Source organism: Rousettus aegyptiacus, unplaced genomic scaffold, assembly GCF_014176215.1.
Source record: "Rousettus aegyptiacus isolate mRouAeg1 unplaced genomic scaffold, mRouAeg1.p scaffold_m13_p_1, whole genome shotgun sequence".
Lineage (NCBI taxonomy): Eukaryota > Metazoa > Chordata > Mammalia > Chiroptera > Pteropodidae > Rousettus > Rousettus aegyptiacus.
In genome coordinates this window covers 137591163-137715015 of record NW_023416284.1, presented here as the reverse complement: position 1 = coordinate 137715015, position 123853 = coordinate 137591163, and the positions used below count along the sequence as shown (strand labels likewise).

The window sequence follows — 123853 nt, the reverse complement described above, 5'->3', positions numbered from 1 at the left end:
TAAAATTTTTATTCTTTATGGCTATGACTATTTCTAGATTAATATTAAATGAAATTTTTATTGACTGTAAGAGGTTTTTAAAAAGCACACTAAGAGATCACTTCTACTAATTGTTTTTATGCTCTTTAGCCATTGATATATTAAAAACCGTGGACTAGTATTATTGACTGAATGCCACTTTCCAAACAATTAACTTAAGATTTCACAGAGAGATAAGTTATTTTGACTGAGTTATGTGGGAAATCCATGGAGTTGCATTTTTTCTGAGAGGTCTTGACAGAAGACCTTACTTGGGAACCAAGGATAGAAAACCTAGGGGAGCTCGTTGTGAAGACATTTTTGGCTCTCTCTGCAGTGTGCTAAATGATATCTCTGCTTCTCTGATGTAGTATTTTATTGTCATGCATACTCCTCACCCTGTAAGTTTATAATTGGTAGATATTCTGTTTTAAAATAAAGAGAAATCACTTGAAAATAGCAGAGAGTATGATGGCGAGTGTTTCAAGAGTTATAGACAAAGAAGAGTTTTGAACCTGCTCTGTCTTTGCCCGCCTCCCTGTCTGAGTAGAACATTGTTACTTTTGAAGCTAACATAGAATGGATCATAACCAGCTTGCTGAGCTGGTTTCTTTATGCACAATTAAGCTTTGTTGGGACTTTCTTTATTTGTAATAGTGCTGTTATGGCGTGGGATGCTTTTCAACTTTAAACAACATTCCATTTAATACTAGGCATTAACTCACCCATTAAATCAGCACCATCACTAACTGATAAGTATCACCCTTTTCCTTGGCCTCATTTGGCTCTTCTGCCCAGTAAACAAAGCATGGCAATGGCATGGCCCTTGAGAGAAGATTGGAGGGAGGGTAGATTGAGCAATGATGACCTAGTCACAAAAATGGAGCTTTGCTCTAGTCTTTTACTTTCCTTAAATATAAACTTGCATACTTTCCAAGCAGCACTTAAGTGCCTTTAAAAACAGAACTAAACAAAAACACTAAATAAAATAATAGCATTAACTACTACATCTCTTAAACACCAAGGAGATGAAAATGTATGGAGGGCCATGCAAAAGACATACACAAAAGATATGCATAAGAATGTTTATAGAAGCACTATTTGTAATAATCAAAACTAAAAACAGCTCAATGTCCATCAGGAGTAGAATAGATAAATAAATTATGGTGTATTTATATAATAGAAACTCAAGAACCCGCCACTACATGCAACAATGTGAATAACACTCACAAACCTAATGTTGAGAAAAAGAAGCCAGACTCGAAATGAGTGTATAATGTATGAATCCAACTATATAAAGGCGAAAACTTAGCAAAATTAATCTCTGGTGTTAAAAGTCAGGACAATGGTGCCTTTGGGTATTAGCAAAGGGTAGCCACATAGGACAGCAGGTAGGGGGCTTCTGAGAACTGATAATCACCTATTTTTTATTCTGAGTAGTGAATACATGGGCATGTTCACTTTTCATCAAACTCTACACTCATGTTTGTATCTTTTTCTAAATATATTTTATACTTAAATGAAAATTTTATTTAGAAATTAGGAATGAGAAACTACCTTAATTAGACTGGGTCTGAATGCCCTGAAGGCATCAACTCAATTGTCTCACCTGCAACCATAAAAGGGTAAATTTTATTTACTTATTAATAAATAAATTATTATTTTTAATCCACTTTGGATTTTAGAATAGGTTGAGATTTACAGAAAAGTTGCAATGAGGATACAGAGGTTTCCCGTATACCACCCATCCATTTCCCCCTTACTGCTAACAACTTACATTACAGTAATGTATTTGTTACAGCTAAGACATCAACATTGGCACATCATTACTTTCAACTAAATCCCACTTTTTATTCCAATCTCATTAGTTTTCCTACTAATGTCCTTTTCATGTTACAGGATCCCATTCAAAACACCACATGACATTTACTGGTCCTGTCTTCTAAGTCCTCCCCTGGTTTGTGACAATTTCTCAGTTTTTCCCTCCATTAACTTGACAGTTTGTTCAGGTATTTTGTAAGATACCTTGAGTTTTCTGATATTGTCTCAAGGTGAGACTGGGGTTATGCATTTTGAGGAAGAGTATCACAGCAACGAAGTGCCCTTCTCATCACACCATATTGGGTGGACGCTATCAGCTTTGTTCAACTTTCATCTGGCCAAGGTAGTGTTTACTCATCAGGTTTCTCCACAATTAAGCTACTTTTCCCTCCTTTCTGTGTTCTTTGAAAGCAAGTCACTAAGTGCTGCCCACATTCAAGGGAGGTAGGGCATTAAGTTTCAGTCCCTTTTTAAAATTTCCCATTTTGTATACAATTTACACTGCACATCATACAACAGCTCAGTTCATATACATAATTAAATTCATATACATAAATACATATCCTATTATTTTGCCTCCTTAGGAGTAATCAGATAGGTAAAGTGTAGTTCAACATGCTTCATTATTAAACGTTTTTATATCTTAATGGAAACCTTGTAACAAGATGAATACAATGCAAACTAAAAGAAGGGTGATCTTCTATAAACTGAAAATAAAAAATGACTGAGTAAGAGAAACCGTGGGAGCGTCATCAGAGATAAGATCACAGGCTTCTGAATGTTGGGAGGGAAGTGAGCCTGCAGGAAGGGTTTTAATCTGGGGCAGAAAAGGTTTGCAAATTTGGTGAATAACTCCTTTAGAAAGTTTATAACTTTGGTCCACTTTTCGCCTGTGGAATTTACCGCCCGTAATCCCTAAGCATCACCTAGCAGGACTGAAGAAGCCCTAGCAGGACGACACTACAGTTGACAGGCTGGCGCAAAGTTGGAATCACTCCAGCTGCGGGTGATTCCAAGCACCCGGGCAGTAGCTCGGTGATTTATAGAGTCCGCGTGGGGCTGGCTTGTCAGTGGGAAGCTCCTCCCCTCGCCTTGGAGGGGGCCGTCTCGGCGCCGCCGAGGGCCTCCAGCGGGGACAGCGCTCGGCCTCGCACCTGGCCCCGCCTCCCGCCCCAGGCCCCGCCCCGCTCCGCCCCCAGTGCGGCCCCGGCCCTGCCCCTCCGCGGGCCTCCGCATCTTCCTTCCGGGTCGCGCTGGGCCGGCTTCGCCGCGGTCGCGCCGCAGCGCGGGAGTTTGGGTGCCGCCCCCGCGCCCTGGCCTCCTGGCACCGCCTGGTCGCTGGTGAAGCCAACGGCGCGCGCTCTCCCGGACCCTACAGGGTACGGCCCTCCTTTTCCTCTTCCCTCCTGCGGGTGTCCGTGTTCCTTCGGCGCTGGGGCTGGGCCGGGCCAGGGCGGCGCGCCGCGCTTTGGGCAGCCAGCGCGCGCGGCAGATGTCCCCGCGGGTCTCCCCTCCCCTGCCGCTCACGCCGCGCTTGCGGGGTTTGCTGGGGACTCAGAAAACAGCTTTTGTCCCTCGGCTGCTTCTCCGCACCAGTCTGTCCGCAGGGCGGGAGGCATCGCCTCTGCATGAGAACGGCTCAGGATTGTTTACACCGGTATCTGCGGGCCGTGGTGACCCTGAAGCCCCTCGGTGACCGTGCAGCCCCGTATTGGCCACCTGCCCTTCTGTGTACTTGTTGCTCCTGTGTGTGCTGCCTTGATTTCCCTCTGGCATCCGATGGGTTTTGCCTAAGGCCCATGTCTTTAATCAGGACTGCAACGAAATACTGGCAGCAGCCTCTTTTCTGTATTTAGGGGTGTTCTTAGAGTGTAATGTGGTCATGAACATCGTTTTGCATCCCTGTCAACATGTTAGCAAGGGGAGTGGGTTTGGGTTTCCTTGATGGTTTCTCAAGTGCTCATTGCCACAAAGTCTTGGGCTGCAGTCACTGATTGAAATATACAAATAATTAGAAAGTCAAAATGATATAAACCCGTGGTCAGGTACCTGCATTGGCAGGTTACCTTGTCTGACTTTATACTCTGGAGGGCTAACATCAGGTGCGAGATCTTGTTTGTTCTGGTCTGTGTGAAGACACAAGCTGCTTTTACTGTTTCCTCGCGTGCCCTCCTCGGTTTAAGTTCAGAATATAGGCACATTTTTTCCCCTAAAATCTCACTCCGTGTATCTGTTGTCTTATATTACATATTGTAGGAAGATTGAGTAGAGGGAGATTTTCCTTATCCGTCAGCGCTCCTGTAGTCCTTTATTTGGTGTTAAGTTCTTGGGGGTTGGGGCGGGTGAGGACAGTGTACTTACGGTGGCAATGTTCATCACCCTATAGTAGGCACTTTTTAATTCATTGAATTGTATTCTTTCCACACTTCTTTTCTGAGTACCACCTTTTTTTAAAAAAATTACTGCCTCAAATTTTGGCTTTTCTGAACCCTGTATTTTCACACTCTTCCCTTTTTTTACGACTTGAAAATTGGAGGGATCAGCTCAATATAAGAGGGTTAATTTCTTTTTATTAATACTATGATCAGTGATGCAATTATAGTCCTTTGTACAATGCTAACTGCTTATCTTTTACTTTGAAATAGAGTCAGTTAACAAAAACTGCCCCCTCTTTCTTTACTGTGTTAATCTCATTGCCTCATCATTTTCTTGTGACCAACATAATTCATTTTAACTTCATGGTTCTAACTCTGTTATTCTCTTAGAGCTTTTGCCACATGAATTATGTATAAATATCCATCTCTCTTTTTACGTCGTACTTTTTAATGGTCTTTTCTTAATATTTAAATCTTTAACCTACTTCAATTATATTTTAGTATAAGACAGGACATAAGGCTTTAACTCCCTTCCCCCTAAATTGTTAGCCAGTGACCCCATCATTTGTTGAATTCTGTTTTTCACTACTGGTAAATACTGTATTTAGCCTAGGCCCTAATTCTTATATATTCTTGGGACTTGTTCTGAACTGTTGTTCACTGATCTCTGGCTTGGTGATAACTATGCTGCTCTTATTACTCTAGGTTTATAATGTGTTTTAATGTCTAGGGATTCAAACAATGCCTGACATATTGTAGACATCACTAAATATTTTTGAAATGTACACATTTAGTGGGTAAGTTGAAGTTAAAGTTTCTTACCTATTCTTGAAGTTTTTAGCTTGCTCTTCTCATGGTCATTTCTGTCATTAACCATTATTAAATTCTTTCTCTTGCTAATTAAGAACCCTTCATGTAGAATTGCTCTTCAGAGTTGTATATGGAGAAGCTGCTCAGTTCCACATCTGCATGTCTTTTAATTTACATCGTGTATTGACAAGTGTAGCAGGTCTCTTGATAAGCTCAGACTCATGTACCTGGTTTCAGCAGCTCTAAAGGAGAGAGATGTGTAAAAGTGATCCCTTAGATAGCCTGGTGTCTGTAGTTTGTCATCCCAACTGGACATTTAAATATAATGAATTTTCAAGTGTTGCTATATAATAGATACTTAGAAACTTTAATAGATCTTAAAATAAATGTATACATTTGTTAAAAAAAAAAAAGTTAAAACATACAGAGTAGCCAAAGAAGGAGAAAGTACAAGTGTCGGGTGTCCACCTACCTAGTGATCCAATTCGCCAGAGATCATTAATTGTTTGTTTTCTCTCCTTCCAGATATTAAAAGTACATATGTATAAGTCTACATTTGTTTTATAAATTGCAGTTTACTGTATATATTTATCTAAAACTTCCAGTTAGTAATAATCGATGAAAATCATTCTATGTCAGTGTGTATAACATTATCTTTTTAAAGCCTTTTTGGTATTTCACTGTAGGAATAACCCCAGATTTTTAATATTTAACCAATCCCATGCTGATATTTAGCCAATATGGCAGGAATGAGTTTTGTATGTTTATATTTGTACATTCTTAGCATAAATGCTTAGATGTGGAATTGCTGGGTCAAAGGCCCTGTATGTTTTAAATTGTGATAGATCATTCCATATTGCTCTTCAAAAGGTGGTCATTAGAGTAAATTTGTACAATTTATAAGGATGCTCTTGCTGCCATATCATTGGCAGGAATTATCAAGACTGAGACTTTATCCTACTGACAAGGTAACAGTCTCATGCATGGATGCTGGCAGAAGACATGGATCAGAGACAAAGTACAGCAATAACAGTAGCCAGAGGATCATCATTTTCTTGTGTTGCTTCTTTGACCCATACTTTCCACAAGGTGATGTGATGAGGGCCAGATGATTCTAGCACACAGAGTAGATTGCATTCCAGGAGAGGAATCCTGAGCTTAGGGAACCAGAATCTTTCATAATAGGTTGCAAGTAAACCTTGCTGTAGAGAGAGACATTAACTTTATTATGCTGGATAGTAAACAAACCTGCCCCCTACTCCAGAGGGAGACCTCTTTTTATCTGCCAAGATAAACACCGTTGAAAAGATAGTCTGGAACAAAAGCTATCAATGCACCTGCTTATAAGACATGCAGAAATGTAAGAGACCTGTGAAAAATTGTCTCAAAACAATCACTGCTCAGATATAATCACTTTTTATATCTTAGTAATTTTATGAGTGAAAAATGCTATTTTATAACTGTTTTAATTTTGCATTTCTTTGCTTGTTAATGAAGTTACATATCTGTAAATGTTTGTTAGCCATTTGTATTCTTTTGTTACTTGTTTATATTCTTAGTTTTCTGTGTGTTCCTTTTTTTCTTATTGACCTGTAGTAGCTCTTTATATATAGTGGCTAGTAATGAGTTGGTACATCATTTGCTAGTATTTTTTCATAGTCTGTTCTTTTAATGCTGTTTCTGGAAGTTTTGCTCTATGAAAATCTTTAACATATATGTTGTTAGTTCTGCTATTCACTTCCTTTATGTCTTCTGAGTTCCTGCGCCAAGGTTATAAAATACTCTGTACATATTCTCTTATTGGACATTTGTATTACATATCTAGAGTTTTTAAAGTGGTTGCTATGATAATATTCTAAGTTTACTTTTCTAAATGTCTGGACATTTTTTCAAAACATTTTTGCTAAGCTGTCCTTTCCCTGTTTTGATTAGGCACATCTATTGTAACATACTATATCCTTACATATTATTTTCTCAAAACTGATAAGCAGGTAATTATGTTAGTGTCCTACTATGAGAATGAATTTTGTTGAATTCATCCTTATATATCAATATGTGTAGTTGTTTGTTCTTAGTGGATTTTAATCTTACAAAATATAAAATATCTTTTTTGCTTTGTTTAATGATTTTTGCTTGAGAGTCTACATCGTCTGATATTACTATTACCATCTCGATCAGTTTTGTATATACAGACAGATATTTATTGCCCATATGCTTATTTTCAGTCCTTTGACATCATTTTGCTTTATTTGCCTCTCATAAACATCAGCATACAGATGCACTTTTATTCTTCTTACAGTCTTCACTCCTTCCCATTTGTCTTTATTTATTTATGCATTGTTAATAAACTATTTTTTAAAGGGAATTATAGATTCAAATGCAGTTATAAGAAATATTACAGAGACTTCCTGTGTATACTTCATCCAGTTTCCTCCTATGGTAACATCTTGCATAACTGTAGCACTGTATTACACCCAGGAAATTGACATTGATACAATCTACAGACCATACTCAAATTTCATTTTTTACATGCACCTGCGTGTGTTAGTTCTCTGAAATTTTGTGACTACCACATAGCCAAAATATAGAACCGTTGTATCACTAGGATTCTGTGTGCAAAAAGATTTGTTTTTTAATAGGAAAATTTAACTCACTCATCTTTACTTTTTTTTCTCCCCTGCAAGTTTGGAAAGTCTAGAGCCATCTATAATTGACTTTCTGTTATTTTCTCACCTCCATTTAATAAGATGAGACCTTGACTCCTTGCCTTCCCCCTATTCTTGGTTCAGTTGACTTTATTTCCTTTTTACATGACTTATCTTCTGTTTATTTTGTCTCTAACTGTCCCTTTTAACTTTACCAGTACTGTATCTGTAATGATTTAAATTTAACTATAAGGTCACTAGTTACTTGAATATTATATCGGCCCCTTTTAAAAATTATTTATTTTAATTTGTTTTTTGATTGGAATACTTTCTTGAGTCACGTTTTTAGAAGAGTTTTGGGAAGTGTACATACATGTCCAGAAATATTTTCCATTTTTTTGTTTGTTTTCTATGTGAATAAGAGTTTGAGTCATTTTTTTTCCTTTAGAATTTCTAAAATATTATATGATCTAGCATTTCTTTGAATTTTTGTCAGCTTCAATCATTTCTTGTATTTATTTTATATAGATATTAGTTTTCTTGCTTCTGTGTTCTAGGTCACTTTTTTTTTCCATTTTAATTTTCAGTTTATTTCGGCCATCATATTTTTAATTTCTAAAAACTTTTAAAGTGTTTTTTTTTTTTAATTAGCTTGTTCTTATTTTATGGATCATATACCTTAAGAATTCACACTAAAGATAAATCTTATTATTTTAAAACTATTTTCTAATTTTTTTCATTAACTTTTATTGGAGACCATTTGCTCTAATTGTCCATCTTATTTCCCAGTCTCTAATATGGCTAATTCTATATCTATATCATCTATATCTATATCTATATCTAATCTAACTATCTATCTATATATTTTTTTTGACTGATATGTTTCTGGTTGGGAGTCATTCCACAGTCATGAAAGTCACTATTCTCTTTTTCTGACAGGTAGTACCCTGAGGCCAGGTGAGTGGTTGGGACTCTGGGATCAGGCTTTTGCCCTGGGCATAGTGAATAGTCAGGACATGGCAACTAGCAGATATGTTTCAGGGTGTGTTGGTCAAGAACAGACTAATAGGACACCCATAAATAAGTCAATATTGAAGTATCAGATCTTCAGTTTGCCTTGTTTTGGTCCAAAACAAACAGTGAAAACAAAAGCTTACAGGAACAGTTTTATCACCCTAAGAATTCCTTTATGTGGCTCTTTTATAGTTATTGTAGTAAACCCTGTCTTCTCCCCTAACTTCCTGGCAACCACTGATCTGTTTGACTTCCCTATAGCTTGGCTTTTTCCAGAGTATCATATAAATGCAATTAAACAGTATGTAGCCTTTGGGTGTTGCTTCTTTCGCTTACAGAGTACATTTTAAGATTCATCTATGCTATTGCCTGAATCAATGTTCATTTCTTATCATTACTGAATGGTAGTTCATTGTATGGACATACCACTGTTTATCCATTTCTTTGTTGAAGGGCATCTTGGCTGTTCCCAGATAGGAGTGATTATGAATAAATCTGCTTTTAACATTTGTGTTCAAGTTTTTGTTTGAATATATGTTTTCAGTACATTTGAGTAAATATCTAGGAGTAGGATTGCTGGATGGTTTGGTAAAGGTATGTTGAACATTATAAGAAAGTTTTCCAAAGTGGCTTTATCATTTTGCATTCCCACTGGAAGTGTTTGCAGCATCTAATTTGATATCATCTTAAAATTCGATTAATCTGCAATTGACTGTTCCCTGATGTAAGATATTAAATACTATCTGTCCCAATGTTTGCCCCTTTGAAACTATACTTGATACTACTCCTAAGTAGAATGTTTGTAGAACACAAAAATGTGCCATAAAAGAAAAAAATGATAAATTAAACAATAAAAATGAAAAACTTTTAAAAATATATTACCAAATGAAAAGGCAAACACAGACTGAGAGAAATATTTGCAAAATGTTTATCCGATAGAAATTATATTTAGAATGTTTAAAGAACTCTCTTACAAGTCAATAAGAAGAAAACAAAAAGAACCTGATTTTAAAAATCAGCAAATAGAAATTTCACTAAAGCATATACAAATGGTAAATAAGGACATGAAAAGATGTTCCACATCGTTACAAGTCAATTGAGAAGTGCAAATTAAAATCACAAAGTATCACCTACTCACTGGAATGGCTGAAGACTGACTGACAATATTAACTATTGGTGTCGATGTGGAACAACTAGAACTCTCATATATTTATATTGCTGTAGAAATGTGAAATGTTACAGCTATTTTGGAAACATTTTGGCACTGGAAACTACCAAAATGTCTATCAATGGGTGATTGGTATGTCCATATAATGATATGATTCAGCAATAAAAAGGGACAAATGACTGATACATATAACAGGGATAAATCTCAAAGATATGCTGAGCAAAATAAACTAGACACAAAAGAATACATATATATGTCATGAATATCTAACTTTAGAATACAGGACGGTCTGCTTTAAAATGACAGGAAGCAGACCAGTTTTTACTTGGCACAGAGAATAGATGAGTGATTAGGAGAGGACACCAGGGAACATTTTGGCCTGATGGAAATGTTCTATATCTTGGTTCTGGTGGTGGTTACATTGATATATGTCTTTGTCAAAAGTCATTGAACTGTACCCTTAAAATGGAGTATATTTTTTGGAATGTAAATTATATCCCAAAGTTAATTTAACAGTATTATACCATTTTAGTTAATTACTCTTTTAGTTTGATTGGCTAGCAGTGATATACCTGTGATACACCTGTACTTGGATTTTTTGAGGGCTAACTAAATTAAGTATATTTTTACTAGGTAAAATGCTGTTTAATGTACAAAAATGTATAGCTCGTATTTGGCTAAAGTAGTTTTAATAGCTAGAGAGAGAGAGATTTTTTAGTGAGTCCATTAAAATTATCCTCAATTAGGTAACCTTAATTTTTGATATTCAAGGTTTTAGTTAAATATACATTGTGTATCTGCAAAATATTCTAATTTTACAGTTATTTCCATTCAAATCGTTTATTCTTAGCCATCAATAAACTACAGAGAAAAAAAGGTAAAATATACATAATACAACATAATGACATTTGTATCTAAGGTATTTTGTATTATCATATCAACGTAATTAGAAACATGGCCTTCCTTGTTACTTGGTGACATAGTATCTTGGACAGAAAGAGAGTTTCTGCATCCATTGTATCAGAAAATCACAATTCACTTATGTAGCTTTGCTTTAAACAAACAAACCCAAAATTGACTTCTTAATTACTTTTTCTTGCTACTAAAGATTACTAACACCCCGGCCAGCTCTGAAAATTCCTGTGGAATATTTCATAAGTTTAGGTATGCTTGTTAAGTCTAGGAAAGAAAGAGAAGAGTGAGCTATTATAAAGTTCTGCAGAGCTAGTCATTATCAATTTCTAGTTTAAGCCTAAATCTTGTCCCTTGTTTTCTGACAAGCTCATTCCTAGTTTGACTTCTTACCACTTCTTGGTAAGTTCTTACCATTTGTTCATTAACTCAGCAGAAGTTTTGAAGAACCCACTGTGTCCTAGTACTTTTTGTGTTTTTGAGGCCTGGCTTGATTCCTGGAGAGAGAGAGGTATTGTTTGCTTCTTTGGCTTTCAAGATTTTTCCCTAGGCCTTTAACTTTTTCTTTCTTGTATGTGCCTCCGCCTTCTGGTTTGTTCCCATAGATTTCCAGGAAGCTTTGAAGCTGGATAGGAGGCCGTGTTCTCCCTCATTAAGAACTCTACATATTTATATTGGGGACTTGATTAAAAACTATAATCATAGTAAAAATGTTTTAACTGGAGGAGAATTTACTTAGAGGAAAAGAGAGGCACATGAAGTCCTATTATTCCATCCCAGAAGTCTCCTTACTTAGTTACATTTTTTTCAATGCAGTACATTAGAATGTAAATAATTATGATGAAGAAAAAGGATGCTTTTGCTAATACTTAACTTTTGCTCCTCCCCAGCATATCTAATACCAGAACAGTTGCTCTTATATTATTGCCTTTCTTGAACTGTCTATTCCCTCTTGCTCTTAGGTTATCACCTTTTTATTTTCCATCCATAGTTTTTCCAGTTACCCATAATCACTGTATAGTCTTAACACAGATTTGGAATGTTAACAAAAAAATCATTGTATTTGAGAAAATAGTTTTCTTTTACCTCTCAATTATTTCTTTCATTAATCTTTCTTTAATTTCAATCAGTTTCTTTGTGGCTAGGGTCAAGTCTTTAATGTATTCAGGAGCTGCTTTTGTACTAACAGAAGTTACTACTTTTTTACATTGTCTTTGAACAGTAAAATTTCAATGTGTATACTCTGCCTTATTGGATGGCTTCAAAGAAGATCATACATTTGATCCTTACCTATTGTGTTTCAGTTTTTATTATTCATTTTTCCTTCTTTTGCTTTGAGATGTGAACTTTTTTTGTTTCATTTTTTTGGTCTACATATGCCTTATCTTGAAGATTCACTGGTTTCCTCGCTGTGTTTATTTTAATTCTCTCCTGCCATCTACTCTGTCAAATGTTTATTGAGCATATATTGGCATGTGCTAGGCCCTATGGGTATAGTTATAATTAAGACACATTCTCTGAACTTGAAGAATTCATACGGTAGAAAATTAGCATATAGGAAAATGACACACAACGTGTAAGAGCAAAGAAAAAGGTGGTGAATAAGGGCTGAACCTGTCCTTAAAGGATGAATAAGAGGGTGCCAAGCAAAGGAGAAGCAAGGGCATTCCAGAGCAACTCGGCTGTGAGGGAAGACTTGAAAATACTTAGGTGTGAAAGCACAGGCACAGTTCTAGTAGGTGTATAGCACGTGTGGTGTGTATGTGGAAGTAGAAGAGAGAGGAAAGAGGCTGATGCCAAAGTAGGTGGAATGTTCTTGTGCATCATTTTATCAGAAAGACAGCCTTCCTTTAATGGTACCTCTATACATTTGAGAATGAGGAAGAAGACTACCCAAGGAGAAGACTGAGAAGCAGTTATCTGAGAGCAATAGAGATGTAAAAGCAGATGGTACCATAGAAACCTAGAAAGGGCTGTTTTGAGTGTTAGCTGTGCACAAAATTCAAATATAACTCCACTCTTATTGATTAATAATAATTTCTTCCATTCCTCTATATCTTGATTTCTAGACTCTAGCGGTAAAGTCCTTTCCTCAAGAATATTGTCTCTTGATCAGTTTAAGCAGGATACAGGAATAACATTTAAGGTTGGGTGTTTTTATCTTGATTTGTTACCATATGATACACTCTATTACATTTTGGTACTATGCTGCAGAGCTGCCTGAATGCTCTTTTTTTAATCTTAGTTCATTGACATGTCTTCATGGGATATTTTGCCAGAAAGTATTGTGTTATGACTTACCTTCAATATATGACTGTACCTTATTGCCTGTCCTTTTTATCTTTTTCTGTATCTTTTCACTTTAAGTTGAGAATCCTCTTTCGAGTTTTACACTTGTTTTCCAGGTTCTTTCTTCACGCTATGAACCTGGTCTTTGCGTGGCTCTGGCTCAAGTTCATTCTTTTTGTTTATTTCATGAGAAGTCCTTTTCCTTCCTTGCATTTTCTCTACTGAAGCACAGGCATCATCTCTGCAGTTCCTGCCATCCTGCTTCTCTCCGCCTCATCGACTCCCCATATCACTTCAAATCTCAGTAGTAAACATATGTTCTCCCTTGTCTATACCTCTTAATTTCTCTTTTCTACTATTATTGCTTTCTCTGTAATTATATTATTTAACTTTGTTAAACATTTTATAATATGAAAGGTAGTTGAAAATAAAGTTGTATTATAATAAAATCATGTCCTATAAAACAACTTTTTTCCTAAGGAATATGAAAGTCTCATGATATAAGTTTAAATGGCCATTGTTTTATATTCCTTGATTATGCTAGTATAAAAGTTCAGTGTGTTGGAGAGAATTTCTCACCTTGTAATCATTATTGATATGTGACTGAATTAACAACAAATAAAATGAAGATCACCCTATTTCTAATTCTGATTTTTTGTTAAGTGAAAAATAATATTTTTATACGTTGTAAGACTTTAAAAATTAATATACCATTTTAAATGAACTAGAAAAGAAAACGTCTCCCAAAAGGCATATTTTATTACCCTTTTGGACAGATTTAGTGTACCAGATTAGTATTTATTTATTTGCACGAAGTAGGCAAAATCATTTTGTTTTTGAATCCCATTCTCCTCACAAAATAGAGTTATTGTATTTTTTGCATGTGTTGTATTGACCATTGGAATATTCATTGGTTATCACAAATCACCTCCTTGCCTTGGCAAAAGTTCAGGTATACATGGATAGTTTGGACTTTGTATAGGTTGTTTCTGCCCACATGAGTCCTGAAACTATGGTCCTATTCACTTTTTCAGCTTCATTTCCCAGGGAAAAGTAGAGTTAGCAATTCTTTCTTTTCCGTATGTTCTTCCCCATCCCCAAAACACTTTTATGTGTCATCTTAGTTTATTGGAAAGGAGTTTAGAGTCAATGAAGGATGTTAACAATGGGTTTGCACATTTCTCTTTTTTATTTCTATGCCTTTTTTATTTTCAAAAACAGATTTTAACTTCATTCTGTTTTTCTGAATAGTATTGCTGCTAAAAGAATAAACATTTGCTTTTTCAGTGCACTATACACTGCTTTTTCTTTCAGAATTTTTTGTCATTTTTAGCTTTATCTCACAAAAAATTTAAAGATTATTATTTTTTATAATTGGAAAAATAAAGCATCCATTTATGTTTTTCTTATACACTGAAGAACTTTGAATATATGATATGTATGTGTTTACACTTTATAACTCTATATATGTTGCTTCAATGCAGAATTTTATTTAACATAGCCTAAAAATAATATTGCTCATATGACAATCTTGCTACTTTTGATATTATCCCATAATCTACAGTTGTAAAAGCTAGCTGGGAAACAGTCATAAAGTTTGTGGTTTGGTATGTCAAACTGAATTTGACTTTCACAATTTGTCTCAATCTTTTTGCCAAGAAGGATGGTTAACATTCACACGAATGATGATATCTTATTTTGGAGATGTTTCTTTGGTTTTATAAAACTTTTACTTTCTGATAAATGCAGTTTTATAAGGAAGTGACGGAAACTTAGCTGAAGCAATATATAGACTGTTGTGTGAGAAATGATGTCCAAAGATTATATAGTCAAATTCATCCATCCACCTTGGCAGATGGTATTCTGTCCTTCTCTTGAAGATTTCCAGGAATAAAACATCCACGGTCTTCCAAATTATCTGATCTGTCAGTTGAATTATATACTTGTCATTATTCTTTATTTCCTGAATCTCATTTTTATAGTTTAAATTTATTTTCATTCTTTTAAGAGAGCGACTAAGTAACTTCTTTGGAAAATTATCCCTTTTAATTTACCTGGGGGCCTATTTTGAAATAAAGTATATATGGTAAAAGAAAGAGCTATATCATTTCAAATTTTGGTGTTAAAGATTTGAGATGTATGCAGTTGTCAAAAAATTTTTTTAACCTGATAGATTTATACTTGTGGTAGGTGAAATGTTTGAATAAGCAAGTGATATACTAGATAATTACTTTTTCCCGCATTATGACATAACCTGTACTTCAGCCCTTGGTGTTAATGTTCTGAGATGAATTTGATTTGTTGATTCACGTTGCATCAGGACTAGGAACATGTGCTGCAGAAACACCTTATTTATTTTAATGCATGCTTTGTTATTCTTCTCTGGAAAAAGTGTTGTTCAGATTGTTCTATTATTTATTGTCCTTGGAATGCAAATTCTTCCATTTGGTGAGTCTCCCTGCTGACTGTCCCTCATCGTGGTTCATTTTCTCTTGCGGTCTGTGAATTTTTACTGTGATGCATCTTGAGAAAGGGTTTAATCTGTCCTGCGTTGTGGGAGCATACCTGCAAAGAGGTTTGCCATCTGCCCCTAACAGGTCCCAAAGTTTTGCCAGTGTAGGACTACTTTTTCTTTTTAAATTGTTTGGCTTGAGGTTGGAGTATGAATTCTAAACCATGAAGGTAGTGTGAATTCAGGCCCGCAGTCTGTGCATGGTACATGCCTAATAGGGTTCTGTTTTTACTCTGGTGACTTTCCCCCATTGCCTGAGTTGATGACATGTCCCTTTGGGTTTCCTGGCCAGTGGGCTAAGTTTTCATGTCCCTGGTTTCATGGATGGGGTTATCTTTCCTGAGCTTTAGCTTTAGAAGATACTTCCAGATGTGACCTGTGGTTTGAAATAACCTTTCTGCATGGGTGTTAGGAAGTCTCCTTAAAACCATTAAGGCCTATAAGTGGTTCCACGAGTTATAATAGCTTCAGCTCCTGCTCTCTCCTCTTTGATTTTCCTCTTTGTGTCTCACAACCATGGATTTCCCTCCGCTTGTTTCAAGCTCAGCCATTTATTTACTGTTTTACTTGTTTTGTTATGTCAGGCATTTCAGTGTATTTGGATCTGGCTGGGAGACAAAGGGATGCCGTGATGTAATTTTAAATTTTGGACTTTTATAATTTTTTTTTGTTTGCCCATCACCTTCTGTCAATATGTCAAACATTTTGTGCCTACTGTATGCCGAGTACTTTGAGAAGTGACGATCTTTGGCTAGATTCTTCCTCCAAGAAAATTAGTCTTAATGTATACCCTTGTAGAGCTAGAGTATATATCTGATAAAAAGGTGGTACTAGCTTGTACCAGAGGATAGGCCTTCTTATGTGTTTTATAAATAAATAGTTTTATAATCTTAGTGCTAAAGTTTTGAGAGGCTAGAACATTACTAAAGAAAAGTTGGTAAATTCCCCGGCTTAGGAGAAGTTAAACTCAAGTCTTTACAGGTATAAAAATAAGTATGTTTAATTTCTTTGTGTAGACAGTAAGTTACTACCTGATGTAGGCAGGGGTCAGGCCTGGGTTGTAAACTGATAGAACTTGCTGGAAACAACGTGAGCTACCAAGAGAGCTCAGGCCTCTTCTAACTGGGGTTCTCTTGATTGTTAAAAGTTGCAAACTAGTCCAAATTTTAAAAAAGATTATTTAGTTCTAGTAAAATATGTCTGCTGGCATATTTTGACTCATAAGCTATGCGTTTATCACCTCTATATAGAAAGGGTTATTATTATATTTTTAAACATTCTGTGATAAATTTAAAAAATTTATTAGTTATTCGTAATTGTCCGCAAATTCAGAAAAAATGTGGCCTGTCCAATTTGAGAGTTCTCTGTCTAATAAGTAGCTCTTTATCTATGATAAATCTTTTGGGGATATTTGACTTTCTAAATTGAAAATAAAAATATTTTCTAAAACTTTCGTCTTACAGGTAAAAGAATGTCACATTTCAAAATTTATAACTGAAATCAGCATGCAATTTTCAGGCCACGTGGATGAGTGCCAACTTTTGCATTTCCTATGTGTATCCCGTGACCATTCTGTCTGGGGTGAGTGATTTTTAAGAGTGGCTGGCAACAAACCAGATGCCAGGCAGCCGTGGATTGCCCTAACAAATAATGCTAAGAGTTATAAATTAAACACTGTCTGGTGATCTGTGATGTGTAAGGCAGTTAATTTAGTTGGTCTGGATTAACTGTCAGCTCCAGAAAACTATATTCCCATAATGTGAAATCTGTACTTAGCATGTTTGGACATGAGTAATAATTAACAATAGGGAATCATTTGTTAAAAAGTGAATTATAAAATACCTAAGATTCTTTTGAATTTATAGCAGTATTTTAGTGGTTCGCTACATATTTTAAATAATTTTTAATTTTGTAAGTTCAAGGACTTAGTATTTCTCGAAGGATAGTTATAATTTTGTATTAAATAGGGCTTTTGTGTCACATCTTCTGTGCTTTATAATATTAGTTTTGCTTTTCATATTGTATACATTTTTAATATTTAGAGTTCTTAAAAATGCATTAGATAGGTTATATCAGAGCTTCACATTTACAGAGAATTTTGTTTTTTCAGTTTCCTTCTGGGAAATGACATTGGATAAAAAGCATGTTTATTACCTTATTCATGCATTTTTTTTTCTGCTTATTTAAATTATTTTCTTTCACCAAGCCATTCATTTTTTAGAACATCCTTCAAAGAGTTCATGCGTCTTACTGAGGACATCTGACCTTTTGAAGCTTCATAATTCACATCTAGATGTCGCCAGTCTTCCCCATGTTAACAATTCTGACTATGTTTTATTATATATGCCTTCGGCGCCGAGCCAGGACAGCTGCAAGAGGAGAAATGATGAACAGCCATAGAACTGTAGAATCAAACAGCCAAACTTCCCATCTGAATGCAGAGGTGGTCCAGTATGCCAAAGAAGTAGTGGATTTCAGTTCCCATTATGGAAGTGAGAACAGTATGTCCTATACCATGTGGAATTTAACAGGTGTACCAAATGTATTCCCAAGTTCTGGTGACTTCACTCAGACAGCTGTGTTTCGAACTTATGGAACATGGTGGGATCAGTGTCCTAGTGCTTCTTTGCCATTCAAGAGAACACCACCTAATTTTCAGAGCCAAGACTATGTGGAACTTACTTTTGAACAACAGGTGTATCCTACAGCTGTTCATGTTTTGGAAACTTATCATCCTGGAGCGGTCATTAGAATTCTAGCTTGTTCTGCAAATCCCTATTCCCCAAGTCCACCAGCTGAAGTAAGGTAAGACCCATTTTTTAACGGTCAGGTTATACAGCTGCAAGGTCTGGTTGTTTTAATATAATATCAGAGGGCTTTTTTTTTTTTTTTTTTTTTTTTTTTTATTGGAAGCATTCTCTTAAGTAATTTAAACAAATTGATTTTTTAAAATTTTTTCTTAGTTTTCTGATAGGAAAAGAAAGATTATACATATGAAGATTTAATGCATTCTTCATACCTTAACACCTCACACCATAATATTTATAGACTGTGAAATTTGTCACAAATTTAGTATAAACAAAAAGCATCATTTGAACTAAGTGGGACTTGGGCCAATCTGAGAAGTTAGTAGGAAATATGACTTCTCATGTATTTTCAAACAGGCATCATGTTACTGCTTTTAAATACTTTGAGGCGGTCCTTAGGGGATTAGCTTTAATGATAGGTGAATGTTTTTATAACAAGCATATTTATTTAAAAATAAATGTCGCTTTAAGTAATTCATGTATTCTCTCTAAAAGCCTATTTATTTACATCATCAATTTGCATAGCAATGCCTCTCCTTTGCTTTTGTAGTGCATCCTCCTGATTTTTTAAAATATAATTATTTGACTAGTAGTATATTTACATGTTTCAATAATTTAAAAAGTACATAATGTATCCAGTCTTGCGGGTACCCTGTTCTCCCCATGCTTAGGACCCACCCGTCCCTCAAAGTAACCGTTTTATCCACTTTCTTTGTATTTTTCCAGTTTCTTTATGTAGAAATTAGCAAATACAAATATATTTTTATTCTCTTTCTACCCCCCAAATAAACACACTATTCTTATTGTTCTGTTATTTATTTCATTTAGTGGTGTATATTGGATATTTCTCATTCTTTTCTACACTTGCAAGTAATGCACAGTGTCTGCATACCCCAATTTATTAACCACTCCTCTATCAGTGGGTACTCAGTTGTTCCCATAGTTTTGCTATTGTAAACATTAGCAGTGAATAACCTTATCATGAGTCACTTCACATGTGTCCAGAAGAATTGCTGAGCCAAGAGTTTGTGCATTTGTAATTTTAACATATGGTGCCAAATTTCTTGTAAAAAGGCTCTCCTATTTATATTCCCACTAGCAATGTATGTGCATACCGCATACAGGTTTTGCCAAAGCCTCGCCTATAAAATGCGTTAATACATTTTAATATCATTGTCAATTTGGTAGGTAAAAAATGTAATTTTATTTTTAAGTTAAAATTATTTTATTATCTCTGAGGTTGAATATCTTTTCATGTTTAAGAGCCATTGATATTTGCTTCTCTTTGAGCATCTGGTCATATTATTTGCCCATTTTTCTATTTCTTGTTGCTACTGCCAGTTTTTAGATCTTCATATCTGTTCATTAATTCATTCATTAAATATTTGTGTGTCTACCATGTGCTAAGCATTGTTCTAGGTATTGAAGATGCATCAGTAAACAATGAACAGAATAGACAAAAATCCCTGCACTTATGAGCTTATTCTAGTCTCAGGGCAGTTTGTGGGCACCTGTTAAACTATAGGACTCCAGGTGCCAGTGGAGGAGGAGTGGGGGCAGGGATCAGCTGCCACCTGACACATTACTTCCTCCGAGTCCCTGTCCTCTCAACTGTAAGGGAACACCTTCTAGCATACTAGGAAATAAATACAGAGTACAACTTAACTCAAGCTGTAGATGGCTGTTATAATCTTTGTTTTGTTTTGGTTTGTTTTCAGAATTACCTTGATAATATATTGTGAACAGTATTATTAATGAATGGGGGAAGGGGACTTAGATGGGGTAAAAGGGGTCAAATATGTGGTGACATTAAAGAATTAAAAATTAATTAATTAGAAAAATTTTAAACACAGAAAACCAGGGTCTTTTAATATACAGTTTTGGTTTTTTTCCTGAGAGAGAAAAAAGTATTTTGGTCAGGATCCTTTCTTATGTGAGAATTGATTTATTGGACTCATTCATTCTTGCCTCTTACCTATATAAAGTTATCCACTTTTTTTCTTAAAAAGCTGAACAAATTTGGGGATGAAATCTATGAAACATGTAACATCTTTCCTCTAATCGAAAAATTAATGTCAACATAACTGGTTTTGAGGACAAGTTAGGCTCTTGTATTGTTAACTTTAAGAGCTAGCTGTAGTGTGTGATTATGATTAAAGTACGGACTTCATTTACAATATATCTCTAATGTGCTTAACTGATTTTCATAGAAAATACCATTTAGTTTTTTTCATGGGAAATACCATTAAATTTTAGGAGAGAAAGAATCTAACCAATATATATTATTACAGAATAAAAAAGGGCCTTTTAATTTTACTGATTATGAAATCAGTAGATGTTTCATTGTTAAAAACTTGTTAGAAAATATCAAAAGAGAAAGCATACAGGAAAAAAAAAAAAACCCCTACAATTCTTCTGTGCAGATTCAGTAACTGTCAACATTTTGGTAAATTTTTTTAGATAGTCAGAAAACATTAATTGAACACCATCTCTGCGTGTTCATGCTGGGAACAGAACAGATAGCCAAATGAACGTGGCTTGTGTTCTTTGAGTTTACAGGCTGGCCTAAAAGAGGACCATGAGATTGTAGGAACCTTGTGTTGGCAGAGGAAAAAAAAAATAATCTATGAGACTCAGAGAAGTCTCCTCCGAGGACTTGACTTTGAGACCTGAGGGTTGAGGGAGGCTTTAGTTTGGATAGGAAAGGTGGGGAGTGAACAGCACATGCAAAGGTGAAATCATGAGGAGAGATCTTGGTGTTCGAAACAGTGAAAGGCCAAGAATGTAGAAGATAACCCACAACCCCGGGAGTGTCATTCGTAAGATCTAGACTAGTGGTTTCCAGACTTTGGGATTTCCTAGAGCTCTTAGATCCAGTTTTCCAGACACAGACCTTGAGAGAGCTATTTCTGTCCAAACAATTGTGATAGAAGCGTTCCTGGAGAAACCAGTAAGGAAGTGGGGAAAGTGCCGTGGGGAAGGGAAGAAGTCAGGCAAGGATGTAGTTTCATGTGTGACGTCTCAGTCTTCCCGGAGGCCAAGTTCCTAGGGGGATGGGTTCTTACCTTCTGCATCCATTATCTTGGGCTATGGGCTGGGGGAATGGGCAAGGGAATGAAAATGGCAAATTGGAGGAGGAAGAAATGACAAATGAGGTCATATTAAAGAAGCTGATTAGATTAAAGGCACATGACATGCTCTAAATGAAGAGGCACCAGGAGCCCAGGTAGTTTTCTGAAGAAGGCTATAGGTGGAAGCCCTTAGTGAAGCAAGCTAAGTAGGCTGACCAGGAGAACTGACCAGGAAGTCTAAGTGGAACATAGGTAGGGAAGGTAGGCTACAGTAAACTGGTGAACATAATGATAATAAAAATGACAGAACTGATATAGGGTTGTCTGATTATTTACTTTGCTAAATAAGCATACACGAAAAAGACAAACAAATGAAATACCAACATCATTTATTACCATCATTTCATAAAAGCAGCCTCAGTTTATACTGGAAAAATTAGCCTGATAAGAGTCTCAAATCAAGAATTGTTGGTAAATTTACATGTATAAATGTGTGTATTTTTATATATACCAATATATTTCTTTTATAAAAAAAAATTTTGTCATAGCTCCATCACACACTGTTGTTTGAAAATCACTGGACTATACTGCCTTTTATCTTAACTGAGAGCACAGGTTTATGCCTACCTTAGGAATTAGTAAATAAGAGAGTATGTTGGAGTAGCTCAGCAATTTGTTTGCAGGAAATGGACTTGTAGTCTCAGAACATAGAGAATGTAAAAGCAATCTTTTCCATTTCATCCTGTTGTATTTCTTTCTTTTTTTAAAAAAAGAAAATTAATTATTTTATGGTGACATTGGTTAACGAAATCCAATACGTTTCAGCTGTACACTTTAACAGTAAGGCATATATATATTTACACTGTGTGTTCACCTCCCATAGTCAGATTTCTTTCTGCCACCACATGTTGCATTTTTTTGTTCAATGAAGTAAAGTAGAAAAGTTGCGGGTCGTTCTACAAGATCTCAGAGTCTTAAGACTTCTTGCTCAGTGCCCTATTAAGAGAAAAGAAAAATGGTAGTAACAGTGTCCTGGTCCTGAAGATAAGATCTTAATGGATGCTTGTGTAAGAGTTAGAAAATAGGCTAGTGCAGGGTTACACGCTGGAAAAGAGGCGGAAAAGAGGAGGAAGAAAATGACAAATTGAGATCATTAAAGAAACTGGCTAAAGTTATTTGGGGAATAAATTTAGTGGTTTGAATCTTTTCTGGGTTTAAATGTTAAAAGCATTTAAACTGTATAATATTGAAGTTAAGAAAGCAAGAGAACTTTCTTTATGCGTTTTCCCTCCAACATTGTTTTAAATGTTTAAAACTCCTGTTCCCCTCTGCCTATATGGCCAGCTCTATTTAACTGCATAGATTTCTGTTAGAGTGCTCCCTTCAATTCCATTGTTAAGCTCTCAGAGCACTTCTTAGGTCTAGGCTGGCATTCTAAGTTTGCTTTTCTGCATTGTCACAGGAAGCAGGTGCTCAGCCTGTGTTCCTTTCCTCTTATACCTGCCACAACCTGCTCTATTCCTTAGAATTCTTCCCCTGCCTCCCAAGATTGGTTATAGAGTAAGACCAATCTCTGTAGTCTTACTTTCATGTTGTCTCTCAATACAAATACTCACAGACTCTTTATGTTTGGTGGATTTTATTCCTAATTTTTGTGAGAGAATCAACTAAACAAGCAAATATAGGGTGATTATAAAGATTCTAGAAAATGCAAAAGTTCCTACTGTTATAATTAGTGATATGTTGGTTAGAATCCCCATTGAGCCCCTGCCTTATGCTTTTATTCCTGAAGGTTGAAATGACCATACTTCCCTTCTCCATTCTCCCAAGATTGGTGCTACCTGTTCTTCTTGCTCCCATCTTGGCCTAAAGACCATTAGGATACCTGTATGTTGACGACTTCTATAGTTTTGGTTTAGATTTCTCTCCAGAGTTTCACACTCTTTTATCTATTTCAATTTCCTAAACACCTGGCCATAATCAATTTTTACTTAGATCTCAATAGGTCTTTGGGCCAACGATATGAACTGACAATATTTCGCAGGGGGAAAACCTCACATGATTAGTAAGTGTATAAAACATTTTAAGTGTTATTAGTAATCAATAAATTATAAATTATGCTATACAGAGATATGGCTCACTATGAAATTAGAGATTATTTTTAAAAATAAGTAATGCTTCCAGTGGCCATTCTCATATACTATTGACATAAGCTTTGAAAGCAGTTTGTATATATTGAGAGTCTTAAAAATATTCTTAGTCTTCGACATAAAACCTTTATTAAAAAAGTTCTAGCAAAAGTAAATAATTAGGAATAGAGGAAAGATATTTATTGAAGTATTTTTGGTTTATGTTTCTAATTTCCTCTGATATTTTAGGGAACAATATTAGAGAAATGGTTACTTATGACATATATTTGAGAATGTTATGAAGGATGTTATGAAGGATGCTGTGTTATAAAGGATCTTTAAATAATTTTGGAAAATATTTTTATAAGAAGACATGTGAAGAGATGCAATATGAGTCGGACCTTGAAAAAAAGATAGGCAGATAGTTATAGGTTGGCTATTTCATTGGAGGGAGACAATATAAGCAAAGACAAAGGTGGAAATTAAGTTTATTATCTGAAAAGTGGTGATTAATTTGACTGGAAAGGAGGTGTTCATTTCGGAGGAACAGCAGAAACTGTAATTCACCTGTTACATGTTAGATACTTGCTCCAGGTCCTGAGGATACAAGGATGACTGAAAGATAACAACAATGAAAATTTAGAAGAGACAATTTCATGAAAATTTTAACAAAAGTTAATGACTAGTTAAAAGAATAGCAAAGGTAATGAAAGTTTTTATTTTTGTATGACATCAGTAACAAATGGAAAAGCTAGAAAAGAGACCCTTTGTGAGGCAGGATGATCAGTGTAGTTTCTACCTTGGTTTAGGACATGCCCAGGAGAGCTTTATCCTGTGTGCTTTATTCTTACTTTGGGTTTACTTTTTCTATGAAAGTGAATGTTGTTCTTCATGTACCTCTCACTACATATGCCAGTTTTTTGTGAAATCTGCCAAAAGGGACTTTCTAGGGAGTTGTAAAAATAATTTATGTAATAAAAATATTTTAAGAAATAAAGTCTATGGCATTTAGTTTTTTAATTTTTTTTTTGTCTTGGAAATAATATTGTGTTTGTTTCTGTTCACCTTATTTAATGCCTTTGCTTCACACTGTAATGTATTGAGCATGGGGCCATAACCTTAAGTTAACAGTAAATCTCATTCTAAACTGTATTATAGGGAAGTTTCTTTCTTTGGCAGATGGGAGATTCTGTGGTCAGAGAGGCCTACGAAGGTGAATGCTTCCCAGGCTCGCCAGTTTAAACCTTGTATTAAGCAGATAAATTTTCCCACAAATCTTATACGGCTGGAAGTAAATAGTTCTCTTCTGGATTATTACACTGAATTAGATGCAGTTGTATTATATGGTGTGAAGGACAAGCCAGTGCTTTCTCTCAAGACTTCACTTATTGACATGAATGATCTAGAAGAAGATGACTATGAAGAAAAGGATGGCTGTGGAATGGACAATCTTAACAAAAAGCTTAGCAGCACTGCCCTCAGGGAAGGGCCAAATAATGGATATTTTGATAAACTACCTTATGAGGTAAGCCAAAATTATTCAATAGCAATATTGGATATAACAGTATAATTTTTTAAAAGTTAAGTATTAATATTTGTTTTGCTAGATAATCAGAGAAGTAGAAGCATTGGTAAGGTGTAACTAATCCAATGTACTGTATATTTTGAATTTGGAAAAACTAGACAAAATTATGTTAATGAATTTCACCACTTTTATTTTGGATGACTAGTGATTTTTGATAAACTATTAAATATATGTTATCATATCACTGATTAACAATAACCAAAATACATAAACCAATAATAAATTATACTTCACTTTAAGTCATAATTATACAATGTAAATTTAGGCAATATGTGTTTAACTTTATTTATGTTAAGTTAAAGATGTTTTACTGTTAAAAATAAGATGATTAATAAGATTGTGAGAGGGATGCTTATTCTATTTATTAATCCACAGTTTCTTTAAGTGTCCTTTATTTTTTTATTCCAACTCTATTTTATATTCTAACTAGCTATAATTTTTAGTCTAAGCAAGTATATAGAGTGCCTTTACTTAAGGTCTTGTTTTCAGTGTGTCTCTATAGGGGTGTTTCTACAGTATGTTTAGCATCCCTGGCTCCTAGGCATCAAGTGCCAGGAGCACACCTACTGGGGGTGGGGGTGGGGCCAGGCATTTATATTTGTTGCTGAGAATATAATAAAAAAATTTTAAAGAAAATTTGATAACCTCAAATTTTAACCAATTCAGACTGTCCCTCTTCCAAATTGATGGGTCTTTCAGGTTTCATTATAATAACACAAGTAGTTTAATTTGTTTGGAACAATAAGATAGCCTCTTGCATGCCTATCAGTAACTATAATGCCTGCACAACATTTTGCAATTAAAATGCTATGTATGGTACACTCTGTGAAGTAGCTAAAGTTGCCATATAAAGATGAATTTAAGGATCCAAGGTGATTCAGTCAGTAAGCTCTGGGACCGTGATCCTACCCAGGCCTTCTAGGTCAAGACTTGTGTTATAGAATGGAGGCTTCACAGATTGGACAAGACCATCTGGCCCTTAGTGGAAGGAGGCAGGAAAGAAGGAGGAAGAGTTGAGTTGGGGAAAGAGAAGAACATATAATAGTGACAGTGTTGTTCCCCAGGGCTCCCAGGAGGATCTGTCTAGCAGCAGTGGGAGCAGTTCATCTGGAGGAAACTAAGTCACTTCTTAGAGTCTTACCTATTTCCTAAAACTACAAAATAGAAATTTAAATTCAGCAAATATATTTTAAACAGTTTTATTGATTTTATCCAGACCTGATAAAATCTTGACATGTAACATTCAAATAAATAACTGAGGGGAACTTCAGGCAGAGGGAAGAGAATGTACAAAAGTGAAAAGTGAAACTGTGTGGGAACTCCATCATTCAATATGGCTGGAACAGGATTTGATGGCAGAAGTTGCAAGAGATGAAATTAGATAGAGGCTTAGGGCTGCCTCAGTGCAGGACTCCACAGGATGCCATTTGCATGGATGCCATTGATTGGAACATCCCAGCATTGGCAGAGCATGGCCTCCTCAACTGCATCACAGGGGGCTCTGTGAGTTTTACTGAGACTTGCATTTTATTCCTTCATCCAGTGGCCCTGTGTTTCTCCAGTACACAGCAACATTAGTTGGGGGAGTCATATATACTTTATACTTTAAAGATCATTTACTTTTGGTAAAGAATTAGAGCAGATCTAAGCTTATACCTATAATAACTTCACATTCACTTTCTCGTGTTCTCTTGTATTCTTCATGTGCTTTTTTTTTTTTTTTAAGTGGGAGAGAAAGTGTGGCGTGATAGCTAACATTCAGGAATTATACATAACATGCAGGCATTTTTGCACATGCTTAGACCCACAATTAGAATAATTGCCCATGTGTTTAGCATCATGGAAACTTTGTCTTTCACATGTGTCATGGTTTAAAAAAGATTGTGAACCTTTTTTTATAGTCAGTAGGGAAACATTGAAGGTTTTATTTTATCTTTTAGAGGGGAGTGACAAAATTGAGATTTCTGTCTTAGATTACTGTGTTGGGAAATGAAGAACAGATCAAAAGGAGGTGAGGGTGGGAGGCAGAGACAATAGCTTCCTAACTGTAACTTGGGCAAGAAATGATGGTGTCCTGGATATTGGAAAGTTCGTAAAGGAGATGAGTGGGAGAAATATTTCAGAGATGCAGAAGGTAGAAATCAAAGGTAACTAGTGAATGTGGAGATGAAGCAGAACATCATAGAACTTTTAGGATTCTGGGTGAAATGACTCAGTGGATGGACATGCCATCAATCACAAAATAGTGAGTGAAGGTGGAAAGGGCCTATTGACTTTGAGGTGCCTGTGATTCATCAAAGCAGACTTGTTTGGTTAAGGACAATAGGCAGTCGCTATTTGAGTTTGAAACTCAGGAGAAAGGTCTGAGTTTACATTTGCATGAGGGGAGGGTACCTTGGTAGATGAAATTGACCAGAGAAACTCTGTGCAGTGTGAATAAAGCGCCAGGAATAGAATTCTGGGAATATGAATATCTAAGAATCACATAGAGGAAGACACATCAGAAAAGGCACTTGGGACAAAAATGAGATTGTCTTAAAAGCAAAGTGATAGGAAGCCAAAGTATAGAATATATAAAAAGAATGTATTCTGTGATACTGCTGCAGAGAGTAAGTTACAAGTGCTTACATGTTTTGGTCATTGAGAGGTCTTTGATAGTCCTTTATCATTACCAGTTCAGTGGAGGCGTAACCATAGGTTAAGAGATGAGAAAAACCTTACCTAGTATTTGGTTAAGGCATCAAGGAAGAGGGAAGAAGCAGAGACAAAAAATGTTTACTCTGAATATAAGTAGAATAATAGTTCTGTTGATATACCCTAGTTATAGGCTATAACATGGGTAAGACTGTCCACCAGTAGTGAATAATACTTGGCATCCTAACACGTCACCCCTTGTCATATATATCAAAATGAGGGAGTGTATGAAGTATCTCTGTATAGATATAGATATACAGAGTGTATAGGTATATCTGTTCTAACTTACCTTTTAAAGGTAATTTTTTAAAGGTAATCCAAATTATTTCAATGGGAAAAAAAACCACATTTAAATATATCAAGTGGTATAATGTTTTATAGCTGAATTATAAGTGGAGTGGCTTTGAGGGTGGATAAACTGTTTTGAGGGTCCTTCCTATCACATCACATCCTGTATTCACTGTGGTATCGAATAGTACTTTATGCTAGCATACCTGAATATAAAAGCACATTTTGACAGACATTAGGCACTAGCTGAGTAATGATTAATGAATGTTGTCTTGTAGGCCTGACACCTGTTATCTTTTATTTAGTCAAAATCCAAAGTATTTTTTCACATGTCAATGTCATGGTCTCAGTGACTTTTCATTATTCTTTTTCTTTTCTGATATTTGCTTAAAATGTAATATTAATTATCATAGAATGTTTTCACACAATGTACATCATTTAATATTTGTGACTTTTGTTTGGAATGATGCCAGAAATTTCTGGGAGTTATTTAAATTACAAATCATCTGGAAAAAGTAAATTATTTATCCTGTGATACAGAGATATATTTAACTTTTAATGCCTCTTCGTACTAACTGCTTAAAAATTCTACTGAAATAACTTTTAATATTGTAGTTAAAATGACAAATTTTTAATTCATTTTACAAATATTTAAGGTCCTACATTGCTGAGCCCAGATAGCTCATAGGTTCAAACATTTAAGGAACAGATAAATTCTATATTATTTCAGCTCTTTCATAGCGTAAAGAAAAAAGGAGGTTGTCAACTTTTTAATGAAGCTGATGTAACACTGTGGCACACACCCCTTAATGTTATTTTTGAAAGCCCAGTTCAAACATTAAAAGTAAATCGCAAAAACACCCCAAGCCTTACCATGCTCAGTAAATGTATTAGTCCTCAATGCTCATGCTTTATGTATACTCTTTAAACTTATTTTAAGTATCATGTTGTTGTCACTCTTTATTTTGTAATATTTTGGCCTAAAACAGTGAAATTCTGACCTGAAATTAATACTGGGCCCACATAGTCAAATAAATTGAAGAACATTTAAATTAAAGGGCATATTTGCAAAATGGAAAGTGTAGTAGCTAGATAAACACATTGCATAAAGTAAATTCAACCTCTCTCATCTAAAGATTTTTACCATTAAGCAAATATTTGATCTTTATTTCCTTTGTTTCTTGGTTCAGAATAGACTATTTAGCAGTTCTTTGAGCATTAGTTTAGAAGCCCCCAAATATTCACCATTAACAAAAAATAATAAATTTTGAACTAGTTCATGGACATTATTTTAATTAGAGATAAAAATCTTTTTGATTCTTCCTCTTGAATACTTCTTAGTATGTTTGCCACTCCATCATCACTTCCAACTGCCTGAAGCTGACCTCTGTTTTCTCTTTCCTGGAGTTCTGCAGTAACTCATTGGCTGCTTTCCCTCCCTGCCCAGTAGTACCCCCTGCAATAATCTTTCGAAAACACAAATCTGACCATGTCGCTCTGCAGCTTAAATGCCTTCAGGACTCCTCATTGCTTTTAAGAAAAATCCAAGCTCCTCTGTGAAGCTTTTTGTAATCCGGTCCTACCCTCTCTCTCTCTCGCCTTTCACCTGGCTTGCCTCTCACCCTTTAAAGTTGAGCCTTCCTGTTACAAGTTCACTTTCGTGTTGCAATTATGCCTATGTCTTGTGTTAGCCTGTAATAGCTAGCTAGCTTTCTGTGCTTTCTGTCAAAGCTACTAAAATCTGTTGTTCTTACACCAATTCCCACTGGACTCTGAAAACTGCAAGGGGGAACTCTTTTCTGTCACCGTTTAGTGTGTGGTAGATGTTTAGTAAATATTGGAGCTATGAAAAATTGTATTATTGAATAGATTACCAAAATATATCTTTGCACTATAAAAAAATATAAGTAGTCAATATGAACTGAGTACACTTAGAACAATTTTGAAATGTAATAGTCTTATGTATGTATTGTTTCTTCTGCTTTAAATAATTCAGTTGAATATTGATTTTTCTTAGTATATCAAAACTATTGTTATAAAATATATGATACTAATATTCTTTATTAGACCATATGTGCTTAACGAAGTGATACTTTTTTTTTATTCTTGATGATCTTGGTTTCTCTGTTTTGTATAGCTCATTCAACTGATTCTGAATCATCTTACACTACCAGACCTATGTAGATTAGCACAGACTTGCAAACTGCTGAACCAGCATTGCTGTGATCCTCTTCAGTACATTCACCTCAATCTGCAACCGTACTGGGCAAAACTAAACGACACGTCTTTGGAGTTTCTCCAGGCTCGCTGCACTCTCGTCCAGTGGCTTAATTTATCCTGGACTGGCAATAGGGGCTTCATCTCTGTTGCAGGATTTAGCAGGTTAGTGCCAAGCCTTGTTGAGTCTATTTCACCAGCAGGCTGTACTTACTATGTAGTAGTTTCCTTAATAAAGTTTGAAGTTATATACCATGTACTTTTCAGAAATAAAAAAGAAGTACATTTCGTGCATCATCATGTTCAGAATGCTTCTGCTTATAAAAGTAAATGAGTTTCACCATCCTCTTCAGCTTAACTTCATAATAATATTAAGGGAAGCTATGCTCCTTACCTCCTTTTTTTTAAATCTCAAGTAACTTTTAACAGAGCTTCTTTTTTTTTCTTTCTCTTATTTTCAGCACTGATGATTAACACATTTAAAAATCTATTTCCAAATCAAAATCTACCTCTCTAATGTGATTTGTCAGAAATGGAAAACAATTTATTATAGAACATTTTTAATTAAATCTTAATTACATGTGCAATACATCACCCAAATTTAGAAGCTCATTTAAACTAATTATGTTGAAAATGCAATTGCATGCTAAATAGGCGACCACACTTGCAGACCTGCCCAGGTGTTTCTGCTTCGTTCTATTTAAGCATTTAGTTTCCTTACTATTAAATGTCACCTGTTAAACATTTGAAAGCTTGCACAAGTGCATATTCATTTAGTAATGCCATAGTAATTTTTCTTATGATACAAACAGGTATTTTTCTTTTAACCTTGATGGTAGTTATTCTCATTGTATATTATAGTATAATACCATTATTTCATTAGGTTAAATAATGAAGGAGTAGAAACTTTGGGAGAAATTACGTATTATTTTTGATTAATTAATAATCTTCTAACCTGTTTTTAGACGTTAAAAATGAACTTTGAGCTCTCCCTCCATACGTCCCCAGTGCATATATTCTTAACAGTGGTTTATGAATTAGAAATTTGTATACTGAGCCTTGTTTCCCCTTGACTTACATTATAAAAATAAAAATGCAGTTCTAGAAAATAAATATTTGATACCATTAGATTCGGATGAAATAATGTTTGAAATAGTAAAAATGTTTTAAAATAACATTAATAGTTTATGCATCAAAGTAAAAATATCCACAAGCACATATGGCTTATGGCACATGTTGAAACCATGGATGCTCTGAGTGTCTTTCTGCTGGAACTAGAACCAGGAGAAGAAATTCTTGGATAAAACATCGTGGTGTTGTGGGTCAGAGAGTCTGAACATTTTATAACATGCTATGTATATAGCATTATTTTTCATTATGTAAACTTGCTTAAGAGGGGATATCTGTAGTAGAAAAAGAAGGCATTTCTTTTTAGCAGTGTGATTTCAGTGAATGTTCAGAGAATTTACATTTTAAAAATTGCTGGACATTTGACAGCTGTCTAGGTGGAACACTGTTCAGTTCTTCCTACTTCCTCTTGCCCAAACACACACACTTCATTAATAAATTTTTCTCTCTCCTAATAAGATCAAGAAGAACTAAAACTAATGATAACTGGGTATTTGGAGCATACACTGTAGAATATAAACTAAGACAAACTGAGAGCAGATAGAACAGTTACCGTCAGTAAGCATTATTTTACCTTATAAGGACTTTTCCTGTATTTTAAGTAGCCATCATAGCTCTTTCCTTAACATTTCCCACTATTAAAAATTTGTTTGTTTTCAGCCCTTTTTCTGAAAGGCATTATAGTTGTGTTGACCATGTAAAGAGATGGATAATACAGTCCTCGCCTTCAAGCTACAGTAAAATTATAAAGATAAACACATAAACATATCCTTTCAATATATTTAGAAGTAAAATAACAGAGTGGCAACTAACGAGTATAGACAATAAAGCAAACATTGGTAGTGAGTGACCAAAGTCCATCTTCTCTGGGAAATGTTGCCTATAAAAATGATGTAATGAGTAAAATGTGCAAGTAATAGTAAATCAAATTTTTTTAAAACTCACTTGGTGCATGAGCAGAAACATTAAGTTGTGAGAAGAAAACTTAGCAATACTATTTTTTAAATTTTAGACTTATAAAGAATAAAGATCTTTTTTTTGCAAGGTTAAAGCTCCACTCTACTTTCTCATCAGCAATTTCTCTTTTATTTTCAATTCAAACACATTAGTTGCTGTGGGGCCGTTTGAATAATCATAAAAGTTCATACATAAACTTAAGTTTCTCCTATTTGACTGTAGTTTTCAGCCAGTAAAACCATAAATCTTAATAGCATTCTATTAAGCATATCATTTTTTCCATTAAGAAAAAAAAATTAAATAACAGGGAGAGAATCTTTTTGGGGGTGGGAGACATTGGAATTTTGCCTTCTGATTGCTGTTGGCCCCCAATGACTTGACTGCTGAATTGATAGTCATTCTGGCTTGTAGGCAGCATTCCCAGAATAAACAATAAATATTCATGGTTTGATTATTAATGAATAATCTTTGAATAAGTATGGTCTATTTGTGCTCATTAATAAGTATGGTCTATTTGTGCTCATTAATGTGAAGACTTATTTATAATACTTTAAAGAAAAAAGTACAATTTTTAAACTAGAGACCAATGATAATGAGCTACTTTTCGAGCAAGTCTTTGGGAAGTTTGCCTAAAAAGCTTATCCTTACAAGTTGGAATTATTTAACTGGATTTTAAAGAACTTTTTAGGAATTTATATTATTCAAAATAGCAGGTAAATAGGTTAAATTGATATAACAAGAAGTTAAACTTTTAATCAGTTATTAATATACTATTCTATCTACAGATTTGTGATTTGCAATTTCAAGTACTGCTCATTAAAACCACATTATTGTAATTCTCTTTTTCTTTTATAATAGTTTCCTAAAGTTTCAGATATTCCTTTGCCTACCTGTGTGTCTGTACTTTGAGGCTTAATCATATCATTCCGATGTTCAAAAGCCCTTAGGTATATTTTTCCATTGCTATTTTTCTTCAGGTAGTTGCCCAAACTAATCACCTTGATCTTCACTTCAGTTATATAGATTTTACCCCTAAACCCTCTTACTTGTTCTCTTCAGAATACATTCTTGGATGCTTTCTAGATTCAAGAACTTTATAGGTGTTTTGACACAGAGCTACAGTTTTATGGGATAAAGAGCTTATTGTCTACTTATATGTTAGTCTATTCAGTTGCTTGCCTGTATTTTATACAATTGGTTCTTTTAGACTGTCAATTTTAAGACTTTCTCCTTCCTTCTACTATTGCTGGATAGTACCATACAGAATTAATCAGGAAGCTTTGTTTTTAGTGGCTTTATTTTGAATAAGATGTAATAAATAGTGTTCCAAGTTATTTTGGATTAAAAATTACCTTAAATATGTTATTTTATAAAACTCAGTGAGGGCCAGCTAAACATAAGATTAGGAATCAGAAGCAATAGATATTTCTATCTAATTCTCCACTTACCTTTATATATCAGATGGATTTTGAAGATTAGTCCCTTTTATTTTGTGATAAGTAAATTCAGATTAAATCATTCATTCATGTGATGTTAATTATTTTAGGGTGCAAGTTACCATTTTGTAAATTACTTCTTATGTGTTTACATTACTTTGGACGAATTAATTCACCTCATAAGGATAAGCAATTTATTCCTCTCTCCAGAGGCTCCTTTTCTCATAGCAGGAAACCTAGTTTGGGATTGTTTATCTGAACTTAGGTCTTCTCGTAATACCCTCAATATCAAAAAATATTTTATGAGAATTCATAACATGGAATGAATAGGCTGTAGGAAATAAAAAAGCTGTAGTTCTCCTTTCAGGTGACTGGTATCACAATTGAGATGAATAGATGATTAAGACAAAACCATATATGTAATTATTCATTAAAATAAAACTTACATGAGGAGCATTAATGAAAGAAACAAGAGTTGTGTTTAGCTAATTAATTGAGTTTATTGCTACTTTTGTTTTCTTGGAATGGAGATATTTTGAAAAATTAGGTAGTATAGAGCTTGTAAGTTTAAGAAGAGAGAATATGGGGATATTGAGCGAATAATCTGCTCATAGTAAAAATATACAGAAAGGTAGTATAGGTGTAATCATTATTTTTACTGTGCTTTCAAATTCTATCCATCTTTAAATCAGTTTGGGAAGTTTTCTAGTCTGTTAACAGTTAGTTTTCTGGTGGCTCGATATCACTCTATAAATGCTTTGAGGATGTAAGTTCAATAATGCTAGTGAGGAGAAACGGAATGTCAGAGTATCCCAAGCCCAATATGAAAAAGAATTGTAGAATAATGTGCTTTGCCAAATATTGACCTTCAAGAGATGAGATGCCTAAACATTTTAATTTTCAGAGTTAATATATTTATTTAAGTTCTGTGATCTGCAAATGGTTTTAGAAGTATCAGTCAAAAAAGGATATTCATTAGTTCTCAGAAACTTTATATCCACTTCTAGATTGCTAGCTTATAAATAATGAAAAATTACCCATAATCACCATGTATTCTCAAAGGTGAACATGTTGATTTTGTCATATTTCTTTGGAATAGTTTAACCCAATGAAGGGCAAATACCATGAGTCCATAGAACTTTGGTACAGAATAAAGGAAACAAATTCATCAAGTGAATTTTCATAATTGCAAGATTCATTCAACAAACTCTCATCAAATATTTTTTTACCTGCCTGACATTGTGCTAAGTACTGGTATACCAGGAATCTATTTCAATTGCCAAAGGATTTGAGGCAGCTTATAAAACTCAATATAAACAAATTAGTAAGGAAATTGTGATTAAGAGAAAAATAAATAGGGATTGAGAAATAGATGAGCTGTGAGTTCAATTCAATATATAGAAAGTATGTCCTAATTTAGTATACATTGCCTACCTTTGAGATTGATTTAGAATCTGAATACTGGGCACCATATTCAGTGCTACTACCTGGATCCATTGCACCATTCTCTCTTCTACGAATATTATAGCGGTGTCCTGATGGTCCCCCTGTTTTATCTCTCTTTCCTGCAGTCTTTTCTGCCCACAGAAACCAGAGTGATCATGTTAAAATGCAAGCAGACTGTGTCTCTCCTCTGCTCAAAACCCTCTGATGATTGAGAATCCCTTCTCTCTCAAAATAAAAGCCAGAGTCTTTATAGACCACACTATATGAATTGCCCCTTACCTGTCTGATCTGCTCCTCATCACCCTCTCACTTTGTGCCTCCTGCATTAGCCTCCTTATATTTCCTCATTCTAAGTATTATATTATCCCGTTCCTGAGCCTTTGTCCTTGCTTTTCCCTTTTGTCTGGCATGCTTTATCCAGATACCTGATTTACTCACTCTCTCCCTTCCTTTGGGTCTTGACTCACCTTCTCAATGAGGCTTCTCTGACCACCTTATCCTTCCTTGATATTGTCTGTTGTCCTTCCTTGCTTTTATTTTTCTCCTTGGCACTTTTTACTCTCTACTATACTATGTATTTTACTCATTTATTTGTTTATAGCCTACCTCTCTTAACCAAAATGTAAGTAAATTCCATGAGAGCAGAGACTGTTTTGTTCACTCCTAAGTCCCAAGTGCCTAGAGTAATGTCTGGGTCATAGTAGAAGCTCAATAAATATTTGTTGAATGAATGTGCTTGATGCAAACTGCAATTTAGTTAATACAACTAGCAAAGGTAACAGTAGTCAGAGGGAGTAGGAGGAAATCCAGGAAAGAGAGTAGCTTGAGGAGTGTCAGAATTTTAAGGAAGGGATGGGCAGTTGTATAAAATGCCACAATAAGTATTACAAGGACTGAAAAGAAAGGTCATCGAATTTGCCTTTTAAAAGAAAAGGGTGAATTTAGGGAAACCTATGTATTGCACTGGATTAAGACTAAATGGATATTCAGGTATAAATAAGATGTGTGGGCTACAGAGTTATTTGCAATATTTTAAATGTATAGCAACTGAATTTTTTTATTGTTTGAATGTGAGTTGGCCAGGATTGAACTTTTATTTTAATGTTTGTGAGGTGCTTTGACCTTTATAAACTGCTTTCACATATTGTTTGATGGTGAAAACCACTAGACAATGTGGTAAGTGTTTTTATATAATTCTAGTCTGCCTTTTACAGCCGAGTCTTGGGTAAATGGCTTTTCCAAGGTCGCATGCTAGGAAGTAGTGGAACATGGAAAAAAAGTCATCTTTTGACTTTGAAGTCCAGTGTTACTTCCTTTATTTACTTAAGTGATTGATTTTGTCAGTTTTATTTTGTGTGTATTTATAAGCTAATTAAATCATTTAGGAAAAGTATGTGGCATAAATAAACTAACAACAGTATATTACTGATATGAGACTGAGAAAGGAAAGAAGATGTCAAGAGACCCAGACAGGGATGATTGGTGTACTGTTTAAGGGTTTAGTTTGCTTAGGTGATCGTTTCATGGATTCAAATACTCCTAGACTCATATTTACTTTTAGATTATTTTCAGGTGATGATTATGGATAAGACAGTTTTTCCTTCATCTGTAACGTAATTAAAATAAATATTGCTATTCCTACTCTAATAAGGAATTTTATGTCCTTCACATTGAATTATTTCTTATGTAAAGCTGCAATTGAATATCTTGTTATAATTTCAGCATTAGTCTAACTGCTAAATATTAACAGTACAAGGAACATATCACAACAGTACGGTGAAACCAACCTAGAAATTTTCTGAGTTGAGCGGAGGCTAATCTGATTTCTTTTGAGGTCATTTAATAAAAGCTGTCACTTTGTGTGCCATATTTAAAATAAATTATATAGTATTGAATGGCTAGTGTTTAGAGGAAAATATCTTCCAAGAGTATAGAGTTTTGTTAAATTTTATTTTTTGGCTCTACTAACTTGGATGTGAATTACATGTACATAGGAGAAACATACCCTTTGCTTTTTAAATTTTCTACATAGCATTAGCTGACTTTTTACATTGAATCCATTTTATTTTCTCAGGTTGATTTATTTTAGCCTAACCATGCCTATTTCAGTATGTAATAAATGAGGATTTAAGTGAAACAGGTTTTACATTTTCCTTAATATAAATCCATTCTTCTGAAGGTGTTTGCTTAAAGTTAATATAATTCTAAAGTATTTGCAAAAATATCTCTTAGATTTATGAAATTGACAAGGAACTTTTATTTTTACAGGTTTCTGAAGGTTTGTGGATCTGAATTAGTGCGTCTTGAATTATCTTGCAGCCACTTCCTTAATGAAACTTGCTTGGAGATTATTTCTGAGCTGTGTCCAAATCTACAGGACTTAAATCTCTCTTCTTGTGATAAACTACCACCTCAAGCTTTCAACTACATTGCCAAATTATGTGGCCTTAAACGACTTGTTCTCTATCGAACAAAAATAGAGGTAAGACTAACTCAACATTTACATCTTTGCTAGTGTAATAGCCAACTGAATATTTAGTTGCCTGTAATTGCTCATAATAATATGATTTCTGGTTTTTAAATAGATTAAATTTATAATACCACCTGTCTATTCCGAAATTATTACAACATATTGTCTTATAGTGAACACTCCTTGCATTCCTGGAATAATTCCTGCATGTTTTTAGTTCAATGTATAGCTAGGCTAATTTCCTAATATTTTGTGGTCAAATTGCTTGGGTTTGGATTCTAGTTTTATCACCTCCTAATTGTGCTACCTTACGGAAGTTTCTTGACCCCTGTACTTCAGCTTTTCCTTCTATAAAGTGAAGATAATAATAGTATACATCTTAAAAGTTACAATGAAGATTAAGTCATTTAATATATATCAAGTGTCTACAACAGTGCCTGGTTCATAATAAATACTCTTTGTTTACAGTTATAAATACTTTTTATATTTGATTTCTTTTTAAAATAATTAATTTTTTAAATTAGTTGGCATACAATATTATATTAGTTACAGGTGTACAACATAGTGATTAGACATTTATATAATTTACAAAGTGATCACCCTAATAAATCTAGTACCTATCTGACACCATACATGGTTATTACAATATTATCAACTATATTCCTTATACTATACTTTACAGCCCCATAACTATTTTGTAACTACCAATTTGTACTTCTTAATCCCTTTCCCCTTTTCATCCACCCCTTAAACCCCCTCCCATCTGGCAGTCATCAAAATGTTCTATCTATGAGTTTCTTTCCGTTTTGTTTATTTTGTTCTTTAGATTACACATGTTAAATGAAATCATATGGCATTTATCTTTCTCTGTCTAACTTATTCCACTTAGCATAATACCCTCTAAGTCCATCCATGTTTTTTACAGATGGTAGGTTTCATTCTTTTTTTTATGGCTGAATAATATTTGATTGTATATATGTACCACCTCTTTTTTATCCATTCATCCATTGATAGACACCCATGTAGCATCAATATCTCGGCTATTGTGAATAATGCTACAGTGAACATATGGATTCTCATATCCCTTTGAAGTAGTGTTTTGTGTTTCTTCAGATAAATACCTAGAAGTGGGATTACTGGGTCCATCTTTGTCTCTTGTTATAGCCTTTTTTTTAAAGTATAGTTTGTCTGATATATATATTGCTACCCCAGCCTTTGTTTGTTTCATTTTCATGAAAAATCTTTTTCCATCCCTTTATTGTCAGTTTGTGTGTGTCTTTCAATTTGAAGTGAGTCTTTTGTAGGCAGCATATGTAAGGGTCTTGTTTTCTTATTCATTCAGCCACCCTATATCTTTTGATTGACGCATTTACTTCATTTACAATTAAAGTAATTATTGATAGATGTGAAATTACTGCCATTTTATTATTTACATTTTTGATCTTTTTTTTCTTTTTTCTTTTTTCTCTTGAAGAAGTCCCACCAACATTTCCTGTAATACTGGCTTGGTGGTGATGAACTCCTTTAGCTATTTATTGTCTGGGAAGCTCTTTTTCAGTCTTTTAATTCTGAATGATAGCTTTGCTGAGTATTTGTTATAGGTCCATGCTTTTCATCACTTTGAATAATTTCTACCAATCCCTGATAGCCTGCAAAGTTTCTGAGAATTAGCTGACAGTCTTATGGGAGCACCCTTGTAGGTAATTAACTGCTTTTTTCTTGTTGCTCTTAAGATTCTCTCTTTGTCTTTAACCTTTGGCATTTAATGATGTGTCTTGGTGTGGGCCTCTTTGGGTTCATCTTGAATGGAACTCTTTGTGCTTCCTGGGCTTCTATGTCTATTTCATTTGTCAGGTTAGGGAAGTTCTCAGTCATTATTTCTTGAAATATATATTCAATTCCTTGCTCTCTCTCTCTTCTTCTTCTGGGACTCCTATGATGTGAACTTTTTGTTGTCTCCGAAGCCCCTTAAACTATCCTGATTTGGGGGGATTCTTTTTTCTTGTTGCTGTTCTGATTGGGTGTTTTCTGCTATCTTCTAAATTTCTGATTTGATCCTCTGTTTCATCTCATCTACTATTGAGTCTTCCTAAGATATTCTTCACTTCAGTTATTGTATTTTTTATTTCTGACTGGTTTTTATGTTTTCTATCTCCATTTTTATGTTATCTATCTCTTTGTTAAAGTTCTCACTCAGCTCTTTAACTCTTCCTCTAAATTCATTGAGCATCCTTATAAACAGTGTTTTGAACTTTGCATCTGGTAGATTGCTTGTTTCCATTTTGTTTAGTTATTTTTCTGGAACTTTGTTCTGTTCTTTCATTTGGGACATGTTTCTTTGTATCCTCATTTTGGCTGCCTCCCTGTGTTTGTTTCCATGTATTAGGTAGGGCTTAGGAAAGTGGTCTTGTGTAATAGATGTATTGTGGGGCCCAGTGGTGCAGTCTTCCTAGTCACCTGAACCAGGTGTTCCAGGTGTATTCCCTATATGGGTTGTGTGTGCCCTCCTGTTGAAATTGAGTCTTGGTTGCTGTTTGCACGTCAGTGGAAAGGATTGACTCTTGGGCTGATTGGTTGTGAGGACTGCCGGTGACTACAGTGGAGGAGCTGTTGCGCAGGGGCTGACCCTACTGAGCAGGATTCACTTTAGCAGGGCTCTGGTGCCTGCCTGTTCTGCCCTTTGGGTGTGTCATTTTTGGATGTGACCCTGAGTGGTGGTTTGGCTCAGATGGAAGCCAGCCACCAGGCATCCAGGCTGGAGCATCCTGGGAGAAGTCTCGTCACAGACCAAGTTTACCTACAGCCTATGCCCTGCCCACGGCCACCTGTCCTGAGCCACCAAACAATCCACAGATAGCTACCATCTATCCTTGGTTTGGATGTGTCTTGAGATGCCAAACCTCAAATCAAGGCCAGCTGCTGCTAGTTCTGGGCGTCATGCTGCTCAGCAAGAGGTAGAGGGCACTGTGAGGCCAGATGCTACTTGTTTAAGTTTTGTAAACCTCTGAGAGATTTTAGGAAGTCTGTAGCATGAGCCAGGACAGGCCATTTTTATGGAAAAATCCACTGTGAGTGGCTTGGATGGGCCGGCAAGTTGGGTAGGGCAGCATCTCAGAAGATCACCAGGGCAGGGTAACCAGTGTTAGCCAGGTTAATGGAGACTCAGATATGGCAGCTGTCTGCATTGACACGTTGTGCAGGGGAGGGCTCAACAAAGAAACAGTGTCTTCTGCCAGCACTTTTGTTCAGGAGAAAGCTGCCCCTCCAGCCTTTGCCCTGAAGCCAGACAATCAGTTCCTCCTTTTATGTCCCTGGTGCCTTTCAGGCTGCTGCCCCAACACTGGAGCTCAAAGTGAGTGAGTCCATCACCAAGTAACTCCATGCGTTGGCCCTTTAAAAGAAATGTCTGTGACTCCAGAGGCCCTCTCACTCAGCCACAATATCTTCTTGGTTTTCACATCCAGAAGTTGTGAAGAGTTCTCTTCCCAGCACTGGAACCCTGGGCTGGGGAGCCTGGTGTGGGACTGGGAACCCTCACTTCTCCAGAGTGACCTCCACAGTCGAGATATCGCTCCTGATTCTCAGCCACCATACACAGTATGGGACCAACCTTTTCCCGCATCTCCTACTTGTCTCAAGGTGACCTCTTCTGTATATCTTCAGTTGTAGGACTTTTGTTCAGCTGGACTCAGGCAACTCCCAATGATGGCTAGCCTCTGTAGTTTAGTTGTAATTTTGATGTGGTTGTGAGGAGAGGCAAGCATAGCATTTACATACTCTGCCATCTTGATCAGGGCTAATCTGCTTTCTTAAGTGAAGTTAAACTGTGGTTTTCCTGTTCATGCTATTTTATTAAGTATGGGGCTAGTATTATGACAGCATAGAAAATGATTTTGGAAATGCCCATCTTTTTCTTTGATCTGAAATAACTTGAATAAATGGGAATTATCTATTAAATAGAATTTACCATCTGGGTGTATAGCTTTTTAAATTTTTTCTAGACATAGCGTTTTTCCTAATCTATGGAAGCCTGAAAGTTTGTGAGTATAAGAGCTTCTGTTTAATGCAGTGTTCCCAATTTGGGGCAAAATGTTTAGCTAGAGTTTAACTGGTGATCTGGTATGGTGGGAAGAAGACTTTGATTCTAGTTCTGGCCCTACTAGTAACAACAAGGTTAGTGACCTACGTTAAGTCACATCGTTTCTCAAATTCCTAGATTCTTTACTTGCAAAATGAGAGGACTGTTGTCTCTGAATGCCAGTTTTAAGATAATGTTAGCCCTTGTGTTCATTGGTTTGTGGCGAAATGACTCACCATTTGTGTGGGTATAAAATAGGCAGCTATCTCTTCTTGGGTAGGCCTCATATTATGTCATACCTGCTTTTTACTGGTATATTTACTATTTTGTTGGCCTTTGTACTGTAAAGTCTGAGATCTTCTCACAACATAATGCCTTATTTAAAAATGTTCTGATTGAATTTAACTTTAAGAAGAAATATAGTATGGTTAATTATTAAATGAAACTTTAGGAAGAAAATGGTAAAAAACTAAGAAATGACAAATAGTGATTATAAGAACTTATATTAACTTGTTAGGCATACTGCATCTGTGATGATTTGTAAAAATATATCCTGTGGGATATTTTTGAAATGTTATATATTAATTTAAGTATCAGGGAATCATTAAATAGTCCACACGTTTTCATCAGTTTGTCTCAAGAAACCTGATAGAATATAACTATATATTTTTAAAGATTTTTCCCATTTGCCCTGAGATAGCTCATGGATTACAGTCCTAACCTTACCCCAAAAATTTGCCATAAAACATCTCGCTTTTATTATTATTTTCACACCGCTCTAGTATATTGATAGTCTTTGGAAACATGACATCATTCTATTTATATCATTTTGTTTTTAATAGTTTGATCACTGAAAATGTCAAATCCTAGGAAAAGTGGCATTGCTACATGAGCTGCACTTTTTTTTTCTAAATGGAAAAAGGGTTACAAGTGTGATTTGTAGGAATTGAGAAGATTTCATGTCAAGAGTAGAGATCTAAATTTATGTATCTAAGTCTAGATAGCATCAGCTCCAGCTTCCCTCAGTTACTTAAATACAGATGTAAAATCAGTGTATGAATGCATTAAATAAAATTTGGGTTGTGCTCTCTGTTACTACCTATTAAAGTTTATTTTTTTATTAGCCCATATGCTAGAATAACGTAAATTTATAATGTATCCTATATAATTTTTCTGACATTGAGTATGTAGAAATAATTATAAAACTGATTTTCATTGATCTATGATTGCCTTACGATAGCATAAAAAATAACATCATTTTAGTGATATAAATGGCAAAACTCAAAATTAAGCAAAACTTACCCAGGCATTGTTTAATTTTACTGCTTCCCAACTCTGTATTCAATACTCTCTATCTATACTTGACTCACTTCTGTTATCTTCTCATTCTTGGGATTTACATCAGACTTATATGGGTACTGAGTGACTTCGAAGAGTAAAGCAAGAAGGCAACACAATCAGCTAGTGTCTTTTAAAACAAGTAGAAGCCATGGCTGGTATTCCCTATCAATCTGTAACCACCTCTCCTGTCACTTAAGCAAAGCATTATGTCATCCCCTCTATACATATACCCTTTCAGTCCTTCAATCAATGACGTTGGTGGATGAGACAAAAAGAGAATGAGAGGACATGAGTTAGGGGACTGGCTTCTCTCTATACCTTCCACATAATCTTTAGCAGTACATTCAGATGTTGTAAACTATTTTGGAAAGAAGGAATAGCAATTGATTTCAAATGCCTATTTGCTCTAAGGAAATATATGAGAAGAAAAGATTCAATTTGAACTTCCTGAGAGTTTGTTTTTTTTTAAGGAATGCAGATTATTTAGTGCCACTTTTACCCATTTTTCTTAGCTCCACAAAATTCTAAAATAAGCAAAAATTAATAGCAAAATATTGACTGTTACAGCATATTAACTACAGAGAGGTCAGATTTTTGTTGTGATTTATGTATTTTATGTGCCTAAATGTAATTTGCATTAATGAACATAATACATTTATGCCATTTTATATGACTTAAGCAAGTCTGTGGGTATAGTGAATAAAACTTTATAGGGTATCAGAGACCTGAGTTTTCATCTCAAAGTTTGAGAAAATGTACTGAATATATTCTGTTTGCCGTCCTAGATATTTCGCTTATTATTTAATTCTTTGCACTAGTTCAATGAGGATAGGGGTTACTCTCACCTTGCAGATGATGAAATGAAGGTCCCAAAAGATTAATGTTTCCCAGTGGCACAGAGCCACTTTTACTGCTTCCTGACTCAGAATTCAATGCTCTCTATCTATACTTTACCCACTTCTGTTATCTTCTCATTCTGTTCTCTTCTCATAACCAGTTTGGTGGCACTGGTTCTATTCTAATAGATTGGGTGCCTTTGTCTAACATAGAGATTTTTTTTTTCTTTACCACTATTCCTTTTCTAACTTGCAAGTTGGTAAGGAAATATAACATTGTAACTAAGTAATACAATTAAGATATACAACATAATGATCAAGTACAAAATACAAACTATTAAGTTATATTCTATAAATATTTTGTAGTCTGAAATATCTACCATATGGAAATGGAATTTTTGTCTTTCATTATGAACAAATAGTTTGAAGTCTTAATTCTGAATTTTTAAATTGTAAGTAGTTATTCCGATTACATTTAGAAACATAATAGTTTGTAGAATTAATATATAATGAACTGCTTCAAGCAAATGGTTATATAGGGCCGCTCTCAATTTTATACTATAGTAAAGTGAAACATTGAAACCATACTCAAAATAATTTTTTCATGTAAAATGATATATTGTTGATGTCTAGTTGGTATATTCTTAAGTGGTTAGGCATAGCCAAGCCATGTTGCAGCTCTGAATACTCAGTAAGAATTAACCCAGGAGAATGAAAATCTGGTAGGGTCAGATTGCTTTATACATTAGTATGTAGGTCCTGGCATGCTTATATAGCGCCTTTATGAGCCAGTGGTGAAATAGGCAGTAAGCCCAGGGCACTGGGCTTCTCTCTGCCTAATAGATTTCACCAATAAGGCTGCTACGTTGACTACTTAGCCTCATGTCTAATCTTGTCAGGAACTGGGATTGTATCCCAGTGCATATCTTTTGTATTGCTTGATTGCTGCTTTGGTAGTAAACTAAAATGAGAGCAACCTTAAAACTAGTCCTAGGTATCATCGTCACCAAATTTTGAGTCCAGCATTTTATGGTGTGGCCTAGCTCAATAAGATTTTTCTTTGTAGCTCTACTGCTTTGTCTAATACCATGACTAGCACTCAAAAGGACCTCATTGAGACTTTAGCTAGGATTAAAATGGTATAGAGGGGAAGTTTGGGTATCTGAATTTCACATTAATGAAATGGGATGGTCAATAGGATAATTTCCTTTTTACTGAATTACAGGATCTTTTAGGGTTGCATAGACAACACGTTAGGCAAAAGATGGGAACTTAGGACAGGAAAGAAACTTTAGTTGTACTTAGTTTCTTCTGTTATCCGTGACAAGGAAATAATTATAGTAGATTTAGATATGTAATGATTGGAAGGATTTTGTTTCAGTCCCTTTGGTCCTTTTCTTCTCTGTTCACAAGATTCTTACTGCGTTTGATAAACATTGATTTTAAACACCAATTTAGCCATATATGTTGCTGCATTTTCATGAGAGGTGAGCTATAAAAACTTGACTCATGAAATTGACTTTTACATACTTAAAAGGAAAACCTTTTATTTTGAAATAATTTTAGAATAAAAATTTTTTATGCAAAAGTTGCATAAAAAGTAGATTTTCCTACTATGTGCATAATTTTTTTCCTGAACTATTTGAAAATAGGTAGAAGATATAATTCTCCTTTACTCCTAAAGGAGTATAAATCTGTAATGTACTCTTAAATGCTTGTGTTATGGGCTGAATTATGTCTCCTCAGGTTTTATATGTTGAAGTTTTAACCCTCAGTGCCTCATCAGTTGATTGTTGTTTTGAGGTAGGATCTTTAAAGGGATAAGTCAGGGTAAATGAGGTCATTAGAGTGGGCCCTAATCCAATATGACTGGTGTCTTTATAAGAAGAGATTGGGACACACACACACACACGCGCGACACCATTAAGACATCAGAAGAAGCTGACCAGTTTCAAGCCAAGAAGCAAGGATTAGAGCAAAGTAACCCTGTTGACACCTTAATCTCAGACTTCTAGCTTCTAGTATTGTAGGTGCAAAAAATAATTTTTTTAAGCTCCTTAGCTTGCGGTACTTTGTTATGGCCGCCCTAGCAAACTAATACAACTTATAAAGGATGGCATAAGAATAACTTTTTAACATATTGCATAAAAAGTATCTTTAAGAGAAGTCCTGTGCATTTACTAAAACAATCTGGATTAGTGTTAGAAGAAGTTTGAGCCTGTTTACCTTTTCTTTGTTTGGAAAAGAAATAATAATCGGGAGTGGCGGCGAGATGCGGCATGACAGGTAGCTCAGTAAGAATGTCATTCTATTGCTTAGCAGCAGACAAGAAAACCAAGAGTGTTTTTTAAAAGTTGAAGTTATAAATGGAACACCTGCATCCAGCTTTGATTGCCTCACTTCAAGAATGATAGAGCATAAATTGAAAGAATCTGAAGAAGTGAAAAACTGATTATAGGTATTGTAGGGGACTAGTATATGACAGTAATCCGTAAGTATGGCTCAGCAACTGTTTACTTGGCCTACTAGGCTGGGTCGACAGTTTCAAGGAACCCACTGCCTAGAAGACAACAAAAGTAGTTGATCTTTACTCATGTTGGATATCAACACTGTCCTCCTAATTTCTTTTTTGGCATAGTGGATATATAAGTAAAAATGCATACTACCCTTTCTCTTGATGAAAGGTACCTGGGCTTTCCTATAAAATATACATAAACCGTCTTCTGAAAAAAAGTGTGATTTGATTTAGTGCCATGAATTTGCTTTCTGATACATAGATATGGTAGTCTTCTTCACTGCATTCTTATTTGATTTAAAGCACACATTATTATACACTGATAAGTAGAAGCAGGGATGGCCTTTCTTTTAACAGAGCCACTGCAGCTAGCAAACTCAGACTATAAGGTCATACTGTGTAGCAAATGAAGGGGCTGGTCTTTCACTTGACAGAGCCAGTGCTCATAACTAACAAAGACCAAGAGGAGAAACTGAAATAGGAAGAACCTATTTTGGTCACGTAAATTGACTAACACAGACTGTCATTAGCTGTCACCTCAGATACAGTCTATTGCAAACAGATTAATTCAGCTAGATAACATATAAAACAAAAGGATGTTAATTACTTTGTTTTTAAACAGAATCAAGAGTTAAGATTTTAATAACTATATTTAACTTATTAATTATCATATACTAAAACACAAAAACTTTTTAAAAGTCTTTGATATGTGTCTCCAGGCAATAATAGATCTATACTTATTTCTATCCTTGCAGAAGTTCCAGTGGGAATATGAGGCTTTTGGTAGGGTTGGATGTGTCTGACCTGAGCAAATGGTATATGGTTCAGTCAGGGTCAAAAAGCCTGACTTGTCAGTATAGTGAAGGAGAGGTTCATCTCTTAGGGGTCAGATTCATTAGAACGACATTCATGACAGTCACCAGTAAACCAGGTATAAGAAATCTACCTGGAGAGGACACCATTTATTAGAGATAGTTGATTACCACATTCTCTCACTGTTGGCATGTCACAAGGGAAACCAAATTATACTTATAAGACTTATTTGATTTAATACCATGAATTTGCTTTCTGAGAGACAGATGTAGTGAATTAGAATGAGAACTCTGAGACTTATGTGACTCAAATGCTTAAAGACATCAGCGCAGAACAGATTGATACCTTCATCTTAACAGGAAGGAAGAAGTGCTTTTGAAATAAGATAAAGTTCTTTAGACCAGTGTAGTCTCTTAGCTAGGCATCATTTAGATGAATAGTGTTAACATATGCCTCAGACACCTCTTACATCGGGGTCCCCAACCCCTAGGCCTCAGACCAGTCCATGGCCTGTTAGGAACCAGGCTGCACAGCAAGAGGTGAGTGGCCGGTGAGCAAGTGAAACTTCATCTGTATTTGCAGCCACTCCCCTGTGCTAGCATCACCGCCTCAGCTCCACCTCAGATCATCAGGCATTAGATTCTCATAGGAGCACCAGTCATTGGTGCCAAAACGGTCGAGGACCTCTGTCTTACATGCTTCCTTCACAGTCCAACCTTTTACCCTTTGATTGAAACATTCTTTATATTTAAATAAGGTTACTGTCAAGTCCAAACTGCCATTACTTTTTGACTGCATATCTCTGCCATCATCCATTATGAGTAAAGATGGAAATTGATCAGCTTTAGTTATCTGTGAGCAAAGATTATTATGGAAGAGATCCACTACAATGGTGAAAATAGGTTCTGAAATGAAACTACAGAGCAAGGCAGATGTGTATGATTTAGTCTTAGATTTTGCTCTATCATACACATGCATTTTTGGAATTAGCAAATAATTTGAACCTTATACTAAAACTCATATTATAGCCAAATTTCTGAATCTGTGGTCTAGTGTAGCTTTAACCATCTACAGTTTAAAAGAACTTTCTAAGTTTTTAAACTAAGTTTAAAGAACTTTCCTTTTTTTCCTCAAAGGCATGTATAAGAGCTTTAGTAATTTATGTCATTTAAGGTCTTAAACCTTTTCTTTTTAGAGAACGATCAGAAGTCTAATTTTTCCACCACAATGTTTATCTTAAAGTTTAACCTGTAAATGACAATATTATTTTCAAGTTGCGATCATGTATCAGTACATATCCTATACCATATGATAGATCTAAATTGTATAAAAATTAATTTATAGTAGATAATTCATAGCAAATCTACATAAAGTAATTGAATTTAAATATTCTGGAATGATGTTTATTTTTATGTATAGTTAGTGTCAAGTACTTTAGCTCACAAAAAACTTCAAAGTTTATTCTGTATTTTTCTTCTCAGACTTATTGAAATTGCAACATGGAAGTAAAAAATTAGATTCACACATATATGTGTATTTTAAATTCTAATAATTGAGTGATTATGTTATTAGGATTTTCTTGATGGTGTTATGCAAATTCATGAATTTTCATTTCGTGTATATACTTTTATAAAATCCCATCTCATTACTTGTAGATATTACTCTGTTGTATTTGAAATGTTTCATGATCAGTGAAAGTACATTTGTGATCGGGTGATATCACTAGTCTACATTTTAGCTACTGTACATTTGTAGTACATATAACTTGTTGTATGTTCCTTTAATATGCTTCCTAGGAATCATATATTAGAGTGGAGAATACTGATTTGTAATTTTTCCCTCTTATATCAAGAGAGTTATAATTAAGGGCTGGATGCTTTATTTAAGATAAGCAACAATTTTTAACTGAGCAAAAAAATATTATAAACTAGTCATAACAATTATAAGCCTATATTAAAAATAGTTAACATAGTACTGCATACATTGATTTTACATGGTCTCACTGTATTATAAAATGTACATGGTATGCATAAATAAAACTCTACTAAGCCATAAATCTGGACTATGTAAAAGTTATATGTGAATACAAGAAACATCAGTAATTAACTAGTTTTGCTTAGTACTTAGAAGTCTGGAGGAAGGGAGGTTATGAAGTTTATGGATAGCATCTCTGAAAAGGTTATCAATGAAAATTTGAGTTTCTGCCTCCTTTTGCTTCTTAATAAATTTCCTTGTAACAAGTAGAGGCATTACTAATATTTCTCTATAATTTATGGTTGTCCATTGGATTTTGAAACTGCTGAATAGGGTTAGTAGGTAGATTTTAGATAGAATGCCAAAGGATTCTTTCTTTATGAACATATATCCTGCTACCAGACATCAGTATACACCTAGGGTACACTTTGATAATTCTGTAAAAGAAATTATCATCATCAGTCATTCCTTAGTGAATTTCTTTCCACAGTCATTTAAATAAGGGTGGGCTTTGTTTAAAAATTACAAACTCATTTGAAAATGAATCTGCTGCTTTGCATTATAAAAGCTACTAACTCTTTAAATGGTATTTTAATTTTATAGAACCACTCTGCTTCTATTGAATGAATTAGAGAACAAACCACAGAAGAGGTGGACTTAGGGACTTAAAAGATATCTTCATTCTTAAGTAAGAGGTTTATAAAATTTTTCACTTTTTATTTCGGAATGCCTTTTCATAGTATATGTAATGTAGTTTTAATCCATCCATTTGAATGTTCTAGACTTGTAGAAGTGCTGCAAGTGCTCATTATAGTAGAATTGTTCTCTAAGTAGGGTCAACAAACTTTTTCTGTGAAGGACCAAATAGTAAATAGTCCTTTTAGGCAGTATGGTCTCTCAGAAGTACTCAGCCCTGCAGTTGGAGTGTGAAAACAGCCATATGCAATAAATAAGTGAATGAGTGTGCCTGTATTCCAATAAAGTGGTACTGGCTGGATTTGGCCCATGGACAATAGATCGCCAACTCCTGCTCTAAACCATTGAGTCTCCAAAATCTGGCCCTTTTACATCTGGAAATGAAGAATTAGTTTCTCTTTGCTTAAGCATCAATAGAAGTACTTTAATTCTGAATACTAACAGCATAGAGAAAGAATATTCTAAAGATATTCTAGAAAGAAACAGGTTTCTTCTCTAAACAGATTTAGAGAAATTGCAGACTGATCTATGGATGCGTTTTTTTAAACCCAGGTACTTCCACAGTCTCTGGTTTCTCATGAACTTTGCCATAGAAAGTCATGAAACTATTAACTTGTGCTTGCTCATGTCAGTGCTACCTCTCACCCCTTTGATTTATCTCTATTTGACATACCTCACAGCATCTCTTGCAAGGTCATCCTTGTTTTTTTTCTTTAGCCATCCCCTCTATCCCCTCATATCTTGGTTTAAGCATTTGATCTCATATCTCTAATTTAGCAAAGATGTGTGATATCATTCAACGTGAATTTCTTTTGTTCTATGTTAGACCAAATATCTGGGTACCCTGTAGTCTAGTTAGGTTGATACATAGTATTAACCATCACAATAACCTTGCATACCATTACTTCTGCTATGTTCTCTTTGTTAGAAGTAAGTCATTAAGTCCAGCCCACACTCAAAAAGAGAGGAATTAAGTTCCACCTCTGGGAGGAAGACTATAGAATAATTTGTGGACATATTTTTTTAAACTACTGTAGACACTGGTATTTGAGAGACTCCAATGTTCATTTAATAGAAGTGCCAAAAGAAAAAAAAAATGGAAGAAATGATGGAGAAGCAATATTTGAAGAGAGACTTGTTAAGAATCTTCATCTTTCATGAAAAAAAGATGTAAGTCTTCAAATCAAATATTCACTCAGGATATCAAACAGAATAAATGAAAATAAATCTTTAGCTGTATTGTGATGAAATTGCAGAATATAAAAGATAAAGGGACAAGAGCTATCAGAGAGAAAAAACATAATACTTATAGAGGAAGATAGACTGACAGTAGACTTTTAATCAAAATAATAGGGGCTGATGGGTAATGGAGTAATACTTTCAAAATCATGAAAAAAGATAACTGTCATTTAAAAATTTTAAGCCTGAGTAAATTTTCATTAAAAATTAAGGAGATATATAAAGACTAAATGTGTTCTTTAACTTTCCGTGACTCAAATTCCTTATCTACAAATGGGAATAATAAGTTATTTTCTTACAGGTTATTATCTGCTCTGTTTACTGACATATCCCAGTGTCTAAACAGTGCCTAATACACGGTAGGCATTCAATAAATATTTATCATATGAGTAAATGAGTGAATAGGGTGTCATAAGGACTAAACATATGAATAATAGAATTGTTTTGAGGATTAATATATAAAGAATTTACAGGAGTGCCTGACATGTTAATTACTACTCAATAAATGTTGTTAAGATTTTACCACTCATGGATGCTCACTAAAAGAACTATTAAAAGTATTTTTCAAAAAGAAGAAAAATTCAGAAAGAAGGTGTCAGATGTAATAAACAATTATGATAGAAATTGATAAAGTGCCAGTAAATAATGATTATGGAGGAACAAAGAAAGAAAAACTATTTTTTTGTATTATTTTTATATCAGAGAGTAAAAGGCCAAAACAGCTAAGAGTTTTGAAGAATAAGGAGAGGGTATTTTCCTTACTAGATGTATAGACTTATTACAAACTATAATAATTAAGACCAAAGTATTGGTACAGGGAAAGGTAAATAGGCTGGTGAAACAGAAGACCCAGAAATAAACTCACACATATAAGGGAACTTGACATATGACAGAAAACATCACAAATCAGTAGATAAGGTAGAATCTTCTAAATCGAACTGGGACAAGTGGTTATTCCTAAAGGGGGGGAATGAAATTTGATATCCTACCATGTATAAAATCAATTCCAGTTCAGTTAAAACTTAAGTGCAAAAACAAACAAACAAACAAACAAACTTTAAAGCTGTTACTAAAAAAAAATTAGAGGACTATTCTTCCTTGAGTAAAAAGGGACTTTTTAGAAAAGACAATGGAATACATGCTTAAAGATTGATGTGACTGTATTAAAATTTAAAATTTCATGTCTCAGAAGATTCTATAAACAAAGCAAAAAGACAAGTCCCATATTTAGAGAAGCTGTTTGTAATGAATATAACAAAGATTGGTATTCAGCATAAAAAAGATTATGTACAAGAAGGAAGAAACAACCTAATAGAAAAATCAGTAAAGGATATGATTAAGCAATTTACAGAGTAGGAAATATGAGTGGTCCATAAACATATGAAAAGATCTTCAATCTCACTAGGATTATACTAATGCAAATTATACTAGTCCATACTCATCAGAAAGGCAGACATTAAAAAGGAGAAAAGATGATATGTTGACAAAGATGTGAGGACCCCACAGACTTATACTGCTGGTAGGAGCATCAGTTGATAACAATTATTCAGGAAAACTATTTTACAAAATCTAATAAAGTCAGCATAAACACTTAGAAATTCTTCCTCTTGTATGTGCTCTAGAGAAATACTCTTCTATAAATGCACAAGGAAGCACTTATAAGAATATTTTATTCTAACATTCTTTGTTATGCTAAAACAAATGAGTGTATGCTATAGTATATTTGCACAGTGGAATAGTATACAACAGTTAAAAAGTCAGTGAACTAAAGTTGTGAGTTATGGATGAATTCCTCACAAACACTGTTGAGGAAGATGCAAAAGTATATGCACATTATAATACCATTTGTATAAGAACCACATAGAACAATATTATATGTTATTTATGGATCCATAATGTGTAGTAAAATTATGTAATCTTCAAGCACACTTTTATTTTTATTTTTTAAATTTTTTTCAAGTATGCATTTAAACACTGCATCATGATAAAGGTTACCGCTGAGAAAGCATGTAAATGATGGAGAGGTATACAAATAGAGAAGTGTAAGCAAAGAAGGCAAAATGGTAAGGTTTGCTTTACTTAAATTGTGGCTTATATGGGTGTTTATTATACTGGACACTATACTTGTCTGTATATTTGATTCTTTGCTGTAAATAATTTAAAAATAAATTACCAAACAAGTTTCATAAATGAAATCGTGTGTGTGTGTGTGTGTGTGTGTGTGTGTGTGTGTGTTGTATGTGAGAGTTTCAAATTTCTTAGCCACAAGAATATGTAGGATGCTCTCCAAAAATTCTCTAATATGTTCTGGATCTTGCTCATGGGAAAATCTTGTAAAACCACCTTGTTATTAACCTTATATCATTTCCCTATTTGTTGGTAAGTCAAAATAGCTAAGTATTATGGAGAATCTGAAAATTAACTTATCTTTATACATGTAGTTGTGTTGAAACATAAGCACGAAGTCAACATAAACATTTTTAAAGAAATGCCCAATATTGAAGCAAATAGTCTTGTCTAATATTGCTGTATGGCCTCTTACACCTGTTGTTATTTTATTTTTGAATAAGTTTATTTTTTAAAAAAATACTTTATTTTCTTAATGAGAATCTTATCTGGTGTTTGAACAGTTTTCTTTGAGAAGTTCTGACTTTGATAAGTGGCTATATATTTTTTATTTTTTTAATATTTTTTTTATTTTTCAATTACAGTTGACATACCATATTATATTAGTTTCAGGTACAACATAGTGATTAGACATTTATGTAACTTACAAAGTGATCAACCCCCATAAGTTTAGTACCCATTTGACACCATACATAGTTATTACAATATTATTTACTACACTACACTTTACATCCCCATAATTATTTTGTAACTACCAATTTGTGTTTCTTAATCCCTTCCTTCTTTTCACCCATCCCCTAATCCTCCTCCCCTCTGGCTATTATCAAAATGTTCTCTGTATCCATGAGTTTCTTTCTGTTTTGTTTGTTTTGTTCTTTAGATTCTACATTTTAGTCAAACCCTATGGTATTTGGTTTTCTCTGACCTGTTTCACTTAGCATAATCCCCTCTATGTCCATCCATGTTGTTGCAGATGGCAAGATTTCCTTCTTTTTATGGCTAATATTCCATTGTACATATGTACCAATTCTTTATCTGTTCATCTAATGATAGACACTCACATTGCTTCCATATCTTGTCTATTGTAAATTATGTTGCAATGAACATATGGATGCATTTGTCCCTTTGAATAGTGTCTTGGGTTTCTTCAGGTAAATACCTAGAAGTGGGATTATGGGTCCTTCTTTGTTTCTTGTTTTGGCCTTTGTTTTAAAGTCATCTTGTCTGGTGTAATTATTGCTACCCTAGCTTTTTTTTTTTTTTTCTATTTTCATTTTCATGAAATATCTTTTTTCATTTCTTTACTTTCATTCTGTGTGTATCTTTCTATCTGAAGTGAGTCTCTTATAGGTACCATATGTAAGGGTCTTATTTCCTCATCCATTCAGCCACCCTGTGTCTTTTGATTGGAGCATTTGATCTATTTACATTTTAAGTAATTATTGATAGCTATGTAGTTATTGCCACTTTATTCACATTTTTTTTCTTTTTCTTAAAAGTGTCCCTTTAACTTTTCTTGCAGTCTTGGTTTGGTGGAGATGAACTCCTTTAAGCTTTTTCTTGTCTGGGAAACTCTTTATCTGTCTTTCAATTCTAAATAATAGTTCTGCTGGGTAGAGTAATCTTGGTTGTAGGACCTTGCTTTTCATCACTGACTATTTCATACCAGTCTTTACTGGTCTGCAGAGTTTCTTTTGAGAAAGCTGACAATCTTATGGGGGCTCCTTTGTAGGTGACGGCTTTTCTCTTGCTGCTTTTAAGATTCTCCCTTTGTCCTTAACTTTTAACATTTAATTGTGCCTTGGCATGGTTCTCTTATGGTTCATCTCGTTTGGGACTCTCTGTGCTTCCCTGGCTTGTAAGTCTTTTTTTTTGCCAGGTTAGGGAAGATTTCAGTCATTATTTCTTCAAGTAGGTTTCCAATTCTTTTCTCTCTTCTCTTTCTGGTACCCCTATGATGCAAATGTTATACTTGATATTATCCCAGAGGCAGGCCCCTTAAGCCATCCTCATTTTGGAGGGATTCTCTTTTTTTTTTTTGCTGTTCTGATTGGGTGTTTTCTGCTTGATCTTCTAAATCACTGATTTGACTCTCTGCTTCATCTCATTAATGTTGATTCCCTCTAATGCATTCTTCATTTCAGTTATTGTATTCTTCACTTCTGACTTGGTCTTTTTTATATCTTCTATCTTAATTTTTACATTTCCTATCTCTTTGTTGAAGTTCTCGTTGAGACATTGACTATCCTTATAAGCAGTGTTTTGAACTTTGTATGCGGTAAATTTCTTGTCTCCATTTTGTTTAGTTCTTTTTTGAGAGCTTTGTTCTGTTCTTTCATTTGAGACATGTTTGTCTCCCCATTTTGGCTGCCTCCCTACGTTTGTTTCTATGTATTAGATAGAGCTGCCATGCCTCCCGGTCTTAGTAGAGTGGCCTTATGTAGCAGGTGTGCTTTGGGGCCCAGTGGTGCAGTCTCCCTGGTCTCCTGAACCAGGTACGTCCCTTTTATGGGTTGTGTGTACCCTGCTGTTGTAGTTGAGCCTTGATTGGGATTAACCCTCAGCTGATTGGTTGTGAGGACTGGCCTGAAACTATACAATTGACCAGTTATGTAGGGGCCGACCTCACACAGCAGGATTTGCTTTAGCGGGACTCTGGTGTCTGCCAAGTCTGCCCTTTGGGTGTGTCATGTGTGGAGGTAGTCAGGTGGTGCTCTGGTGTGGTCTGAATATGGCCACTGGTTGTGTTTGTTCTGGGGCCTCTTGGGAGACGCTCTAGTGCAGGCCAGTTCAGTCACTGGTTGTGTCCTGCTGCAGACTACTTGCTATGAGCTCCAAAGTGATCTGCATGTGGTTGCCACTTGTGCTGAGCTTGGAGGTACCTAGGAGGGACTAAGCTGTGAACTGAGGCCAGCTGCTGCTATTGCTGGGTTTGGGGCTGCTTAACAAGAGGTACGGGCATTCTGCGGCCAGATGCTGCTTGCTTCAGGTTTGTGAACCTTTGAGAGGTTTTAGGAAAGAATGCAGCATGAGCCAAGATAGGCCGTTTATATGGAAAAGCCACTGGAAGTGACTTGGGTAAGCTCACAAGTTGAGTGGGCAGGGCCTTGGAAAGTCACCGGGACCAGGGGAGCAGTGTTGGCTAGTGGTGACAACTAGTTTCCAGTGATGGAGACTCAGATTTGGCAACCCCCCCCTGTACATGCAGGCCATATGAGGAGGGACTCAACAAAATGTTTTGTATTGTCATTGACACATTTGTCATTCTTTCTCCAACTGATTATTTTTCAGTTTCTGAACATTTAAAAAAGATCAAGCAGAGGTTGTATAATATCATCTTAATTTTGTAAGATATGACTAGTTCAAATGTTTAGAAAGAAATTTTGCCACTTAATTGGAGTTGTTTTTTCTTAATTTATAAAGTAAAAATTAGGAATATTTTTCACAGTTTTCATGGCAGGCATGTAATCAAATGAAATTATGTATAGAGATATTTTAGGTACCATGATTGCATCACAGTCTAGCATACCTTTGGATTTCTTTAGTGGTGAGACCATTTTCATTGCACAAGATAGATGGGCTGATATGGCAGGAGCATGACTAGAAAGTGGACGTTATGTATGTTTCAGTCAGAGTGTTGCTAGTGACAGGTACTCAATGGTTGTTGGGGTCCTTGTCAGCAAAGGGAATCCTTTGACATTAAAGTCACCGACTCAGTCCTGATTTTGGGTGACTCTATTGGCATTTCCATCAGGCTGCAGGTGATCAGTGAATGTCAGAGCTGCTGCGCTTCCTCAGTGTCACCAGCCCTCGGTGGGTTTTTGTTTTTGTTTTGTTTTGTTTTGTTTTTTAAGGGAGGGATCGTTTAGCCTGTGTCGTTGTTCAGTCTTAACCAGACTTTCAGATTGCCTGCCTTTGGGAAATGAACTGAGGAGTCATAGGGAATATAGGTTTTTTTTTTAGGGTGTGCAAAACCATATACAGAGTAATGACTTACATGGAGACTAGTAATGATTATCTTGACTCCAAGCCAATCAATGGTGGGAGCACCTGGGGACTCATTAAATGGCATTTGTGGTGTCTGTCACCTAGGCTTTGAGCTCTATTTCAGGAAAAGCAGTGCCAGCCTTTAATGTCTAATTGACCTCTGCTTTTTGTTTCACTTTCTTTCACTTTCCATATTTGCCTCTGATGTGGTCCCTGATGGCAGCAAACAGCACTGCTTAGCATTTTGAACTTCTGTTCAGAGCTTCAACACCTCAGTTTGGGTAGTTGTGTAATGGTAAGTATTTGAAAATTCTTTATACTCAACTGCTTAGTCTCTTTTTCTTCACACAGGTGAATTTTATCCTGACTCACCCTACCCCATCCCACCCACAGCTTTTCTGATTATGGTTAACTACCCCACTTTCAAACATTTTTCTTAAATTGAAGAGTATGTATTTGAAACACTCACATTATTTATCCATGAGTGCAAGAAGAAAAGTATAGTGTGATAAAAAGAGTTTGGTTCTGCCTCAAGTCAGATGTTATCTTAAATGTTATTTTTTTATATATATAAAATAAGTTAACAATTTTTTTTTATATAAAATGAGTTAACTACCCAAATGCCAGTAGTTCAGTAAGTTTTTCACAAAGCTAATTTTAGTTTTTAAGTTCTGAGAATATTTCCTGGAAATGTTGATGATGGTAGATAGGTTTATTTTGTTTGTTTTTGTTTGTCTTACTGGCCTTACTGAGTGAAATAAAAGATGGATATTCTATGTTGGAACTCAGATTTTTTTGAATTTTACTGGTCCATAAAACCAAAGGCCTAGGGACTATTGGACTAGATGGTCTTTAAATTACTTTCAATTCAAAATTATGAATTTATGTGCTACTGAAAGAGCTCATGGGATGAGTTAAATTTTTTTTCATCTTAATTACATGACTTATAAATAATACTAATACTCAAGGGACTATAGAACTCTTGGTGTTTGTGTGCATGTGTGTGTGTGTGTGTGTGTGTGTGTGTGTGCGCGCGCGTGCATGTATGCACACACAGGAAATGCAGCTCCCAGTAAATTGACTATGAACAATTTATTCCTCTTCACTTTCTTACCTACCCAAGGCAGATTTAGGAGATCCCCAACCATTCCAGTTTTGCATCTACTTATTAGGAAGACCAAAATAAGCAGGATAATTGTAAGATTCCAGAGAGGTTCTCTTGGTGTCCTAGGCTTGGAATCAGCAGGCACAGTTACCTAAAATAGATCCCATTCAAACATCTGTAGAGCTCAGCGGTGGCTTCAGTGATGCTACGAGGTTTGGCAGTGTAGGCTAGAGAGGCCAATTGTAATGATATTTATCTCCATGTCCCTGTAGTTTTTAATCCTGGTTGTTAGGCCTGATTAAACCCCAAATATGAGCACAGGCCCATCTTGGTCTCTGGAAACAATCTTGGGAGCCCACTAACTCAGCATTAGTTTTCCTTGTTTTGGGCCAGATTCTTACCTTAGTAAATCATTTCATGGGCTTCTGTTGGGTCTCTCTAATGGTTCTTCTAGATGGGCCCAGTGACATTCAATTGGCTGTTTCTTTAACAACAGTTGTTTGCCTTTGCTTAAACCAGTGTTTTCCAACTTACCTAACTTCTTTAAAAGTTAAATTTATTGGGGTGACATTGGTTAATAAAATTATCTAGGTTTCAAATGTACAATTCAATAATACATCATCTGTATATTGCACTGTGTGTTCACCACCCAACGTCAAATCTCCTATCACCATATATTTGACCCCCTTTATCCTTATCTACCTTCCCCCAACCCCTATCCCTCTGGTAACCACTAAACTGTTGTCTGTGTCTATGAGTTTTTGTTTGTTTATTTGTCTTGTTTGTTTATTGCTTTCAGTTTTATATCCCACCTATTAGTGAAATCATGACTAACGAATGCATTTTTCCATATTATATCTATTAATATGTAATATACTATGGGAAATGCTGCCTTAGATAAGTAAGCTATTTTTTTAAATTAAAGTATGTAGTTTCAAGTAAAATATTATTACTGGTGGTATTGTTTGTCAGGAAATGAAGAAGTTTTAAGGATTTTATAGAAATAGTGCTATGATTGCTGATACTGCTACTACCGTCATGAGTGAAATATTTCATGCTTGTCATAGAAGTGCCATTCTTACTTCACAGCAGGTCCAGGATTTACCAGGACAGTAACATAGACATCTCTTAAGTGATACTTTAATACCATGTTTAGCTCAGGTTTTTTTTGTCAGTCGAACAAAAGGGAGGATGATCCATTCGTTATTTTATTTTTGACTATCAAAATAATAGCAGACAGAATCATGGGTTTCAGAAAGTTTCTAAATTCTTTCTTTTAAAGAAGTGAATTGGCTGCACTAATTATCAGAGCTCCAGTTTTGTATCATTCATGTATACTCACTTTAGTAAGTAGTTATATTCTGTTTCTCATGTTTTTCTCTACAATTCTACCAAATACAGTTGCTGAAGACCAGAACCTTAGAAATCACCAACACTATATCTAGTCCATAAGCCTTTGGTTCTACTGAAAATGTAGCCCAAATCTGTCCATTTCTCCAATTCCACTGCTATTACCTTAATCCAAGCCACTGTCTCTCTTCGAAGCTAGTGTAGGGCTCTTCACTGGGCCTCCTCCTTCATTCTTAGCCAACATAGACCATCTTCTAGAAAGAAGCAAGAGGGGTTTTTGTTTTTGTTTTAACGTAAATCATATGTTTCAAACCCTCCAGTGTTTTCCTTAGTACTTAAAATAAAAATCAAACTCCTTTACGGCCTAATGGCCTAGCCCCAGAATAACTGTCTGCCCTCATAGCCTGCCTTCTCCCTCACTACCCAGGGCCATACTGATCTTATTTCTGTTCTTTAAATCTGCTAGGCTCATTCTTGAAGATCCCAACAGCTACTACTCTCTTCCGTAACTCCTGACCCTCTGATCGCTCTCACCCCAAATTATTATTTTCATACCACTGATCATTCTCTGAATTTATTTTGCTCATCTGTTTGTCTGTATGTCTTTCCCAAAAATGTGACCAAAGTCTTAGTATTTTTGGTTCACTGTTGTTCCTAGCATCTCAAGTGATGTTGGTATATAGTAGTTGGAAATATGAATAAACAGTGAACAAAAGGACATAATCATTGGAATTTTTTGCTGTTTTGTTTCCTTTTGACTTCTGGTAATAATTTTGATATCTGATTAGAATAAATTCAAATGAACCTTTTAAAAGAACCTGTTTAAATTAACATTATTGAAGCATATAAAGCCCATGAACTTAAAAGTTTAATCTTTGGATAGTAGAGGCTTATCCTGTGATCTTAAGGTATATCGCTGGACACCTCCTATGAATAACAGTGATTAACACATCATTATGTAAATTATTTTCATGTTGAATATTCAGTCCCCAAATGCCTCATCTAACCCAAAACTAGTATCTTTATTAGTACATTGAGAATATTCACATACTACTTTAGAGCCTAGCAAAGTTCACATCTTTATCAGGGAGATCTTATGTATCTACCAAAGTCGATTAGTTACATAGAAAATAGAAGAAGCAAGGCCCTCTCAGAATAAATAGTAGCAGCAAGATCAAAATGGGAAGGATGTAGGAACCACATGTAATCCTCAAATTCTTTGTGAGAGACTGAGAATTTCATGCTGCTTCAGGATTTAATTCATTAATGTCCTCTGTCTGGGTTGTATTAAATGGATTTTTAAGTAAGTGATTACTCTTGCTGTTTTGTGAAACAGTGTCATATCTGTGAGATGAGTGAGCACGTTTGTATTATTGAGCATGTATGTTTACATGGAAGCAAATAGGAGATTATTAAGATTTTTTAACTGCTCTAAACAGTTTGTATTTCTGAGCATAATATATAAAAGATTGGAATTATTTAATTTCCAGATTGAAGACTATGATGTGATAGCTAGCATGATAGGAGCCAAATGTAAAGGACTGCGTACTTTGGATCTGTGGAGATGTAAGAATATTACTGAGAATGGGATAGCAGAACTGGCTTCTGGGTGTCCACTTCTGGAAGAACTTGACCTCGGCTGGTGTCCTACTCTGCAGAGCAGCACCGGGTGCTTCGCCAGATTGGCACGCCAGCTCCCAAACTTGCAAAAACTCTTTCTTACAGCTAATAGGTCTGTGTGTGACACAGACATCGAAGAACTGGCATGTAATTGTACCAGATTACGGCAACTGGACATATTAGGTAAGGATATAATATATAAATTTGTTTCAAAGCCTTGACGTAAAAGCTGATTTCAGACTTTTTGTAAGGAAAAAAAAAAACCTTTTTGTATACAATAAAAATTTTGTCCTGATAACACTGCTTGGTTTGATAGGAAGTGCAAGATAGGTTAATTGACATGTATATCTGTACTTAAGTAAGAGTCAGTACAATAACAGAATTTTATAGTTGAACCCATCAGAAAGCTCTAAATAACCATTAATTTTTGATTTAGTAAGAAGAGTGAGAATTTATATGAGCTGTGTTCTCCATTTTTATTAAGGACAGATAAAAAAATTAATCCATTTGTATAATTAATAAAAATATATAGATATATATTCATGGATTCTCGATATTGAATTCTTGATTAAGGAATGTTGTAAAATCTCTATCCCTGATCATTCTAGTTTTTAGAACTAGTTCTAGCCCAAGACAAAACTTGCCAGTTCTGGGATTCTTTGTGTTCTTACTGTAGTTTCCCAGCGAGGAATACTGTGAGGTTTTGTCACTTCTTACTTTAAACAGAAGTGCAAACAATGCCACAGTTAATAACTGCCCACACAATTGGTACTTTGTAAATCCACATAGCACTTGCACTGTGTTCTCTGTTAATCTATTAGTACTAACAGATTAGTTCGTGAAGTGTTAATTATATCCCTTCTTGTTTATTAAACTTTCAGCAAAAGGAAAACCTGAAGATTTTCAGCACCTGTGTTTGTGATTGTAGTTAAAATCTCTCCAAGTCCAAGTTTATAATACATTTGTAGATGTTGTTTATATACTTGCTTCTTACTCATTCAAGCAACTTTTAGGCAGAAGTTCTTGCCTAAAAACTGGGCTAGATACTTTATCTGTTGTGTTTTCCTTAAACTTCATAGCTCAGTGAGTTGGACATTATTGTCTTTTCATAAGTGAGGGCAGTTAATCTGTGGCAGAGCCAGGGTTCAAATCCACGGTTTTGGACCTCGTAGTACCATTTTTTTAAAAACACCACACCCACTTGCCTTGCTTCTTTACCTTCCTCCCCACCTTTCCCCTTGAATTAGCCTAGACCTTTTATAAGAGAAATATTTTGAGACGTTCAAGAAAAAGTCACAGGAAGAATGAGGAAAGGTAGCCAGGGCCTTTTAAAATGAATTGTTAATTGCATCACATCTCCCTCAAAACAAAAAACAAAACCACAGAAACTCATACACTAGAGATGATGAGTAGCCAGTATCTAAAAGATACTACAGAAGCCCAAAAATTTCGCACTGATCCTAAAACAAAAGCACAATTGTGACAAATAGTGGGTTCAGGTATTAGGTAACCTAACTTTAGCTTATAAATGTATTAATTATTTGACAAAGACATAAAAGAAGATGAGGTAAGAATTATAATTACTTCTTTTTGAAAACATTTGTAACTTTTATGACCATAAGAGCAAGGAAGTATCATTACCTATTACGCCAGAACTAATTATAGATGGAAGATAACCATCAAGCAACTCTATTGGAACATCTCATTTCAAATATGAAGAGCACAGTAAAAAATATAAAATAATAATATAATAATAAGAAGAGCACAGTAAAAAAATAAAATAATAATAATAGTAATAATAATAATAATGTTAACAGCAATGTTACTATATATTTTATACTGTTTTGAACACATATTAACTCATTTAATTCTTACAACAACCTTATAAGATAATTATTAGTATTAGCCACAGATGAGGATGAAACAGGTTAAGTGATTGATCTTCACAGGGTCTCCTGGCTAGTAAGGAATCTGGATTTGAACCAGAGTCTATGTGCCTAACTACCATCTTATATTTTCTTTATTTTTACTGTTTTTTTGTTTGTTTGTTTGTTTCCTTTCATTCTTAAGTGTTAGAATCCTAATATGTTAAAATAATTCTTAGTTATGTCAAGATGATAGTCATTTATTTGTCATTTCATGATTAGCATATATTGAGTGTTAAGTGGCATACCTTCTTCATACTGGAAATACTGGTCAATACAAAGCTTAGTAAGATACAATTCTTCTTACCTTCAGAGAATTTATAATGTAGCAAGAAAAGAAGTATACGTATAACTATAATGCAAGCCAAAAGCAAGTCCGTTTTAATGGAGCTCAAGAAAAAGAGAGAATACCTTATTAGAGAAGTAAGGAAAAGCTTAATTTAAAAGGTTAATAGGTACTTGAAATCTGTCTTTGGAAAATGAATAGGAAATAGGGATAGGAGGGCATTTTAGGAAGAATGAATAGCATGAAATAAAAGCAGAGGAGTTAAAATACAGAATATCTTTAGAGAATAAGCAACCTGATTTAACTGAGAATGTTAGTGTAAAGGAGGCTTTCACGGAGAGCTTTGAATAGCAAGATGAGGAATCTGCAAAAAATTAAACAAGGAAAAGCTATTACCAGGTTTTAATTAGGGGTGTGAGTGGTACATTTAGGGCTGTGTTTTAGGAATATTAACCTGGAAACAAGTAGTAGGTGAATTGAGGAAGGTAGAGATCAAAATCAGAGATTAGCTGCAATAATCCATCTAATGAGAGTCTATGCCAGGGTGATGGTATTGGAAAATTACCCACCATCCCTTCATTGCTTCATTTATTATATACTTTTTTTGAGCTAATACCATGTCAGGCACTGTTTTTAAACTGGAAATCCGTCAGTGAACAAGATAGATATGGCCACTGCCCTAAAGGAGCAAGCTGACTGAATACATATTGTATCATAAGTGAATAACAACAACAACAAAAAAAACCAACAAAAAAACAAAGGCACAGAGTGTGCTGGAAGCCTAGGACAGGGAAATCTAGCCAGTTATATTTTCAATCTCTGACTTCCTCTCCTGACATTCTCTTAGGAACTCCTAATTTATCAGGAAACTCAAATTCTAATGACCAAGAGCAGCAAATAGAAAATAATCAGAGCCCATAGGTAGCAGCTAGCTATTTTCAGACTTCAAGAGGGACTGGAAGACCATCAAAAAGCAAGGAAGCTGTTTTCTCTTTTCCCTTCCTTTTTCTATCCTGCATGCTCAGGCACCTGTCCTCTACCCCTGCTCTCTGCAGCTATACACACTCACAAAGACTTTTTTGTTTCTAGAATATTATTTTTTATTTATTTTTCTCTATATTTTATTTTTATTTTTTTAATTTTTAAAATTTATTTATTTTATTTATTTTTTTATGGTGACATTGGTTAATGAAATCCAGTAAGTTTCAGGTATACAATTCAACAGTAAGGCATATATATATATATATATATATATATATATATTGCATTATGTGTTCACCACCCATAGTTAGATTTCTTTCTGTCACCACATATTTGGCCCCTTTCACTCCATCTACCTCCCCCGTTACCCCTACCCTCTGGTAACCACTAGTCTATTGTCCATGTCCATGAATCTCTGTTTGCCCTGTTTGTTGCTTTTAGGTTTATATTCCACATATAAGTGATATCATGTGGTTATCAACTTTTTCTGTCTGGCTTATTTAACTTAGCATGATCATCTCAAGGTCCATCCATGTTGTCGTAAATGGCAATATTTCATCTCTTCTTATGACTGAGTAATATTCCATTGTATATATGTACCACAGCTTCTTTAGCTAATTATCTATTGTTGGACACTTTGGTTGCTTCCATTTTCTGGCCACTGTGAATAATGCTGCCATGAACATCAGTGTGCAAATATCTTTTTGGATATGAGTTTTCAAATCTTTGGTGTAAATACCTAGTAGAAGCATAGTTGAATCATGTTGTAGATCATGTCCGCTTCTCCTTTTGGTTTTGCTTTGTTCTTTTCTTGCCATGCTGGCCATCTCTGCCTCTCTTGGTCCACATAGCCAAATATAACAGACTCACCTCAGTTTTCCATCTTCAAAGGATCTATGGACACTGAAGGCTTAACTGAATTCCAATTCTAAATTTTCAGAGGACTTCGTATTGGTTAGGCATGGGGCCAGTCACAGCCAGAGTAGCAGTGTAGTTAGAACTTCTGGAGCCCATGGCAGGGAGGGGAGTAGAAAGTTTTCAGAGAAAAAGGTATAGGTTAACATTTCAGAAACTTTAATCTCCATCTCAGTAGAGTGTATATGTAATACAATTGATTTTTTTTTTCTCCCTAGAAAAGTTATAAAGTAAGGTATGTTTTACAACATCACTTAGATCCTAGTGATAATTTAGCTTCCATCTAAATATCCCATAATCAGTTCAGATTTAACACGGGCTAAATGGTACTCATAATCCATCATTTGTCTTCCAGTAACATCAGTTTATACCAGCTGCTTACTGTAAAATTTATCAAATTGTGTTGTAATTATTTGCTTTCAACTCTAGTCAAGCTGCTTATGGCAGGTATGTCTTATGCATCTCCAGTGCCTGAAACAGAAGTTTCTACAGGGCAGTTGCTCAGTGCTGAATTGGGTAGAGTTAGAGGTTGAATCATTGTGAACATTGCTGCCTAATTTTACCCCATGGGTTAAAGAAAATGAGCTGTGCAAACAGTTTCGAACTGGGGTAACAGACACAGGAAAGTCTGGAGAAGCTGATTAGAAGAGGTAGGGGGAAGGAATGAAGATAGTGGGTAAAGTATTGACAAAGATGCCATATTGAGAAAATTCAGTTTGTAATTTTTTACAGGACTATTTCAATCTGAAGTCTTTTGTTGTTTTTAAGTTTTAAAAGACAATTTATTTTGTTATTTTAAACAAATAATAAAGAGTCTTTATCAGAACATTATATAAATGTTATATTTAAAGTGTTTTATGTGGCTTTGTTTTTTTAAACAGGAACAAGAATGGTAAGTCCGGCATCCTTGAGAAAACTCCTGGAATCTTGTAAAGATCTTTCCTTGCTTGATGTGTCCTTCTGTTCACAGATTGATAATAGAGCTGTGCTGGAACTCAATGTGAGCTTTCCAAAAGTGTTCATAAAAAAGAGCTTTACTCAGTGACTTTATGTATGTTCTATAATAAAATTAATGTGCTTTTATAGGGTTTTATTTTAGAGTAGGTTTTGATTTTGTTTTGTGTAGTTTTTATAATGGTGGGAATGTCTCATTAAGACATTTGTAGATTTTAAAGACCAATATGAAATTGTACTCTCAATCAAGTAAAAATGTAAACAAATGTTTTCACAAAATATTGCAAGCACTTTTTTTCGAGAATATGTGAGTGGCTCATATTATTTTTACCTTATGTTAATCAGTGATATTATTCTTTAGTCAATAATTACATGTTGAATCAAAGAGTAATGTGGAAACATTTTAACTTATTTTTAAAGGAATACTTTGAGCAATAAATTATCATGATATTTATGAAAAAAATAAAATTAATTGTTTACACCTCCATGTAAGGATGCTTTATTAATAAGCCTTATGACCTGGACAGTATTTTGTTTGGTATGTAAAAAATTGTCAATTAGTTGGAGAGTCTTATTTTTTCATCTGTTAAAATTATTTTTTAAGCTGATATAGTAACTCTTCAGCTTGAAAATTTTTAGTTTTTCCACTTTTCTTCTTATATATTGATCTGTTTTACTACTACATAATACCAGTTTAAAAAACATGGGCATAACCAAGAACAAGAGGTAAACCTCTAAACAAAATAGCTTTCCAACTGTTAAGCAGATGCCTTAAAAATTTGCCAGAGGGAATGGTTTAAGACTTCTGCATCATATGTGGATTTTATTTATAAATTTTTTTTTCTGTGCCCCAGAACCTTAAATAACTAGAAATCACTTATAGTGGAGGAAGAAACAAACAAATTATTTCGTTAAATAGCAAATTGATTTATTTCCCTGCTAAGAAAGTAAACAGAAAATATTTTATGGCATGAAAAGGCCAGGCTGTTTCAAGTAGCAAATTAATATTAAGTGTATACTGTAATAAAATTTATTTTCCCACATAAGAAAATAAATGTTAAATTCCAACATCTGCATGTCCTAGAATGATCCTGTAGAACTCTGCTGTCCAGTATGGCAGCCACTAGCCATGTGTGGCTTTTTTATTTAATTTTAGTTAACTTAAATGTAATTAAAAATTTTATTTCTCAATTGTACTAGCCACATTCTGTGTTCAGCAGTCACTCGAGGCTATTGGTTATATTGAACAGTGTTACTCTAGAATTTCTTGTAATAAGATTATAGTCATTTAAGAAAAAGCACATTTGGTTAAAAAATTGGCATGGTTAATATATATCTTCAGAAAATTTTTGAGGGTTCTCTCATGACTACATATGTGAAGTGTTGTTCCCTAAAAGTTTTTAAGTTAACAAATTTATATATATAGCAAATAATAGGCACTTAGTAAACATTCATTGAATGAAAACATGTTATTGATTTAAGCCAAATGTCAATTTTAAAAAATATAAATGTTATAAATTATTACTGTGTTTATTCTTTTATAGAATACAAAGAATACAATATTATGACATTTAAAATATTAAAATATTAACACAATCTCCTCTATATAAGAAGTCATCCAAATGAGAATCACTGTCCTGGCAGTATGCCTCACTTTATCTCTATATGACGGCAGAAGCAAGAGGCAGTTGGAAAAGCGCTTGGTTATCCTCCATTGTTATCTTCATGCATTAGATTTTCTTCTTACTAACAAATGTATGTAAACATTTTAAAAGTTTTATTCAGTGGACCTTTTAGGTGGATAAGATGTATACTTTGAGATTTCTACCAACAGGATAAATTAGTACTTTTATCTTAAATTAGCAGCTGACATTGAATAAATGCTTACTTTGTGCCAGGCACCTTTTCATGTACTTTGTACTTACTACCTTACTTAATTCTCAGAAACGGCCCTGTGAAATAGATACCATTATTTACTCCCATTTATAGATGAGAAAACTGAGGCAAAGAAAGATTGAAGAACTTATAGTCACATAGCTGCTAGTGGCAGAGCCACACTCAAGGCATCTAGCTTTAGAGGCAAAGCATTCAACCTATGCTGTGTCTGGAGTGGCTTCTGGTTCTAGAGCAGAGGTCAGCCAACGTTATCTGTAAAGGGCCAGACAGTGAATAGTTGAGGCTTTTTAGCCGAGGCAAAATTGAAATTATTGAGTGAGTACTTATATGAATAAAGAGAAAACAAAGTCACAAAAATTTTTTATTGACAATTCAAAAAATAATAATTGAGAACAATTTTTTGTAGTATGATTCTATAATGAGAAGAGTGAAATACTCTTTGGGAGGATATTTCACTTAATTGAGATTCAAAGTTAGTATTTCCTATCATTAAAATTGTAAATAGTCATCCGTTAAGATTGATCTCTAGTAAGATTTTACATATTTTGTCTGAAAATCTTTTCATACAAATAGGTATTGCCAAATACATATGTTAATCATGAGAAGAATAGGATTTTCATTGAGCATATTTATCACTTGGAAGGCGCTAATAGAATTATATTAGATTTTTTCTTGATAATTTCCTTTTAGCACATTATTACATTGCAGATTAATCACTTCCAATTGAAGATTCGGTGGAGGCTCCTCAATTGCACAACTGAATGGATTTTGAAAAATGGAAATTTCCTTTATCCTTGTCCCAGGGTCCAAAAACGCTTTTAGATCTATAGTTTTAGCTCAGAACTCAGAAAATATATCTGTTGCAAGTTGGTGTGAGAATGGAGATCTTGCTTATTCTCTTAACTTTCGATAGTACGGGAAGTATATAAAGAGCTTGATGTTACTTTGTGACTCGAACAATGTCAGTTGTCATCAAAATTACATTAGTATGTTTCATAGGTAAACACTGTTTTGCTCCACCTCCAGAGCTTCTGATTCAGTAGAATTTTTCATTTCCAATAAGTAGTCAGATGATGTTGATGCTGCTGGTTTGAGGGCCACCCTGTGAGAAGCGCTGTTCTCAACTGTCTTTGAATCTGGATCCTTTTCCTGAATCATGGTGAATCCTGCATACCGTGGGAATAACTGTTCTCACTGTTTTGCACTGTTTTAACTTTTGGTCGAATTCATTATAAAGCATTATCAAGTCTGCACCAAAAGTTAAATTCTAAAGTTTTCAGTAATAGTAGTTGAGAGTAGTTCTTATTCAGAAAAATTTCAGTATCAGCTCTGAACTCAAAAACTACTGATAAAACTGCTAAGCCAACAAACTGCTGTGTGGTAGGACAAATCTGGATATTCAGCTTCTATATCTGACAAAAGATAACAACTGTTGGTTAAGTGAAGTGCACCATTGAGACTACTAGACTGAGTCTAATATAGTCCACAAAGTGCCTGCCAATGAATAATACAGTTAATAACCAAAGGTTTTAAACACTACATTTTTACAAGCTTTGTAAATTTGACCAACTAAGCTCTTTTTTTTTTTTTTTTTGACTCCACAAACATTTTTACCATCACTAGTAACACATCTTAGCAGATTCTACTTCAGGTTGTACTGAATATGTTTTCTTAACTTCAAAAATATTCTTGCCTGTAATTGTTCCACACAGACTATTCATAGAAACTAAGTCTTCAGAAACTTCAGCCTTGGCATTGATTTACCAAATAAACAATAACTAGGCAGTATCAGTAACATCTGTTGACTCATCAAGAGCCAAGGAAAACCACTCAGAATCATTTGCCTTCTTTTTTTAATTGACTATTGATGTTCCCAATGTTCTCAATTCTTTCCAGCAACCGTTCTTGCCAAAAGGCTAATTTAATAGTGTTAAGCAAGTTTACTTTGGACATATATATTTATTCAGCTGATGAGTCAAAAACAATTTTATTAACTCACCATTGGTAAAAAGGCTTTCTTTGCTTGGCTAACAAATGAGCCAGTCAGAAACTTTCTTCGGCTGCAGCTTTATTTTTATTTTTTATTTTTGTAAAGAAATCCTGTTGCGATGAGATGCCTTGTTTTAAATTTTCTAATTTCTCTGGCAACTTCATTTTATGAATTGAGAATATTGTGATGATTGCTTCATTGGGTGATTTTAATGTATAGTATTCTTTCAGAGCAACTACAGTATCACTGCATGAGGTCTAATTCGATAAAATAATTCATATTCCACTTTGCCTTAAACACAGAACACCTCTCCCCTCCTCCCTTGTTCTGACATTATGGGTATGCACTGGTAATAAAAAACTTTAAAATATTGTGGTATGACTATGTGTGGCATTCAAAATGCTGGTAGTTATAACCGCATCACTGCAGTGTGTAATATGCTAATAAGCAGCAGTGCAAAATAGAGAGCATCAGGTAGGTCTCTGTTGCAGTTACTCAACTCTGCCGCTGTTGTGTGGAAACAACCGCAGACAATACATAAATGAATGTGTTCCAACAAAACTCTACTTATGGACACTGAAAGTTGAGTTTCATGTAATTCATATATATCACAAAAATATTCTTTGATTTTGTTTTTGTATGTTTTTTTAGCCATTAGAAAATGTAAAAATCATTTTTAAGTGGCAGCCTGGATTTGTCTTGTGGACTGAATTTGTAACCCCTGTTCTAGGATACTTTCAAATCAGTTAATAAAACCAGGTTTGCACATTTCTCGTTTTGTAAACCATGTTTAAACTCATTCTTACCCTTTTAAAATGAAGAACAATATTTTATTGAATTAGAGAAAACAAAACTTGTTACCATAACAAAAGAGAGTTTTGATTTTTTTCTTTTATTGTGGTATATTTGACAATTCTGTATATCTATACATTTATATTAAGAATTGCCTATATTAAGGTATAAAATTTGAGGGTTTGAAATACATTTACAACATGAAATAATCACCACATTCAAGTTAATTGACATCTCTGTCTCTTCAGATAGTTACCACTTTTTTTTGTTACCAACACTTAAGATCTACCCTCTTAGCAAATTTCAAGTATACAATAAAGTATCATTAAATATATAGCCACATTATTATACATTAGATCACCAGAAATTACTCATCTTGCATAACTGAAGCTTTGTACCTTTTGACCAACATCTCTCATTTCCCCTTCCCCCACTCTGGTAACTCTACCATTATACTTTCTGCTCCTATGAATTTGAGTATTTTAGATTGCACATGTAGTGAGATCACACAATGTATGTCTTTCTGTGTCTGGTTTAGTTTACTTAGCACAAGTCTTCTAGGTTCATCCATACTGTTGAAATGTCAGTAATTCCTTCTTTTTAAGACTGAATAATAATACTATTCCATTATAATGGCTATTGTGAATAATGCTGAAATGAATGTGGGAATGCAGATATCTCTTTGAGATCCAGATATTATTTCCTTTGGATATATACCCCAAAGCGGGATTTCTGGATCATATAGCATGTTTGATTTTTTAAAGAACCTTCATATGATTTTCCATAATGGCTGTACCGATTTACAATTCCCACCAACAGTCTATAAAGGTTCCCTTAACAAGAGAGAATATGCAGGCTATCCATTAAAATTTGAAGTCAAATTACCCATTATTAGCATTGTCAACTGACTTAAATTTTTTAATAATTACTTATCTTAGCATTTTGATAAGATAAATTATCTTCCCAGTGGCTAGTAATAGATAAAGATATGTCCCTGACTCTGTGAGCATAATTACAGGGTCCTCTCAATTTAAATTGCTCTGAAATATGACCCTAAAAATACACAATAGGTAGCGAAGCATTTAGGTTAATATTCTTCCTTTCCTTTGGAGTGGTTAGTTTTGAGCCGATTTGTAGCAAAAAAATAAAATAAAATTTATTTACAGAGGTATTTTTATTTTTTGGTGCTTCTCATGAATTGTCTAAAGACTACAAACTCATATTTGCAAGTGTAATAACATTAACCAAGGAGTCAATAAAAATAACATTTGGTTACTGTGTATATTAATAATGAATGTTTGGCTTTTCATTTTTTATTTTAAGATATTAAAAGGATGCTTGTTACTAACAGTAATTTTCATTTTCAAAGCCATTTATCATGCATTTATCAGTGTTGCATCTAGTTTACCCACTTTTAGCACATTTAATATTGGTACTTAAGAATTTTTTTTAGCCACTTTGAAAATTTTGTCAGTGAGCCTTAACTGAATATTAGCAATTGCCAAAATACTGTTCTAACAGCTACCGTTTTATACTTGCAGTCTAGTTCTCTAGCAATACATTAATGTCAATAAACAAATGAGGTGATGATTGGCAGCAATAACTGCAAGTCAGAGGGGAAAAATAAATCATTTTAATCAGAGATCATGATTTATTATCTATTTTTTGTAAACATGGATAGAGGCCAGGATTTTTCCTTTGGCACAGCAGAAAGAATATTTAAAATTTTGCCTACATATCTCAATTTTTGGCTTAAAATTTTGTACCTGTGAATACTATTAATGGTTTGATTAATTTTGAAAGAAAATATAATTATATCAAAATTGACATTTTCAAAGGAGGGAGGATTTTTATTAGTGTATTTGGTAAAGTACACTATAAAATTTTTGAGGAAAAATTTAAAAGGAAATCAGTCATATGATCAGATAAATTGAGTAGATTACAGCAAAGATGAAATAGCTCTTTCTGTTACAAATGAGAATCTGTACAAACAACTGAGATGTTTTAAATTTTATTTGTATAACAATGCTGTTCAATGTCTAATGATTTTTACTGTTTGTATTATTCTGTACTAGACTAATAAGATAAGCTTGGGTATCTCATTAGCTCACTTTCAAAATTGATCATTTCAGGACACTGCTGTAGAAAATGGAAGGTTTGGGTAAATAGGTTTGTGTTACAGCCTCTATGAAATTAGACAAGGATAAGCCTGGAAGATGAGCTATCATCTATGTGCTGAACACTAACAATCCATCCTCATGCTATGAAATGACATCAGCTGAGAAGCATTTTAAACTCTAAAATTACATGAGTCTGCAATTAAACTAAGTTCACACTGTTATTTCTTTTTACTTTTTCAGTAATTCCACCAAATAAGATTTGTTTACTTAAAGTTTGTTCAGTTTGTTACATAAAACAAACCAAAGTTGGATGCAGTATTTTTCTACTTTTACTTCTGTAATGTGATATTTATTTGCCTTTTGTAGAAGCCAATTCCTTCCTTACTAATTAGCTTCTAAATTGTATCACAGTTCTTATTCATGCCCAAACTACTTTTGGTGAGCCACAATAGAATAAATGACAATAGATAAGACATACTCATCCATCCATTTAGTCAACAATATATATTGACAACAAATATTGACATCTGTGTGGTAGGCACAGATTGAGGTCAGGGGAGGGCTTACGGAATGCATATCAATAACTACAGAGCAATTTTCAAAAATCGTATCTGCCAAATAAAAATTATGTGGTGAAATCAGCATGGGATTCAATAAACTCAACAGAGTTAGGCAGGTTTCCTTAGTGCTGGACTTCGGAACATTTAATATATACTGGACACAGTGAAGGTGGGTTGAGTTAAGGTTTGTAGTTCCTAATTTTGGGTGGAATGTCTGCCAACATTTTTTGAAAACTTTAGTTTCTCAGAGCACAGTTTGGAAAATGCCGTTGAGTGGCATTTTATGGTATATTATGGAGGTATTCACTGCAGTAACAACATACATGCTAAAGATTATGCATGGCAATTAGTTTCTAACAAAAAGATTTTTTATTTAAGAAGGTTAAAAAGTTGACTAACAATTTGGTGATGTGATTTTTTAAAATATTTCTGAGCATAGCTACTTTTTATTTTGGCTTGTAATTTCTACTTTAATTTTTATTTGTATATAGATTTTAAAATTTTGTGTTTACTTTTCTGTGAAACATGAATCACAATCTAGTCATTGGGAATGCCTAAAGGAATTCCTGCACCATCTGATGATTTTTAATATTTATATTATATAAGATTTCACTGTCAAGTTGCTTTATTTAATATTTATTTATTGTGCTAGTTCATAAACTATTCTAATTATTAATTGTATACTAATAGAAAAAAGTAGATTTTTTTCAATTTAATTTTAAATTAACTTTGATCAGCGACTTAAATATGTTTAATACATAATTTAAAAAATAGATATAATAACAATTTACTACTGTATCTATTTTGCGAGTCTGTGAATGAAGGTGGTGATTTATGACAAGAATCATTTCTTTCCAAATGGATACTTTTCTGTGAACCCTATTACGTGTGTGTTCACAAATATATATGTATATATACACACACATATATATGTATATACATATATACACACATATTTCAGTCTCTCAAGTAAATATATGTTTATTTTGTTCATCTTTTTTTAGTGAAGTTATATTTCTGCAACATGATCTATAGAATATAAGTTGCTACTACAATTACAACAACAAAACTTAGAGAACTGTTAATACTAACACAAATTCTGGCCCACCATTTTTCTTACTTGAGACGTTTTTGCTGATAGATATCCCAAATGAAAAATTGATAGTGTTGAGGCCCTGTTTACTTTGTTTAAAAGTCCTAAAGAATAAATCTGCCCAGCAAAACCTAAAATAAGTGATTTATAACTCCTTGTAATCAGAAGTATTTGAAAAATTGAAAGACTTAAAATGTGTGTACCTAACCTACATTGTTCTAACAGTGTGTCAGCAGTGTGTCTGACTATGTGTATATATACCGAGAAAAGAGAAACACTGTTTGACTATTATGACTGTTGTGCTTCTGTCTTTCAGAATGTCTTCTGATTTCCCATCTATATACTGGGTCTCATTTCCTTTTCTAGGTGCATCAGTTTTACTAGTGCCTAGAGTCTGAGCAGAATAGAGTTCCTGGAGCATCATCGAGCTTCGTTCCTCAGTGCCATCACTCCTTCTAAACCTTTATAAAGAGCCACTAGCTTCAGTTTTAACTCTGTAGCCTTAAATCCTTCCTCATAGATCAAATTAGGCCATTTTTTTAATGTTTTCAACATTAAAGTACTGAATGTTAAGGTGCATTTTTAAGCCTAGTGTACATGGATAAATGTTTAACCACCACCTCTGTGGTGGAGAAAAAAGCTCTTATTTTTAGTGCCTTCCAATTTTTGTCATATAAATTCTCTCACCATGACTGATTTCAAGCTATCAATGTGAAATAACTGAATACCGAGTTAGGAGGAGATGCACAAACTTTGCTCTTTTGAGTTGATATGAACCAGCTCTAGCTCTCCATTGCCAGTTGAAATTACTAAACATTGATCTTATAACTTCTGAAAAATAGACATAATAATCTATAGCTAGATTTCCCCCTGAGTTGGTGTTATCTGTTGTCAAGTTGTCCTTTAAAATCTGTGAAATTATTTCTTGCCATGAATACACTGAAAGAATAAAATTAAAAGTAATTTTCCTAACCAAACATCTAACAATCATTAGCAGGAGATTTAAGAATAGTAAGAAGGAAAACTTCAAAAAACTTACAAGGAGAAGCAAATTATTTTTGCTTATGTAAACCTGACATTGGTCATGTAAATTGATAGAGCATTTTATGTTTGTGGGATTATAATTTTAAAAAACATTCTCATATATTTCCATGGACTTTGAAATTACATCCCCAGATAAATTGTGACATTTCCTTTCTGCACATTGGTGCAATTTTACATTATGAAATTGTCACGTAGATTCATTACACCTATTTTCCAAACACAAACGACCATAACTCAAATACGTACCTGTCATATACCAAACTCTAAACTGCATAAAAACATTCTATCACTAATGTTTATACAGGCACATGATAAGATATTGGTATATTTTATAACAGATTCTTGGCTTGAGAACCTTAGAATTTTAAAAAATAAATTTATTGGGGTGACATTGATTAATAAAATTATATAGATTTCAAGTATACAATTCAATAATGCATCATATGTATATTGCATTGTGTATATACCCAAAGTCAAATCTTCCATCACCGTATATTTGACCCCCTTTACCTTTATCTACCACTCCCTCCCTCCTTTCCTTCTAGACACAACTAAACCGTTGACTGTGTCTATGAGCTTTTGTTTGTCTTGTTTGTTGCTTTCACTTTTATATCCCACATATGAGTGAAATCATACGGTTTTCAACATTTTCTGTCTGACTTATTTTTCTTAGCATGATAACCTCAAGGTCCATTCATGTCTTTGCAAGTGGCAGTATTTTGTCTTATGGATGAGTAATAGTCCATTACATATATGTACCATGTATTCTTTATCCATTCATCTACTGAGAAACACTTGGATCGTTTTCCTGTCTTGGCCACCATGAACAATGCTGCAGTGAACATCGGGGTGCATATATCTTTACGGATAAATGTTTGCAAATTTCGGGGGTAGACACCCAGAAGAGGGATTGCTAGGTCATAAGGTAATTCTATTCTTAATTTTTTGAGGGGCCTCCATACTGTTTTCCATAGTGATTGTACCAATTTACATTCCTACCAGCAGGGTTTGAGGGTCCTATGTTCCCCACAACCTCTCCAGCACTTGTTGTTACTTAATCTTGTCGATGATAATCATTCTAACAGGTGTGTGTAGTATCTCATTGTGATTTTGATTTGCATTTCCCTAATAGAAGAAGTTGAGCATCTTCTCATATGTCTGTTGGCCATTTGTATGTCTTCTTGGGAGAAGTGTCTGTTCAGGTTTTCTGCCCAGTTTTTAATTGGATTGTTTGTTTTTTTGTTGTTGAGTTGTATGAGTTTTATATGTATTTTGGATATTAGCCCCTTACTACAGGTATTGTTGGTAAATGTCATCTCCCTTTCAGTTAGGGAACCTTAGAGTTTTTACTTTTGATATCCTTCTGGCTGAGGTACCAGATTTTGGCACAGGTTCAGAAACATTTACGTGTTTGCTTTTATCAGACTGCATTGAATAATAACCTCAAAAATTTCAGCGGTTTTGAATAACGTATTTCTCACTCATGGCATGTTGGCTACTACGGGTTTGTTGCTATGGCTGTTTTCCAGGAGGTAGTTCAGGTTCAGGTCTGCTCCATCTAGGACCCAGGCTGAAAGAGAAGGCCCCTTCCTGGGATATGCCCTTATAGCAGCCGAGGACGATGGTGCAAGAGAACTGGCAGCAATGTGAAATGGATCTAAAAGTGTCTAAGTAGATATAGTGCTCGTCTGGTCTGTTTACATTCTGTTAGCCAAAGCAGGTCATGTGACCAAGCCCAGTCACTGAGCAACAAGACTGCTCTTTCTACAGGGAGCCATTATAAGTCACAGCCAAAGGTATTGGGAAAAAATAGTTTTGAACAATAATATCTCAGGTACCACAAATATTTGAGCTTACTATAAGTAGCTAAAGTTTGTCAGAATAGTCTAAAATACTTAATTTTTGAAAAACAAAAAATATAAACCTAGGTTTTATAATAAATAATAGATTTTAGAGTATTATCCTACAGAATAGGTTTGGCTCAGAACTTTTAGAAAGATTTTCATTCGTATTTCACTTTTTGGAAAATAGATTTTCCCTATTTTATTAACCAATGTCATCCCAATAAATGTAAGAAAAAAAGATTTTCCCAAATACCACTATCACCTAATTCTGTAGGAAATAGAAAATCTGATAATCTAGCAGAAATGTTAGATGGTGTAGTAATGGAAACAACAGAGAGGAGGCAGCAGTAATGAGGAGTGCATAATCTGGACCATGCTACTTTTGGCTGTTACTTAGCTTTTCTGATTCTCAGTTTCCTCATCTGAAAAATAAGAAAGTTGTTCAACAAGCTTTCTAAGGTCATTTTTACACTAAAGCTCTCATTCTAATGCTTTTTTATTGCCACCTGATTAACAAAGCATATTCTTCTGCAACTTTTATTATAGTTTGACTCATTGTTTATCTTAGAATTGTGGCGGAGCAACGGAATTTTAATTTTAATGTGCCTTTATTCCTATCCCACCCTATTCAAAAATGGATTTGAGATAAAGTAAAAGAATACAATCCTTGTTTTCAATCTTAATATTCAAATGAATACTCTTTTGTTACTCTGAGATTTGCTGGTTTAGACATCATTATTTGTTAGAATCATCTGGGAGGTTGTTTAAAATGTAAATTTTTAGTCCCTAAACCCCTGGAGATTTTGACACTAGCTAGAATTCAGAAAACTACATTTTTAACAAGCACCCCAGGTATCTAAACTAGTTTAAGCAGCACAAACCCTATAAATTATTTTCGTAATAATAGTAAAAAAAAAGTACCACATACTGGCATGTTATATACTTAGTATGATAATTTAAAATTAGTTGTTAATACCATGTTTCTCATGTATACATTCTTTATTTGATGTTTGTCTTCATCAATTTAATTTCTGTTTTTTGTTACCACATATAGAGTATTAGACCTCTGTAAGTAGAGTTATGTTCATATATCAATTTTAGAAATGTGGAAACCAAAATATCTTAATATTCCTTTGAAGTAAAAGTATTAGCATTATCCAAATGCGTACAGGGTAGATTTATCTCATAATGAAATACTACAAAATTAGAACTACTGTTGGCCTATTACATCCAGTCTCCCTGCTTCTTTCTGTGTTTCCTTACAAGCTAAACACCACAGCCTAGTATGCCTTTTAAAACATGCTCGGATCACGTCATTTCTCTGCTTGAAACCCTCCAGAATAAAAATCAAAGCTCTTATCTTGGCTACCTGTACATTCCTCCCTAACCACCCCCTCACCCTCTGTACCTCTGTCCTGGTGAAATACTCTTCTCCATGTCTTCACCACACCAGAGCACACTTTCTTCAGGTCTCTGAATATTGCCTACACAGAGAAGTCCTTATTGACTATCCAAGATAAAACAGCATATTCCCTTCCACCCATCAATCACTAGCCTTTGTGCTCTGCTGTATTTTTGTTTATAGCACTCATGACTAGTTGACATATGTATTGATTTATGTTCACCCCTCTATAATTTTTAGTTTTATAAGCACAAAGACTTTGTTTTATTCACTGCTATGTCTCCAGGGCTTAGAATAATACCTGGCACAAACTAGGTATTCAGTAAATATTTGTCGAACACATTTATTGGGAGATTATACACAGCTTGGCCTGTTTCCAGTATAAGGCAAGATTATTATGACCAAAATTTTCTAAAATAAGTAATGTTTTTAAGGGTAATTTTATTTTTTCTTATTTTCTCATCTATTTTGAAAGTCATTTTAATTTAGTCCTTTCAGATTTATTATCCCTTTTGCAAACTCTTTTCTATCTTTTCTACTCTTTTTTAATTATGTGTGATACTTGGTTTTGAATTATGGCAATTTAAAGTTGATATTTTATTTCAACAAGTTTTAATTACTTAATTGAAATATGAAACTCTAACTATGAATTCAGTGTTTGTGAAAAGAACAGATTTACATTCCCATAAAATGGAGCACTTACCTTCATGTACTATATATATGGGGTAGGTATATGAATAAGTAATAGCATTCAAGATTTCCTCTGAACACTAAGAATCTTCTTGATAAAAAAACAAAGTAAAACGATAATTTATTCCTCAGCATCCTCCGATACTTGCCCTCTAAAACCAACATATCTAATAGTAGAGGTTTTTATGCCTTAAAAATATATCTGACTGGAATAGAACTGAGGTGATTTAGACAAATAGGCCCAACACACTTTGCAAACTAAAGGGAAAAAGCAGCTCTTTTATGATGTTTACAACATTTTTAGTAAAGTAAGATTAAACTCCACTTATTTGGACATTTTCTTTTCCCTGGCCTAGACTTCCCTGCTTGTCACTGCCTCGTCTGGTGCCTAGAAATGTCTTATGTGCCAGTACACTATCAGGAATGAAGATTTGGATCACCTTACCTGGTGAAGAACCAGGACCAGCAGAAGTGTTTGCTAAAGGCAAAGGGAATATGGACTGGGTAATGGAAGAAGGTAGTCATGAATACCTACTACAACCACATGACCAGTTACAGAAACAAGGACTGTGATTGTCATGAGTGTTTCCTCCTTATTTTGTTATGAATATATTTGCATGTGTGTTTGCATAGCAAATACCTTTTCCCTGTTTTATCTCTCTATCACGTACTATCAGATGTATTGACTTTATATTATAGTATTTAAGTATTGTTAACGTTATATCATAGTATTTAAATTATGGATATCGAGAAGAATATCATTTAAAAACTTTTTGCATCTTCTTCTGAGGAAAGGAGTAGCGTGCTTTTGGTTATCTGCAGAATAGTTGTATCAGGTTAGGTGGAATTATGACCCTCTTATTTTCTTTATTTGGAGATTAATAATGGAGATTATTTGGAGATTAAATATGGTTTCAGGAGTTGTGTGTGGATGCCAACTTGACAAGGAGTGCACTTATGATGGTGAATTTTATGTGTCACCTTGGCACCACAGAGTGTCCAGATATTTGGTCAAACATTATTCTGGGTGTATTCTGTGTTTGGATGAGGTTAACATTTAAATCAGTGGACTTCAAGTAAAGCATAATGCCCTTCCTAATGTAGGTGGGCCTTATCAAGTCAGTTGAAAGCCTGACTAGAACAAAATGCTTGACCTCCCTCAAGCAAAAGAGAATTTTCCAGCAGATTGTGTTCGGACTTCATCTACGACATTGGCTCTTCCTGGTTCTATAGCAGACTGCCTTTGGACTCAAACTGCTTCTTCTGGGTCTCTTGCCTGTCAGCCTACCCTGCAGATTTTGTACTTGTCAACCTCCATAATCCCACAGGCCAATTCCTTGTAAAATTGTATACATATATAGACATATATACAAACATATATATACATCTAATTATTTTGTTTTTTCTGGAGAACCCTAATATACTTCCCAACAAGGCTAAAAAAGTTCGTGACCTGTGAATTATTAAGAAGGAAATAAAGACATTTTATTAAATGGATTCAAAACAGTTTAAGCTAGCAGAAGTTTGCATTATATATATGTTATTGGAGAGACCTAATCATTCATTGAGCTTTAAATGTGTAGACTTTTCTATCACCATGCTCTTACCTACCTTATAAAAATCTACTTTGTTTTTTAATAAACATCAGTTTTATAGGATTTTTGCTTTTTCATGAACTTGAGACTTAGGATATTCAATCAAATAATTTATCACTGCAGATGATTTTTGTAAATTTTGTTAGTTAAACATAACATTAATGCACAATGAAACATATTTTCAACTTTATATATTACCAGTAATGGTAACTTAATTTATTTCTTATTAAGTAGTAGAAAATGTTTTTGTCGTTTATGGTGCTACCTAATATTTATAGGCTGAATACGAGCTAGGAAGAAAAATAAAAATCAGATTTAAATATCTTGACATAGAAATCGACATAGAAATTTGGCCACAGAAAAAGGTACAAAATTATGAGATATATTTTCAGAATCATTTCAGAAACTTCTGTGAGATTTTGAGGCTCTGTAGAGCAGTTTACAAAACAACATACAAGAATTTAGAGTATAGCATTAGTAGGCTTCCTACAAGATAAAAAATAAAAGCAATTTTTGAAGTTCCTTCAAGGACAAAAGATAATGGATGTTTTTATAGTTTGCATCTGGACTAACTCTATTAGCATCATTAGTGGTAATGTATTCCAGAAGCCATTTAATGTAATTATGCAGATAATTTTTTTTCATTAAGAATGTTGTGGAATTTCAAATAAGTACATTTTTTAGATGAAATCTTTTAATCTTCTAAGAGTAGTTTTCTATACAGGCCTCTTACCTGTATAGAGGAACTGTTGGGTGAGACTAATAATCTTTGCTTTTGCAACTCAAATAGTGATATAACCTATTTCTTTAAGTTACTAAGTCAAGATAGAAAAGAAAAAGAGCTCTCCAAGCACCCTTGTTTTTAGTTCTTAGGAGTATTTAAAATATAAGCATTACTACATGAAAAGTACATTGATTATAATAGACACTTGTTTTTCTCTTTTTAATTTTTTAATTTTTTTTTTATTTTTTATTTTTATTTTTTGCCTACTCAGCCACCTTTAAGCCCTTCTTGAATCACACCACCCTGACTTTCTTTGGGGAAACACACCTACCAAGATTCTCAGGACATATGGTTTGGATGGAGCTGATTGTTTGGTTTTAGAGGTTGCCATGCCATGTGAAGTCAGGACTGACCAATCTCACGCGCGCACGCACGCACACACACACACACACACACACACGCAGATTGTTTTAAAAGATGAGTGATAAAACTAATTCTGGGCCTCAACTGGAATTCTTCAAGCTGGGGCTCTTTGCAGTACAGAACACAAATCTAATTTATATCATCAAGCCAGTATTTCTAGTCACCAGAATGAGTTCACCTGTCAGGAGATAAAGAAAAACTGACTCAATCCTCTTGATGTTATTTGTCCACCTGGGTCAAGTCATTTCAGAAGTTTTATGTTACATGATCCAATGAATTCTTTTTTGTTTGTTTGTTTGTTTGTTTGTTAAGCCCATTTGATTTAGTTGCAGTTCCTTGCAAATGAAAGAGTCCTACTAGTCACATACTGCTGTTTTAAAGAAAATATTCTTATAGGCACCTGCTTTTCCCACCCATTTCCTATGAAGAGCAGGTTCTCTTTGCCTTTTCCAGTGTCCTCACTGTAGAGTACTATTTTCTACTTCTTCCTGCCAGATCACATCTTCTCATTTTATTGAACTCTGCCAAATCATTTTCTTATATTACCCTTTCTAGCTTTGAATTCTCTTCCAACTAAAAATTCTAATTGAATCAACTTGCACATAATAGTCATATGGTTGTGTTGTGCCAGAAATTGGTATGTATTTGTGTACTTGGACTGTAAACTCCCATCACAATTATAAATAATACTAATATCAGAGTAGTTCAGGATTCCCCACCCACTTAGCAATAAGTACAGTGTCATTTGCACTGGTTGTTTGAAATGTTTTATTTAGTGTAAAGTGTTTCATAGACATTTGACATACCTTGGAGGACTGTGGTAAGCAGGCATGGCACCGCAAGAACCTTCAAATACTAAATTTAACTATGATGCAGAACTAGCAAGACTTCCTTTTGTGAATATTTCCTTATGATTTCACTTTACAGTACAAATATGCCAGACCTATAGCATAAACCCATTCTCATTCTTTCAGCTATTTATTGTAACCACTTCAAAATGCATGACTTAAAACAATAATGATATATTATTTCCCATGATTCTGTGGATCATTTGGGTAATTCTGTTCTTGCCCAAGCTCACTCCTGGCTTCATTCAGGTGGCTGGTTGGCTGAGCTTGGGTTCAGGTAGTTTGTTGGTTGAGGCACATCTCTCCTCTTCCCTCAGTGATTCCAACAGTGCAAAAATAAGAGTTGCATGGTCTCTTAAACCTTAGCCTGGCAAGTCACATAGTCGTTTCTATGGCTGCACTTTCTTAATCAAAAGAAGGGCAAACTCAATTGAATTGGGGGGGAGGGGAGGCAATAAGAGGAGAGGCAAAGTCTCACTGCAGAAAGCATGCAGAATGGGAGCTATTGTTGTGACCATCTTTGGAAACAATCTACCTCACTATTGTTTTTATTTATAATTGGAGAACGAAACTAGTACGCCTTTTTATTTCCAAATCCTCTTGATGCATACAGTAGAATCCTCCCTAAGCCATTTAATACATATAAAAGTATGCAAAATGAAAGAAAAAAAAAGAAAGCTATTTATTGGGAAGTAAATATTTCTGAAGTGGCAAGCATTAGAACACAGTTATTTATAAGTACACACATGCTAGGCTATTTTCTTTGGCTTATTTACATTACTAAGCTGATAATTTGTAAAATATATAGGTTTTGCTCTTTTTGAAAAAGGCAAAATGTAAATATATAATTACTATCCATTCTGCCTTTTACGCTCCTTTATAGAGCTGCAGTTTTTAAAAAACGAGTGGTTTGAAAGAGCCATATGGGTCTCTCTCTATCTATATCTATATCTATATCTATATCTATATCTATATCTATATCTATATCTATATCTATATCTATATCTATATCTATATCTATATATTTAGATAGATATAGATATAGATATATAATATATATTACATTATATAATTCTGAAAAGTGTAGCAGTGTATCCAAGATGCCTGTCTGTTGCATTTGAGATATTTAACATTTTTTTCTATGAAGTGTGGTTTATTCAACAGTTTTATATAATTTATATACAGTTTTAAAACATGAAAAATTGAAGAATAAAAAACATATGAAAATATAAAGAAATTTTTGGATGGCAAATACTAAATTCAGGATGGTGGTTACTCTGGTGGAGAAGAGAGGCCATCAAGGAGCCATAACTGAGGAGCGAATAACATACTGGCAGTGTTTTCTTTTTTAAATGGTGTGCAGGTTGTTATATTTTTCTTTAGATATTTCTATGTGGAATATTGCAAAATTATAAAGAGAATTAACTACTTTATATTTATTGTCTGATTAAGATACTATTGAAAACCATGGTACCCAAAATTTTCAGAAATAATTTTTTTATTAGTTTTTGAAATGTTTCGTCACTACACAGATAATGCTGATAATTTGGCCCCCATGCAGGACCATTTCTTAATATATTTTTTCTCTTTTCCAAATTAATAAGGGAATGACAAGCACTGAGACAGTAGCATTTCTAACATCTCCTCCACTATACTCATATATCTTCAAATTCAGAACCAACAGCTTCTCCAGTCCATTTAGTTGCACCTGGAAGGATTTTTATGGGATATGTTTTGGAAAGTATGGCAGGGGGTGGGGTGGGCTGGGGGTCATATGTCTACATCTGGGAAAAAAAATGCTTTCAAACAGACTTCGGAAAACGTTAACTCCCTTAACTAATTAGGGCTAAATCTTATTCTGACAAATATTGCAGAAAATAGCTTCTATTTTTTTCCCAGTATTCCCCAAATATTGATTTCTAACATTGTTAGGTGAAACGTTCTTTTCTGAATACTGTTTAGGAAGCTTACACACACACACACACACACACACACACACACACACACACACAGAGTCAAGTTCTCTGATTAGCTTGATTTTAAATGGGAGGTGGAAAATAGACCAATGTAGGTTGACTATCTGTGGTATAGAAAAAAAGAAGGAAAAATACTTGTTAGTATTTTTATAAGCCAGGTGGTCTCAATTACTTTAAACTGCATTCAAGAGAATACTGACATACTTGTATTCTACTGCCCTCTGTTCAAGCTGCCTTCCTTTATTCCTAACTAAAAACAATCCAGTATACCATTCAACCTTTTGTAGGCTAGGAAATATTTGAAAGGGGCAGTTGCACTTAATTTGGAAATTATATTAATATAGACAAATATATTATCCCCAAATCTAACCCCTCATAGTATTAGTTGGCATGTTAAGTAAGGAAACTATAATGTTTAAATTCCTTTAACTCTCTTAGAAGCAAATAGAGATTTTGATCAAAATATGTGGTAGAAGATACATGAAAAAAGAAGTGATTTTATTCAAGCAGGATGCTTTCTGGGAAGTTACAGGAAGCCTGGCTGCTGTCCTTCCTAAAGGTTTCTTGGGCTGTGGGTAGTGTCTACTTAGTATGAAAATATATGGCCTCTGATTTATATTCTTTTTCTCTTCTTATTCTCTCCAGCTCAATTACAGAGACACCATTGAGGAAAGGGCCTAGAACACTGCCAGTACTTAGTAACAAATTCATGAATTGAAATTAAGTTGATTTTTACTAGGGTCAACCTTAGAGGCAGGTTTAATAAATAGATAAATGTTGCTGAAGAATCTGCTATCCTGATGGTTTTATAATGCTGCTTGAGTGCTTGTCTTCGTGTGGGGGTGGGAGGGGGGTAGCGAGAGGGAAGTGGGGGCAGGAGAGAGAGAGAGAGAGAGAGAGAGAGAGAGAGAGAGAGAGAGAGAGAGAGAGAGAGACACTAGTAAAATTAGCACATCTGAAATTAAACTAAATACAATTTCTACAATTCGTCATCGTCATCTCTATCCTTGTCTATCTGATACTTCAAGAACGTGATCATGGTTTCACCATTCTTTACGTGCCCTTTTTAGCCTCTACAGCCCTTCTTTGTCTCTTCCTTTCAGACTTTGCTGACCTCCTTGAGTCAGAACGATTTGAGCAGCACCCTAACCTCCCAGCTTTTCATCTTCTCCAAACTTTCCGATGCACTGTGTCAACTGCCTTCCTGAAGCATGATTTTCATCAGATCATTCCTCTACAATGGCTCTTAATTGCCTTTTGAATCTAATTAAAACTTCTTCAAGACCCTCTACCAATTAACTCTGTGCGGGCTCCCTTAACAGCCTTCTCTTGCAGGGTGCCGGCTCCTGTTCTCCGGCCCAGCGGACCAAACCTCCCCCGCCCCCTCTGCCTTTTCCTGCTTCCCCGACACTTTGTGCCAGTTGCCTCCTACCTAGAGTGCCCATTCCACTTTCTTCTTTCTGCCAAAGCACTCTCTCTCCCTGAAGGAAAACCAAAACTAAAACAAAACAAAACAAAAAGCAAAAAATAAAAAAAAAACTAAATTACTTTTCCCTTCCAAGTTGGATCATTTCAACTAAGAATCCAAATTGATTGGATTTGGGTCTGTCCTTTTGAAAATACGTGTGTGTTCATGTACTTGCATTACAACGCCTTGCTGCGGGGAGCGGTGCCCACGTATCTTGGTTTAGAGACTCCACGCTTTTGGCAGAAGTCCTGCTAGCTTCGGACTAGTGGTTTGACTTTTCCTGTAAGCAGGTGAAGGTGTATCTAGTGTGCAGTCCTTGGCTCCTGGGGATAGGCATGCTCGAATAAGGTCCTGGTGTCGTCCCACTGCCTTCCCGCCCTCAAGACGCGCTGCCCTCCCTTCCCCAACGCCCAGACGGTGGGACAGAGGACGCCTCGGGGGCTTCCAAGCGGTCAGCAGGAAACTAAGCGAGAGGCGGTGGAGCGCGGCTCAGGCGGCGTGGGACGCGAACTGTAGGCCGCAGCGCATTCCCGGCCCGGCCACCTCCTGGACCGTGCGGGTTCGGGGGTGCCGCGACGCTGGGGCTCCGCTGCACCGATCGGGCGGGGCGGCTCCATCCAGCCTCCTCCGACCTCCTCTCGCTGTCCTAGGAGAAATCCTGAGGGGACAAAGTGTTTCTAAAACTTGGCCTTAGAACAGTCCCGGTCGCCCCGCGTTGCCAACCAGAAGAAGAGAGAGTGCAGACCTGGAGCGGCCCGGAGCGAATCCGTCCTCCGCCTGCGCTTGGGGCGCCTCGGGTCAGCCTGCGCCTTCGTGCAGGGCCTCCACTGCACCGGCACACGCACAGGGGCCTCGGGCTCCAGCGCGACTAGAACCTCTCCCCGGACCTGCGCCCGCTTGGGCGCCCCAAGGGGGCCGGCCTCCTGGCGCGAGCAAAGGGAGGGACTGGCTGGGCTGCTCCTCCGCCAGAGTGGCGGAGGGACCCTCAGGCCCGAGGAGGGGACCTTAGGTTGTTCGAAGGACGCTCAGAGTAGGATTGAGATCCCTCTGAGTGGCGGAGGACACCCCAGAGTAAGGGCTGGCTTCCACCGCAGCGACTCTGGGGTGTCGCGGAGCGCCCGTTGGATCTAAACTGTCTTCCCTTCACCACCCCCAAACCCAGAGACTGGATGTGGCCCTAGACCCCTGGAACTCTACAGGTGGGAGGCCTGGGTCGATTCACGATAAGCTTCCTGTGGTTAATGCTGCTGTTGTTGCTTTTTGCTTTAAGTGTTGTGATGTGTTTTAAGTCTATGATCCCAGTATTCCCTTCTCGACCAACGCACGCTGCTATAAATGACACCCAGAGAAGGACACCATAAACTTCAAGAGGTTGTAAGTTGTTTAAAAATGGAGTGGTTCTCAGGAGTACTGGGGTCGCTGCGATTACTCGTGTAGGGCACTGGAGGCCCTAATGATGGTTTTAGCTACAAGCTGAACACCCTAAATGCAAAATATCCCGTGCAGTGGCAGCCCTGGTTTAAAGCTAATGAGAATATGTGGTGCCCTTCCAGGATAATGCAATTGAGATGGCCGTCCATGCATTTCTCTTTCCCCATGCTGGTATGCATTCTTATTTTTAAGTTAAAACTATTTCTTGCTGGACAGTCACAGTAGAAGCTCCATTGGAGTTGGCAACAGCACTTCGCACCTCCGACTTGCCCTTTATGTGCTTTCATGTATATTATTTTATTTGAGACTTATTTTAATATATTGGAAAGAAAGAAGTGGTATGAACGACATTTTGCACATGAAGAAACTGAGATTTGGAGGTGTCAGCTGACTCCCCATAGGGCACTCATCCATGAGCGCAGGGCTGGTACACAAACGTAGGTGTTTTGACTGCAGGCCTATTTCCAGTTCCATTAGGACTGCTGGGTGTTGCCTGTGGTCCCTGTTCTCCTCTTCTCCCTCTTTGTCATGACACGTAGGATAAAGATAGAGGGAGAAATCACCATTCATGGAAAATGGGTATAGTGTGGAAGGACTAATTTGCTGGGCTCCGAGGGAAGAAATCAAAGTTCGGCTCCATATGCTGAATTGATACCTTTGGTAGGTGTTGGGGGAGGGGGTTTTCCTATTCTGGAAAGTTCTTCCATAGATGGGTCTCTGGTCAAGTGACAGCTGGAAACTCAGTTTTGAACCCTAAAAATGAACAAACCTACTCTATAGGAAGAAGTCACAGGTGGAGCCTGGGCTAAATTAAAATAGTACTCACTGGGCTCCCCCTTTCCTGATGAAGTTAGAAAGCATCGTTTCTAACCTGGTTTTCTGGTCTTGATGCTCCTGAAAAGCTGGGGCTTATTTGCGAGACTGAAGACGTGCCTATCACAGTCAAAACATGTAGGAACCAATGATTGGGCAGCGATTCTTTCCTCTTACCTTTGTTTGGAAACTTTTCTTGTATAGAATGTATGGTCTTTCCAAAGGAAGCTTTTTAAATTCCTACTCAGGAACTACCCAGAACTGGATGTTTAGAAACCTTGCTATGAGCCATATGCATAGAGTCACCTTTATAAGTATTTGGCTAGAAGGAGTTGAGGGGGAATATGTAGAATGAGAAGGGAGAGGACGATGAAGGGGAAGGAGAATGGGATCTGAAACAACACATTTGAAGATTAGGAGGCTGTAAAATCAAGAGTAATTCCGAGTCGACGCCACTGTGGGGCGCCAAAGTTCTACTCGGCTAAGGCCTGCGGACGCCTTGGGTGTGAGGACAGAAGTCCTGGGGAACAGATGCACTTGGGGAAGAGAGGGAGGAGGAAAGGGGGAAGGAAAGGAAAGGAAGGTTGGGGCTGGGGTGTTCTTTATTCTCCAGTTCAAGTCGCCTGGGAGACTTCATTACGTAACAAGTCTGTGAGTGAAGGAACAAGACTGTTAGAAGGAAAGGAGGATGAGTGGGGTGAGAGCTCTTAGCAAAGAAAATTTCGGACCACTGAGTTGACCAAGGAGTACCAGACCCTCCTCTTCGGTTCAGAAATTCTTGGGTTTCTCAAATTGGGGCCATTACCTCTTTTAAAGGAGGGCGTGCGAGAAGGTGCGATAGATTTGAGGAGGATCTGCTCCCCACAAGCACACCAGCTACCCCGCCCAACCTCCCCGCCCCCATCCCCACCCTCATTTGAGCGCTGCCACCTCCGGGACGCCGGGCTCTCTCCTCCTGGGCGCCGCGGGTTTGCCCAATTCCATCTGCAGCCCCGGAGGACTCCTTAGCCGGGATAAAGGGCGGCCTCCCCTAGACTGCGAGCACCCAGGATGTTCAGCCGTCAGCTGCCGCGAGGCGCTGATTTCATTCCGCCGCGGCTCTCGCTGTGGGCGGTGAAGCGCGCAGGGCGGGGGCTGGCGGGGCGGGGTGGAGGCGGGGGACCGGAGGCGGGAGGCGGCGGCCGCGACTAGGGAAGAATGAACGCCCCGGCCCCGCCAGGGTTTATTACATCCCAGCCACCAGCAAAGGTTAGGAACGCGCATTTGGAGACAGGATAATCCGAGTTTAAATATTAACAGTAAAAGCAGAACCGGTGGAATATTTACCTAGAAACTGAGCAGATCTCCTTTTGCCAGGGGAGAGGAGTGCAGAGGAGGCCCGGCTCCCAGGCCTGCGGCCCTGGCGCGGCGCTTCCCAGTGGCATCGACGTCCGGCCAAGGGCCACCTCTGGAGCTTCCTTCGTTTGTGGTTAAGGGGGGAGGGCCAAGGACCCCCTCGCGTTGCCAAGTCGATCGGAGCATGTGGGACATAGTCCAAATCTTCTGCTTTGTCAAATTCTCCTTTTTAAGGGCCTCCCCAAGCAACACAAAAGGTGGCGGGAAGTACGTTGGATCAATAGCAAAGATTGTTATTTAGATAACGAATTAATCTCCCTGTTATAATACTTTTTATAGTGAACTTTGCACCCATTCCATAAGAAAAAGGAATTTAAAGGAAAAAAGTCTCAAACAGGATTAAGGTTTTAATTACAATTCCCTATCGAAATAGTATGTTTGATGAGCTGATCTTATCAATTAATAGTAACATTAAAGCTCAAGAAACAGATTCACAGAAAATATGCTTAAGGGCGTCTTTTAAAAGTAATCGCGCCCAGGGAGCCAGTGAGGCAGCAGGCCAGCGATGTGGCATTGCAGCAGGTTTGGAATCTGTGTCCGCTCGGACTCGGCCAGTGCGGGGCGCGCATCTGGGACTCAGGCTGCATCTGGGACTCAGGCTGGGGCGCGGGCGCCGGGCTCGCGCTGGGAGACGTGGCCGCGCGGGTGGGAGGGAAATAATAAATAACAGGCGCCTCTTCCAAGCCGAGGCCCACATCAAAGTTGGGGCCCCACAAGGGCCGTGCAGTTCACTGCGTTTGGGTCAGCGTTATATTCCAGGGGCAAATAAAGTAATTTGAACATGCACCAACAGTTTTCCATAAAATACGAGTTAAAAGAAGTAATAGAACTAATCACTGTCTCCTCAAATCAAGTAGAAAACATTTCAATGCACTAATTAGAGTAATTAGAATAATAAGCCTCTGCCTATATGTGGTAAGACAATGTGTACAAACAACTTTATTTAATGTATACTGGTAATCAGCGATGCGTGCCTGCTTGAATGCTTAGCGCAATAAAACTACCCTCCGTCCGCCCAAACAATCAAATACAAATTAGTTTAATGATTGTGCCTGCTGAATGTCTTAGAAATCCACAGGCAGAGGCGAGTAAATAGAAGCATCCTTGTTTGCGTGCGTCCCCGCCCGGGCTGGCCGCGGGGCCCGGTGAGTGGCCGCTGGCGGGCGCGGCGGGAGCGAGCAGGAGGCCCGGCCGCGCGGGGCGGAGGCCGGGCCGGGAGCCAGCACAGACCTGCGTCCCGCCAGAGTCCCTGCTTTTGCCCCTGGCTGCCTGCCCACCCTCCTCAGCCAGCTTCCCGCTTCGGTGGCCCCGCCGTTCACCCCTGGCCCCAAGAGCCCCAATCCCCTGCCGGGCCTCGCCTCTTCCGGAGGCGAAAGGCCACTTTAGAACTCCCAGCGCTGGTCTACGAGGGTTTCAAAAACAGATTTCCTCCAACCAGACCACTCCTCCCAGGGCCCTAGGCGGGCTAAGGGTGGCGTCCGTTGAGTTACGAGTGCCCAGGCAGCGGAGGCAACCCCAGGCCTCGGGTCGTGGGCCGCGGCCCCTCCCTGCTCGCTGCGCTCAGCTCTGACTTGGGATGATGGGGTGCCCAGAGGGGCTCCCAGGTGCCCTTTGCTAGGGAACTGACTTTCCTCCAGTGTAGACATAAGAACGACTTTAGGCCCAGCAGAAAGTGGTCGGGATTTCGAGGTTTGTTTTCCTCCATGTTTCAGCGCTTGGAGAGTAGGTTTCTCTCCACTGGAGGCCGGGAGATGAGGTCAGGAGCAGACAGAAGTTTGATGGGTGTTAGCTGAAGGAAACACGCTTCAGAACTTCGCTTGCCATCTCTTGGTTCCCTTGCTGCGTTCCTTGGCCCTCCCCCACGCCCCCAAAACAAACAGACAGGAAAAGGCCAAAATTACCTCACAGGCAGCTGATACCTTTTTCCTCCCCCGTTTTTCTGCAGTTGCCTCTTCTATCTACCCTCTCCTCCTGAGGAACCTTTTCCCAAGATTGCTTCTCTCATGCAGAAAGCAATGTTCTGGGCCCAACTTTGCAGAGTCAAGCGAAAAAGCCACGCAGGGAAAGCAAGAAGATTCACTCGCCCCTGGACCCTCTATTCTCAATCATCTCTGCTCACCATCGCATCTCTGTCCCAGCCACGCGCGTCCCCAGAGAGGCACCGCCAACTCACGGCGACTATAACCAACTTCCCCAGGGACGGCGGCGGTACCCACGGCATCTGCCCTCCTTCCTCCTAACCACAACCTCTATCCTCAGCCTCGGGTGGGAGAACCCACCAATCCCCACGCCTAACCCGCAGAGTCTCCTTAGAGAGGGAAAGTGATGGAATGGCCCGCGAAGTCCGGGCTGTCGAAATTCCCCAAAATTGTTCAGGCGTCCGAACCGCGGAAGCGGCAGAGAATCTCGGTTGCTGGCCAGCACTCAGGGGCTGTTGAGCGTCCCGGAGCTAATGCCAGGATTGGAGTACAGAAAATGCCCCGCTCCTCTCACCTCTCTCCTTCCTGCGCTGGCCAGCGGGGCAGCCTGGGCCTTCCTTTCGGGGCCTGCGCGTCCCCGAGGTGGGGGCGCCTCCTGAGCGCGGGAGCCGCGAGCGGACGCCGGCAGCCCGCACACTTGCCCGCCTGACCCAGGTGCTCTAACAACTTTGAAGGAATATTTTGTTAGGGGAACAAACACACAAAAAGTTATTGATGTCAAATAATTATCTCCAGAATCATGTTCTGTGGAACATAAAATTTCCCCTGACGGAATAAGATTTCTTAATGGGAGGAGGGCAAAAGCTCCCAATACTCTACAGGGATTTGCCTAAACCTTAAAGCCCAGTGATTTTCAATGGCTAATTTATGTTGCGAACCCGCAATAAACTTTTTCATTTTCAAACTCTCTTGCCAAACTCGTCATATTCTTTTGTGTATGGCATTTTTTTTTTCTGTTTAAACATCAAACCCGGAAGAAACATTGGTGGGAGGAAAAATACATGCCCCAAATAAAAAAGGATGCAGATTCAAATTTACTCCACAGCGCAGTTTCTGTCGCCATCGTTCTGCACACCCAGAGTTAATCGTATACAATTTATAACAATCAAAATCCCCTCCATATTGCTCAGATGGGGTCCTAATGCTCCCCTGTCTTTCTAAAATCAGTGACAAGTGAGTCTTTGTGGGGCATTTATTTCCTTCTTTTTTTCTAGATGACAGCTCCCCATTCTGAGAGCAGAGAGCTGTTTTCCACCAGCTACAGACCACTCCAGAGCCCAGGCTCTTCACGCAGGAACCGCATATGGAAGTTCCCCTCCTCCCCCCTCTCCCCAATCCCAGACAAAGAGCTATAAAAACTCAGAAAGACGTGGAAGGAATAAACTTTAAGATGTAGATGCACTTTTACTGATGTATTAAATAACATTTCAGACATTTTTTTTTTTTAAGAAACACATCTTAATGTTATCAACAACCAGAATTCTAGGAACAATAAGAGAGGCCTGGGTGGTTTTGAAGGGGTATGATATTGTTTCTACAGCCTCTAACAGCTAAGCCAAGCAGAGTTGTTATTAAGATAAAGTACTACATGATAAAGTTAATTAGCTTTTTTCTTAAAAAAAAAAAGGAAACAAATCTCCTAGCTTCCCACCAAACACAAGAACAATGTGAAAATATTCTGATTGTTTCTTTATCTCCAAAAACTAAGCAAAGCCTTAAAGAAAACTTAAAAGCCATTTTCTTTTTTTCTGGCACTCCCATACCCACACTTCGATAAGATGGCATTGAAATAACTCTGGCCCAAAGTTCTACAAAGGTGGAAAAATTTATTTCATGTTTTGCTACCTGAGTGGCAAGCCCCTACCACTTTTTAATTATTTCCCGTCCTGAATCGAGTGGTGGGAATAGGAACCAGGAGCCCTGGCTCTCTCCTACCATACCATTTGCCGCCTGTGAAGAGATTATGTATCATTGAAAAAGTAAACTTTCCTGAACAGGGAAAATGTTTGTATGAAATTTAGCTATACATCTCAGTCATATTGTCAAGAATCATTCCTAGTACTTCAAGATGCATCTTTTTCTTCCATTTAAAATAAACACTGTACTTTTTGCTTCACTGAAATATACAAGCAAATCTAAAGAAACACTTTTACCTTTGACCCTCACTTCAACATCCTTCTGTCTTTTTCTATACAAGCTCTGTTCTTTACCTCATTCTTTAACTTGTCTAGGAATTCAATAAAATCTAGAACAGAGTTCTATAAACTGATTGAAAAATCAACGAAGACAAATCACAGAGAGCAGTGATAAAAAGGTAATTTCTCTCACCCAGCAGCCCAGCACTCTCCAAGCTGCTTCCACAGTAAGGCAAATGAAAAGCAAATGAATGCAGCATATAGACCTACATGTGCAAGGTATCAGTGCACTCACATGCCATTTTCCCCCATTGTTGCTGACGCATCTCTTTATTAGTTGCTTTTGGAGAAATAAGTAGAAAGATGAGTGCGTTTATTAAATCCATTTCACCAGAAAAATTTGCCAACCAGTGTGTAGCTTCCACTGGTAGGAGCAGGAGGGCAAGGAGAAGAGTGCTTTTGTTGCTGCATCTGAAATATAAAGGAGGTAACTTCGTGGGAACCGAGAATGTTTAGAAGTGTCAAGCATATATTATTTGTGGCTATTCCCTCTATTTGACCTTCACATAACTCTTCCATATGACTGTTTCTCCTTCATCGTATACCATAAAATTTTAAAATGAATATTTTCAGGAAATACAGTTCTTTCAAGATGACCGTATTCTGCATTATTGTCTTTAGGTAAAAAAGAAAGAAAGAAAAAAGGGTTTGTCATTGTGTCTAGCCAACATTTTAGGAGTGACTGTCCTGCAAATTTTTCCCAGTCTCAGTGATAGAGATTTTCATCTTAGTATGTAACACATTACCTAAAATGGTATCAAAATTGCCTGAGTAGCTTTAGAATCTGAATGGCAAGCATGGGTCAAAACCATGGCTCAACCATTTAACACGTGATGGTTTCTAGTTAGTAGTCCCTGTAGCTAAGAACAAAAAACGCCTTCTCAAGGTCCACTAAAATGCCCTGCAGAGGGCAGATGCTGCTTGTTTTCTGCTTACAATGGAAGAGGATATTGACCCAGAACTCAATCTATACCCAGCTTAAACATTTTACCCATCAGCATGTCTGCGGTCACAAAACACTTCTTCTTTCTGTCACTTCACGTTCAGACTATTGATAAGATCATTTGGCTGAATCTGTTTGGGACCTGTGTAATATTGACTAGGAGTTAGAAAAGATGATCAGATGTAATAAGCCCAGAAACTACCTTTCAAAATGGACATTTATACTAAAACCAATGTTCCAAGGAGGACTTTAAATACAACAGCAAACTTGTAGACTAACCCAACACTGCTTGGATTTCTCACTAACCTTAAAACTGATTTTAGTGAATGTAATGTTCCATCTAAGACTATCTAAAACAATCTTCTATTAGCACCACAGTCTTGAGTGCTCCCATACGTTCTTTTTTTTTTTTAATTGTTTTAGAGGTCGTTTGCTTGCCTGATGAGAAATAGACACTACTGTATAAACCATTGCAAAATCCATCTTTGTTTTTAAACCTGATAGGAATATATAGGATCTATCTCTATCACTTGGTAAACACACATATTGCATATTGTCAGAGTTATTCTTTGTTGAAAGATATTTGTTAACTACTAAAAAGAATAACCCCCTTAACTAAGCCTTACTTTGCTGTAGATCCCAAATTATGTGAGGACATGTGAGGAAAGATTAAAGTCCACCTAGTTCCATTGATCGCTCCAAAAAAGTGAAATTGTATAAGGTAAAGCTAACATGGAAAGAAAATGCAGGGATATCTGCATATATTTAAAAGGGACAAACATCTCTTTGTCAGACCATGAAATGGCAAACAAATTGAAGCTGAAACCCAATGACCATTTCAATTTAATGCTACAGGTATAGTATTAAATTGAAAGGTTTGAGATTGATTGTTTTGGGGGAAAAAAGTGAATCCGAACAGTAGTCTCAATTTTAAAAAGCCTCTGAAAGTTATAAACGTGAAACCTGGCAGTATATGCATAAAATTTATTCCAAAACTTTATGAAGTATTAAGGAAGGGAACTATTTTACATACAACTTAACTCAGTCAGTATAAGGTCTAGGGTCTTTTCCCCTTAAAACTTGGCACTATTTTAAAAATAAAATAAAGATATTTCAATAATTAGAACAAACTATGAAGGTATTGTGCACTTCTGTTTTATGTAGATAATAAAATATTACTTTAACATAAATATATAAGGATCTCTGCGTTTTTATTTTCCCCACAAGCACAACCAAATGTACCAAAACAAAGTATTTTTAAAGAGACTGAACAAAAAAATTACATCCCATATAGATTTTGCTCACCTACTCATTTAAAGCTACAGTAAAACAGTTTCCAGAACGTTTTTGCTTTAAAAGAAATAAATATACATTGAGGCAGGCCACTTAAAAATGATATGAAAATATTTCCCTGGGTAGCATTAAAAAAAAGAAAAATAGACAAAGAAACATTTAAACTATTTCTGCATTTCAAAAGACAGATATTAAACATATATACATAGTGGTAAGGTTCAGTGGTAACTTTCATCTTAGTAAACCTCTGGGAATTAGAGGAGCTATAGACACATCCTCTGAACTCCAGCTTCTAACCTTACCCACTTGGTAATAAGAATCTGAAAATTCATTTCCTCCCTTTACCATTGGCTATTTGCCTGCTCTGGATTGCTTCACTAAAGGCCAGTCCCCACACCTCAGGAACAAGCATTGTGATGCACCCCGAAGCAGCTTCGTGCCATTCTTCCTGTGACATTCGTTGGTGGAAATGAAATACAGGCAAATAAATATGCCCATTATAAGTCATCATTTATCTTGCAAAAACACTGAAAATGAAACAATCACAGGTATTTGAAAAGACACTATAAAGCATATTTCCTAAAACCTTAACTACTGAGTGCAATGCTAATCTGATGCTGAACCATAATTTTATGGTACTGAGATTTAATTTTTTAAAATAAAAATTTACCTAATACCTAACCAGGAAAAAAGCCCCGATCTTTTAAGATGAATAAAGTGGTTTCCCTTTTTGCGCCCTTTTGTGCTGATTATTTTTCAATATTTTAACTGATCACAGTTTAATGGCATTTATTTTAATACAGTTACAGGGTTTTTTGTTTTCTTGTTTTTTGTTTTATACCTACACTTCCCAGTAGAGTCTTTTGTTATGAGAGTTAACCATTTTCCATCAAGATAGGTCAAAATGCACTTAAAACTATTAACAAAGGGAGAAAAAGGATTGAAAATAGCATTTTTTTCCCACTTCATTTGGCTTCCTTAGTGAAAGAGGGGGGAAAGCTGTCCAAGTCAAACTGGTATTTTCTGTAATAAATTACAAGAGAACAAGAGAAGAAGGTCTGAGACCTTAAATATGACTTGATAAACAAATGGGCTAGTGAAGACAAAACCAGTCTAGAGCGCAAATATTCTCTGTATTCATGTGGGTATTTGTGTGCTAAGAAATACAGTATAGGCATACACCATTAAGTTCTCATATAATTTTCTTTATGTTTTTTTTAAAAAGCTATTAGAGGAACAAAGTTTAACTGCTGCTGTGAGCACAAATAATTCCTCATAATGAAGTTATTAAAATTGAAGGCAGAGAACTATACAGGGGGTGTCTGAAGATATATATTTCCCTAGTTTTCTTCAAAGTGCCACTTTCTTTCTGTTGGACAACTCTGGAAATATATTTAACCTCCATGGTTCCACGGAGCTCTTTCACAATGGGCCCGCTTGATAAAATGAAGCAATCAGTCACTCACTATCGATTTTTCTTTTTCTCTCCTCTGCAACCACCCCCAGAAACACTGCCTGAAAATGAAGTTTACTTTGCGGCTGGTAACAAAAGCCAATGCTCGACTCTCATTTTTGGATTCCCAACCGGATTCTCACCTTGGATAAAACGGTAGACTGTGCACATTTCCTGAAAGCAGATAATTATTTATTTTGTATGAAGCCAATAGTTTTTGCTTTGGTAATAAAGAGCAAATAAAAGTTACACCAATATAAGGGAGAAGGGATTTGAAGGTAACCAAAGTTCACAAACAGTAAGAACAAGTGGCTACACAAGAATGTTCGAAATGGAGAATGGCCAAGAGCTGGCTTCAACTCTCTCCGCTGAATAAAACAAAACAAAACACAAACCCCAGTAATTTCGAAATTAACTGCGGGAGAAAGAAAATTATGTTCATGAATTTACGTAAACTTCAATTTTCTTGCAGTGCAAATTTATGTGGTTAGATTTTGCCTACATCAAAGAATGTGTGTATTTTTTCCTCTTTCCTGATGGGGATCCGCATTAAATAAACACAGCAGCATGTGCCAACTCCTAGCATCAGGAAGCTGTGTTTTGTATTTATAACGGCTTGCTGGATTTTCTTTTTTCTTTATTTTTTGGTAATTTCTTTAGTTTTGTCAGGTACTTATCTCACCTCTCTCTCTCCCTCCCTCCCTCTGTGTCTCACTCACTCATTCACTCATTCACTCACTCATTCATTCACTTTCTGTCTCTCTGTCTGCCTGTCTCTCTGTGTGTGTCTCTCTCTCCTCTGTCCCCTCTCTCTCTGTTTCTCCACACTCTCTCCTCACTCTCTCTATGAGATACTCCACTCCATTGCCTGGGTACTAGCCTGTAAAGGTCAAAACACATCTTTACACCTGCTACCGTTTAAAGGATAGTCCGGTGCCTTAGTTGTTTTCCTTATTTTTGTTCTTTTTAAGGGACAAGGAAATAATAATTAAAAATAAAAGAACAATCAGAAGTTAGAGAGGGAACAAGGGGCCCGGGAAAGGCTCGTTGATCGAAGGGGAGGGGGAGCCCCATGCTCTGCCCCTCCCCCCGCTCGAGTTCACTGGACGGGCGTCTGCACCCCGTGGTGTGGTGGAGTGTCCCTACTCCCCCCGTACACATCCTCCGCGCCCGGCAAAGTCCCTCCGGGAGGGGTCATCCTTTTCTCTTTCTGTCTCCTGTTACAAAACCAAACTCTCACCACCTCCTTCTCCAGCTGTAAGCTGTCCGCGAGGGAGGTGATCTCCTGGGCCGAGGGCTTGGGGCATTTGAGGAAATGGCTCTCCAGAGCCCCCTTGACGCTCACCTCGATGGAGGTCCGCTTTTTCCTCTTGCGCCCCTGCGCTGCGATCTTGTCTATGCTGGTGGGGCTGCCCGAGGACGAGTCCGCCTCCTCCAACCACTTGTTCAACAAAGGCTTCAGCTTGCACATGTTCTTGAAGCTCAGCTGCAGGGCCTCAAACCTGCAGATGGTGGTCTGCGAGAACACGTTGCCGTACAAGGTGCCCAGCGCCAGCCCCACGTCCGCTTGGGTAAATCCCAGTTTGATCCGTCGCTGCTTGAACTGCTTGGCGAACTGCTCCAGGTCATCCGAGGTCGGCGTGTCCTCGTCCGAGTGCGGGTCGTGGTGCGCTCCGGGGTGGCCTGGCGGGCCCTGCGGGGGCGGCGGCGGCGGTGGCTGCTGGTGTGGGTGCGAGTGCGGGTGCGGATGGTGGTCGGCGTGGTGTGGCTCATCGTGCGCGTCCCGCAGGCCGTGGTGGTGCAGCCCAGCCGGCTGCCCTCCGGCGCCCAGCATACCGTTCACGGTGAAGCTGGGCTGTGAGTAGAGCAAGCCGCCGTTGGACGCTCCCATGGAGGGCGGGAGATGCGCTGCAGCAGCCGCGCTCCGCCATGCCCCGGGCCCCGGGTGGTGGTTGGCGGCGTGGTGCACCAGATGCGGCGGCCGCTGCTGTTGCTGCTGCTGCTGCTGTTGCTGCTGCTGCTGCTGCTGCTGTTGTTGCTGTTGCTGGTGCTGCTGCTGCAGGGCGCCTGGCCCGTGCAGCTCGTCGCCCCTGCCGCCTTGCTGTACCACCACCGAGGGCTTGATGTCCGGCTGGCCCAGGGGGCTGGTGGACCACGGGGAGCCGTCGCCGCCGCCCCCGCCGCCGCCCCCGCCCCCGCCGCCGCCGCCGCCGCCCCCGCCGCCGCCGCCGTGGGACAGCGCGGTGATCCACTGGTGAGCGTGGCTGAGCGGGTGCCCGTTGCTCTGCAGCGCGCCGTAGTCGCCCTGCACCAAGCTCTGCGCCTCGCGGTAGCCCCCTGCGCCCTGCTGCATGCCGCCCGGCGGCTCGGCATGCACGATGGAGGCGCTGGAGGTGAGCAGGCTGTAGTGGTTAGACGCTGCGGTCGCCATGACTCTCGGAGCTGGACTGAGCGCTCCGGTTAAAGGAGCCGCGCATTTGACAGTTACTTTTTCGCCTCGGGCTCCTCTCCTCGCTCGCTCGCTCGCTCGCTCTCTCTCCTCTCTCTCTCCCCCAGTGGGCTGCTCCGACGCCCGCTCCGACGCCTTCTGTTGCTGCTCTTGCTATTACTGCTGCTGCCGCCGCCGTCGCCTCCCGCCCGCCCTCGCTCTCTTTCTCCTCCTCTCCCTCCTTGCTTCGCTCACTCTCAGACTAGCTCCGCGCTCCCCCCTCTCGCTGCTCTCTCCAGCTCTCTCCCGCTCTCTTGGCAGAACCGGCTCGCAGCGGCACGCGCCTGGGCCCCGCCCCCTCCGCCCCCTCCCATTGGCTCCGCGCCCTTTGATTTACGTGGATACCACTAGCAACCTCCCAGGCCGGCGCAACTGATTGGCGCTCAGCTGCCCCTCCTCCTCTCCCCGGGCGCGGAGTCCTCATAGGCCTCCTCTGGTGCCCCCTCTCCACCTTATTCAGATTCTCTTAGATCTCACCTCCCTTTCTCCCCCACCCCCGGTCTCCTCCGCCCCTCTTGGATGGGCCCCGCCCCCCATCTGTCTCCCCAGCAGACTAGCCGGGCGGGGGGTTGGGGGATGGGGGAGCAGGGCCGGCCCCGGCGCACTCTAGGTCACAGCTACTTGGAAAACTTGGGGGTGTCGGTCCACCTTTTCCCGATAGATCTGGGGCGGTGGGGTGGTAAAGAAGGAGAAAGTAAGAAAAAGGCCGAGTTGCCCCTAACCCGGGGGCTTCCGATTTTTATTCACCTTGTGACACACACTCACATAAGCGTCTCTTAAACCTGGAGCCAGAAGCCAGACTTGTCCCCAGTTGAAGTCTACTTCCCCCTCACGGGTAGAATTTCAGGGCCCATGTACTTCTTGCTCCAGGGCGTGAGGACACTTTTGCCCCTAATAAGGAAGGTCCTCTTCTTACCCTCCACCCTGCCACTAGCGCAGGCTCTCTTCTTTTTAGGTTCCAGGCCCAACTGTATCCCAGCCCCTCCACAAGAGGCCCCCATGAGAGGCAGTCTAGCCCGCGCATCTGCTTGTGAGAGATTCCTGTTAAGGCACGGAGTTGTCTGCTTTGACAGCGCAGCGGGCCGGACTGAAAGCAAAACAAAACTCTAAAAGTCTATGAGATTCCTACACTAGGGCGTGCGCACAGTTTTTGGTTTAGAAAACTGGGAACCGGCGCGCAGACCTTTGCGTTGTGCGAGGCTATGGGAGCGCTAGCAAGTGGTCCTTAGCCTCTCAATGTCGTGGAGGCACCAAGGGCCGCCCCAAGAAGCCGTGTCACCCTGGCTGCGTGCGCGCTTCTTTCTTCTCTTGGGGCTCTTGGATACAACTTTTCCGTTAGCTGCTTCGAAGAAGAGGAAGAGTGTGTGAAGGAAGATGGACTGATGCTAGGGGAACCTTTCTAATCAGTAACTTCTGCAGACGCCAGCGGGTGGGATTGGTCTATCTCAGCTCTCCGGCAATAGCTGGTGAGGCTCCTTTCTTAGCATTCAGCTAAGAACACCAAGAGTAAGACTGCGGGACCGTGCGCTGGCGGCGCCGCTCCATCCAGCGCGAGCGAGTCGCGCCGTCAGTGCCTTAGGCGCCGGGAGCAGGTGACTGCAGCCTTTTGGAACCTGGGAGTTGGCTAGAAGAGGCCCGGGCTCGGACCCAGACTGAAGCATTCGACCATCACGCAGGGCCAAGCGTATGGCGGCGCCTATGCTGCGAGGCGAATTAAAAGTTGCTGCCGGGAAGGGCGTAAAAGACCCCAAGAAACTCGATCGCTTCCCCATCTCTCACCCTTGGCCCTGCACATTGTAGCTCTTACTCTAGCGCTGCTGGCGGTCGTGGGTTTGTGAAGGAAGCCAAATCAACGCACGGGGAGGGGGGGGCGCTTTGGGGCCTCTGAGTATCTTAATCTAGACAGCAAAGTAGAGTGGGCCAGAGAATTCATCATGACTAACGAGGAGCGGAGCTCTTCGGGGAGTGGCTGAGCTGTTTATAAATCACTACACTGAGCACCCGCCGGGGCAAGGCGCTTTGGCTGAGAATTTCCACGTGCCCTGTGTTTATGAGCGTGTGTGTGGGAGAGAGTGAAATGGTTAGGGGAGGGGCGAGCCCACAGGCCGCCAGCGGGACGGACCTGCATCTCCCACGCGCGCACCCGCGCGGCGAGGCGAGGACACACATCATGCGGCGCTTGATCCCAGCGCAAGCGCGGAGTCACTCCGGCTGTGCGCCTGGGGGCTGCTAAGAATTCCGAAACTTTGCCCAGCTCCAGAAAAGGAAAAAGTCCAAGCCCCGGAGCGTGCAGACTCCACAGCCGGCCCCCCACAGCTCCTCGACTGAGAACCGAATGACTAGGCGCCCAGCAGTACCGCCTCCTCCCGTTGGCGGCCCCTAGTACTCGGCGCTGGGCGCGCGACTCCCCTGAGGCTTTAGGAGCTAACGAGCCGCTAGCCAGCCGCGTCCCGTCCTGGCCCCCTGCGCCCCTCTTATCCCTACACTCCAGCCCCCGCCTCTCCTCCTCCCCACTCCCTGCTTGGAGACTCAGAGCTCCTGCAGAACGAATAATCCAGCCGCCGGGAAGGGCCGCGTCCAGATACTCAGCAGCTCCCCTCCCTCCCCTTTCCGGGGAAGATATCTATTTTTCTCTGGATTTGATTTCACATTTCTCAAGGGACAAGGCCCTTTACAGCCGATGGGGCGATACACTCGAGGGAAGAAAAAGATTTCCAGACGTATATATTAGGGAACTGAGGCAGCTAGGCTTGGAGTCAGTTTTAAAGTCCTTCCCTCTCTTCGATCCTTCTGTTCCCTCCCTCCCCAACCCCGGACAAAAGGGCGCTGGTGTGGGGGTGGGCAAGAATAGGCTACACGTGTACATCAAAACTTCCTATTTGCAAGGGGACTTCCCTGGCGATTACTGCTCCGAGATCCATCCCATGTTGACGTTCCTAGTCTCCACTCCACCCTCCACCCCCGCCTCATTTCACTGGCAGGCAACAGAGCCGAAACGATCCCAACTGGATAAGCTCTGGTAGTTCTACAAGATTCATACACCCAGTAAATCCTCGGAAGTACACAAAGCAATGCCTTACCCCTGGGCCTCAGCCTACTCATCCCACTCCCACCACCAGAGCCTGGCCAATCGCTGGGCAGGCTGGGCTGGGCGCACACGGTGGCTCTGGGCACCACCTCCCTCTAGAGCCACTCCTGCCTCCCGCCAGTCGCCAGTGGCCCGGTTGGCGCGAACGCCGGGTCCTGAGAAGCCTGGGTTTCTTGTCTGCCTCTCGGCGCGGCGCCTCTCTGGGGCTCCGAGAACCTGGGCTTTTGGAGATTTTAACTCCAGATGGGGGCTTCTCTCTTCTTTCCTTCCTCCCACCGTTGCCTGCACGTTTCTTTGCAGCTGACCTCACCAGGGCAGAATCTGCCAGTCTGCCTGCCTTTCTCCACCCGCATAAAAGCACGTTGAAGGTGTCTCGGGAAGACACCTCCAGGTTTTGATTCAGCTCATTCCCTTTCACTGTTCAAAGCAGCTGTTCAAATACAGAGGCTGCTTACGTTGACGTGGAGTGGATTTCAAACAACCCTAAAATGCTTTGAACTGACAAGGTGTCTCGATGTCTCCCTCACTCCAGCACAGATCCCCGAGATCACTCTCTAGGACAATGGCTGAGGAGGCGGTTCGTGCAGGCTTCGCTGCCTCAGGCGTGGACTGCAGGGTCCCCTGGGCCCCTTCCTCAAGAATAGGCTCCAGGAACCACGAGAAGAGATCCTGGCAAGAGTGCCAGCCCATCTCCTTCCCTTAGGTCCCAAGGAAGGGCTCTACTCAGTCGGTATCCTGACTTGGACTGGTTGAAGAAGTGGTGAGGACTCCCTCCTGCCCTGGTGTGCTTCAGGGAGAGGAAACAACTCAACTAACCAGAGTTAAACCCAAAAGACTCATATTTATCCCCACATCATACTCCTCCAAAGAGTGAGGTGAGCCTGTCTCATTAGCCCTCAGCACCTTGACCCAAGGCCCCCAAAGTCTTCACCTGAGTAATAGAAGTTGGATCAATCCACGTACTTAAACTTGAACTCTGACTTTTAAATTTATTCATCTAGCAAACACACTCACGCCATATGTAAAATATCATGTATTTAAATATTTCTCTATACCATAACTCGACAGGAAGACCACCATAATCACTCCTCTCCTTGAGCTGAAAGGACGTGGTTATTAAAATAGAGGTAAGATGATATTCATTTGATATTTATTTATTATCTATGTAGTCCCATTATTTATTATCTATGTAGTCCCATGATAATAGAAATTGGGAAATGAAAATGTTCTTAGGTAAAATTTCTTAGGCAGTTTAAACTTGGGTAAAATTGCCTCCTTGTGTTTTCTTTTCTAATGTATCCACCTTGGAGGAGGATTGGCTTAATCCCCCCCCTCCTTCTCTTCCTCTTCATCCTCCTTGTCCCAATCATTCATTCCTGTACTTTCTTTTCCCTTTCAAGCCCCCATTAGCTGTCTTTTTTTTTTTGGTGGAGGTCACCCCTATTTTTGAATGGAACTTCTTTGCTGAGGGCCTACAGGGTGTCAAAACTGAGGCTCCCTCTTCAGAGCTGCAGCTTTAAACAGCCAATCCACACAAAGAGGCAGCTGGCTGCTTTAATGAAAACCTCCTTAAAGCTTCAAGAACTGCAGGCTTGGGATGCATTTATAAGAAGCATGGAAAATGCATTTCCAAGTTGCCAGTTCTTGTGAGAAGCACAATAAACATTTACCTTAAAAAAGGACAGAAATTAACATCTTTAACTATGTAGCAGCACATTGTCTCCTGAATTTAAAAAAATCCCATATAGATTTATATCTTACTATCTATTCATACATTTTACAAGTTTCTAAATGTGCATCTGTCTCCATGCCATAAGTGGCCTTGAAGAAGGAAAAGTTTTCTGAAGTTGAAACTCCCCTTCTTCATATGCTTGACAATTTTGTTGTCCACGCCTCACATACAGACGATTCTATTTTATCTTCACTTCTGTGTAAAGCAGTGAGATGTAATGTTCTAAGTTGAGTATTTGAAATGAAATTATTTGAATTCATGGATATTAATCTCTTTCCTTTTTCTTCCAGTTCTGAGTCTTGTCATTTAAAATGACCCCCTCCCTTTGTAGTCCAAAAGCGAATATTTTATAGGCAGGCGAGGCTTGAAGACTTCTAAAACCACATCACCCAGGCAGTCTAGCTGTTTCAGGAATTACTTTGAGAAATTTATCAAAGGAAGCCTGCTAAATTTTGAGTGGTGAATATGAGGCCTTACTGAAGAGAAAGCATAAAGGACACATTCCATTAGTGTGCACAGTAAATTCTATCTGGAGTTAATACAGCTTGTTTATATTGAAATATCAGGAACAGAACACTAGAGGATTGATGGCTCCTAGTTCCCTTCTGAAATTTCGTTTTTCAAAGGAATAACAGTTAAACGATCTCCCAAAAATGGAACTTGAAGGTGCCTCCTCCGCCCCCAATTTTACCTGCCTTAAAGCAGGTGGATGGCTGGTCACCAGGAAGGAATGACAGCTCTTTTATAAATTAAAGTGATTTCAACAGAAACCACCTTAGCTCTAAAGCATTTGGAGATGTACTGAGATGAAGCTCTTGCCGCAGTCCCTTTTCCTCTCTTATTCTCGGAAGCAATCTAAGAAGCAGAAGGTGAGAGCCCCCGCACACACCTGCGCACAGGCACAGGGAAGAACGACCTCAGCTATTTGATTGGTGCGGTGTCTGAGGGTGAGGGCTGGGTTTCCCTCGCTGGGCGAAACAAGGCTGCATTTGGGTGAGGCTGAACTTCGGATTTCTTATTCGGGCTGCACAGAGCAAGAATGCAAATCCCTTCTAAAGTGTATGAATGCACTTAACAATTGTGTTGTTAGCGTCCCAGGGACAGCAACCAGCGGGGAAGGGGCGGTGCACAGGGGAAGGGTTTTCTAGAGAGCAGTTAATCGCAGAGGTAATAACTGTGGGCCAGAACCTTCTCCTAAGACTTAGAGTTTCAGAACTGTCATTCTAGGCATTTTTGGACTTCATAAAGTCAGAGCTGACTTTACTTTTTTTCCCTTTCCTTCCTTCCTTTCCTCCTTCCTTCCTTCCTCCCTCCCTCCTTTCCTTCCTTCCTTCCTTCCTTCCTTCCTTCCTTCCGTCCTTCCTTCCTTCCTTCCTTCCTTCCTTCTTTCTTTCTTTCTTTCTTTCTTTCTTTCTTTCTTTCTTTCTTTCTTTCTTTCTTTCTTTCTTTCAGACAGGTTTCCTCACATGGGTTCTTGGAACGTAGGGGCTGGCATTGTCCGGAAGAAGACACAGAGAGATGACTTAGGCAGGATGGAGCAGTGAGATCTGCTCACTCCTCATGTCTTTCCTGCGAGTTTTCGATGGTAATCTAGGGCAGCCGGGTCCCAGCATTAAATGCAAAATAGGAAAACAGGACACGCCGTGTCACAGGCCTGATCATATTCACGCCCTAGGTCAGAGGGAGAGAATAATGAATAGGCGGGGAGCACAGTTCGTGGAAGGCAACTTAATTAACCTTGGGAGAATGAAAGAAAGTCAGAGATCATGCCTAGGACTGTGGTTTAGGATGCTTATATGGATGAGAATGTGTGTGTGGAGTGGAGGATGGTAGGGAGAGGGAGTAGTCTGCTTTGTGCATTGTGCTACTAATTTTTTTCCCCTGAAAAAGGCTGGAAATTGTAACTCAGGGCCATCCAACCACCCACACAATCCTGCAGAGAACTCCGCTGTGGGAGCCCCTGAGCTCCGCCGGGAGGTTCTGTGTCCGGGTATCAGCCTGTATGGGGTGGGTGGGGGATCAGCCTGGTAGGGAGAAACGGATGCGGCGTCCCCGCGCCCTGGCCTGACCTCCGAAGGGACTGCAGGGGAACGCAGCGGGGTGGGGGTGGGGCCATTCCCGGCCACTGAGCCACTGAGCTCCAAGGCAAGTCCTGGCTGCGATCCGGGTTAGGAAGACGAGGGTGAGAAGCAGGAGGCCGGGCCATTGTCCAGGGAGGGCGCATTTTTGTCCTGATGCTGCTGGTTGCTATAGCGAGGAGGGAAATCCAAACAGAAGGGCTCAGTTCGCCTCCCTTGGGCCTGGGAGCAGCTTTCTCTCCTCTCAGCCAAAATAAAAGTGCCTCCCGGGGCCTGGCACCCCTCACACCTTCCCCGAAGAACTGACTGCGGGCTTCAGGAAGGGTCCCGGAGGATCCTCGCACAGAGCAAGGGGAGGGAGTGTACAGCCACGCAGGGAATGGCCAAGCAGGTTACTGCTGGAGTTGGCAGAATGCACCAGCCACTTCTCTACGCTCCAGGCGCACCCCTCCCCCCCCCCCACACTCGCTTTCGGCCCCACTCTTTTCCAGATGTACTTTGTTTTAGGGGTAAAAAAAAAAATCTCACAATTTTCTCGAATTCGTGAGACTTTCCCGGCAGGTGAAACCCCATCTTGACCGGGACAGATGGCAAAGTTTAGGCATTGGAAGTGCCGTCGGAGGACAGCGACCTGCGCGCGGCGCCGACTCTGTACAGGGAAGGCGAGAGAATACCAGCGGCAGAATGACCTGTTTGTTATTAGTTAAAAAAAAAAAAAATCACTCAAAGGAAAATTTTGCTAGGAAGAATGTAGATGCAAATTACTCACATTTAGAAGAGACTCTTATTTTGCAGTAGTTTTTTTTTTTTAATGTCTTGCTATTCAACTTTGAAAACTGTGTGAAGGGAAGGTTACAATACAGGCTCTTTACAGCTTAGAATTTTCTCCAATAGTATAGCTCAGATTAGCTGAGAGAAAACAGCAATATTTAGTTAATTGCGAGCTGTTAGCTTTAGAAAATTTTGAGTTGGTACTTTTAAAAGTGGAGAATATTACTCTAGTTCAGGCAAAAAAATTTTTATTTGTGGGGACAAATTATCTACAGCAAAGGGGACAGGATACTTTTTAAAAAATCATTCATTTTGTCTGTCTGTCTCTCTGTTTCTGCCTTTTGCCTAGAAACTGCCTGAAAAACCAGAAACTTTTATTTGACTGCAGGAAGCCATTTGAAAGGCATATTTAAAAGTATTTCTCTTCTTCCTCCATTAAAATAAATCCTTTCCTTCCCAGTAATAAGTCCCTTAAAAAAAGTTCACACAACTTTGTAAGAAGTTCCTTAATACATAATAACATTCACATTTTAAAAAATGCTTGAAAGAAATCATGTTAATGAAGAGAACATTTGCAGTAATTTAGTGATAATTATCAGAATCGCCACATATTCGCAGAGGCTTAAACAATACGTGTTCGGAGAAAAGCAAAACACATTATTTTAATAGTCTGATATGCAAACTATGGACCGTTCAATTACGTGGCTTAATAATGCATACATGATGTGATCTTGTTATTGGGATGGGAAGGTCTGCAGTGAGTCACTCCTAAGACCAAGTGTGCTCTCACATTCAGTAAAATCCATTGCCATGGATCAGGGGCCCCTGCCAAACTGCATTTAAGAGAATAAAAATTAATGACTGAGAATTTGAGCGTTAAATTAACATTAATTATATGACCTGCATGCTGGAAAGATTAAATTTCTTACGCCCTAATTAGATAATGTCTCCTCATACATCAAACAATTTCCATTTTCATTTCCGGGTTTCAGGAATACAATGTAAGATGGGGAGAGGCACTAGTTGAGGGTTTTCATTTTTCGAGGTCAGATTTCAGGGTTGTCCAGCCACCATTTCCACCGTTTTCCTTTCCTTTTTCCGTGTTGGCTTCTGCAGGAAGAGCCCTCAGGTTGGAGGTCACATTATAAAGAATTATCCTCATTGTTCACCTTTTACTGACAGTGGTAGTTGGAGAGCAGGGAGCTTGGTGCGCTGTCCCCAAGTAGACATGGAATGTCACAGGGACCCTTTGCAGATGCCCCAAGAAGGCTAGGCCACTAGACGGTGTCTCTGCACAGGAAAACTAGGCATAAGAATCCCGCAAGGACACGGAAGGGAGGCAAGTCCAGCTCAAATGCACCTCGGACCCTTTTAGAATAGAAAGGGCTAAACTAGAAGTGCAAGGATGCAAGTGATCCTCAGTGTTGTGTTTAGAAAAGGAAAAAGGTTTGTTAGGGAAGGAACAACCAAAGGCCAAGGCAAGGACACTCATTTCCTTCGCGAAGAGGTTTGTCTGTCATCTACCCCAGCAGTGACCTGACATTTCGAATTCTCACACTACACTGGCCACAGACACCAGACACCTAGAAAGCCAATTCAGCCTCCGTCTGACCCTGTCTGGGGTGAACACCTGGCGGGCGTCGGCACAGGGTGGGGAGTAGGCTGGAGTGGGGGTGGTCTCCCATACTTGAAAACTTATTGCTGATGAAGGGGGGCAGAGAAAGGGCAGGGTTAGGTCGAAGAGTACCCCCGTTCCCTCCAAGTCCCAGGACAGATGGTAGGTGGTGGCGCGTCCTTTCTTTCTTTTCCTGACACGACTTGGGGGTCCCATGGCTCCGAATAAAGCTGCTATGTGTATTTGGCTTGGAAACAATGCACAAGGACTTCAATTCCTGGGATTATGGTTCGGAGCTTCCGCTGGGCTATTCCGTGTGGTCTCAGACCTCTCACGTTTCCTCCAGCCCCTTCCTTCACGCCTCACCTTCCCCAGGGATGATAGAGAATGACGGGGACCTTTCGGACAGCTGCCCTGAGTACCCGGCGGATTGAGCCCAGAAAGATTAAAACCTCAAGGCGGGGGATTCTAAGTCACTCAGAATAGAGTTTTCACGTGTCAGTGTTTCCATTCAGCCACTTTCAGGCTTCTGGGGAAAAGGGCAGGGGAGCGTGAGCGCGGGTCTACACGGTCGTAAATCGTGTGTTCCGTGGCGGAGGAAGGGGGATGTTAGGAAAGTTAGCAGGTGCGGGCAGAGGAGGGAGCTCTGCCAGCGGGGTCCCTTTTCCTTGGGACGGTTGGGAGGGAAGGCGGTGGCCGAGAGGGGCGGGGAGGGGGGCCACGCCCAAAAGGCAGCGGCTGGGAGGACGCTCCCTGCAGCTCCGAGCCGGGCGAGTCCCCTCTGCCGCTCGCCCCCTGGACGCTGCCGACCGTATGCTCAGGCTTGGTAGTGACTGAGCGAACTCCGAGCCCAATCTCGGGCTTGGACTAGACCTGAAAGTTAGCCCACCACTCATCTGGGACTCGCGAATTTCCGCGCACTTCTGCGCGGAGGCGGGGCTGGGCTCCGAGTCCCGGAGGGGCGCTCGCACCGAATCAGACGAGGCCCGGGGCTTCTGGAAAGTTTGGCGACGTTTAAAAACCCGCGCGTGCGCTCGCTCCCTCCCGCCACACTCCCTCCCTGCTGCAGGCTGACGGGCTCCGAAGCCGAGGCGTAGGGATGGGGGGTGGGGAACGCGAATGAAAACCGATAGATGATGGTCCGTCCTGCCTTCCCGCAAAACACAGAAATCTCTCTTGGTCAAGAAACGTCTCTCCTGGCAGGTCCTCAAAATTACAACGTCGCAACTGCTGAGGCAGGAGCTTCCCTGCCCATCTACCTGGGCAAAGAAGCTGCCGCTCGCTCACGCTTGCTCGCCCTTCCTCTCGCTGCAGCGCTTTCTGTTTGAAGAGTTTCTGCTTTACACAGACACCGCCCCCTTCCATCCCCCACCTTCCCCAGCCCCCGGCGTGCCTTGGCTCGAAATGGTTACTCTTTTTAGAAATTGGAAAATCAATACTAGTTTAGCCTCTTGCGTGAGATGATGCACGAACCACTCAGGGAAGGAAACGGCCGAAAGCAAGGCTCCAGTCCCCGGAGAATTTTACATAGAAATTTACAATGAACGTTACTCTTGAGCGTTGCTTTGGTTAGTAGCATTACTATAAGCCCAAGGCACACCTCGTACGTATTCTCTGTTTGGTCATGGTTGAGGTTTGGTTAAATGATTGATCAGAAGCTTGCACCGTGCATGTTTATTCTCCCTGTTTTCTTAAATCACGTCTTGGATGGTTTCCTGTTAGTTTTCAGATGCCATTTGCAGCACAGACAGATTTCATATGCCTACTGCAGATTGTCTTCAAAGTTCTAGTTTAAAGAGCATTATGTAAGCCTCTCTCTATTTACATAAGAGCTTTAACTCAAACCTCTCAGAAAACCATTTATTACCAACTTAAACTCATCCAGGGGAGCAGCATAACCGACCTGTATCTTTATGACACTTTCAAGAACAGCAGTAGTTCATTCTTTTTAGAAAAAAAAAGACTGTAACAAAGAATTGGAGTAGTTTGCATTTTTATTTAGCTTGGTTTTATATCATTTGAGTATTATTTGAAAGCTTAATTCAGCCAGCAGTGACATTTGCAGGATACGCGTTTTCTCTATGTGGTCAGCATTTATCTAGGCCACAGTCCCCTCAAATTTAATCTCAATGTGAGAACAAATGTCTTCTAGTTAGTAGAATCAATTAAGTACAAATTTTCCTAAATTCTTAATCACAAAAAGGAATCATGAATACTTGATCACTGTAAACAAAAGTCAGGCAATAATAAAATACACAGAATACATGTTTTCTTTTTTACTACCGTCATCTTCATCCTATTTTCCTTCCCACAGAAAATCACTGCAAATAGTTTAATGAGTTCTTCCCTCTCTCTCCATCTCTTCCTTCCTTCCTACCTGCCTTCCTTTCTTCCTTCCTTCTTTCTTTTCCTCCTTCCTTCTTTCCTTTCTTTCCATCTGTTTACTAAAGGTTTGGGAAGTTTTTTGTTGCTATACACTGCAATAATTTTTTTTTTTAGGAAGATGAGGCCTAGTAAGTTAGGAAATTTAGTAATAAAGGGAACAAAACTGAAACACTATAAAGAAAACAATATCTTGCTCCAAATCGTATGGGAAGCTAGCTTTGGGGTACTGCTCTATCTCATACTGTATTAGCCGGAAAAAAAAAAATGTCTTTTAGATACTGGAACTTTCATGTCATTAGAAAAGAACGAAGGTCCTAGGGATATCTTTCTTTAACTTTTAGATGATTAGAAGCTGGAAGTACTTCAAAAGAGTTCTTAGATGTTTTTCCTGGTAATCATCTTCTATTTAAAAATCTCCCCTCTTTATGCAAACTTAGGACAGATGCTGTCTCCAACATGGAAGTTGTTAGGGGAAAAGACTAACTTCCCAAATATCCTCTCATAAGATGCTCCTTCTAAGATATAATTAAGTGGTGTTGTGGGTTGTGTTGTTACCAAGAGAGATTATAAATCAGACAGATTTGTCTCAAGTGTCCTATCACCTGCCACCCTTCTCCTCACTCTTCCCTATCACCCTGGCCACACAGGTTCCAGGTCAGCCCTTTGTGACATTTTAACCCATTTAGACTCTTTCCTCTAAGGGACTCCTGACTGTTGCCTTCCCTGTCATCATCAATCTGATAAGGTAATCAATACCAAGGTGTTAAAAGCTGATAAATGCTAAGTGGCATTTACATGTTTTTCCAACACAGCTTAGAGGGTCCATATTATAGGCTCAAAACAATGAATCTCAAATTGGAATTTAAGGCTGTGGTTGGCAGATGGGGAAGATATTTAAGGCAAGAGGAATTTGCAGCACTCCTAAAATATAGCCACGTGGTCATGAGTCACCTTCTGTGTCCTCTCTTTAAGGACCAGCTCTACCTCTATGATCTACCCAGATATAAAATTTTTTCCTGGAAAAACAGTGCTATTGTAGAATTCTTTATTAGTAATTGAGCAGTGTTGAAAATATTTTAATTGGATTGGTGTTGTATTGGAAAATTCACTTCTTCTAGTAACAGGTTCCATGAGCCTGATCCCACCCCCTGGGGACAATGGCTGTGGCTAGCTAATGAAAGTTTTCATACCCCATAGTGCGCATGACCTGAGCAAGCCCATCAACACCAGTGAACATTAGCCTCATAATTTTGGCCAGAATGATGAAGAAGGGAAAAAAAGTGTTAAAGTTCTGAGGTATAAACCTTCATCTTCTAGGAACTCTGTTGTGGAGAGAATATGCTTGAGAGAAACCAATACAAGGAAAAGCAAAAGGCAGAATAATAGAAGATGATATAATCAAGCTCCTGGATTAACTTTGCCTAAAGTCTACTCTTGGATTTTGTTGTTGTTGTTGTTGTTATGTAAACATAAAAATCACTTCTTGCTCCCCCCCCCCAAGTTAGTTTGAGTTTCTGTCACTTGAATTGAAAACAATCATGACTCTTACGATTCTCATACTCTTAAGGGAGGACGGTTGTGTTAACCATACATCTTAGTTTGTGATGCATTGGTTCATGCAAAGCCTTTCTCCCTCCCTCCCTCCCTTCCTTCCTTCCTTCCTTCCTTCCTTCCTTCCTTCCTTCCTTCCTTCCTTCCTTCCTTCCTCCTCCTTTATTCCCATGCATCAGTTTCTTGATTTTTCACTCTGTACTATGTATTTAATATATATTTGTGGTGCCGTGTGTACATGTAATCTGTTGCTTCTAATTTCTTCATAGTTCTTCTTTATGTGTGTATCAGCTAAGCTCCAGTAGGTTAAAAAAAAACATACACTAGGTATTTCAACAGAGAATTTAACATAAGGAGTTGATTACACAGGTGTTGGAGAGCTGAAAATACAAAAAGCAAAGACTAATGAAAAATAGAGGTAATAACTGCAGCAAACTGTAGAGTTGGGGGAACAAATATAAAATATTCGCGTTATTAAAACTTTAAAGTTTGGTGGAGGAGCCTCAGGGAGCTGAGACTCAGACTTCTGAAGAGGGAGTGCTACTCAGTACTAATACCTTGAGTAAAGGGAATAATCTTGAAGAGTTGAGACTCAAATCTAAGGAAGCATTGGCAGCTGTTGCTAGTGCTTCTGAGAGGGGCAAGACTGAGGAGGCTGCATAAAAAGTTGGAGGTTGAAACACAATGCTGCTGCCAGGGTGAAATACCTTTGCTTGTGTGACACTGACAAGCAAATTAAAAGGATCAAGTTCCTCTGTCCTATCCCTGTCTTCTGGTCTCTCTCTAGAACCGCCCGCTCCGCCCCCCAACATTTTTTTTTGACATAATTTAATAAGAATCCAGCTGACAAAGTAGTCTGAAGAATTGCAGCCTTAGTTTTACAAAGCAAGATCTAGAGGGAAAGTTTGAAGTTAAAGGACAAAGTGTAATAATATGCTTCTACACATATCAGAACTTTTGTACAAGAACAACTTTACTGAAGGATAGTAAGTTGCAATTATCCTTTACAAGATGCTCTCACTGTCTTGCCCCACCTCTACTTCAAAGGAGACTCAATTTTCCAACAGGTATTGTTTCCATGTACAGGTGACTAATTACTCCTGTATTTCAGTTACTAAATTGCAAATTTAACTAATACCAACACTCCTTATATAAAATTATATATATGTATGTGAATAAATACATGTATATATATGAGAGGAATAAAATATGTATAGCTGCTATTTGTCTGTGTTCCTAGAACTAGTCACCAGGCTATTGTTGATATTTGTAATGTTCTTTTTCCACTACCCATTCCATGGTTCTTGGCTTTCAACCAGCACTTTGGCTAGTTTTAACCTAGCCAAAGGACTCATACTTCCATTTATGAAAGGTTTTAATCTTTAGTGGTTCTACCTTTTTAATTTATTATTTCAGTTTTCCATTAACTTTTATTCTTGGAAATGGAAGTTCTAAGAGGCATTCCATTGGGTCCCCTGTTTTCACTACTCGCATTGTGTAGCAATAGCCCAATTTCTTTTTGCTAGTCAGAGTCACTTGTCCTAGTCATTAGAATAATCCCCTTCTTTTCCTATTAGCTCAATGGCCTGAGGAACCTAGAATGAACAAGTGCCAGTGTCAATTTTCAGTTCAATGGAACAATTTTTGTGTCTACTGGTATAAGCACTCCTCCTATGGGAACTAAGACCTCGAAACCGGCAGAGCACAAAATTGTGAGGCTGGAAAGAAAAACTTATGCTGGTGGATCACCAGATGGAAGAATGACATTGATTTCTAGATCCCCGTATTCTGGCCAACAGGGAAAGAGCATCATGTGTTGGTCACTGATTCAAAGCATATGATATTTTTATAAGACAGCTCTAAACTTTCAGGATGTTCTTAATTGGTGCAGTAATGATTCTTCATACATCATTCTACCATTTTCTCAGGCTTGTTGCATCTAAGTGATGGGAGATTGCAGTAAGACCAGTGAATTCCATGGATATGAGCTCATTATTATACTTCTTTTGTTGTGTTAGGTTCTTTGGTCAAAAGTAATATTGTATGGGGTTAACAATTTTGCACCGAATATTGTAAATAAGGCTTTCTATAAGTCCACAATGATGGTTCTGGCAGAAGTGTTGAGTAAAGACAAAGAAAATCCATTTCTAAAATGTATGCACATTACAGTTAGGACAAATTGTTGCCACATTCATGAAGGAAGGAATTTGATGTGATCAGCATAACACAAAGCAGCTGGCTGGTACACACAGGGACTGGGGCCATTGGGAGTGCTTAGCACCGGTGTCTGTGGTTGGCAGTTCGTGCACCCTGAAATGGCAGTGTCAGATAAGGCATGTTGTTGAACCCATGCGTAGTCTCTACTGCTGCTGTCACGACCACTTTGTACCTTCATTCAACAAGCATGTAGTTGAGGAGTAGTTGAGGAAGAGGCTGCCTGGGGTCTATCACATGTGTTATCATGTCCACCTAATAATTGACAGCCTTATCTGCAGTGGATGCCCTTTGAAGACCAGACATCTTCACACCCGTTTATACTCTGTAGGTCTATCTACAAACCTCTTCCTTAGTATTTCTTGCCATCAATAGTCTTACCTTGTCCTCAACAATCAAACCAAACTATTAGCTACTGCCTATGAATCAAACCCATATCTTTGGCCAAATCTAGCCCTGATGAAGGTGGCAAATATAGTGCTCTAATTTCTTCCTATTAGGAGAATTTCCCTTCACCACCGTCTTTTAGGAACACTGATTTGAGCTGTAATGTTAAAGATATCTACTTCTGGTAACTAGACCATACCCACTCAGACTGATTTCTTTATGATTAAATCAAAGCCAACTGATGAGGGACCTTAATTACATCAGTGCAATCCCTTTATCTTTGCCATATAAAATAATCATGGAACTGACATCCCAGCATAGTCTCAAGTCCCAAATACAGTCAAGTGGAGAGAATTATACAATAGTGTAATAGTATAAGTGAGGATCATATTACTATACTGTCATGGTATTTAAAAAAATACTTTTTTACTCAGCACTGTCTTTATGATACATCTATGCTATCTATGCTATTATGTTTACATCTTTTGTATTTCTTCTAAATTTCTCAGTTATAAATACTCAGATAGCTTCTAACTCTGCCACCACGAATAATGCTACAATGACCAGTTTATTACTTGTTTTCTTAAGGGCTTATATGAGAGTTTCTATCATCCACCCTGCTCTGTGTGTGTGTGTGTGTGTGTGTGTGTGTGTGTGTGTGCGTGTGTGTGTGTGTGTGTATGTATGTATCTATTTAGTATGTATGTATGTATGTATGTATGTATGTATGTATCTATCTATCTATCTATCTATCTATCTATCATCTATCTATCTATCTATCATCTGTCATCTCCAGATAACCAGGTGGAAATTTGTGCATCAAATACTTTATTTGATTGAATACTGTGCCATGTTGTTTTCTCAAATGGCTATGCTAGTCTACCTTTACATCAGTAGTGTATTATGATTCCTCTATCCCAGGGAAACTGTGTGATTTATTGTATAAATGAGGATACTTTCGACAATAAAAGCAGGTGTTAATAATTATGCTGGACAATAAAATAAACCAGAACTGCTTCAGACAAATTGGGATATATGGCTACCTTGCTCTGTCCTCATATCCTTGCCAACTTGATGTTATCCAGCTTTCCCATTTCTGCCAGTCTTATAAGAATGACGTGTTTCTTCTTATTATTTTATTTGTTATTTTAATTTGTTTTTCTCTGATTATATGTGAGCATATTTGTTATACTTGTTAGGCTTTTGAGCTTCCTTTTCTATAAATGAGCTGTTTATATATCATTGTCCTTTAATGTTCTAGATATTAGTAATTATCAGTTATAAACATCATTGACATCTTCACCCTTTCTGCTTTCTGCCTATTAATATAATCCAAGGTGTTTTTCATTGAAAAGAAATTTTAAATTTTAATGTAATCACATGCACCGGCAAGGTGGACACAGGGATATGCTGTTCCAATTCCTCTTCAAGGAGAGACCTGTTGCCCCAGCTGCTGGAGTGCTCTTGGCACAAATACTTTAGTTCTCAGCCATTAGTGGCCTCAGCTGGATTCTTGATTCTGTTTCATTGGTCTGTATGTCTATCCTTTTGCCAGGACTACACTGTCTAGATTATTGTAGCTTTGTGGTAAGTTTTGAAATTAAGAGGTGTGATTGCTAAATCATTCTTCCTTTTCAAGACTGTTTTAGATAGTCTGTGTTTCTTGCAATTACAAATACATTTTAAAATCAGTTTGACTATTTCTGAAAAAAGGTAGTTGAAATTTAAATACAAATTGCGTTGAATCTGTAGATCACTGTGGGATGTGTTACCATTTTAACAATAAATCTTCCAATCATGAAAATGGGTATCTTCCTATTTCTTTAGGTCTTTAATTTATGTCATCGATGCATTATAGTGTTCAGTGAACAAGTCTTGTACTTTGGTTAACTGTATTCCTAAGTATTTTATTCTTTTTAATGCTATTGTAAATAAAACTATTTTCTAAATTTTATTTCCAAGTTACTTATTGCTGATGTACAGAAATGCAAATGATTTTTATATATTAATCTTGTATCCTGCAACTTTAAAAACTTATTTATTAGCTCTAATAGTATTTTTTGAATGGGTAAATTCCTTCGTGTTTTCTACATGTAAGATTATATCATCTATGAGCAGAAAAAAATTTACCTTTTCCTTTTTAAATATGAATGCCTTTTTTTATTTTTCTTGCTTAATTGCCTTAGGTAGCACTTCCAGTAATATATTGAATGAGAGAGGATAGCCTTGTCTTATTTCAAACATTGAAGGAAAGCTGTCAGTCTTTTACCATTAAATATGATGTTATCTGTGGGTTTTTCATAGATTTCCTTAATCGGATTTAGAAAGTTCTCTTGTATTCCTCATTTGTTCCGTGTTTTTATAATAAAAGGATGATGAGTTTTGTTAAATGATTTTTTCTATGTCTATTGAGGAAATTATGTGTGTTTTTTCTACCTTTATTCTATTAATATGGTGTATAGATTGTTTTTTTATGTTTAACCAACTTTGCATTCCAGGAACAAATCCAACTTGGTCATGGTGTATGATCACTTGATATGCTGCTGGATTCAGTTTACTAGTATTTCATTGATGACTTTTATATTTATATTTTAAAGGGTCTGTAGTTTTCTTGTGATGTCTTTGTTTGGCTTCGGTTTCAGGGTAACACTGGCTTCACAGAATGAGTTAGAAAGCATTCCCTCCTCTTTTATCTTTTTGGAAGAGTTTGAGAAGGGTTGGTAATAATTCTTTAAACGTTCGGTGGAATTAATCAATGAATTTTTTCATTAATTATTAAGGTCCGAGCAATGTTTAAGGTTAAATTGTCATTCCTATACTACTGTTCAAAGTGAGGACTGCCCATGAATATATGTGTGTGCATATGTGTGTTTTAAATTTATAAATGTTATTTTTTATTTATTTTTATTTTTTTACATTAAGTATTATTTTATATTAGTTTCAAGTGTATAGCTTAGTGGGTATACATTTATATAATTTACAAAGTGATCTCCCTGATTAGTCTAGTGCCCACCTGGCACCATACATAGTTCTTAAAGTGTTTTTGACTATATTTCCTATACTGTACTTCACATCTCCATGACTGTTTCGTAACTACCAATTTGTGTTTCTTAATACCCTCACCTTTTACACCTAACTCCACAGCACCATCTAGCAATCACTAATTTGTTCTATGTATCTATGAGTCTGTTTTTGTTTTGTTTCTGTATTTTGTTCTTTCTATTCCATATATAAGTGAGATCATATGGTATTTGTCTTTGTCTGACTTATTTTGCTTAGTATAATACCCTCTAGATCTATCTTATGTTGTTGCAAATGGTAAGATTTTATTTTTTTTATGGCTGAGTAATATCCCATTGTATATATATGTATCACATCTTCTTTATCAAATTATCTGTTAATAGGCACATAGGTTGCTTCCATATCTTGGCTATTGCAAATAGTGCTGCAGTGAACATAAAAGTGTATATATCTTTTCAAATTAGTGTTTTGGTTTTCTTTGGATAAATATTTGGAAGTGGAATTGCTAGGTTATAAGGTAATTCTATTTTTAATTTCTTGAGAAACCTCCGAACTGTTTTCTATAGTTGCCTATACCAATTTGCAGTCCTACCAATTGTGGATGAAGGTTCTCTTTTCTCCACTTGCTAACACTTATTTATTAATTTATTGATGATAGCCATTCTGACAGGTGTAAGATGATATCACATTGTGTTTTTAATTTGCATTTCTCTGATAATTAGTGACATTGAGCACCTTTTCATGTGTCTATTAGCGATCTGTATTTCCTTTTTGGAGAAATATCTAATTAGGTCTTCTGCCCATTTATAAATTAAATTGTTTTGTTGTTGTTGTTGCTGTTGAGTTGTATGAGTTCTTTATACATTTTGGACATTAACCCTTTATCAGATGTATCATAAGCAAATCTCTTCTCCCATTCAGTCAGTTGTCTTTTCATTTGTTGATGGTTTCCTTTGCTAGGCAAAACCTTTTCAGCTTGATGTAGTCCCATTTGTTTATTTTTTCTTTTGCTTCCCTTACCTGTGGACATATGTCCAAAAATAAATTGCTAGTAGCAATTTATTTAAAAACTTCTTCTGAAGTTTTATGGTTTTGGGTCTTGGTGTGTGATATTTTAAATGTATTGCTGAATTCAGTTTGCTAATATTTTGCTGAGGATTTTTGCATCAATGTTCATCAGAAATATTGGCCTATAATTTTCTTTTTGTAATGTCTTTATCTCGTTTTGTAATCAGGGTAATGTTGGCCTGTAAAAAAACTTGGAAACCTTTCCTCGTTTAGAATTTTTTGGAATAGTTCAAGAAGAGTAGGTGTTAATTTTTCTTTGACTGGAAAAATTCACCCATGAAGCCATCAGTCTGGGACTTCTGTTTGTTGAGAGTTTTTCAATACTGATTCGATTTCATTAGTAGTTATCGGTCAGTTCAAATTTTCTGTTTCTTCTTGACTCAGTCTTGGGAGATTGTATGTTTCTAGGAATGTATCCATTTCTTCCAGATTGTCCATTGGTTGGCATACAATTGTTCATAGTATATTTTTATACTCCTTTGTATTTTTGTGAAGTCAGTTGCCACTTCTCTTTCATTTCTGATTTTATTTATTTCGGTCCTCTCCTTTTCTCTTGATGAGTCTGGTTGAAGGTTTATCAATATTGTTTACCTTTTCAAAGAACCAGATCTTGGTTTCATTGATCTTTTGTATTTTTTTTAGTCACTATTTTGTTTATTTCTGCTCCAATCTTTATTCTTATCTTCATTCTGTTCTCTATGGGCTTTGTTTGTTCTTCTTTTTCTATCTAGTTCCTTTAAGTGTGAGGTTAGTTTGTTAATTTACAATTTTTCTGAAGGTAGGCCTCTTTGCTATGAATTTCCCTTAGGAATACTTTTGCTGTGTTCCATAGATTTTGAGTCACTGTATTTTCATTTTCATTTGTTTCAAGGTGTCTTTTGATTTCTTCCTTGATCTCATTCTTAACCCATTTATCGTTTAGTAGCATCTTATTTAGTCTCCATATATTTGTGTATTTTTCAGTTTTTTTCTTGTAATTGATTTCTAGTTTCATATCACTTTGATCAAAGAAGACACTTGACATGATTTAAATCTCCTTAAATTTATTGAGACTTGTTTCGTGGCCTAACAAGTGGTTTATCTTGGAAAATATTCCGTGCGCACTTGAGAAAAATGTATATTTTGCTGCTTTGGGATGAAATGCTCTAAAAATATCAATTAAATACACCTGGTCTAGTGTGTCTTTTAAGGTCACTGTTTCCTTTTTCATTTTCTGTCTGGGAGATCTGTCCATTGGTGTCAATGGGGTGTTAAAGTCCCCTACTATGATTGTATTACTGTCAATCTCTCCTTTTATGCCAATCAATATTTGCTTTATGTATTTAGATGCTCCTATGTTGGGTGCATAAATGTTTACTAGAGTTATAACCTCTTGTTGGATTGATCACTTTATCATGTAATGTCCTCTTTGCCCCTTATTATAGCCTTTGTTTTAAAGTCTATTTTCCTCATACAAATATTGCTACCCCAGCTTTTAAAATTTCCACTTGCATGAAATATCTTTATCTCTTTACTTTCAGTTTGTGTATGTCTTTTGATTTGCAATAGGTCTCTTGTAGCATATGTATGGCTCTAGTTTCCTTATCCATTCAGCTATCCTATATCTTTTGATTGGAGCATGTAATCCATTTACATTTAAAGTGATTATTGATAAGTACATAGTTATTGCCATTTTATTATTCATATTTATGCCCCCTCTTCTTCTTGAAGAAGTCCTTTTAACATTTCTTGTAATATTGGCTTGGTAGTGATAAATTTTTTAAGTTTTTTTTTTTCTGTCTGAGAAGCTCATTATCTCATTTTCAATTTTAATTGATAACCTTGTTAGATAGAGTAGTCTTCCTTGTAGGTCCTTACTTTTCATCACTTCGAATATTTCTGGCCAATCCCCTTTGGCCTGAAAAGTTTCTATTGAGAAATCAGCTGACAGCTTTATGGAAGCTCCTTTGTAAGTAACTAGCTGCCTTTCTCTTGCTGCTTTTAGGATCCCCTCTTTATCTTTAACCTTCGCCATTTTAATAATGATATGCCTTATAGTGACCTCTTTGGGTTCATCTTGTTTGGGATTCTTTGTGTTTCTTGAACTTGTATATCTATTTTATTTGCCAAGTTAGAAAAGTTTTCTATCATCATTTTCTCAAATAGGTTCTCAATCCTTTGCTTCCTCTCTTCTCCTGTGGTATCCCTATGATTCAAATGTTGGTATGCTTGTGTTGTCCCAGAGGTCCCTTAAACTATCCTCACTTTTTTTGGATTATTTTTTCTTTTTGCTGTTCCAATTGGGTGTTTTCTGCTACCTTGTCTTCTAAAGCGCTGATTCGATCCTCTGCTTTGTTTAATCTACTGTTGATTCCTTTTAGTGTGTTCTGTATTTCAATTGTTGTAGTCTCCATTTCTGACTGGTTCTTTTTTATGATTTCTATGTTCTTTTTATGCTTACTATCTGTTTGTCGAAGTTCTCACTGAGATCATCTATTTTTCCCCTAAGTTCATTGAGCATCCTTATAACCAGTGTTTTGAACTCTGTCTGGTTTGCTTGCTTCCATTTCATTTACTTCTTTTTTTCTGGGGTTTTCTACTGTTCTTCCATCTAAGATATGTTTCTTGGTTTTCTCATTCTGACTACCTTTCTGTATTCATTTCTATGTATTAGATTTGCTGTGTCTCCCAGTCTCCACTGGGTGACCTTATGTAGTAGGTGCCCTGTGTGGCCCAGCAGTTTCACTGATTGTCTGTACCAGGTGATCCAGGAGTGTCCTTTGTGTGGTTGTGTGTGCTCTCCTGTATCAGTTAATCCTTGATGTCTGTGGGCATGTTAGTAGGTGGGGTTGACTCTCAGGCTGATGGGTAGTGAGTACAGGTCTCACCTATAGGGTATGTACTGACCCTATGGAGTGGGTTTGGTCCCAGCAAGCTCATGTATCTGTGGAGACTACCCTTTGGGTGTGCTGCCT

The 123853-nt window shown here is 37.6% G+C and overlaps 2 protein-coding genes across 7 annotated transcripts; one reads left to right on the top strand and one right to left on the bottom strand.

Annotated features, from left to right (window-relative positions):
- The first annotated feature begins 3079 nt into the window (after positions 1-3079).
- FBXL4 (F-box and leucine rich repeat protein 4) lies at positions 3080-81648 on the top strand. 6 transcript variants are annotated; one of them, XM_016151979.2, is made up of 10 exons: positions 3096-3218; positions 17028-17145; positions 17786-18369; positions 24751-25096; positions 30276-30520; positions 37591-37804; positions 57622-57693; positions 61344-61656; positions 66462-66472; positions 80322-81648. In XM_016151979.2, exons 3-10 carry the CDS (start codon positions 17858-17860, stop codon positions 80355-80357), a joined length of 1749 nt encoding a protein of 582 aa, XP_016007465.2. In that variant the 5' UTR covers positions 3096-3218; positions 17028-17145; positions 17786-17857; the 3' UTR covers positions 80358-81648. The 6 variants fall into 6 exon arrangements, with proteins under 6 accessions (XP_016007460.2, XP_016007465.2, XP_016007462.2 ...); XM_016151974.2 differs by lacking the exon at positions 80322-81648 and having other exon boundaries at positions 3080-3218; positions 66462-67019; XM_016151976.2 differs by lacking the exon at positions 80322-81648 and having other exon boundaries at positions 17771-18369; positions 66462-66990.
- Positions 81649-99248: 17600 nt separating this feature from the next.
- POU3F2 (POU class 3 homeobox 2) lies at positions 99249-101125 on the bottom strand. The gene has a single exon (XM_016152006.2). The coding sequence runs from the start codon at positions 100930-100932 to the stop codon at positions 99601-99603; it is 1332 nt and encodes a 443-aa protein (XP_016007492.2). The 5' UTR covers positions 100933-101125; the 3' UTR covers positions 99249-99600.
- Between the last annotated feature and the right edge of the window lie 22728 nt (positions 101126-123853).

Excerpts from the sequence above, each read along its gene's own strand:
- FBXL4 (XM_016151974.2), top strand. The coding sequence starts at position 17,858 with ATGTCGCCAGTCTTCCCCATGTTAACAATTCTGACTATGTTTTATTAT. Across the intron at positions 18,370-24,750 it reads AGTCCACCAGCTGAAGTAAG|ATGGGAGATTCTGTGGTCAG; the intron begins GTAAGACCCATT and ends TTTCTTTGGCAG. Across the intron at positions 61,657-66,461 it reads ACGGCAACTGGACATATTAG|GAACAAGAATGGTAAGTCCG; the intron begins GTAAGGATATAA and ends TTTTTTAAACAG.
- POU3F2 (XM_016152006.2), bottom strand. The coding sequence starts at position 100,932 with ATGGCGACCGCAGCGTCTAACCACTACAGCCTGCTCACCTCCAGCGCC.